Raw genomic sequence first — 131,831 nt, 5'->3', positions numbered from 1 at the left:
CGCCGCACTCATTCATTCTGCCTTACCTCCATTATTTACGCGCTTTTAAAGAGCGCTCGGGCTTTCACGACTCCGCGGTCTGCGATGTGCAGGTAAACGGCAAATACTGCGAGAGCTGGCGAGGCGCAGGGGCGTCTCCTCCCGCCCAGCGCCGGGGCTGGAGCCAGGCAGCGGCGCGGGGGTGCTGCGCGGGGCGCGGAGCAACCCGCGTCGCCTCCGCGGGACCCGCCGGGGCCAAGAACCCTACGATGCCAGATTTAAGGGCACCTGCTCATCTGTTTTATACAAGTGAAACTGCCTTGCCCAGAACGTGAAAGGGTTCAAAATAGCTGTTGGCAGCCCAGCAGATTACTAATTAGGAAGCCCATAAATACTGAGCTGATGCTAATTTTTTTACAAGTTCCTTGGTTAATCCAGACAGAGACCCCGGCTTTGTTCCACTTCTCCCAGTGACATCCTCACAGAGGTTTCTGTTGGCAGGTACCTCAACGCGACACTCCGCGTCAGACTCTTTTACTGAAGGGTCATTTTTCAAGACGTTACACTCGGCACCGCCACCCAAGCACTGCGTGTGCGCTTATTTAAAGCGTTAAGTGTGGTACAGACCTTATCCAGGTTAAGGAATGTTTATAAATATTTGCATATTTTTCATTACGTATGGCATTTCTAAATGAGGGTAAACAGTGGATGCATTGTATATAAATGTGTACTTGGTTCAAAATATGCTACACATCCACATGTGGGTGAGAGAATTTCCCCCTCTGCTCTCATTGCATTGTTAGCATTGGAGCATTCTAATGATAAAGCACTTTACCACAAGGCAATTGTGTTTTCTTTTCTATAAACACAGTGCCCAAATTCAGAGAGCATTTTCATTGCAAGGTGTCAAGACCGTACCATTCAGCATGCTTGCAGTCTGCTGTGCCCTTACACGTACAGGATGATGTCTCTGGACAGGAAGCAGCAGACAATACACAACAGTTTATACCCTGCTATCTGAAATAAAATTTAGGCAGAAAATACTGCCCTCTCACATTAAATTTCTCATTGATGAAGTATTTTCAGTTCTAGGAAGATCCTTGTATCCATTTGATTTGCGTAACATGATTTAAAAAAATCCCACAACAAAACACCCCCTTCAAGCCCCCCAAACCAAGAAGCCCTCCATATGTCACTTTAATAGCTGAGGGTGAAGCTGCTTGCTCTTTGGAGCAAGGGCTTTGGGGAAACAGTCCTTCCCCCACCCAGCAGGCAGCTCCCCAGCTGGGAAGCAGGTACAGATGGAGCAGGTGGTCAGAGGGAACTTTCCCACTCTTGCCCAAGGGAGTGGGATGGCTCTGTGCCGTGGCCTCTGATGGCCAGAGACTGCACAGTTCCAGTAATTCTTAATTGCTGTTGTAGAAGCCCAAGTAAATTTGAGAGCAGCCCAGAGGCTGCTCCCAGATTACGCAAAAGGACGGTCAGAGAAAACAGCTATTATAAAGTTTGTGTAAGCAAAAAAAATAAAAGTATTCTGTAATAAATCCTGGCTTCTTCAGATACATTTCCAACTTTGCAATTATTCAGTTACTTATCCTGCACGAATGAGCCTTTAATATACCAAATCTACTCTTGAGACTATTTTCTCATTTAGGAACCTAGTTTAAGTGGTTTAAAATTCTTTAAAAGGGACACTTGAGGGATGACATTGCTCATACTTCTTTTCAGTTCAAAAGGACTTGTGTGTGAGCATGCATGTGTGTGGCTCCATGTGCGGAAACGGTAGAAAATCCATACAGTCATTTCTGAAGACAAGACACAGGCACATGGATTCATTTGCTCTAACAACAGGCTGGCAACGTTTTACAGCAGCATGCTCAAAAAGTTTATCCCAGTCATGTCACACATCCCAGCCTCTTCTAAATACTTTCCCTGGTTCTTCGTTTCCAGAACTGGTTTTCAAACTTCTGTGTGCCACTGTACTGCACCACAGTTGGTTTTATTCAAGATTCTCTTTTGTATTCTTTTATATCGTGATCTCCTGTGCCTCTGACCTGTAGCACCTACTCCAGCTTTTCCTCCTCAGTTTTCCCTTGTCTTTATCCCTTCTGAGGTTCACGACTTGCTTCACTTTAGCCCTAAAAGCCTGTTCAGACTGAAGCCACAGACACATCAATTCCACTGTTCTTGTATCATTGCCTTTACTTCTTCCAATCCCATGTTAGTCACCCCAAGGTTATCAAAGGCAGGCTGCATTCCCCAGTAAAAGGTGCATGTTCTTTGCCCTGCACTGCACCCAAGTGTACTGTCTTAGGCCATAATGATGCTGGCTTGTTCCCTTGTGAAAAAGCAAACAATGTATTAATAGGAAAGCGGTATGCGTATCCATAAGCACAGTGTTTGCAGGCTGTAATGGTTTAGAGAAAAGTTTTGGTTTCTCTGCAGAAAAACATGTCAGTCCCTTTCTCCATTCAGCATGTTATGGGGAAACGCTGGAAGCAGAAGTGTAGGGACCAGAGGCAGAAGTAAGGTTCCTAGAAGAACTTCAGTTCTGTACTTCTTCAATTTCTTAGCAGCATTATTAAAAACATGCAGACCTTGGATCACCATGAAGGAGTGATGGGATCTTCTGCCGTTTGGTCTCTTTCCACTGCAGATTTATGCTCTCTCCCCTGTCATTTCAAACCTCTCTCATTAGGAAGTGGAGTTTAAAGCATGGTCTTAAGATTCCTAAATGGCAGGCGTGCTTGAATACTTGAATGCTTACATCCCTGTGATATCTAGGGAATGTAAGTATCTGGTTAAGTGCTTTGCGGAATCAGGACGACTTCTATTCGTCATAATACTGGTTTTATTTATATATGCCCAACTCAAGCCCATGGTGCTTTTGAATTTCTTTCTGCTGGAGCTTGATCATGAGTTTAGTGAGGATTGTTAAGCAGTCTGTTATGCTTTGAAATTGTCTGTTTAAAAGCTGTACTTTGACAAAGGTTTTATGTTCCTTAAAGTACATGATTAGCATAAGCTCTGGAAGCTAAGAAGTTAAACTATTTAATGTAAACACTCTTCCTACTACCACCATAAATGAGAAAATGTTACTAAAACCTTTTTCAAAAACTGCCTAGTGCTATTTTCCCAGCGTTCCTGAAGACTGCGTTCGGAACTGCTATTGCTAAATAGTGTTTAGCAATACTATCTAGGAAAGGTCTAAACATTTGCCTCTTTTTCAATAATTCCTGCAGATTACCAATGCTCACACATCCAAACACACAACATTTCTGGTAAATTACTTCTCAGAGAGACAGAACTGTAGGGTCAGAAGGGACTCTGGGCTCATCTCCTCCACATTGTGCCTGATGTGGCATCAAGTATTTTTAAAGCCTTGCAAAATCTCTGGACCTCATGAGCTCTTCGCCAGGGTAGATGCAGCCTCTTTTGAGTTCCTTGGAAAAGGATGTTATGCAGCATGTACAAAGTCATCTCCTCAGCCACTGTCCCTCTCAGATCTCTGTGGCACTGTGGGCAAGTTGGGCAACCACGTGCCTAGGCTGTTCCTACACGTGCTCACTTACCCTCTGTTGCTCAAGTCATTCACTAATAGAAATTCCACAACTACCCGAAGTAGCTCCATAGTGTCATCCCTTCCCTATCCATATTTTTTCTATTTTCCCAACAGATAAAACAATTTACATCTATCTTTGCTGCAAATTATTCCACTTTCTTCTCTTACTGAGCCTGGAGAAAAGTGAGACCATCCTGTGAGCAATCCTATTTGGAGGCTGGTGTTTTCCCCAACCATACAGCTTTTTCTCTCTGTTTGCTCTAACCAAGTTGGAACAAGGATTGGGACTGCATAACACAGCTTCTTTTCATGAAAATTATTATGCAGCATCAGAAAGAAAATGATCAGACTGAGGGAAAAATCTGCAACTTGCTTGCTACAGATTAGTTTTGCAACTGTCACTTTGGGAATTTCTATAAATAAAATCACTATCACTCTTCTGAGAAGTGAGCATTTGCTACCATTTTTTAAACAATGAAAAAATACAGATCTGTTTTTCATCTAAATTCTTTATATATTTGAAATCACTCAGAGAAGAAAGTCCAAAGAAATGCGGTTAGGTTTGACGAAAAGAAGCCTCCCAGTGGGATATTTAACAGAATACCTAGAAAACAGTGTTGAAAGACTTATAATATTTGGAATCCATTTTTTGGACTCTCATTCCATGACCTCTGAGCTCCAGAGGACCTTCCTTGGCTTTAACTCATTATCCTCTGTGGTGATAACACTTTGGACCCAGGGGAGAAAAGAAGGACTAATTGACCCACGGTTTGAGCAAGGCTTTTGCTTGACCTTGTACATCTCAATGATAGATGTTTGACTTTCAACTTCCTTTGGTATTCAAACACTGCTCAAGATTAGGCTGTCCTAGTCTGCCTTTTCCTACTGCATTGTGAAGCGCCAACTGGAAACACACACATGTGCAGACACCAACCTTTCTTCCCCTCCAGTCTTCCCAGGCTGCCCAGTTCTGCCTGGGGGAGTGTATGGGGTGAAGTCATTTGGCTGGTGAAATGAGGTGGTAGTTCATGTATTGCCTCAAAGGGCTTTTCCCTTATTTTCTCTTCTGCTCTCTCTGGGTCCCCTCAGCTCAGAGCACTTTTCTTTGCAGAAGCCCCCAGGGAGAAGAGGGTAAAAATTATGCAGTATTTATCAGGAGGGGATGCAACCAAGTCTCTAGTGCCAGATGAATGCCACTGTCTGATCACCAGCAGCTTCAAATATATCACTAATTAATTTTTAATAAAATGAATTTAATGGCCGTTTTAAGCTTTTACAGGGGAAAGTAAACAAAAGCCACTTGGAAGGGTATTGCAGTAGCTCATATAAATGTAAAAAATGGACACACCATAGAATAAATATTACTTTTAGTAGTAGTTACTCACTTTACAAAGAAAAAGAAGAGTGGAAGAACAATGAGAGCTTTTGAGAGTCTTGCTTAATATGAAAATTTTGCGCATCACTATCAGCGTTTAGGGACTAATTCTGAAACTGCTGAGTACTCTTCCCTTCCATTAACTACTGTGGGTGTTGAGAGCACCTGGCATCTTGAGGAATCAGGCTCTTTGGCGGTTTTAATTTAGTCTGACAATAACGCTGAATAAAAATATTCCTGGGGATAGCCCGCAATTATATAGCATGAGCTCATTTCTTCATTATAAAATGTGAGCTGAAACCATTCATAACTGCCAGCCAATATTACAACAGGCAATTCCAGTTTTTCGTTGCATGGGAAAAGCACTGGCAAGCTTTAATGAGTTTCAAAAATAGCTGCCGCATCAGAAAATGGTAATTGTGCTTGTTTTTCTAATGTGAATACCTGTTCAGCAGACATCGCTTCAACAATGGCATCCAAATAGACCCGGGCATGTAAAACAGCTACTTTTATTTGTCAGCTGCACACCCATTGTTTTCAGTCAGAGCCTGCAGAGCAGCTTCAGCTGTACATTCCTGGGAAGTGAATAATATCAGTTGAGATTATGCTACAGTACCACATCTATTACAAGCACATTATAAAGATTGAATATAACCTAATTAGGAAATGCTGAAGTCGACTGGGTGTGGATATGGGCTGGTAAAGAGTCATTTTACACAACCTTCACTTACTGAAAAGAGAGAGTTCACTAAGGGTAAAGCAAAGGTAACAGTGTAGATTTCAGTCCCAAATCCAGACATCACATACACATCTTACATTCTTCATACCCTTACTGCTAAGTTAAACAATTGCTCCCCAAGTTTCACTTCCATCAAACGCTTTTGTAAACACTTTGGGAATCCAGCAGGACAAACCAAATTTAGACACATTCTTATTTTTGATACAGATGAGAATTAGAGCTCTATTCCAACTTTTAGTGCTGGAAGGAAGAGGTTGAAGGGGGAAGCAGCCAGAGTTTCTCCCAGTAAGCAGTTCTTCTGTGCACCCCCACAGAAGGCTGTACTTCCCCAGCATCACCTACTAGAGAGCCCCTTCCCCCATCACACAAGCCCCTCTAGCTCATTTAAGAAAACTGCTTAGCAAGTCAGCACTTTTCTTTGGGTCCTTGCGCACTCCCTGGGCTAAGTATTAATACAGCAGAAAAAGACTGCAAATGCTTTGCAGGCTGCAGGGTCCTACCTGGATAATGGGACACTTCCAGCTGTAATGTAGCTTCAATTTTTCTTCATTTTTGGATTTAGATGGGATGCATTTAGAGCATCGAAAGATCTTGTGTTGTTATTTTCACAGATTCCTTAAGGGCAAGAGAAGGGGCAAGCTCTTCCAACAGCTTCAAGGGACCCACCTCTTCTTGTAGGTCTGGCCCTTCCGACATCCCATCTGATCTGCAAGGCAGAGCTGTTTCATTGCTCTCTCCTTGCAGCCTTACCACAGCACCACTGATCAGCATTATGGGATTTCATGGCTGTAAAAACCTGTATCAGCTACCCCTGTGTCTGCATATTGTTGTTAGCCAGCACGCTGCTGGCTAACAAGTCACTGACAAAATGCCTTCAAACACATCTCATGTCTTGCGTTCACCTCCTGGTTCCAAAAGGAAAATTGCATTAATGCCAACAGCTGGAACAGATCAGTGCTCCAAGTTGGATTCATGCCTTACCACTGATTGGAATAGAGGTTGCAGAGAGAAAACTTCAGCATGCCAAGCTGAATGTAGTTCACTATGTTTATGGGACAAAGTCTCATCTGTACAGGTACTCACAAAAGACAGACCAGTGTCCTCACAGCACACCACAGAACGGTGCAACTAAGCATGCAGTTAAAACCAGTGAACATAACCTCAGACATCACAGTTTGTCTCATAACCCAGTGCAGTTCCAGCACAGATACACTTAAGCATAGGTCTGCTGTTAATTTACTTAGACATAAGCTAAAAAACAACAGTTACCTGTGTCCTTTGCTATGAATATATATTTGAGACCCTGTTCCCACTGGAAACAAAGGAAGCATTCATCTTTTCTTGTGTTAGCCTTTGCACATTGCTTAAGTACTATGACATGTACTGATGTGGTTGTATTGAGCAGATGGTTGGACCTGATGATCTTAGTGGCCTTTTCTGACCTTAAAGATTCTGTGATTCCATGAAATTGATTCTCAGCTGATTTTACTCAATGTCAAGAATAACTATGAAGATCATGGCATGATGCTGGTGTGAAATCATATGCAAGTGTCACTTAAAGAAATACACTTCAGAGAGACATGTCTTTACTATGTATTTACTGCAGTGTGTACTTCTCTATCTCCTGATGTTACCACAGCTGTGCAGTCCCCATCCTGGGCCTATAGATAGGCCTCTGCCATAGACTCCATAAACCCTGGAGAGTTATCCCTTCTCACAAATGTGACTAGCTCTGTCCATCCTCTGCATCAATATCAACTGAATCTACATTTAAAATGCAAAATGTATAAAATTACCTGTTCCACAGTCCCAAAAATATTCTCTAGCTTACAATTTACATTAGTCACAAACTAAGCTTAAAATCACCAAAACCCCCACTATTGGAAAGGTTTGGATTTTTCCTGTTGCCCGGTGTCCCAGAATAGTTAAGGGAAGTGAGATGATGCCCACTTCGGAGGGGCTTATGAAGGGTAAATAAGAAAAGCAGGCTATTGTCAGTAAGTTTCTGTCTGGACAGGAAAAATATTAGGAGTCTGCAATCTGAGAAAGATGGAAGTAGCTCATCCAGGACATGCATGTTTATACCTTTTCCTTATATACGGTAAAGATGCAGCGATTTATTTTAGACTGAAAAGTATTAATGGGAACAAAATATAGGGAAAGCTTAAAAATGGCTAGAATGATGAAACCTGAGATACATTTTTTAATTTTTTTGTAAGATACTTAGTGCATTTGCAGAAAAAATGTCTGGAAGCCTAGTAACAAATATATATGTTTTAATTTTCACAATATTCGTATCAATTATGGTGATTTTTTTACGAGTGCTCCTGTTTTATAATTAGATGACCTGACATGTGGCTAAACAAACAACAAACTGTATGTGATTAAAACATGGATCAAATTGCATAGGTTAATAATATGACAGAGCTGGAAAAAAATCATTGGCTTGTGATAAATAGTGGTGTTTTTTTTTCCCCAGACAAAAATACTTTAATCTGAAGAATATAACTGTCATTAACTCCTTCTCTGTCTTCCTCACCATCCCACACATTTATAAATACGTTGTCATCCTAGAAGATCATTTGGGAAGCAACTGGACTAGTCTTTTTAAATGTGGTAACAACCTACAGCCTGACAATTAACTACAGGCAAAAAGTGCCCTGCTAGTGTAATTAAAGCCCAGAATAAGAAAACTCCCACTTCATTCAGTAGGAATTTGGCCTGCACTAGCTTAGTCCAAAATGAGAGGCATTTGGTTAGGGTATTTTTGATTCTTTTTTTGAGTAACCTCTTAAGCAAACTGGTATGACTGGAATATCTATTTTAGAGAAGAAAGATGTGTACCAAACCTAAATCAACTGTCTTTTTGCTGAATTACACAATTTGTTTTTCTTAAGTAATCACAATAGTTATAGGCTTTTATTTGTTAACTGGTTTTTTTTTTAAATGTGTTTCCCATAGGTGTGTTACACTTATGTTTGTAAAAACTACTGAGTGAAATAAATAGATTCAGTTAGCAACAACTGCCAGATTACTGGAAACACACAAAGTGGTTTTGTTGCAAGATTTCCATTACTTTCCACAGCCAGTGCTCTGAAAGGTCTAAGAACAGCTCCTTCTATTGGTCTAGATTCTCAGTTTGCTACACAGAGCTACGTGTTAACCCAAACCAGGCTATACATCTGAGGTGATATCGTCTGACAATGGAATTAAAAAAAAAAAAGTTTTTTCTAAGCCCTGCTGTAAGTGCAGACAACATGAAATCTCACAAACCTTGCTGCATCTGAGTTGGCACTGTACTGACAGCAGAACACTGCACTGCTTTCCATCCATTTGCTTATTCAGCCTGTCTGAATACTGAGAAAACCCATGGCATGCTTCTTTATGTTTGTCTTCTGGTTGTTTGCTCAAGGCTGTGAAAAGTAAACCTGAAAGAAATGGAAAAATGTGAAATTGCTTTCCTGTATCTAATGTTCCTCCGTTCTGAACATGTTGAAAGAAGTGTGCTTTTTTCCCATCAACTTCGAGTTCCTTAGGAATGTTTCAGGTAGATTCATCAAACTTCAGTTTAATGTAGGAGCCACAGCAGTTTAAGTGTAGGTAATTAGTGCCCAGCTTTGGATTTACGGTCATGTGCAGCTATCTTTCACTTTTATGTTTGAAGAGATGACTTCTCTACTCAGACTGTTCCATTTTTAACTGGACCCTTAACTGACGTGCAAATCTCAGTTGTATATTTTATGCAGTCATTGTATACTTTATGCAGTACAGACGTATCTTCTGGGAAAAACCCCTTAGCATCATGGAAAAATGTCATGTGATGAATTCTTTCATGACATGTCCAGCTACAAAAAATGGATTTTAAAGATGTATCATCGAAAAAAATGCCAGAACAGATTACAATAAATTCCCTAGTGGATTCCATCAAGAATGGAATGTATCTTACTCAGCGTTCACTCACAGTCAACCAGTTCCTGAACGTCCTGAACAAAGATTTACTCAGGCTCTGATTCCGTAGGATGCACACGTGGAGATGCAGAGGCAATCCTTCCTGAAGGGATGCTAGAGCTCTCAACATTTCCAGTGGTTGGGAGAAGGGAGGAAGGTATCAGCTCGGCAGAGACAGAGGAAGAGATCCTATTTCTGCATCTCAGTGTTTTCTTATTTAACTTAGTTTGGCCTTGCTTGCCATTGTGTAGTGTTTGTTTTAAAAGTGACTCAGAATTTATGGAGCCTTTCAGGAGGATGTCCCACAACCTGTGATTCATGACATCCTGCAGGAATTGCATGCTGGTTAACAATTCCTCTCTATGTGGAACTGCATTTCTGAGCTGTGAAACTTCACAAGTGCTGACATATCTTTCTCACGTAATTCTGTCAAAAAACTATTTTGTCATGTACAGCCTTTCAGAGTATAGGAATACACCCCTAAAAAACTTCCAGAGTGTTTGGTGGCAGCTCATGGGCCCCACAGAGCCCATCCCTCAACACACTGACCAGCAAGAAATAAAGAGCTTATATACCCAACTGTTGGATTTTTAAAATACAAACTTCCAAATTAAAGGTTTTGTCTGTAAAGCCAATCATCATGCCCAGCACTCCCTGCTGTGGAACAGTCTCAAGGATTTTGCCTGGGAGAGGTCATCTTATGGCTCACTTGAGTTCAAAGGAAAGTTTGTTGACTTCAGGTAGCTTTCTGCCTGGCAATATGCCTAATAAGATTTACAAGTTTGGAACACGTTGACTGGCAAGTTATTTATGCCTAATTTTAAATTACACTGTTACTGAGAATACATAAAATCCCACAATAATAACAAATTAACATTAACACCTAGGGAAACTAATTTTGAAATATGCAGTCTCTTAAAAGTGAAATGGCAATAAAAATGCAGGAAGAAAAGTGACTAAAAGCGAGCTACCATAACGATACAGCATGCACACAGGTCGCCTTTATAGTTGATTATTAGCTCCCATGGAATTTGCTGTTGCTTTGCTGCTGAGATTTGGCAGTATGTGCCCTGAACAGAAAGTCCTGCCTGACATCAAACTGACTTCTAAAGCCCATAGATATGCCAGGATGTACCTTACAGTTAAGGGATTCCTTTTCTACAAGGTAAGAAAGTTTCACCCTCCTCAACAGGAACTACCTGAAAGGAAAGTATTGACTGTAGAGATAAATACTGATCTGTACTGAATTACCTTACAGCTAAATAATCATTTCTGTGGGTGGGGACCCAACAGTCGATACTAGGGAAGGGTCAAGAAACACTGAGCTTACACATTCCAGCACTTCTCGTTTCAGAGTAGTATTGCCACTAGCTGTAAATAGCTGTGACTTCAGCTGAGCAGTGCAGGATATTGTAAACTAAAACACTTCCTAAAAACACAATGCCTGCACAGGTGCAGTGAGCCAGCAGGATGATATAAAGAGTTATTCTGTGACGCTCATCCTCACAACTGTACGTGTCTCTTGATCCCTGTAGCCATAAGAAACCTTTTAGCCACCTTTTCTCTTAGCATTGAAAACTCCAGCATGTGAAGAATGTTTTCAAACAGGATGACAAGGCTACATCCTGCACAGATTTGAAAGGAATTGATTGCAAAGAGCAAGCAATAGCCCATAATATCCTTCCTGCTCATTTGGCCCTCCTATCACTGCTGATCTCAATATGGGGAAGTCCCAAATAAATAGGAGCTTTAAACTTCCCCTGTTGTGTCACATTCCTATTTGGCATCTAAACCCCTATTATTTGCTATCCAATGGGGAGACAAATGGATCATCGATTAGGTCATGGTAGGTTTGGATTGAGGAATGCGAGTACGTGAAATTGCAGCACCATTACCTCACCCTGGCTTGATAGTTGCTACAAATGAACCTCACCCCGCTGTTTTTCAAGGATCTTTCCCATTCCCTGTGGAACACAGGCAGCCCTGGTCCCTGGTAGATGCAGGTGGCACATCCAGGCTGTGACTAGGCTGAGGGCAGTTGCCTGCTTTGGTATCCAGTGAGGATCCTGACCTCCTCACAGCACTGTCAAGGGTCTGGCCCTGAGCACATGGCAGCTCTCTGCTCAGTTTCCACGTTGCTTCCTGCAGAAATCCGGGCAGGGAGGAGACAGCACGTGTCTGACGTTCCCTCCAGTATGCAGCTGGGAAGTGGCTGGGCTGCCCTCACCCAGGAGATCGGAAGTGTTTCTGGATCCACCAGTTTAGACAGGCCTTAGGCTGGTTCTACAGCCACAGTTTGGTTTGACCGTGAGAGTCACCCCTCTCTAGGTTCAAAACACAGGAACCACACCTCACCCTGCTTTGCATCTCACATCCAAGCTCTTTTACAGCACCCATATGGACTGATTGACCTTCCAGCAGTAATGATCCTATAGTAATCAGCCTTTCTCTCCCTTCACAGTTGTTACCTGTAATTATGGGAGATTGGTGACTGGGGGGACGGTGGGGTGGAGAGGGGAACTGCCTGATTGCTGCTGGAGGACTCCTTGCACTGATTGTGTGCACCCCTGGGGTGTTTCCAGCAGGACAGGACTCCCTCTTAGGTACTGGTGTCCTTCTGGCCATGGGCTAAGGATCTGCCAGGAGCCAAATGAGGGATTTGCTGCTGAGATGGAGAGTGGGTTTGGCAGAAACCCAGTATCATTGGCTGCCGCAAGGTTCTGCTGTGGGCACCTCAAAGAGAAAGCAGGGGCCAGATTAAATCTGTGGCCGACTGCAGAGTTTTATGTGCTCTCTCTTAACTGTCTCTGTACTTACCCAATAACTGTGTAACTTTTATCATGGCTCTTTGTTCTTCCTCACAGCTCATCCATGTCCTATGTTTTCACTGTGTTTCTTTTTCCAGGTTGCAAAGATTGAATAGAGAATTTCACATGATTTTGTGGGACAACAGATTCCAGCAGTAACTGTGTTTTTCACTAGTATGCCTTATGCCAGCAACCACATGGTGACTATTAGTATTCGTTTCCATAATGTAGGTCTCATAAAGAAAATGGCATAATCAAATAATGCAGCATTTTGTATTGCTTAATTAAAGCAAGGGAAAGGCTGATACAATTCACCCCTTCATCATCCTCCAAATTAAAAATCCGATGCTTGAAGTCTCTAGCCAGAGATCCCATTTGTTACTAGTAAGGCAAGAAAAAAAAAAGGGCATGATACAGGCAAAATTCTGATAAAATTAGGATCTTTAAAGGGACTGATTCTGTTTTCATTAAGTGTAGTGAAAACCAGAAGAAAACCCCACAGGTATAAGGGGAGCTGTAGTGTGAAATAATCAGTGGTAATAGCTGGGTCTGAGGTATTTACAGGATAGTGTTCATGTCTGTCCTATGTTTCTTGATGGTTTAGTTTGAAAAAGAAGATGCACGTGACTTAATTGCTATTTTCTTTTCCAAAACATATTTGTCTAGATTTTCTTTTAACTTATGTTTGGATAATTTCATAAATCCATGAATAAAAGAGCCTGCTCAAAGTAGATAACGTTGTATTTTTTGTTTAACTGCAAGTCCTTAATATTCCAGAGCAAGCTAAGGCACTGACATGAAAACCAGCTTTTAAATTAAGATGAATACACCTTTATAGCATTCCCTGTAAAACGCCCCGAATCTCCATGGGTATCAGAGGAAGTTATTAATTATTTTTTTAGCACTGGCCAAGCAGTTCTAGATAAAAGGCTTAAAAGTCGACTTTGAAGGTATTATTGTTTTCATTAATTGAAGGGACGAACTCGATCAGAGCCGATGAGTCATCGCAGGAGCCTGCAGGAATGTTACTCCAGCTGCGTATCGGGATCCACAGGTGCACAGTTCTTGGCCCACATATTCAAAATTAATAGGAAGGCATCCAGCATTCAGGGAATTCTTACAGATGGAGAATGTTTTCTCCAAAGGAGAAGGGCATGGTTGTCAAACTCCTCATGGCAGGATGTAGTACATATTCCAGTATGGAAATACAATGATTTCTGATCTGCTCTGACTTGTTGCCTTGGTTTCTATTTTTTTAGCAGTCCAAGCACAATAACACACTGGTGAGCAGGACCCAAGTACTAAGAGCTGTCTTGAATGTTTTCATACATATATTTTGCCATTTTTGCCTCTGTCCTACAAGGAAAGAGAAAGTGAATGTCCTGAGACTGGCAACCAGCCAAAAGCTCAGGGACTTCTCACCTACAAAAGTTTCTTGTGAACCATAGGGGAGAGAACATGTGCAAAAGATGTGAGCTATTCTTACTCAGTTTGTCATCTGGAAAAGTTTGGAGTCAGATCTGCTGTGCTCTGCAAAAAGACTCTGCCCACAAAATCCATCTTATTCTATTGGCAGCACATTACACATCTAGTCAAAGTATTGAAAACTATGTTTCCTTTTAAACACCCTGCATTTTCAACATGTTTAGCATTTTTATCACCTATCTTGTGTTTGGTTTTTGTTATGAACAACTATTGAGAGAATTTCTCAGCATGTCCTATCCCTTTCCTCCTGAGGTTTCCTTTAACCCTAAACAAGAGCAATCATACTTTTATTTCATTAATAAGACCTTTCTGACCTGACCAACGGAAAAAGGTGAACAGTAATCATGGAAAATTATGCAATTAATCTGAGTTGAGTTTCATCCAGCTCTAGTCATGAATATATAATGCAGACTTTTGATTTGATTAGTCAGTAGGAAGTCATGTTTCTGCAGTAGGGCTTTTAAAATGTCTATGTACATACTTTCCAACAGCAATAGCATGCATTAACAGCTGTGAATGATACAGCAAAACTGCCATTCCTGGCGTGTCCCCCAGTTTGTTGTTTGCTTTCTGTTTCCCAGCATGTGTCCTGTTCCTGCCTGGAAGCCTTGCCTGGGCAAATTTTGATCACTTTCTATATTTGTCCGGGATTTTCAGCCTTCCTAGAGACTAGTTCTTGGTGAAAGGTCAGATACTGTTTTGTATATGCCCTGTGCTGATATATGAGCTGACAGTTTTGGCCCTGGCTTGTATACAGAGGTCCTAGATAACCAGACTGGGGACACATGGTGTGCATATATACTTCACCAGTACAATGCCTGGTGCTTTGAGAAGCATAGGGTATATTCCTCAAACATTATACTGCTACCTTAGCCCTGTACAATCAGCATGACACTTATAGGAAGAATAAGCATTAATTGCTGGACTGATACTGCAGAATTAATGTGGAGGGGCAGCAGGTCTAGGAAATCCCAGAGCTATGTATGATGGTGCCACACAGAGATAAAGCATTTGTGGCAGAGTTCAGCTGGTCCTGTCCTCAATTGCACGAGAATAGCTATTTAATCAACTTTAATTTTGTACTCTCAGTTAATTATCTTTGGCTTTCTTGAGTGCTTTCTCAAAGACGAGCTCTCAGCAGAGATTGCCTCTTTCCTCAGTTGGCCCGGCTCTAGGGGTTTTTCAGGACTACCAGAGATTTTGGACACTGCTGCCTTTTGTGGCTTAATATATTTGTGAATACACATTAGACTCTTAATTATATTTGGGATTTCAAAGAACTTCTGCTGATCTCCCGTGACAAGATCATTCATTCTGTGGCCCACTGAGCACGTGAATTTATGACCCTCTGAAGTGTAGCTGAAACACTGAGGTATAGTTCCTTTTTCAATTGACTCATTTTAACTGGAATTTAGACTAATCAGACATTATATTTTTTTAGATTTATGTAATTATATAAGCACCGCTAAGATTACAAATAAAGCCTCAGATCATTGTGAAACAGCAATAACAGTCCAAGAAAAACTCCAAGTTAGCAGAAGAATGTTCACTTATGGAAGGAAAGATAAATATTTCTAAGACTCACATCATAATTTTAGCCCTATCTGAAAGAGTATTTTTTTTTCCCAGTTTATCTTTTACCTTTGGTAATTAGAAGTTATGGTTCTTGCCCTGAGGAGCTCCAGTTTCCATTTAGCTTTAATTTCAGTGCATGAATGGAATGCAGCCCTCTATGCAAAACGCACATGCCTCCCTGTGGCTTTCTCATTGCCAAAGATGTTCTTGTCTGGTGCTGAGGGAGCTAGACCTGCATTTTGGGTTGCGCAATGTCCTTCGCTTATGGATGTATGGAATAGATTTGTACATAGATAGGGCTGCTGGTATCATTTCCATATATGTGAAGTTGTTAATGTATGCTTACCTTTTAATCATGATTGCATTTGGGCTCATTACATAGTTTTGCTTCATTAATTCCTTCGCACTGAATTTTTAGTCAGCAAAGTGGGTTTTTTCTCAGAAATAATATACTATAGGAACAAAGATAAATATCAAAATGGAGAATCTTCTTTTGCCAAGATTATAAGTCCTAAAGAATTTATTGAGTTCGTTTGACTGAAATGTTTCATTTAAAATAATAACTGCATTTATAACACACCAGCCCCCTTCCAAACTAAGCTACTTTGGGATCTGTAAAAGCAGTCAGAATAACAGATAGATCATACCAATGAAAATTTTAACAGGAGCAGGTTTACCATGGAGTTTATTTTGTGCATTTGCAAAACTCAGGCATCCAAAAATAATAAGATAGTTTCCCTCAAAATCGTAAGATCTGAGGTAATAAAAATGTTGATGCTGTTTTTATTCCTTGATGTTAGATACACTTTGTGTGACCTTCTACCTACGCTGTGTCATACCTTGCTCTAAAAACAGCACATGATATTGTATTTCATTCTCCTTAAAGCCTACTATATCCCTTGACATTCAACAGATCTCTCTGACATATCATCAATTTCTGTGCAGTTTTACTCAAATCAAAAGTATTTCTAAGTAAGAATCATTCCATATGTGCATTAAGCAGTGCAAAGTTTCTCATGAATACGCTGCCTGTTTACACGTACACATGATAGCAACAGCCAATATAAAGATTTAATGCTATTTAAGAATAAGATAGGTACTGTATTTCTTCATTTAGCCTTGTCAGTCCCAATATTTTGCAAAATGGGAGTCAGGCCTTGAGGTCAGCCTGCAAATCAGAGTATTAATAATAAATAACTCTCCTTTTTTACTGTCATATCTTTTTTGTGTGTGTGTGTCTTTAGATCTTATAGCACCATGTGTTCCTACTTTTTGCAGCACAGAATTACAGGACCTAGGATTTTTTTATGAAACATAGTTAATACAGACTGGGAGTGAAAAGCTACATTGGCAGCTGTACCACCTTAAAGTGATGTAGGGAGAAAGATAATAGTATTCTGGCTACAAAGCACTTGAGAAACCGTCACCAAATCAGTGCCTAGAGTTGCAAAAAGAAGTTTGCATTTCAAGTACAGACCCTGCATTTTTGCATATATTTAAAAGCATAGTGAAGAAATCTGGCTGAAGAATGAATAGTGGACTGAAAAAAGGATTAAATAGCAAAACAATCTATCTTAAATTTCCAGTTTATTGTATCTAGGATAACATACATGCCGTGCTTAGCATGAAAACAGAAGGAGGAAACTAGGATTTCTCATGCTGGTTATAGCTCAGAAACATGAGTATCTGCAGTGCCTTTATGTTGGATGCAAACCCTGGTAAACCACCCAATTTTGAAAATATACCGTAACTCAAGAGTAGATGTGAACACTACTGGACCATCTGCTACTTTGCAATAAACACTATACTTCAAACATATTCAATATAGAATACAAGTGATACAGTATCACAGCCTCCAGATTTGAGGTATATTTGGTGTTAATTATGGCTACATGCTTCTCCTGACGGATCAAAATTGGTGCAACTGACTGAGCAGCAATAGTGAGTTCTGTCCCTCATACCCTACTGCCCCCTGAAAATTCAAGACCTGTTTCAAGGTTGACTGCAGCCAAGAGGAGAGTTGCTGTATTTCAAGACTTAAATTCATTTGTCAGTACCTAACAAATCATTCAGATCCTCCTTAGACTTTTGTCATTCTTTTGTGGGGATACTCATGGAACTATCATAAATGAGTTCAGTGATTATATTGAGAAATGCCTTCTTCTTGCAATATGTTTCTTCTTCCCTTAACCTTGACCCTGTAGATACAATTTTAAAACCCTTTAACCATATAATTTATACATGTACCATACACAGAATCATAGAATGGTCTGGGGTTGGAAGGGACTCCAAGGATCATACAGTTCCAGCCTCCCTGCCACAGGCAGGGCCACCAACCTCCAGGCCTGGATCTACACAAGGTTGCCCAGGGCCCCATCCAACCTGGCCTTGAACACCACCAGGGATGGGGCATCCACCACTTCTCTGGGCAGCCCGTTCCAGCACCTCACCACTCTCTCTGGAAAGAACTTTCCCCTAGTATCTAATCTAAACCTTCCCTCCTTTAGCTTTAGTCCATTGCCCTTTGTCCTGCCATTATACATCTATATATTTCAAGGGTAGTTCACCAGCAGTAATGTACAATTTCTTTGGCTTTCACGTAGTCTGCACTGAGCATTATTAGTGTTATTAGTCCCCACATTTGTGATTCAGAAGCACCTGATATTTGCAAAATTACCAAACCAAACTTCACTCCTCTGGCACAAGATGTATTTATTTTGTACTTCCTAATTCAGGAAGGCATTCTGATAATAAGCTAAACCTGTCTTCTACTTGAAGCGGTCTAATAATGGCTCTCAGCAGGATAAATGAGCTTTCAAAGAGCCCTGTGATAACTGCAGCTGAGCTACTTCCCACGTTTGAACCAGATCTTTTCAGCTTCAGTTAGACAAATGTTTTAAGTTGTTGCTGCTGTCTTTCTCCCTCTGCCCAACCCAGATTCATGTCCCCACTTCTGGCGGTGGAGTGCCATAATTTATGCCAATATAGGTGTTTTCCAGCCAGATGAGTTTTCCAGATCATCCTGTGGCTGCCCAAGTGTGTGTATTGACACCAAGAAGGGGATAATCAGGGCAAGGGCATTAGCAGCTCAGGCCAGGGCAAGATTTCTTCAGCCAGCAATAGCTGGTAGCAGTTTCTGCTGTCTGAAAGTGTTTATCAACACTTGGACATCAATATGTTACAGGAGACATAATAAAGCATCCAAGTACCAAACAACCTGTCTGTCAGATCTCCTGTTCATTGGCAAGTCCTACAAGGAGCTCTAGAGACTCACTACTACCGATGTGGAGAGGAGTCTGTGCTAGCACCAGTATGCACACATCACCCACCATGTCACAGCCAATCATACAGGTCTAAAACTGCAAGCCCACAACGATTTAATGTACCCTTAAAGCCCCATTCACCAGCTGAAATCCACTGAACACCACAGAGTCCACCCAGGAAAAAAGGTGTCGCCCCAGATTGTGTGCCCAACCTCAGCCTCAGTGTTTTAGCTCAACCCACACACAGGTTTTAACTTAACCCCCACACAGTGTGGGATGAAGCAGGTCTTAAAATTCAAATGGGAACAGATTTTTCTATTTAATTTTAAGATTGGTGCTGAAGTCGGTCACATTCTCGGCGTTAGACAGAATCACACCTGCTAGAGGGCTCTTAAAAGTTTGTCTGATAAAATCAGAATTTAAATTTTATTAAAATATTAAAGTTAAATTATTTAATTAGATGAACTGTTAGAAATTGAAGGATGAGTCATATCCTACAGAAAAGTTAAATGCTGATAATAATACTTAGCATTTTTTAATTCAAAGCACACTTGATTAGCCACTAATTGTCAACTGATGATCTACTGATTATCAGTTATCCACTAACATATCCTCATAACACCTCTCAGACATGCCAGTGACTTCCATTTCATGCATGGAGTAATTTGGGTGGATCAGATTTATTTGGCACCAGATGCTGATTCAATGATGTGGTGAAGATCAGGCTTCAAATTCCTGAGCACATTGTCTTCTCACTGGCAATTAATAATGTGATAAATTTACATAACTAAGTAAATGTGAAGAAAGCTTTTCAGTAGCTAACCTGTATTGTAAAAGATAAACTTTTAATTAATCAAATGCTGATTGATTTTGAACTATATGTCCCTGAATTCAGATTTTTCATGGAGAGAGGTAATTTATTTTCACCAAGAGAAGGCGATTGCTTAAACATAAGAAGTGCAGCATTATATGTTCCTTTACACCCAAGTAGAAGTGATTCCAAAAGTGGTGTGGGGCTCTGGACACAAAACCCCAGACCCTAATTTCAGACTGTCTTGTGCCTCGTGTGGTAGGGCAGCTGGAGTATATTGCATTGGTCCAAATAAAAGCTCTGGAAAGCCAAGAATAGAAAAGCAATTCACGCTTCATCTCTACAGCACAATCTCTCTCACACAACAGCACTGCACAGCAGAAATGCAATAGCTTTCCAGATGGTGTCAGGACACTTTGGGCACCAATGCCAAGACAGCACCCTGAAAGCCAAACCCTTACCTCTTCATTCAGACAAATCACCAGCTCAGGTCAATTACATCGAGCAGAAAACACTTCAAGCCCTCTCAAAGTCTGTAAATGTTATTTTTCTGCTTTTTCTGCTGGTCTACTGCCTTCCTCTGACCCTCACTAAGCCTTTAAATCCTTTCTGCAGGGTACATCCAGCTTGCTGGTAATTTCTATGGCGACAGGAGAGCTTGTATACCTCTGCAGGCACAATCTACAGAATTAAGTGTTGGAAAAGCCTTGTTTTATGTACATTTATACTTCCCTTGCTGCAGTTACACTCTGGGGAAAGGCCATTCCATTTGTTCACCATTCCATACAGCTACATACAGCCCAGTGGCTGCAGCCAAACTGAGTCCAGAGAACTACTGCAGGTAGAACACAACCCTTCTAAGAGTAATTCAGTCCTCCTACTGTTTACTTTCCAAGCTTTGGACACCTCAGATATTAAGCTTGACCAAAGCATTTCTCTGAGGAATGCCAAGCTGGGCCAGAGAGTGTGACTATGGTAAGGACAGGCAGGGGAGGAAGAGTGAACAGGTTCAGATGATAACAGTGAATGCAGAACTACCCTCCCCTTTCAGTGTGGACTGCTCAGTGTTTTTCACCACATTTAGCCCCTGCAAGGCAGGAACCTCTGACCTAATCACTCAGCAGCTTTATTTGACCACACTCAGTCTCTCTCTTCAGAAAACATGATTACTGGGTCCTAAATGCTTCCTAGAGTCTTTCATCTTTCCTCTATCTAATTAATGCTAATTTCCTTGATGGTACTTCTAAAGTACAGTTGGAGCCTGGATGTAGATTACAGAGCACTTTGCAATATCAGCATTAAATCAGAGAGAGATTGTGAAGCACATATAATATGCATTTCCTGAGACTTGTGAAGGGTGGGATTTTATCTTGCAGTGCATTAGTGCCCCTAAGATTGTGTAACACCATAAGTCACTCAGTTATCATGACACTTGGTCGCCTGGAAATCCTCTTCCTTTACTCCATATGCCTGTTTCATTTTTGTAGACAAATCAGTTTGACACATATTAACCTGAAACTACAACATTTGCCTTTCAGACAGTTTTCAAGAGTGATTTTTTCCTAAAGAAAGAGCAAAGTGTATAATAAATGTGCTAAGAGAAATGAAGAGGGATTAAAATCATATTCAGGAGAATCAAACTCATATTTTAAACCCAGAAGTGTACCTGAGACACAACAGAAGAATGCACATTAAAACTGAAAGGTACGTTCAGCTTGCACTGTATGATGTGATATCACTGAATCCATGAAAAGAAAGTTTTCCTTCATTTAGTGCTACTTGCCTCCATTGAGAAAGGTATATGGGCCATTTTTCAATGGAATGTTAGATCCCTTGGCTACGTGACTTAAGCCAAATCACACAGCCAGCATCATTCCACGTATTACTGAGAAGTCTTTCATATGGGCACCTATATGACTGCTTGCACAAGCCCATTTCAAGGTATGTTTGTGAATGCACATGCAGATGTGCAGGTGGAATTTGTAGATCAAGTTCCAAAGACGTGTCCTAAATACTCTAAAAGCCAAACCTATCTGGCTCTGCAACTTCAGTAGCCACCGCGTTCCATCTTCTGGTCACTTCCAGTGCTGGAAAGCAGATATGAAATATGACTCTTTTGGCTTGGTAGTGTTTTGTCATCACTTCCTACTGGTTACCCAGGGATCTGATCAACCCAGGGAATTCCCACAGATTTCATCTCTGCTGTTCTGAACAGCATCTCTTTGATGGCAGTACATGCTACCCAGTATGGTTCATAACTTGACTCCCATTATTGTCTTAACTCTTAATTACAGTATTAGCTGAGTTTCTCTGTATCTCCTGTAACTGCCAAAGAACAAAAAAGCTCTCAGTAGATCTTCTGAGTACAGTATCTTCTAAAATCCATTCAAGAAAGGGAAACTCAAACACATATACTTTCCTCCTTAATAGCACCAAACTTCCCCATGTTTTTACCTGAGGTTTTGTATAAATTATAAAATGAGAACATTTTAATTGAAGAAAAATGATATATTGAGCTTTGTCCAGAGGTGTTTTTCTGAACTACCATGTACGAAAATCAGTTCATTTATTCAGTAACAGCTTAGCTTCAGCTACTACAGTGACCCAAACCCCAATTGCTTTCATTGTAAATTATGATACCCACATTTCAGAAAACCTATGTGCTATTTAGTTTAAAAATCCTCCTCCCTTTTAATGGAATACAGTAGCTGGCGTTTCTACTGAAAAATTCATTAAATATTTCCATATTGGCTTCCAGCTTGTCTGGTGTTTTTGCCTGGCAGAATACAGTGCATCTTTGTGTGTTATTAATGGGCTGAGCTTCTGGACAAGAGCATGCTTTTTGCCACTGCAGAATTTTCTTACAAACTATGCACTATATAAAATGGAGAGAAACAGAAACTTTCATACATCCAGAGGGCTATTTTTGACTGAAGAAGTTAAGTCATTTTCATTAGACAGAAGCTGAAATAGAGATTTCTTCCCTTCAAAGCATAAATTAAATATTTTCAAAAAATCCTAGGCATTTGTGCAGTTGAAAAACGGGGAGGAATGTGGGAGGCTGTTAGCCTGCAGGTCTGGTCTTTGGCCTGTACAAGTCTTCTCCTCCTTTTGACTCAAAGATGAAGGATAACAGTATGAACACTGCAGATGCAGAACTACATAGAAGGGTTGCCAGATGTGGGTGGTGCAGACAAATCGCTGTCAAGCATTAAAGGAGCCTCTCCAGGAGGGCTGCAGGCTCTGGCCTGGGAAATGTGCCATTTGCAACAGCACCACGTGCAATACTGCTACATCCCCTAAGCAGTCTGGAGATGTCCCAAGACCTTAGGGTTGAGTACTGAAATACAGCGTTTCAAAGTTAGGTACCCTCACTGCCCTGGCACACAGGAATCCTGTAGCAGAGCAGTGCAGATGTGTCTCTGAGGCTGGACTAAGACCTCTCTGTACTTCATGGCATGCTCAGCACAGGTGGTGGAGATGACAGCAGCTGTGTGCAGCCCTGCATGCAGCAGGCAGGAGCAGGTGGAGCTGGTTCTTCTCATATGGAGGAGTTAAACAAGAGGTTTCCTTGGCTGTGAGTCTGTCCTCTTAATCCTCACTCCTACAGCTGAACATGTCTTCTGAAATGAAGGCAGTACACAAAACTGCCTAGGAAATGTCAACCCTTTGAGATCTTTATACTTCAAAGACTGTTTGGGGGGAATCTGCCAGATACTGTCACCCCTGGGGCAGAAATAAACGTGCCTTGGTCTCAGCTGCAATTGTCATAAACCTGGGTAATGTGTTAAACCGCTGGTGAAGAGGGAGTTGTGCTATTAAGGCAGTATATGAGTTGTCAGGGAGGTAATGACATGCTTCCCTTGTGCTGTCTTCCCACTGGGGGGCCAGCTCTGGCAGACAGACGTAGAAGAATTTTCTGGAATTAACTGATCTAAAGCTGCCAAATGACACAACACCCTAAATGACAATAGGAAGGTCTCATGGAGCTGAATTTTTTATCTGCAGCATTTCTGGATTCCTTCATTTCAGAATGATTGGGATTGGGGTAAAACCAGACATAGACAGACAAACTGGTCCCCTGAATCTCTTACTCAGGAAGTTTAATACAGTAAAAGACAAGGCAAGTGTCACTCATTTAAACTGCTTTAATCACATTCACCAATTTTATGTGTTTAACCATCACCAATCTAACTTATTTCAGGTGTGCCCCTTCTCCACCTTTCCATCCAAAACATACCCTCCTACCTTAAGGCTTCCAGGTTTTGAACGAAGGAAAGTGGTGCTCACTGTGATTTGGCAAAGCGAAGCTCTCAGTCCAGGATGACAACTTACAGAGTGTCCCTAGCCTTGACCAAGTTGCACAAAGATGGGAGACCATGTCTGAGGAGTTTCAGTGTTAATTTATTGGGAAGGGGTGGGGATCTAACCAATGTGGACCTGTACTTCCTGACTGCTTGGCAGAAGCAAATCTCTCAAAATGATTTCGTGCACAGGGGCTGCCCCACGCTTAGCAGTCTCATATCCTGGAATGAGACATGAAATGAACAAGGAAGCAGCGGTGATTGAGTAAAGAACATGACAGGATATGAAAATGGGGGGGGAGGGGGGTGTGTCTTAAAGCAGTAACTGTTGGGAGAAGGTTACAGCATCAGGTCTGCAGTGGAGGGTATAGCATGTCTTTGGTGACAAAGTTGTTCTCCCCTTTCGCTGGAAATTCTTCACTCAAATATTACAAGAAAACAACATGATTTTGAATCTAATCTAACAAGGCGAAAATACAGGCTGCTGTTTTATTTAACCGTTTGTGCTCTGTCACCACTTACTGGGAGCCACAACCAAACCGCCGGAACATGCTGCATGTTCTTCAGCACCATCTACTGGCACCTTCCCTACCCACCACTTGGGCATTGCATTACCTACAGCCCTTGGGACACGGCCGGGAACAAAGAAAACAAGTCAAAGCCTGCCAGAGGCTGTCTATGCATAGCAAACCTAAAGACTATCCTGGCTGAACTGGTGCTTAAGCAGATAGATCATCCTTATAAGAAACACAGTACAAATCTGACGACTTGAAAGCTGTTGAACCGCACTAATGGTCATACACGGCCCCTAACAAAAGCATAGTGGAAGCCAGAGACAGAGACAACTCAGAGCAGAACAAAACTCCTGAGGTGCTGAAAACAGAAGATGAGGTTATCCAGGCAGGAAAAAAAAAGTCTACAGGAAATGTAAGAATATTACACCTGGGAAAGAGCTTTTGGAAGCAGTATGTATTTCCTGAGATCTGTGCCTTAAGAATGGCATTCCTGAATGGGCTTGGAATGTTATTCTCAGATTTTGCAATACTCCTGTTTAAATATAAAACTGATTAAGAGGGAGGGGTGACTGCGTTTTTTAAGAAGACTTTAGGTAAACAAGCTCTGACCCCTGTGACTACAGCAGCTCTACAGACTTGTTCAGTGGTACAGATCTGCTGCTGGGTTTACTGACAGTGTCTAGTGTCTTCAGAAACAGTGATATGAAACAAAAGGAAAACAAAATTTGGAGCTCATCTTGTAGACACCATAAATCAGTGCAACTGACATCAAAAGCACTGGAGGAACCTTTCTCTCTGCTTGATGCCTTTCACGCCAGTGGAGTAAATCCGAATTGAAGGACAGCCACTGAGTGAACCCTAAAGTATATTCAATAAGTTGAATGTTGCTCAGTGCCAATTTCCAGTATTCATTTCTTTGACAAAAGATGGTGTGCCAGAGGCATTCCAGATAGCCACAAACGAGCTGTTCCTGATGTTTCCAAACATAAAAGAAGAACAGAGAAAAAAGGCATAACAGAATGTGCTAGTGACACATTGGGATAAATGCTCATTAAACATGTCTAGGGGTTTTTTTGTTGTTCTTGTTTATCAACAGCTCTATCTTCACGGATTTATAACAGTTCAGTGAAGCACTACAGAGAGAAATGTATATTCTCCACAGTATGGACATTGACCTCAAAGTCTTCTAGCCCAATAAAAATCCACTGATAAAGAGCTTCTATACACAACCTTCTATTCACAAACTTTTCTTCTTAAAAAACTTTCTAATTAACACCATACTTAATTGCAACACCAGCAAAATGTTGACAGAATTAACATTTTGTAGTATCAGTTTTCAGTATCTATTTTGACAGTAACACCTTCTGAAAAATATTCCAAGTTGTCAGCTTGGCCTCATGAGAACAAAATTTAAGCAAAATCTCATTTAGCATGAGTGTGTGCTTATGCTATTGTCGCAAACACAAATGCCTCCAGTTGCTTAAGACAGGATAACTCAGTTACTAGTTGTAGCTAGGGATTCTGGCAAGCTGTAGTTCCCTGTGGCATCTTCAGGCTTGTGAATTTTATAGATCTTTTTGGAAGATGCCATTTCCAAAGGAAATACAAGGAGCTGAGACATCTTCCAAAGTTAATGACTTGAGCTCTGCTGGAAATGGCTACTTGTGTGGGTAACAGTTTGATACAGGAGAAGTCAGTGGATGAACAGACCAAGGGTAAAGCAAGACTGGATGACAAGTGAGATTAAGAAGACAGAGGCTTGAAACAGCAAATGCTGGTAATATTCTTTCAAAAAGCAACTAATAAAGAAGGGGCAAAGGCAGATTCAGGAAAGGTAAAAATTACAGAAAAATTGCCCTAAAAATTGAGTTATTCTGGCATAGATGCAGATCAAGCTGTTTGCTATTTATATATTTCTTTAAAAAGACTAAACCAAAACATTGGTGTATGCTTTTGGGGACAGAAAACATCCAACTGGCTCCTCTACTGCAGTGCAATTTTATGATGTTTCCAAATTTAGTCATTCTAGCAACCATGAGCTCAGAAAGTTGCTACTGTACTTAACTGAAGATCAGAAGTTGGCAACGCATTGTTCCAGATGGCTTTTAGACAGATCCAGGATGCCCAGATAGAGCTGAAGAGCGTTTGGTGAACATATGGGTGAGTGAGTTGCTTGTGGATTTTGCAGGATATTGATAGCATCACACTCCTGGCAAAACTCAAACTACTTATTCCCATTTATAAGGAATGAAAGCCTCAACAAGTGTTTGTCTTGGATGACAGAGAGTAAAATGTGCACCAAAGAATTTCCTAGTAGCATCTATAGCTGAGGTGGAACAAATCCGACAACTTAGGGTTAGAAACATAAAACAATGAAGCCCCACAGCTGGGGTGCTGGAGCGCCAGGGCTGGAGTTTGGCCAGGACTTGCAGATGTAATGATAATCATATCTCCTTCTAAGGGCTGCAACACAGTGTGTCGGTGTTACAGTTTGGTCTTCAAGTGCATTTCAAAGTGCTAACGGATGCAAAAGTACCACGTCTTTCATCCTTCAGGGACAGGTGAAAACTTAACATTAAAGGAAGACATCATTCCTTCATCTGAGAGTAATCAAAGATAGCTTTGGAGGACTCTGAGGGTTAATACCTGAGCAGATGGCCTGTGGTAGTAGCAGATTTTAGCTCTTACTCCCTTAGAGCATTCAGTGCTTTACACATGGTACACAGGTATCTTTGGCTGGTACAAGCATAATAAGTTCTGTATGCAAGTGTAGAGCAGCAAAGTCCAGAATAGAATTAGGGAGTAAAACATGCCTCCCACATGTACATGTGAGGGATGGGATTTTTCCGTGTGTATCAACAAACTTGTCTAAGAACTACAGTGAAAGGAATGTAACTTCCTGTTAATAATGCCAAAACCTCATGGCAAGGAGTCTTTATAAATAATCCAGTGCTGAGACTCCTACCTTCAGTTTGAGTGGGGACATCTGTGCACCTAGAGGATGCATATGCAGAAGGAAAAGGACTCCTAGCCCCACTCCTAGGAACCCAGCCAGCCAAGGTTGTCCATCTCCTCAGCTTCCCTGCAGCAAGGCCTGCATGGAGGTGTTTCCTCTTCTGCCCCAGGCCTTGCCTGCAAGCAATTAGCCATTGTATGCAACTACTGAAGTGCAGGTCTCAGAGCCTGGCCCAGAGCCACCTTTGTGGATCACTTCAGAGGAATTCACATACCATCAGCAGTGAAGACACCTCAGTTTTAGTGAAAGCTGCTTCCACCACTGAAATGATCACTGAAAAGATGAAGAACTCTAAGACACTGCTGATGAGTAGGATCCTACCATTTTAGCAAGCAATTTGCATTATTACAGCAGTGAAGTAACTATGTTAGTAGCTGTATCCAGTATCACTTCATCTCTTTCTTTAAACATGAAATAGTGGGTGACTTCCTAGAGGAACCGAGAAGAACCAAACATCCACTCACCTGTTTGTAGCAGCTCAGCAAAGTCCAGATTTCTGGGTTATTCAACTACAACATCTTGCTGCCAGGTGCCAGAATACTGCAAATGATGGGGGGTAATTACACCTACAACCTAGTGACAGATGCATTTTGTTGGAGAGAGACAGGATATAGGAGCAACTGAGCAGTTTTCTAGTAAACAGCATTAATAAGAGAGTGGTTGAGGAGATCCTATTGGGAGACCATAAAAAGCACTGCCTTTGGGAAGAAAGTCAAGTCAGAAAATTGTATTTTGGTGATGGGTAAAGGGTTAAGTCTGAAGTACTTGTAATCTTCAACCTTTACTAGCTGGATTTCAATAAATATTCATTAAGTTTTATCTAGCATTTTTGTTGATCACAGCAGTGGAACCTTCCGTTAGTCTTCAGATCCACCTCTCAGATTTCAACAGGCCCGCATGTTCTCCTGCTTCAAGGTGAAGGAGCCCAGAAAAATGCCACTTGGGACACTGCAGAGAGAAGGAAGTCAGTAGGAAGTGTGGTAATGCCCACTTCAATCAACAGTGCTCTCAAGCGTGATGTTATGAAGCTGAAGAATACTCAATAGGATCGCCTATTTATGTTCTAGTGAGCGGATCATTTTACCCCAGAGAACTGCTCACAGTCACAAGAAAATTGCATTTCTTACAATCACTGCAATTATGCTGGAATATCTCATTTAGTTGCAGTGTACAATGAGGGTAAATATCTCTCCTGCATGTGGCATATGGAATAGAACTACAGTATGTTACCTAATGGAAGCTTTGTCTCACCCACAACTGTTCTGTCTATTTAGGAGAGTATTTGGGGGAAGAGAGGAGAAGTCATTCAAATAGAATAATGCATTTGTGAAAATGAGAAGTGTAGATTATTATGCATGCAAAACAATCCCTGTAGTATTGGTAATAGGGTACAGGATGCCAGGGCTCAGTACAATACTTGAAACTTCTAGAATGGGCACTTGAACCTTTTGCTGTAGCATTCAAGCACTCCATCCAATGTACAGCTAGGGCACTCTGACAGTAGTGTATCATAGCAACTGGTCAAGGTAATTTCAAAGAATTCTGAATTTAGGGAATGCTTTAGTTTGCTTTTATTTCCTAGCCAGCTGTAAAGATTGGCTTTTTGCCTTGCTTTTGACTATGCTTCATTAGCTATGAATAGGAGCTTTATTGCCTATGCTTCATTAACTATGAATTGGAGCTTTGAGTCTCAAAGGGATGACAATCCTGCATTTAGTAAGCACTAAAATGAAATTAAAATATTATCCTAGAAAAAACTAGTATTGTATTGTTGGACAACACTACTGCAAAGTCCCAAAGGACTTACTCAAAAAAAGTATTATCTAAATTGTCAGAAGCAAAAAATGTTCTTGTTAATTATGTGACTCTACTGAGCATTTTCAAGAATACAATATTTTATTTTGTTATATTTCTAGAGAACTGGAAAAATGTGTGTAATAGTGGGAGCTGCCCTGCTGGGACGGGTAAGTAAACAAATTTCGGCTTACTAGGTTGTTTATTCTACTTCTTATTATAGTAAAGTAATTACAATTCTTGCTATGGGTGAAGAATGAAAGACTTTCAGAGGTATTCAGTAGATTTTAATAACAAAGTAAAAGCATGTGAGTAAGTTTTAATGTTGTTGAATAGATTAAACTTCAAAGAGCAGGCATACTGAGGTCATTTAATTAAAAACTTAGAGAACACATGGCTCAAATAGCTCTTGACTGGTTATTAGCCAAGGTAACATGTAGATGGCAGGGCTGTAAACCAATGACAAGATTGTTCTGGAAAAAAACAAGGAACAAAAATGTTAATGGTTGAAATATTCAATCATAAGCAAGCTATTTTTTCACTGGAAAGATGAGAGAATCACCAGCCAACCCTTGGCTACTTCTGTGCATGTCATAGTTTTATCTGAGAAAGTAACTTCTGATATAGTCCATGTACCTCAAATGCAGACTGAAGATATAAAATCCAGTTAAAAGGCTGCCTTCCCTGAGACAGGGAACAGAAAGAAACCTGAGCAGTTGCAGTTTGGCTAGGAGGTGAGGTACTCTGATAGGGACTGGAAGAGTTGAACATATTCTGCAAACCAGAAGAGTATAGGCAAGTTTTCCAGCTGTGACAGGTGTGTCTCATCCTACTAACTGGAGAGGGACTAGTGCATTTTCAAAACTTCTATTGTACTTAAAGGAATTCTCCTAGCTCCAGCAGTTATCCACTGCATTCCACTGCATCTCTGTTTTCCTCTGATTTCTTCCAGAAGTTTTGCTTTTAAAAGACACTTTTGCATGGAGACTTTTATGGGCAAAATCACAGCAGTGTCTCCAAAGGGCTGTTCTCTGTTGCTTCGTGCGCAGCACAGTGGATTTGGCATCCTGGGGAGCACCTGGTGAGAGCAGGGACAGACTGAAGGCAATTAGGAAGAAGGGCATGGTACAACTCTAAAGACATGTCTGTAGCAGTAACTCAGAAAAACAGATTCCTATTAAGGAAAAGGACCGGAGAAAGAGATGCTATGGAAGATTACTGCTTACAGTAACATTTCTCCTGTATTCAGAGGCTGGAAGTGTTTAGACTCTTTGAAGGAGCAGTAGAGAAGTAGTGTGAGAAGAAATATAGGTGCAGCCAAGAAGTAAAGGTTGTTCTACGGCAACTGATGGTTGGTTTCAAGTATATGTGTAAGAAAGAAGATTGGAATTGTAATATCTACTTTAAAAGTGTATACAGCTCCTCCTGATGAGTAGGTCTGTATTTGAATTAACCAATTTTGTGTGTCACTTGCATGATAGCCAGGAAAAGATCATGGTGCTTGGCTGACTCTGAGCCAGTCCACAAGCACCTGAAAGAGTTAAAAGCTGAGTTCTGGCAGATGGTGGCTTGGTGTCACACAAGGTCTTGGACGAGGTATAAACCAGGGAACAGAAAGACCAAAATATATCTGTGAAATGTTCATCAACAAGGATGTTGGACCAGATAATGATTATCCAGAGAAGGGCTGGTACATCAAACAGTAGCTTGGCTTTCTGAGGAGGACTGCTTGTTGAGTGTGGGGTCTTTGGCGGTCTCCTTTGTGGGAGACAACAAAAACTGCGCAGAAGGAAAATAGGATGAAGTGCTATTTTCAAACAGCTCAGTGACTCCACAGAAGCCACTCGCGGCTGCGGGTTCTCTCGAATTATTTTACTGCGTTTTTCTGTTTCAACAAAAATGCACATTGTGTGTCTGCATGTGGTGAGCTGCAGATGTGCTGGAGAGGAGGAAAAGTTCACTTCGGACTCGCATGTTGAAAAGCTTCATGCAGCGTGAACTTATATTCCCTTTAAACTAAACATATATTTGTGTACATTTAAAAAGTGCTGATTTTAACTGTTTTTGTTTCTGATCTGGGAACTCAAAGGGCAGTCATCTGAACAAATTTTTGCTCTTACTGAGCTATTATTACACCTTAGAGACCTGAATGGTTCCAGTGTGTGAATATGAAGGTAATTTGACAAGACGTGTGGAATCTAAGGTAGCAGAACTGCAGATAGAGGCTCATTTTCTTGCAGAAAAAAGGGTTCAGAGTATAACCCAACCTGAAATGCCGACTCAGCAACAAGGTGCCACAAAAATTTCTTTCCAAACATTGTGGCATCTGTTAATTCCAGGAAACTTCACAGAACTTAAAGAATGTGATTGAGATGTTCGAAGTAAGATCCTGAACTCCACTTCAAGCTCTGGTGATGACAGTTTCTGGTGTGTCTAGGCAGGGAAAGAAAAGTATCGTTGTTATACGTGTAGGTCTACCTTGCCAGAAAAATCCAGTGGCATGGGTGACAATATAATGAAGTCTCAAAAGTCTGACATATTAGCACATGCCAGCAACTACATTAATATCTCCACAAGTCCTGGCTATGCATTTTGCTTTCTTGCATGTCCCAGAGGCCAAACCATTGATTCTTCTTGGCTGTCTTCTGTCCTTGCCTGCTGATGTTGCCCCAGGTCTGCCAGTGCAGCCTGCAATTGCATTCCCTCATTTTGCTGTGATGTTAGTATCACGATGAGAATGGCTAGATGTGTAAATTGAGATATCTAACAGAGGGAAATGGATTTGCATTTCAGTCTGCTGGTTATCTGAACGTACCCTGGAAAACGAATCACGGGTGCTTGTTTTGGCGGCGGGTGACGGTGCACTCCTGCAGTCTCTCCCTGTATCTCTCTGTCTCAGAACACGCTCTCTGTAATCGCTGGGTGGCCAGGGACGTTGCTAAATGAAAGGGGTGTTTCAGGCTGAATACACAGAGATGAGGGGGCATAATGCAAATGGGTAACTTAGAAATAAAAACTAGGTAGTTGTTCTAAAGTAATAGCTTTGATTTATCATCTGTAAAATTCTTTCACCACATCTAAACCAAGGAGTGTTTTGGAACACCTGAACTTTGCTGTTGGAACCTCATTTGAGCTGGAAAGTTCTTCCTCCGGAGGCAATTTATTACCCATGTAACGGATGCTATTCTGTTGAAAGTGTAGCATTCTGAGGTTTGGCTACCAGTTCCACTCTTTCAACACAAAGTGAAAATATGGAGCTTGTGGGTTTGGAAGAATTTTTCTTATTGATATGGAAAACTGAGAATTTAACTTGGAAATTCTTTGATTAACTCCTGATTCTGTTTATGCAGGGAAAAGCCTGTTAATGTTGGAAATTAAGTTCAAATGCATTCAATAACATACTGCCTTCTTCAGAGCCAGGTCTTGTTTCACCTTTTGATGGGATACCATTCCCTGAGCAAAAGGCCTATCTGTCAATATAGGCTGCTATCATGATCTTACATATTTTAAAAATTTAGAAAGTTACATATAAGTGACAAATGGGAAAAGTGAAGGTCTGAGAGGCAAAAAGGGAGCCATTTTCTCTGTCTTACCGATGTGGTTTTAAATTGTTGAAAACAATTAAGAACCCAGCAACTGTGATAAAAAACACATTGAACTGTCTACCCTGAAGATTAAAAGTTACTTGATTTTCATACAAATGACTTGCTGTTTACTGCCACACCTTTAGAGCACAGGTCCCTGGAGTGTGTGCCTATCAATCTGACTGATGTACAAGGTCCAAGAAACTCTTAACAGTAGAAATCTAATCACTTCATCTTCCCTTCCTAAATCTTCTTTAACTGAAAAGGAATTTTTGTTTCATTTTGTATTCTAACTTCAGTAAGCATGAGAAGACAGGTATGACTGTGTTCATTTTGTTTACATGATCGCTAAGGATTTGCCATACTAGACTGCTCACATCCTTCTGGCGTCTGATGATTCAAACTTACGTGCAAGAAATTCCGAAATGGCTAGTCACAAAGTGAAATACACTCCTGAGACACAGTTGTGGAGCTGTCACTAATCTTTGAATTTAAAATGTTTCAAAGCGATCAGAATTTTATATTCCCTCTTCTAGTTCACATCAAAATGCTGCTGCTGAAGATGCATCAGACATAACAGACTCTATGGTGGTTTGACCATTTAATTATAGCAGTTTGGATATTGTTCTTAGTTTTGAACAGGACTAGGGTATGCTGGTGAACCTTTTTTCTTTTTCCTTTTTTAGTGTAGTGTAAGGTTTGCTTTATTTTAGCTGTGAATTAATAGGAGCTAGTAAACAAAACCATGGCTAAAAGTAAATCAGTGTGATACTTTCCTGGTGTGGGTAGCTCTAGCTCAGATAAGTTCTTGTCTTGAAGCCAAGCCCTTATCAGTTCTAAAGGAAGGACTAGATTTGTATGTTGTCTCCTTACCTCCTCATTTGTACATTTGTATTTGGATTAATGGCTTTGCAAATGTTCTAGGGAAGTGTCAGATCTGCAAAGACAAAGAACAGGTATTCCTATTTTTGCTGTGAAGCTTAAGTTTATATAATGGGTAATGACAGGCTGCTGCAAGTGCAGCCGTGCAAGTAAGCAAAGTGGAAGGAAGCCTACACCAGGCCTTGCAGCAGACAAAATTAGCCCCAAAAGGTCTGGAGAACAATTTATGTGCTCTTGGGGATAAGGGTTGAACTGGGCATTGGTATATTCAATGTTACTATTAGGAGGAGGAAAATAGTAATACGGCATAGTACTGATCAAATCTATTCCTTGAAAGTGGTTGTTAAGGCCAATACTGAAAACTATTAGCCCAGAGTGCAGGCATGTGGTGACATGGGAGTGGTTTATCAGAATTGTTCTGTAAACAAAGTTGTGTATCTCAGATTTCACAACGCCTGCTTGGGATGCAGCCGTTCAGCTAACTACAAACCCTGTTACTATGGAAGAGACAACTCGGGCTTCAAGAACTGTTTATCAAACGAATACAAAAGGCTAAAGCTACAGGTTTGTTCTGCTCATTGTATTTATTCTTCCTCTTGCTTAATGCTGCATTTACAGTGTGAATTTCATGTTGACTACATGGATACTCCATCATTCATGTTTGGATTATTTAGAATCCTTTTTCAAAGCTCTTTACCAAAGCAACTGCAAAAATTACATTTGCTCCTGGCTAAGGTGACTGCCCCATTCCTGTCACTCAGGCTCTCTAATCACTTGGCTTCCAAAAACTTCAGTCTGCAGATAAGAAAAAGGGAGAGAGACCATGATACAAACAGTAGGGTTCCCCCTTCCATACAAACCTCTATCTGTTTCCTGATTTAGACAGGAGTGGGGAGAATTGGGTCTGTCTGGATTTTTCCCCCTCACCTTCCAGTTCTTATTTTAGTTTCTTTCATCAGTTGTGCAATTGAAAACACTTTTTCCAGGCTGCAGTACAGACAAGAAGAGGTATGAGAATCCAAATATGTGATAATGCCAATTAAATCCCTGTCCTGTATCATTACCTCATACATCTTTAAGTTGGTCTTTCCGTCCTGGCTGAAGGTTCAAAAGACATCATCTCGCTGCACGGAGCTGCTTGCCATGAAGGCTGGTTTCAAGGCTGGGACCACAGCCCTGCTCTGGGGACAGCAACTGAAGTCACCCTGCTGGGTACACACCTCCTTGTTCCTGGGGTGGACAATGAGTGACTTCATTTTTCTCCACTCAGCATCACTTTTTCTGTTGCCATTCGACTGACCTCCTGCTCCCCTGATATGGGCGGTCTTTGCAGTCCTAATTTGCACACTCTTTTGGGTGTGGAAGTGGCATTCCCCTGACTTCCACCACTAGCCTTGGTGGGTACAGAGCACTCATCCAGGCACCAGCATCTCCCTGAAGGTTTGGACACAGCAAATACTGTACATTTGGGATCAGTTTGGACCAATACACAAAATTACTAAATGATTTATCCCGAGTCAACAAATAAGCTGATTGCACAGTGGGGGCTTAACCCCCCAATTCCCACATCCTACGTTGCTTGGTTGCTTCCATAACCTACTTGGTGATTTCTTCCTTTCACATGTTTTCCTCCCTCTTACTCCTGGAAAGCAAGCAATGCTGAGGCTGCTCTTCTGCTTTACTCATGCGATGGTTGTTCCTTCCCTACAGCCCCACAGTTGTCTCGTGTACCCCCCACAAAGTGCAGAGCCTTACCTTAAATAAACTTCTTGGCATTTGGTGAGTAAATCTCCCTGATGATCTTACAGTACTCTTGTGCAAGGACATAAAGTTGGTACACATATTTTTTTCTTGTGAGCTTACCTCCAGGAAGATGAGAAACCACAAGGAATCTGAGCGCTTTGAACCTAGGCTTTGCATGGAATTCCTACCCTCTCCCCTGGTAAATCCCTGGATACAAAGTTATTTTCAGATGTCCCCAAAGAATCTTTTCATCAGATTGCTGAGATTATGAGTAATGGCTTTATTGATGAGAAAGGTTATCGATCGCCTGTTCAGTGGTGAGGGAAAATACAATGGCACTATTTTTTGGCCAGATCTTTCAGACATTTGTTTCCTCACCATGAAACCTTCAGGCTTCCCTCTAGCACATGAATGAATTAACTGTGTAGCCCTTTGCCACTGCCAAGATCCTTCTTATCCTGTTCTGGAGATGAAAGGATGAGGAATTTATGGATCTGCTTTGCATCTCACACTGCAGGGAAATGTCGCCTTTATCACTAGAAGTACCCCAAGACTGGGTTAAGGTTTAAGGCACAGACATGCTGTGTTCAAGCTCAGGTCAGTGCTCAGCAGGCAATCAGCAGCTGAATGGAAACCTCATGACCACTTGAGGCAGACAGGCAGCATTTTAGCCCTGAACATACTAAGCTACTGTGACACCGGCATGTGTGCCTATTTTTGGTGTCACTGTTACCAAGGTAGTAAATACAATTGTGAGTCTTGAGCTGGATTTTCAATTCTGCAGCTAAACATCACACTTGCAAAAGCTGCACCTTTGGGTACTGAACTAGTGCTCTGACAGTGGCCAGAAGGTGAGCATCTGCACAGGTTCTGCAACTCGGGGCATTCGAGGCACTTTGAACATGGTGGCACCTGCACTTAGTAGGCACCTTCCAAGGTCTGGGCCAGGGTCTTATTTCAAGAAAATAATGTTTCATCCACTGTAAAGTTAGCAGCATGCATAATGTTTAATGCAGACAAAGGACTGGGCTGAAGGATTCTTAATATTAAAAAGACTTAATTAGACTTAATTTGTCCCCAGCAGACAGAGAGCAAGGCCTCAGTTCTGCTGCTGCCCCTACGCTCGTTGGCTATTTGCTTCCAGTAGGCCTGCCTTGGTCTGCAAGCTCTCTGCAAAATGAGTAAGGGTAACAGAACCCGGTCCACACTACCAGCAATGTATTAATGCTGCCTTAGGCTTAAGAGTATAAACTTTCTGAAGTATTCAGGTGTGATTGTGATCCATGCAGCATCAATATTTTTGATCTTGTGCTTTGTATATGAGAGACCATTATGGTGGCTTGTTGGAGCCCACATCCAACACGACTTACGATGAGAAAAACTCTTTTAGAAAAGTTACAGAAGCTACTCCACACTTCTTACAGATTCCCTTTCAAAGTTGCTATTCTAATGCAACCTCATTAGAAAAAGCTTTCTTCTTAATTAAGAAATGCAAAGAGTAACTCAGGTGAAGGAAAGATGCAGTTGTTTTTAAAATACGTGGAAATAAATAAAATGGGAGATCTGGCATTATAGCATTTCACAAAGAGATGCTGGAAGGTTTGGAAAGTTGCTGAATTCTGAGGCAATAGCTGAAGTCTGTGGGAAGAGATGAATCACTATTTAACTGGGAAATTCTGCGTGATGGACGCTGCACTGTTGCCAGTCCTCCAGCTTCTCCAGAATCAGGATTCTTCATCTTCCACATACAAGTACAAGAATATGAACAGGCAAATCTGATGCAAAAAGTGGCAGATAATTTAATTTTATTTCATTTTTGTTTTATTTTATTTTAAAGCAGCTTCTAAGTGGTCTTACTGAAAATGGAATAAACCAGGCTGACTTTTAAGAAAGCGCCCAGAGAGTTTATTTTTGCTATAATAGTTGAAAATAAAATCTGGAAACTAGTTTGACTGAAAGTGCAGGCTCTTGGCTGCTCTGCTGTGAGGATTGTTCTTTGCTATGTAACCTCTGCTAAATACAGCAGAGGTTGTTCTGCGATTACTGAACTAGTGAGGTTCAAGTGCCCAGAACTTGTTTACATTGAGAATAATGTTTTAGCAGAACTGATTTTTCCCTGCTGTTTTAAAAATAGTCCATCTCAGAGCAGCAGGGAAGAAAAAAAAGGATGTATTGTAAAGTAAATGCTTGGCAAGTCACAAAGCATTAATTAATCACTAATTTACTTTACTACTTTTTACCTCTGACTCTCCATGCAGCTTCAGTGGGTCCAGACTCCAGCCTTAATAACAAGGTCCGCTTCCTAACTGCTGAAGAATCTGGACCTACCAGCACTGTATTACATTGGGCAGGAAAGAAAATATCCTGAAAGGTGCCCCAGCATAAGGGAATGGGAGAGTAAGTGTAAATAAAGCAGAGGCTGGGCAGACCAACAAGAAATGTTTAACATTCCACACTCTCCACAAAGGGCAGGTCAGGGAAAGGGAATGAGTGGTTGGGATGAAGCACATGCCACAGATATTTTTCAAGTACTGTTCAGCAGAGTATATCTGGTCACGTAAACATCCACAACAAACAGAACAGTCTTGTTCTTGAACGTGGCAAACGTCCCGAGGTCCTTCTATATAAGCAAGAGATGGGTCTCACTATGCAGGGAAGCCACAGCTGCTGAAATCACAGCAGTGTGTTTGAATTCACAGGCACAAACAATACTGAAATCTGTACCCCAAGCACCAGATGTTCTCAGATGTGACCAGTTGAACTCTTACTTGCTCATGTCCTAGTGAAACCAAGGTACTGTCCAGCTACGTGTGCACTGAGTGACTCTGGGCAGGTAGCAGGTGGAAGAAGCGAACTTGTCAGAAGTTGTAACTCAGGGTTTAAGGGAAAGCTGAAAAGAACCTTTACAACAAATGAAAGTTCCAGATGTAGCGGGCAGGACTTCTTAATCTTTCTTATTCTCAGGTGCAACCCAAAGTAATTGCATGAAGATCAGAGTTATTCACTCTATCTTTTAATTTATATACTCTTGAAGTAACAGATCTGATTCCATTTACAGCTCAAACCAGTCAGGGCTTTGAATTTGGGAGGCTGTAGTGATGTAAATGTAGTATGAGAGCAAAATGATGCTTATTTTTGGTTTATATTGAAACTTAACCCACACAATGTTTAGTAGCAGCTGGCTATGTAGATATGGGTGTTCTGAAAGCTGCAAAACGTTCAGCAGAGGTAAAATGTTTCTATGAACTAAACCTTCCTCCCTCATGAATCCGTGACTGCCCAATTCTGGGAACTGTGAGGCATATGTGTGGAAGCAGAAGCATGTCGCTAAAATAGCTACACTGAATAGGGAAAACATAACCTGCACTCTGCAAACAATGGGATGGCAAAGTACTGTCAAGGTCACCGATACCAATGAGGAAGACCTATGTCCACTTGCTTATCTGGAGATTATTTCGTTAACACTGTTTGCTTCATAAGCCCCCTGGAGGTGTCCAGGTCATAGACAATTGTCTTGGTCTCCATCTTCTCCCACATGACAGGAGCACCAGGGCAGGAGCTTCAAGGAGTCTTGAAGGGGCAAAAGTCCTTCCCAAGTGTCCCACAAGTTCACACCATGCTGGAGACATTCAGCAGTGGCCAGCCAGGTTGCACTGGTTGGCAAAACCTTTCATTTATGGAGGAGGGAGAGACAACTGCACCAGAACTACAGATCTTGACTCTTAGGGATTGCAAAGGAATGGAAGACCTTTCTCACTCTCACTTTGCAAGGCTAGAAGGTGTCCCAGTTTTGCATTGAGTTTTCTAGAAAACCATGAGGTTTTGGATGCCATGCTTATAACTACTGCCTTAGTGCAGAAGAATGATACAGCTCTTCTACTTGGGACAGTCACAGTACTCATTTTACCTATTTTAATTCTTTTTATGCAGTTACTAGTTTGTATTAGAAGCTATTCTGTCTCATATGCAGTTTGAAAGCCCTTACTGGGTAGTTTGCATGGTGACCCAGAGAGGTAAGCCTCCTGGAGCTGGAGAGTTTTGCAGACATGTGATTTTTTTTTAAGGTGTTTTTTTTTTAGATGGCAGGGTTCAGAAATCTAGCTGGAGTTCATGAACCTATTCTTCCTGTAACTGAAACCCATGTTTTAGTCAGGCTTGATTCAATTTTTAAAATAAATGTTTTCCTAGTTACAGGGAAAGCCAGTGCTCTGTATAAGGGGTAGAATAACACTCTTCCAAAATCCATGTGTCACGGGTGGGTGGCCTATACACAGGATATGCATGTGCACAAAATCTAGCTTAGAGTAAGAACTTTTTCCTCTCTTGCCATCTGTTCTCTCCCGCCTACTCCCCTGCCATAATTTCTGACATCTTTCTTCATTCTCTGAGCTATTTGCATATCAATTGCCATCGTTTTAAAAATAAGTTTATAGTAATTCTTTTCAGTTTCTCTAAATGGAAATTGAGCTCAGTATCATTAGTTTTCACCAACATAGATTTGTTTTGTCCAGTTTCAGCTTAAGTAGAGTTTACTTTTCCTTAATGGGGCTGCGTGTCTGAAGTTGGATTACTGACATAAACACAGAGATAAGAGGTTCTTACTGCTTGGGCACGTCATCTGTGCAGCCTGAGTCGGTAACAACACCTACCATCTTGAAGCATCTGCAATACCAGATTTCTCTGCAGAGACCCAAACATGGAGAGCAGGGACACAGCATGCTGATGTGCATGATTAAAAGCTTGCAGGAAGGGAAGGATGCAAACCTCTGTGTTACAAGTGTTCACCAGTCTTTATGCCCGAGTCCTTCAGACCTTTGGCCCAGTGGAGTATTGTTGGCATCCCATCACTGCCCAGGAAAAGCTCCACAAGGACAGCAAGACTTTTCCCTTCCTGGGCTGTAGTCATACACACTGTACAAAATTCCTATTCACACCGGGGAAGATTCCATGTACGGATCAAGGGCAGCACAATCTTAGGTATGTGGTCATCTGCCAGGAACAGACACGTTGATTTTCTTTCATAAAACCATGTAATTACCCTTTGAAAAAGGGAGATAAATCATTAAAAGCATGTTAGGATATCAGACAGGAAAATGTAAATAACCCTGTATAACAGCATCTGTTCCTGATCAGGTTCCATTCTTTGATCTTTGGAAAGATGGTTATTAATTATCAGGGTCAACACTAAACTTTTACTTGGTTACAATGCTTTTCTGAACCAACCTTAATAGATAGTTGCTTGTAGTTTTGCTATGCTAGGATTCTGTGGGAAGGATTCTTTAGATAAATGGGACAGCAACGTTAATATAAACAGTTTTGAAGTTAAACCATGCCTGCAGTAGATAGAGGAGCCTTTTATTGACAACCATACTTCGAAATCCTAAATGAAATGGGTTCCAAGCATACTGAGGTTGCTGGTATTGCAACTGAGATTGTGAGGTGGGTATCTATCTGCCGTGCCCTGTTCCATCTGCAACATAAAAGCCACCACATCACAGGCTCCAAGAAACACTCCTGCTAAGCTGCATGTCAGTCTTGCACTACTGGCTGGATTGAAGTATTTTCATTGAACTCCCTGGATAAACTGTAGAGCCCTACTGATGCCCATGTGACTGGACCTCATGACAGAGTGCAGTATTGGACCCTGAAGGCTGGTCTCAAATCCAGAACAGGCGAATCCTAAAGCCTGGCACCAAACCATATGGCAAGAGTAAAACCCCAGACGCACAGTGTATCTGAGAGATGGGTCTTACTAGTTTCCAGTGTGCAGTTTCTGATTCCATTTCTTTGGAATTCAGCAGCAAACTGGAACAAGTTACACCTGTAATTTAATTGTGGGTCTTCAATTCACTGGCAACATCTTTCTTGTTGACATGCTATAATCAGGCACTGTTTTTTCTATGAATGTCATAGCAACCTCTATGGAAGGAATGGGAAATGACCTGGATTTCTCCTACTTTTCACACAGCAATAGGCATTAGAAGTTCAGGGTCTGTGATTATGTCTCTTCCTGCCACAAGACATGCAGAAGACTAGTCTCTGTGAATTTGCACACGTGCTTGAAATACGCTCAGTACAGTCCGAAGTAATTAGGATTAGAAATGCTGTTTCACAATTTTTAAGGCTGAATGTTCAGAAAAATCATGGACATGCCATCTTGTCAAACTACTAATGTACTTTGACACCAAAATAGCTCATCTTCTCAAAAAGAATGTGTAGTCAAATACACAAACACTTCCTCCTTGCTCAGTCCAACAGATGCTTGGTATAATATAAGCCAATCTGGCGCTCTGTTCATGAAAATGTGTGTAACAAATTGGGCTATTTATCACTGCCTCTCTGGCTGCTTTGACACAAACAGCGTGGGGGAAACTTTGCTTTGCATATAAAGCTTGCAGCCAATGATAAAACATCTGACTAAATGGGGAGAGAAGAGTCAAAGCAATATACACAGTAGCTGCAAACATTCTGAAAATATGGGCATCTGTGGTCTTGGCTTACCTTACAACAGCTGGAAAGAACTGGCTCACTATGTTCATGAGTCAATACTTGCACAGCTGTAGTAGTGTGTGTAAGAGCATATGTAAATTGAAATCCTTATTCACTCAATCCTTATATAAAATGCTGCAGTGAAATTGTAGCTATATCTGACTGGAAGAGTAGAAAAAACCTAAACTCAGCTGTCACCAGTACACTGTTAAGGTCACAGTGATGCATAGTCAAAACTATTGCATTGAGTGTTGTCAAGGGAAAGATGTGGTACTTTCAAGAATGATCCTCCCTGCTCCTTAGCACGCACTGTGGAATCATAATACCGTGTCCCATTTTAAGTATGTGAACTGGCCAACAGATTTCAGCCAGGATTTCAGCAATCCATGGATCCAGCTTGTTCTCCGGGACCTGGGAGGATTAAGGCTGAAATGCTGCTGTCTCTCTGGTGGCTTGCAGCACCAGGGAACCCTGGCAAAGCAAACCCCCTGGCTCCTCACTCCCCACTCCAATGCTTTTCCCTGTCACAGCCACACTTTTCACGAACGTAACTTTAGGGCATGACTAGCTTTCCACCTCACTCGGAAAGAACCTCCTATGGATCTGGGGAGTGCTGGATTGTCACCATACTGAAACAGTTGTCTTGATTTGGTAAAGAAATAGGTACACAGATGCCTCAACTACCTGAGCTGTACTTGTTCAAAGAACCTAGCTGGAAACCAGTGAATAGTGGCAGGAGTTGTTTAATCTGATTTTTGCAGTTCCTAACTAGCATAAACAGACTTCAGCTTTAGATGATAATTAGATGCAGTGTTAGAGACCTATCTTGCTTCAGAGTCCTTTGTGGATAACAGCAAATTACTGACTTTAAAAAGGGTGGAGGTGTGACCTTTTCTTAAGATGTTACTTTTTTCCTCCTCCTCCTCCATGTCTTTTTTGCAGCCCCATAAATTATTCTTCCCAGAGTTCAGAAACTAACTAGCAAAGCATCCCTAGCTCACAGGGCTTGTGGTGCCCAGCCTGCCGCAATTGCGAGTGGGAATGGAAAGGAAAAAGGAAAGGCTTAGAAAGGAAAGGGAAAGGAAACTCCTAAGAAATAAACCCAAGTCTTTCAGTAAAGTGTGTTCCCTCTGCTCTGGGGTGGAGGCGATGGGTTCCTTCCTTCTTCTGTTTATATCTGACTGTGCAGGGAAACGACATTCAAATATTGTGTCTCCTTATACCTTCTCCATTCTCCCCTGCACCTAGGGCTTATAGACAGAGCACTGCTTGACCCTCTACTGGGGCTCTTAACTCTCTGTCTCCAAAGGTTTTATTTCTGCCTCAGGAAAAGAAGGCTAACAGGTAATAAATGTGGGGTTGCATTTGGAAGAGTGATTCCTGTAGCTCTTCTGCTGGCTACGATTGTTCACACTACTACTGACCACTCCATAGCAACAACTAACAACAGGGGCTTCTCTGTATCCCCTTCTGCCTGAATGTTAAGTACTAAAAACAGATGCTAATTGTATGGTTTCCGAGAGAAAGAAAAAGAGCATGCTGGGGTGAGTCAGGACATACTCCTGCTGTTGTGCAAGGAAAAATGTTATTTAGATATGTGGAGATCTGTCTGTGGTTAACTGTGGCTTGTTGGGGGCAGGGGCAGGGTATGTGTGCATATGCAAAAACTCACAAGCACCACCCTGAACTATTTCAAGTCTTGGAGATGAAACTGGTGATTATCTACTGTCTAAGTTGTCAGCAAATGACTATTCAGTGCCATGGTGGGACAAGCTGAACTCAGTGACAAATAAAGAATGGGATAATAAACAGAATTTTATGCGTTTCCTTTGAAGCATAAAACTCACTACAAATTACATATCATTAAACAAAGGCAGAAAAACTGATTGGAAAGCAGAGGGTGGCAATGCTCAGAAAGAAATGTAAATGTGCCTCTGGTGGGTATATTTTTACCTGAGGGAAATCAGTGCCTGTGAAAACACTCAAGACAAGAATGCCAATGAAAATGAAAATACTCAAGGCAAGAATTTCAAACCCTACAATTATATTTTTTTATTGTGTTCTTGAACATCCAGTCAAGTGATAGGAATGCAGTGCTCGGGATCGCGGTCACCCTTCTGTCAGGGCTTGACTAGAAGTACTGACAAAGAGCTTAGGACAGCATTTTACACCTCAAATTAGAGACTTAAATTTATAATTAGGCACCTAAATAGTTAGAATCATTATCTTAGTTAATAAGCACATGAATGAAAAATTTCGTTAGAAAAATTCACTTAAGTTGCATATTCAGGTTACTTAAAAGTGCCAAAGTTTGACAGTGCTCTCTATAAACTTGCCGTGCTGTCAGTTACTTTACTTGGAGGTACTAAAATTTCACTTGTTACATGACAACACATGCTACAGATGGGTTCTTTCACTGTGTTTCTCCACATGCTGGAGTCAGGTTATTAAGTTTTTGGCACTCAGCTGTGACTTATGTCCATAATGGACTTGCAGCAGATACTGGTTCCAAGCTGTTAGCTTCTCCAAGTTCTCCTTGAATGTTTGAATAAAAAAAGCCACCATGGAAAGGTACATCCATTTTCCTTGGTATGGCCCTTCCTTGTCTCATCTGGTCTAAAGTCTGTACTTAGGGCACCTTCTTCACCTTTTGGACAGACATGATTCTTTCTCAATAATGCTCCAAGTTGCTAATAAGTTTGTTTATGCAGACTGTAAGTGGTTATCAAAAAGGAGAGCTATTTTTACAGCCACCAAAAATGAAAATTACAGCTCTTGACACCCCTTTACAACCTAACCCTTCTGGTTATGAGGTCTCATTTGTTGCAATGAACTGTCAGGTTCATTGCTAAATATTACATTACTCTCCAGTTCCAACCTCCAGGCTGTAAAATCCTGCAGTAATCCCTCCAGACCAGAAGGACTCCGCTGTCAGGATGAAACCAGGAATGAAGGAGGAGCAGCAGTGGTATTCTGGAGGCAGCCCTCCAGGAGTGGGAAGTCCAGGAGTGGGAAGTTCAGCAGTGGGAAGCAGCCTGTGGTGGCCAGGGCCAGAGGAGCAGTAGCAAGCAGCTCCTAGCAGTGGTCACCAAGGAGCTCCTGATTACAGGAGGCCACAGTTTGCTGGTCTGTGGCTTATCTGTGGCACCCCGTGAAGTAACTGTCTGTGGATGGAAGTAATAACCTTCATGCTGGGCGTGAAGACATGTATTTATTTTCCAATAATGCACTGTCCTGTTGGGACTAGGCATGAAGGTGCAATTTAAACATTTACATTAATTCTTAAGACAGCTGTGCCCCAAATATTAGTATACAATGTTTCTGTCAGGCCTAAAGAAGGTCTGCAGTTTCTTTGCCTGTGTGCATTTGGTGGGTGCCAGTGTGGGTGGCAAATGAAGAACCTGGTGGATGAAGAAACCAGACTTCCAGACTTCTAGCAAATTCGTGGCAATTGCAAGCACAGAGTCAAGAGTGGCAGCCCACTGTGCTAAAGGCAGGCAGGGCTCACTGTAGGATCCTCTGGAATTTGGGGTGGTATCTGTATCATTCTGCTTTTCTAAAGTTCCAGATGCCGCTGTCAGGATGATACCTAAGAATGTGAGCTTTTGTTAAAAAGGAAAATAGTAATTTAAAACCAACATTCTTCATTAGGAAAATGAGAATCTTGAAAATGTAAAGCATAAATGTCCTCAAACCATGAGGAGGCAAAACCAATACAATTTTGTTAGACCCAGAATTTTTAATCCAGTTTTTGGTGAATGCTCAGCAACAGGCTCAGTTTCACTCAGTTGTCTGGCTTTCCCTGCACATGTCCTCAGTTAAGACCAGTGCCCAATGTTGTTTCTCTTACCAGTGATGCTGGAGCAAGAGGAGTTGCCACCTTTAAGATTATATTTACGTTGGCTGGCCTGTTGGCTGGCCTGTGGCCCCTTTTTGCGGTTCTTTCCCTCCTTCTTACTTAAGATTTTGCCACCAGAAATAAGAAGATGAAGTGAGTGAAAGGTTTTGGAATGAGTGAAAAGCAAAGATGGGGTCTGTGATGACAAAGGGAGCAGAATTGGGAAGTGTATGTGGGGGGGGGGGGGGAAATGGAGTGGAGGCGGAAGCTGAGACATCAGGAAGGAGTGTGAAACTCCAATGCTTTGAGTCGTTGAACCTCCAGCACTTCCAAGACAAAGTTCTCTCAAAGTTCTAAACAACATTATTTTTGTCTGGTTACTATAAACCGATAAACAGGAAATGTGTTATAGTAATAAACAAAGGACAGGAAAAAGGAAACACTACTAATCAAACAGGAACATGTCCTGGGAACACAAAAAGGAAGAAACAAGAGTGATGTTTTGCCCCATTCTCACTCAGGATTGAGAACGATAACAAGTATGACATAGCACGGGACAAAAAAGAAAGAGATAGTTGTGGTAGAACAGAAATGAAACCCAACGTGAACAGAGACATTTTGTAGCCTTGTCTATAGGGAGGAAAGAGGATGGGAACTCTTGGCCTTGAGCAAACTCTAGCCACTGCTTGGCCTCTTACACAGGAGAGCTCCACAAGCTTGTCTGTGTTTGAAACTGTAACTACCCCACCTCAGATCCGACTCTTGTCGTTTGCATGCATGTTTGCACCAACAGAATGAAGCCATATCAGCTTGAATACATGTACAATACTCAGCAGTTGCCACAGCTAGGCAATGTTCATGCTGGATGGAAAGCAAAAATATTGCATCTTTCATTTTTATATGCATGCATTTTTATATATAGATATATATGCTTATATAAAAATGTGTATTATATATATCTCTTTGCATGGGAACATCCTATTTCCAGCATTTCCAGGTTTTACTTCAGGACTAGGGAGTATCCTTTACTGTATCCTTTGTACTTTTTCTGTATGTTTGTGTACCGTGTTTTAGCCACAAACGCCTCTTTACAAAACAGACCCTTTCTGTAGAGAAACTTTAGTGAAAAATAAGTCATAGTGTTCTAAATGTTGCTCCTTGAGGTTCATCCTGAAAACAAAACTACTTTCTTGGAAATTTTACTACAAATTTTATTGGTTTATGATTCACTTAATAATCGCATGGCTTTATGTTGCACCTAAACCACAAAGGTGAATAATATTGTTTGGATTTACTTTCTATGAACAGGAAAGTGAGCTTCCAGTGGATAAAAACTAGCAGCATTTGAAATAATACCTGGTTGTTCTTCATTAATGACCTAGATAATGAGGCCGACTGCACCATCAGCAAATCTGCAGATGGTATGATACCAGGAGGAGTGGTTGACACACCAGATGGTTTTTGTGCCATTCCAGGGGACTTGGACAGGCTGGAGAAATCAGCCAACAGGGAAGTTAAGAAGTCCAAAAAAAAAGGGAAATGTAGAGAAAGGGAAATGTCCCTGAGAAGGAATGACCTCATACACCAGCACACGCGAAGGCTGATCAGCGGAAACCAGGCCCTGGGGATCCTTGTGGATTAGATTTTGGCTGTAAGCCAGCAATGTGATGGTTCCCACTGAAAGGACAAGAGGCAATGGGCACATGCTAAAATACAAGAAATTCCACTTAAACAAAAAAATATTTACTGTAAGGGCGAAAAAACACTGGCACAGGTTTCCCAGAGAGGCTGTGAGTGTCTCCACCCTTAGCAATAATCAAAAGCCAACTGAACAATGCCCTGACCAACCTACTTTACTTGACCCTGTTTTGAGCAAGGAGTGGCTGGACTTGATGATCGTGAGAAGTCCTTTCCAACATCACCTGTTCTATGATTGTGTAAAATTAAGTAAAACCAAACAACAAGGACAGGCTGAAGATTAAATGATTGGCAACTCACAGTGAAGGACAAGAAGGGGAATATCCTGCAGAGTGCCTCTGAGTACCTCATTTCTGAAGGTACTGAAGCAAGAAGATACTGCTGAACAGTGCTCTAGAGGTGACTGGAGAGGTGGGGTTAGCAGGGACCAAGCAGTTGAAGGAATGCTCTGTGGTTTCCTCCATCAGACACTACAGATGGCTAAACCAGGAGGCAGCCGGTGAGGAAGTTCATTGGGATAAGAGAAAAGAAGTGCAGGTGGAGTCTCAGCATGCTGTTTGGAGAGAGGTTACATGCTGGCTCCGTAGCTAGCAGGAATGTGGCTGGCACCCACTGTGTGTCTTAGTCCTCTTAATGCTCCTGAATGACTACAGGGTTGTTTGTGTTCAGCCCAGACGGAAGCTGAGCTCCAGCTTGAGAACAGGCATGGGTTTGGCATAAGTACCTTCTCATTCAGCTGTGGTCATCACCTGCTTCTCTCACTTTTTCTCTCAAATGGCTTTAGCAATTCCTACCCATCATGACCAAAAGACACAGATACTCAAGCAGTGCAGCAAGGATAGCTTTGGAAAGTACTACCCAACATAAGGAGGGCAGAAGGATGGGCTGAAGCAAATCCACCTCCCTTGTCTGCTCTGGGTCCTTGTGCCAGAAAACAGCACCGCAGCGGTCTGGAGAAAAGGGACTAGACGGGATTAACATACACTACTCGCATGAGCTTCCCATGTTGGAGCTTAAAGAAAGGAGTGAGATACCACTCCACTAGAGACCAGCTTTACCACAGCTTTACTTACCAGCCTAATTAGCAGTGGACTGTAGCTGTAGTTAAGAGCTGTATTTCTCTGTCAGGGAGGCATGTGTGTACTTGCTTTGCTCGCAGTCAGCATGGAGGAAATGCTTTGCTGCTCTGCCAGGAGGCTGAATCTGACAGGCTACGAGCACATTTTGTAGACCTGCATCTTCCCTGCAAAAGCCCCAGCTTCAGTCAGCAGACATGCCTGTAATCAGTGTCAGAACATGACTTCAAGGTCTCGACTGGCTTTGGTACATTGAAGCTGTCAAATATGCACCCTGCTCATCACTTTCTCTCCACATGCACTCTCTGATCACCATCCCATTTTGCTTTCTCAACACAGTGAAAAGCTGTGGCAGAGCAGCAGGAGTGGAAAAATAGCAAGCTCAGAGCAGACAGCTCTTGCTATGTGACAGGCCATTCCATGAGGCGAAAGGCCCAGTTGGACTGGGCACAGATGTAGTTAAGCTGATTTAGCTTAATTTGTGTATGAAAGAAAAGGACATGATTGTATAATGACCAGTTCCTACTAAAGTGGCAGCACCAGGACAAACCCCAAGTTTTGCCTACATGAAACCATGCTGAGGTCGTGAGCAGAAACACAGAGTGTGGTGTGCAGGACAGATCTCTGAGCACAGAAAATACCACACACGGTTCATCATCACAGCACATCAGGGTACCAGCACCTCTCGCCAAACATGCCTGTGCTTTTCCACACTGGTAACCGTGATTCTCAGACGTATCAGCCAGTTCTGTAGCTTTAATAAAAGCAGGATATTTCCCCTCAGGCTGTGGTTTGAACCCATGCCTTATCTGCTAAAACTTCTGATACTTTATTATTTTGCACCCACTAAATGCTGAGCACAAGTATGAAGAATTTTGGTAATAATGGTAGAGCATTCACACCGGCCAAGCGCACAGCAAGCAAACCCTTTATGTAGCCCATTTCTCCTCTGTGTTATTAGTACAACTATTAAAACTTTAATCAGTCTTTTCAGGTCTTGGCTAGGCTCCTGTTCTGATGTCTGAATGAAAATAAAATGAAAAATCTGTAATGAACAATTCTCTACAGAAGTTTTGTGCCACTAAGCTGATACAGGTGCGATACACCAGCCTGCTACAGCAAATTACTCTGGCTTTGAAAACCTGAGACATTTATTCTTGAGTCCAAATTTTGAAACCTTTAAAAATCAAATGTTAGAATTAGAAACCTGGGAATAAAGCAAACTGAAGTCTGCATAAGCTAGCTTTGGCAAAATTAGTAAAGAAAACAGAGCAAAATAAATTACGATCAAGGGAAGGGAAAACCCACAAACATAAAGGCACTCACAGGGTGATTTTTTTCAAAGTGGGTTTTCACCAAAATCTTAAAATAAACTCAAAACTTCATTAAAACAGAAAGCTTGAAAGGGTTTAGTGGACAGGGCTCTTGTTTATTATGTGTGACTGATGTCAGTTCAGGTGGAGGCTGTAATGAAAATAGCTACACAATTTCAGCCCAGCTTCTTTGAAGGTTAACCCAAACCAGTCATGTCATGTAACACCCATTGGCGAGGCCAGGGTTGCTTCCCTCTAGAAGGCCCTGACACTGCATGGAGGGTATGTAAACTGACCTACGGATCTTTTGTGGGATAGTGGTGCAGTAAACCTAGGTGAAAACTTTTGATGCTTATTATCGACAGTTTGGGAGAGATGAAAGGCCAGGGCTTCCAAAAACACACACGTGTCTGCCTCGAGAGTGAAAAATATTCTCCAGGTGCAAATGGGCTCAGTGTTTTCCCAAGTAAGTATGTGGGGACACCTGACTTGCAGGTTAGTCTTGAGTGCCGCGCACACTCATGTCACACGTGATGCAGACCACTTAAAGTAAAGCCAACCTGATCCTTCCAGGAAATACGCTATAACTGCAGAATGCAGATGAGGACAGAGGGGAATTCAGCTGACATAGGAAACTGTCCTGCTTCCTCTCTCAGCTTGACAACATTGTTATGAAAAGCTGAAGAGGACCTCTGAACTTCCTCTCGGGAGGTCCCACAATGGGTCTGAATCAGCCTCCAGGATCCAAACATCTCAAGAACTTCTTCACGTGAACTTATTCCTAAAGAAGATACAGGAGGAGGAAAGTCCTGATGTTGATTTGAAAAGGAGCATTTCCTTTCATGACAGAAGAGTTGTGATATGCTGCCTCTGTCTGTTCCTGCCTGGGAAAACAAGCATAGGCAAATTGTTAACATTGGCTGTTATAATTTTGCCTGAGTTAAGGGGATTCCAGTGGACTTTTATTGAGGCTCAGCCACTCTGTGCTTAGATAGCTACCACAAACTCTTACTCACAAAAGGCTGCGTTCACTCTTTGTGACATATGCACCACAGCCTTAGCAAAGTACTTGCATTAAATACAATCCTTTGCTAAGGAGGTCTTTATTTCAATGTTTCAGGAAGCAAACCTGTCTCTTGCAAAGCAGGCACTTCAGATTTCTAACTGTCAGATGGGCTGGGAGGGGTGCTCTGTGCTTCCCCCAGCTCTTCCTGCCCACACTAACAGCTAACAGCACAGAGGGCATCCACTTGTCAGACACTGTGTAAGGAGTCCTGGGGATCTCCTGGAAGCTGAAACACTGATTGCAAAAACAGTGGAAGGTGCTAAGGGCAGGGCAAGGCTCTGGGGCAGGTGGGGACCCAACTTTGTCCTGGTCTTCCAGAGGTCTCACTAGTTAGAACAATCAGGAGGAAACACCTTTGCCAGGAACACTATGTCAGCCCCTGTGATGTCATGAACAGAAAATGCCTGGAGAAGCAGACCTGCAGGCAATGTAGATCTGCTAATAGCTTATTTAAGAAGGGCTTAAACGTGTAATGGCATGGACATATCAGCACCTCAGGAGTTACGACATGCCAAGAAGAGGTAATTTAGGCAGGCACCCCAAGCAGGTGCACTGAAAAAGCTGCTTTGGGATTTGAGGGCTGAATTCAGGTAGCTGAAGCGGCAGGTGGGAGTCTCTGCCTCTTCAGAGCAGATCCCCGTATGCATCCAATAGCATATGTGCAACTCTTGTTGGAGATTTAATAGCTGCTCTTTTCAGACTAAGCTGGTGCTTTTTAGTCAATTCCAAATAAATGGCTTCAGAAAAGAACACTTTTTTTTTTCTGAAGACAATTTTAAATAGAAAACTAATGCAGTTTTTAAAGTGTTCTCTATGTTTCTAACCTCAGTTTTGTATTTCCTTTCTTTGAACTAAGTGATCATTCCTGTTTTCCCGTATCCCATCTGAACATCATTACACCGAGAGTGTATTCAATGGCCTTTTACCCCCTCAGAAGGAGGGGCTAGTGACAGCGTACTTTTTCTTGCTAATTCTCATTCAAAGAAAAATAATCTATTGCTTCAGGGACCATTTTTCTTTTTTTCTGGTTATTGATGCTATCATCTGATACCCATCAATGACACTTTATATATCTGTGTATAATGCAGTTGTCTTGACAATCAATACGGACTTTTACAAAGAACTATCCCAACTGTAATAGCCAGTGAAAACCTTGTACGACTGAAGTATCAGCACGGGTTTGGTTTGGTTGAGTTCCCAGATGTGCATGTTCCACTTCTCCCCTAAGTCCCTAAAGACTTCAGTTTGGCTCAGCATGTCAAGTCCATTAAGAAACTCCCTTGTGACATCCCTATTACAGCAGAACTGCTTGGCTGCTCGAAGGATTCTAGAATTTGAACGTTTTCCTGTTTGCTTATTAAAATATGCTGGATGCTGGGCCGTGACAGCAGCTTGTCCCAAAACCTGGTTTCAACTGCTCTGCCGTCCCATGCTTACAGATATTTGAGCTTCTCCAGCAGCTTGTTGGTTCAGTGGATAATTTTTTTACTCTTTCATCCAGAGACTAACAAGCAAACACTGGTGATGAAGCATGAGTGGAGGGCTTTATTTGCTGAGGTCTGCTTCTCAGGGGAAGTTTATTGGCATATTTGAAGAGCTGAGGATGTTTTTGTAGTACAGAAGCCAAACTGACTGCGATAAGACCGTGTGGGGTGGAACACCAGGGTATTTTCTGTGTTTAGTTAAACTCTTATATCTGTGAGTAATTTAAAATGATTATATTTTATCAAAGACTTGTGATACAGTTTTCTCAAGAGGCCTGTAAACGTGAGGGTCTTCTTAGTCTGTGAACAGCCCATAATGCAATGCCAGGATTTAAACAAACAACCGACCCCCCACAGATCTCTCCTAAGACAATAGTTGACATTCTAAAGGCCTATAAATTAATTAGATTTCCAAAAGGAGGAGAGGGTGAAGTCTAGAAGAGTCACTGACTTCCCAAAATGTGCTAAGCAAGCCAGAGTCTGATCCAAGGCTTGTTGAAAACAGTGGAAGCAATCCTTTCACACCATCAGGACTCTAAGGACTCTGCTACATCCTGACATATGTGGGTTGTGACTCATATTTTATGGCATGTTACAGTCATTTGGACACAGGACATTTTGAAGGAGTATCAATTTTATGGACAAAGACAACATGGAGCTGGAACTTTATATATCTGAGACTATGTTGACATAAATGTTTGTTACAGTAGAAGTTACTAATCGTTAGCTGAACAGGATTCCTTGCTTTAGTTTGTCTGGTTAAGACAAGTGGAAAGAGCCCACAATATATAGGGTAAAATTACTTCCTGTCTTTCCTTGCTGAGCTGATCCCTACATAATATGTGCTATAAATACACTAGCTTGGTGTGCATATCAACCCTTGTGCTGTGACTGTTACCCTGTTAAAACCTGCCATGACAATAAGTAGGAATCTGGAATACTCCACACTTCACAAAAACATCAGTTCCATCATTTGCAGGAAATCTGCCCTGCATTTTCCCCCAGACTGACATGACTGATCTGCACAACCCAGCTAACCCAGACTGCTTTCTCATCACACAGCAAGCAGGCAAATGCAGAAACCTCTTTACTTTCTGTGGCATTTTAGTCCTATAGGTGTGCAAACTGCAGAAACATAAATTAAATAACCTCCATAATACTTCTCTAGTTGCACATTGTATCTTTTCCTGTAGTAAGTCCCTCTGTTTCTGTAGGACCACAATTTCTCACTACTTCTGTATCCGCTTTGAACAGCCACATAAATAGAGATCTACCAGGTAAGAGAAGAGGGGACTGTTGCAGTTGATGGAATTTTGACCAAATCATCCACAGTGAAGAAAGAATTGTGAGAGGTTAAGACAAAACTGGATAAATTTGTAGCTTTAGATTTGTAGTATTAGTTTTTAAAAAATCCTTTTCTAATGAAGATTGGTTTAAAAAGCAACCTGTTCAAAGTCTTAAGTTTGCAATATCTCACTCAAAACAAAAACTGAAAACCTTAATCTCTGAAGATGCACTTCTGGCTTTCATATATTTGTGTCCAAATTCACAAGCAGCCATCTGCTACTCCTGAGTATTAATTAAAAATACACCAACATAATGATATTAGGAAAAGATTATTATTTCTCAGGTTTTGTTTGGGTTTGGAAAATGGAACTCCAGGGTATTTTTGCCACATATGCTTGGTAAAGTATTGGGAGAAACAGAACTTTAAGCACCAGGTTTTTTTTCAGTTCTAGGGCTGAGAGCTCGAATAGCCAGCCAAGAAACACCACAGAGGAATGTGTTGAGGGAATAGTAGTTCAGGTAGATGGTTTGGCATGTTTCCTTCTATTGCACCGTTAAATTCCAGAGGACTGGGCTTGCCAGGACTCAGCAAGGCCTTCTGCGTGAGTTACAGCCCAGCGAGGCTCCCAGCTTCACTAGATTCATACACCAGAAACTGGCCAGCAACGCAGCAGAAGATGTAACCCCTTGAAAACCATATGCAGGCTACAGCGGTGGAGAGGCTGGTGTTCATACAGTCACAGTATGTCCAGACTACCCCAGCCCATCAGCCTCTTGCTGTCTGCATTTTGAGAGGCCTTTCTGAAGTCTCCTGTGAATTACTCTTTCTCTGTAAGGCTGTGCCTCTCGCAGAGTTGCACAGGTTTTCTCACAGAAACGCAGACTCTACGAAGTTTTCTTTTTCTTTCAAAATGCTTTGGAAGTTCCACAGTAATTTGTTCAGGTTCTTGATCACTTTCTGGCTTTATCCCTACTGAATTTTGTGAAGTGCTTTCATAAAGGAAATAATTCATTAATGATGGTAGCCCTTAACACAGGCATAAATGAGGAAGGGAAGTCTGAGTTCCCCGTTGCTGGGGACGGCAGTAAATAGGAAATCCTTGCCCAACCCTCCCACCCAATACTTGGCACAGGATGTGGTGGGAGAGCAAAAGGTCTAGGCCTGGGGAAGCACTATATCTAAGGTGATTCCGATTTATTAGGGCTATACACAAACAAATCCTCTGCACTAATTAGGGAGACTGGCAGAGAAGGGAGTAAATTGCAGCTGAAAAGGAAGGCAGGAAGGTGAACCGATAAAGAGAGTCTCCTTGACCAGAAGCCTGTGGGCACTGCTGTCACCACTGCTCGTTTTCAGTCCCACAGTGAACTGCAGGCCAAGTTAAAATCAGTGCTGCCCATTGATTGGCACAGTCTCAACAGGACCCTGGTTTCAGGTGTCATGTCTTTACTCAAAAGGAATGAACTTAAGCAAGAGTGGAACAAAGGAGGATTCTTGCGAGCTTTTAAAAAGGCTGTCCAAGGAAGAAAATAGAGACTACGTGGATTTAAAGTACTTGCAGGTTGTCTCTGTCAAGTACTGCTACAGGGAAGAACCCAGACTCTTCAAAAGAGAAAAAAAGGATGCTTTCTCAGACTCTTTCATTGACATCCAAGTATTACCTTGTCATGTTTCGAGTGACAGAATCAGGTTTTTCCTACTTTCACTGAGCCATTCTGATGGAAAAATGTCTTGTTTAATATTTTCACAGTGGCTTGTTTGGTCTTTGGCTTTACTGGTTCACTCCTGATTCTATAGTCACCATCTCTAAAGCCCACCCAATGTAGAGCTGTCTTAAATTTTATCTGCTGTTCTTGTTATTAGGAGCATGATTTCAGTGATGAATGTTTATAACACAGCTTGAGGAATTTCATCCTCCCCTGTTAAACTGTGTAGGAGATTGCCTTAATGGACAAAGAAAAACGTCTGCTGGACTGTGGCCAGAAGCCAAGACATGCTTACAAAGAAAAAAATACATGTTTAACCTTCTGGTAGTGGGTACAAAAGACATATTAAAAAAAAAAATTCTCCTCTCTTCCCACTACCTAAAATGCAACCAGTGAAAGATTAATGTGTTTTTCACTGTTTTATGGGAAATCACTTTGTTGTGACAAGTTTAATTCTGCCTCTTGACCAGATGTTTTACAAGGCTGTCCTGCTCTGTTTCCCTCTACAAATACCTCTAACTGGGACAACAAATTACAGATGGCTGTGAAAAACTGAAGAGAACTACAAGGTAGGAAAAGAGACAGCGATAACAGGCTTCATTTGCAGGTATAAGGATTCTGACTTAAAACAACAGATTAAAAGCTGCAGCCCAGATTTAACTTCCCTGAATAATTCGCTTGAGCAATACTTGGAACTTAAATTCAGTGAGCCATGGTGTGAGCTAGATTTGTGCTTGTGCATTTCATTGAATCAGGGCCTGATTAAAGACTTCAGGATGTGAGCTGTTCTGAAGTGTACATGGCACAGGGTGTCCTGAGCTTCAGTTAAATTCACTATGGAACAGTTTCTAACCAAACTGAGAAGCAGAATCACCACCCGTTGTCTGGCTGATCTATTATGCTGCATTTACTGTAAAGGAAATACATACATTCAGGGCTGTATTGAAGAATGGCTACTAACAGGTAGAGAGCCTAAAAATATTCATGACAAAGGGTTGTTGAGCATTTCACTTCTTGCTTAAAAGCTGCAGATGCCTAGCAGTTAGGAAGGAAAGTTTCAAAGGGCACCTAAGCATACCTGAGGTTCACCCTGTGAAGGGTAGTTAAGAACCATGAATTGCCCTCTGTGTTCCCTCCCCTCACTTACTGGTCTAGGTTAAGTGACCTCTAACTGTATCCCCATGGAAAATGTTATGTGCTAGGAATGGAAAAGCACAGCAGAGGTAGTCCCATGTAGCTGCTGGAGTGATTAAAAGTTGATGGGTCTTTTCTGCTGCAGGGTCTTGTAAAGGGAAGAGAGAATGCTTCTTTTCCCTTAGAGCACCTTATCCTTGCTGCTGCTACTGGGTTGGAGAAGGATGGGTGTTCTTTCTGGTGTTGGCATTGCCCAAGGTGCTCTGGAATAGGAGACCGACTGCTCTTTCCTTCACTGGACCCCCAGAGAGCCAGAATTTCTCTCCCACATTTCTGGAAAAGGCTATTTGTCCAACATGGGATTGCAATGGAAATGTGTGCTTGATCCTGGCCCCACCTCTCAGGTTCACAGGATCGCAGCCCCATGGTAGCTTCCCTACTGAGCTGTCAGGAAGGCCAGAAAGCATGCAGACTGCTGACAGAGAAAGCTGAGTAACCCTGCAGGGGAAGCAGGCAGCATGGGATCCTGCCTGGCTTCTGTCAGGGGCAATGTGCTGCTCAGAAATCTGTCAGTTACAGTTTGGAGGCTTCTCCCAGTGGAGAAATTTCCAGCCAGCTCTGGTCTGTGTTGCTACTGCTGCTCCAAATGAGAAAGGCAAAAAAGGCCTGGGGAGCCTTGCAGAAGGAAGGTGCAGGGCCCTGGGAGACCTGGCATCACGGCGGGTCTGCAGTCCTACCTGCCACAACCCAACCACAAATGCACTTTTGAAATGTCAGATATTCCCTCCAGAATGACATCTGCCTATCCATTCTAGTATGGCCGCCAAAACAGTGCACGTGCCTTGCCAGGGACTTTAAATAAAGGGGTCTATGCAACACTCTAGTCCTCTGATAAAAAGTTCTGCTTCTTATTAGTCTTACTCCTGGTCAATATTCTTTGACTTGAAGAGGAAAGTGGATTATGCTGCTATTTTTTTTTTTTTTCAAAAAGAAGTCTATGCTTTTTATATTAAGCACACAGCTGGTTAATAACTTGCACTTGTTACCTTAGCTGACTAAAATGCATTTGTAGCTAAGCAGGACAAAGGCATCTATCTGAAGTATGCAGAATGACCAAAATTACTGGGTCCAAAGCTACTACACTGGAGCCAGGATCTTTAGATGAATTGGTACGTTGCTGCTGATGAGTAATACTGTCAAAGTGTTACCATGCCTTTGCTGGCATAGCTTAAGCAACAAATCGTATAGAAAAATATATTAGAACGTGAAATTTCATATTTTATGGAAATATGAAGCTTGTGCTAAGTGCATATTATTTATTTAGATGTAGATATTACAAAGAAAATTAACTATAATCTTGGTAGTAACTTGACTTTTTAAAATAAAGTGCTTGTAAGGATGCTGTTTTCCAGCTTGGTTTGAGCTAATTTTAAAAAAGATGCAGATAAGAAAGAATGCACTGAGAAACCCATGTTTATTTAGAAATGCTGGTCAAGCTTCTTTGTTGCACCAGACTGCTGTTCAGTACAACTCTTTGGGAGAAGGCAGCCAAGATAAGCAGAGAAGCTATCACAGCTTCGTGATTTTCTGCTCATCCTCCTGTTTCAGTTCAAAACAGATTGCGGGACATCTTGCCAAAGGTTGAAACTGAAGTCACCCTTTCTAAGACCAAAGAGGCAATGATGATCACGTGGGCTGGCCTCCCACATAATGCAATCCAAGCATCCAATAATTTCCATGATATGGATGTCTTGCAATAGGCAGACAGCCTTACCATGGAAAGTATAGCCTAGGCAGGTAAGAGCAAGACTCAGCAGTTCACCATCTGAAGCAGATGGGCAACTACTAACATCCAACTTGAAGATCTGCTCCCCTTTCAAGGGGCCTTTCTCTCCACAGAAGTTACAGGTAGTCTATACCTACGTAACCTGGTCACACACAAATTCAGGAGAAAAGAATCCAGGTCATGGACACTTTTGTTGCAGAAACAAGCTCTCGGCATTTAAAATTTTGCAGACTTCCTCCACCTTCCTTCCTTTATTTCTTGCTTTTTTGCTTTTACCTCCAGTGAAAAGTGATCATTCCACTTTTCTTTTGAGTATTTGTTCTTCTGCTTCCATTTCTCTTGAGTATTTTTTCTTTTCTAAGACCTGAAGGACACAATGGTCTGAGTTGAATCTTTCTCATTAAGGGACAACTTACACAACACCACACCATGAGAATTACTCTCATTCAGATCTATGCCAGAAACAAGAATAAGCACCAAAAAGATCTCTGCTGCTTTCTTAACAAGCCCTGGGATATCTGCTATTTTTCCTGACAGCGTAGGTACAAGACACAAGCAGTTAAGTGTCATCTTTCCTTTTGCCATTTGTGTCTTGTACACTTTCTTCTACAACAGTCCCAATAAGCGGTGTGCTATCAAGGCACACTTCCATGGCATGAATCAAGTCAGTCACCATTTTTCCTCCAGCTCTTGGCCATGTGCTCCTGCCTCTTTGCCCACACCAGGCTCTGCCCTGAGCTGATTCCACCCACCAATCTGTCTGAAATTTAACAAAAAGTGTTTTTCAGACAAGTCAGTGAGCTGAGCAACCTGGTGAACACCGGATTTAGTGCAAGGGAGGGTGTAAAAGCTCGAGGAAAAACAGGACACCTGTTCTGGATGGCAGCAAGCTGTAGTCCAAGCAGCTTGGTTTTGCACTGGCCAATATTTCCTCCCTCATTCTGTTTCCCTTTTTCAAGACTGCAGATCTTCGCTCTTGCCTTACCTTCTTTGTAGAGAAACATTGTGACAGTCAGTGACCAATATGTTGATTTGTTCATATCTCAGTTTCCTGAGGCCAGTATTTTAAAAGCCAGACTCCTAGATTCACCCAGGATACTGCCAAGGGGATCAGTAGGTACCACCTGGTCCCCCAAGCTTGGGGCACAACGTCTGTCACCTCGATTTCACACAGCCAGACCTTCAGCCAGCCACAAAATATAACAACAAACAAGTATCTCAGTCCAGTCCCACCGGGACTGACCAGGGATCTCACAATTTTGGCGTGAGGCTTCCTGTTTGCTGCCAGGGCAGCAGGAATACAAGGTACAATGCCACTGTCCCCCCGAAATGCACCCCGACAAGAGAGGAACGCCGGGGAAGGGGAACGTGTGTGGGCTTTCCCTTCAGGATACACAAGCTCGTCTCCAGGGTCATCACCGACCCTTCTCGCCCTCAGAAGAACGGACCTCGCTCCCGCTGGCACTGACATAGTATTATTAAGACGGCGCCACACAGCGGGGTCTGTTCGGGCCGGCCGCGGTGGGAACGGCGGGGAACTTCTAGGAAAGCGCCCAGGCCGCGGGACTTCCCCTAGGCCACGGGACGCGGCCCGCCCGCTCCCCGGGCCCGCAGGCAGCCGCTCCTCTACCCGCAGCCGCTGGGCGGTGGCGCTCGCGCGCCACCCAGTGGGGCCGTCGCAGATCGGCCGCGCCTTCGGTGCCCCCCGAGGGGAGGCGGGAGGCGGGGGTGTCTCTCCGGTGGTGATGACCCGTGCCACTGCTCAGTGGCCCTGCGGCCGTGGCAGTGCCAGGGGGGTGAGATCCTGCTCTGGCCCAGAGCGTTTCTGAGAGCAGCCCCTTGTGTGTGGGGAGAGACTCGGGCACCTGGGGAGCCGTGGAGGGCGCTGTGCTCCCTCTGCCCTGGAGGCAGGTATCACAGGATCACAGAATGTTAGGAGTTGGAAGGGACCTCGAAAGATCATCTAGTCCAAACCCCCTGCCAGAGCAGGATCACCTAGACTAATGTATGGTATATGCCATACTAATGTATGGTATATATGGCACAATATGTGTAAAACTAGAGAGGGATGGGAGGCCGAAGAGCTCCTATCCTCTGCTGTCTTTGGGAGGCACATTACACACGTCTGTTCTCATGTGTGTCGCACCCACTCTGAAAACCAGGCATTGCTGCTGCATCTCACACTTCATTGCTATGCTGTTTTGTAGCCCAGCTCCTCCCACCTTTTGGGGTGCATCCGGAGGAGTGTGGCCAGCAGGTCAAAGGAGGTGATCCTCCCCCTCTACTCTGCCCTGGTCAGGCCCCACCTGGAGTATTGTGTCCAGTTCTGGGCTCCTTGGTATAAAAAGGACAGGGATCTCCTGGAGAGAGTCCAGAGAAGGGCTACGAAGATGATTAAGGGCCTGGAGCATCTCCCCTATGAGGAAAGGCTGAGTAAGTTGGGACTGTTCAGCCTTGAGAAGAGAAGACTAAGGGGGGACCTAATTAAAGTCTATAATTATCTTAAGCAGGGGATGCAGGGGGAATCAGCCAGCCCCTTTCAGTGGTCTGTGGAGACAGGACAAGGGGCAATGGCTGCAAGTTGGAGCACAGGAAGTTCCGCACCAACATGCAGAAGAACTTTTTCACAGTGAGAGTGACAGAGCCCTGGGACAGGCTGCCCAGGGAGGTGGTGGAGTCTCCTTCACTGGAGATATTCAAGACCCGTCTGGACGCCTATCTGAGTGATATGTCCTAGGGAGCTGCTCTGGCAGGGCGGCTGGACCCGATGATCTCTCAAGGTCCCTTCCAACCCCTACAATTCTATGATTCTATGATTCTATAGCGGTTTCCAGGCTGTGCCCACCTATGGCTAAGATGCACCAATTTGCTTTTGTGCCAAGTGTCTGTGTCCACAGCATATGGGTAGCTGCCCTGCCACCCTGGCATGGCTCACCAGCCAGGCCTGACCTCTGGTACCAGCACTACTTGGCAAGAGCTGGCTGCTGCACATTTTAAAGCTGGCAGAATTTCAGGAGAAGAGATGATGGCAAATGTCAGGGTGTGGTGGTGTTGTGAGGCAAGTGTTGCCCCAGGACAGTGTGTGGCATTGGGAATATCATGTGGGTCAGCAGCACTGCTTAACCTCCAGAATGATCTGGGAGGAGTGTTGTGAGGCAAGTGTTGCCCCAGGACAGTGTGTGGCATTGGGAATATCATGTGGGTCAGCAGCACTGCTTAACCTCCAGAATGATCTGGGAGGAATTTTGTTACTTCAGCTAAACTGTAGTACAAAATTCTCAGCAGCCAAAGAGCCCAAATCTCAGTCTGGAACACACTGAATAACGATTTCCCATGTAACCTTCTGGTTTAATCGCACTAACACAGGCTGGGGAAAATATTTTAAATTAGAAAAAAAAAAACCATAGCAATGAAAATATGCAAACATTTAAAAGGCCATCATTACCATTCTCGATAATTGATCACAATGCCCCCTTTTCTAAGCAGGTCAACTTGGTGCTGAAGTTGTTGCAGCCTTTTTTTTTTTTTTGGCCACCAGGTAGCAGCACTGGAGCGATGCACTGAGCCCATCTCACCCAAATTCAGAAAGGCTGCCTGCTTCATTTATTTTTTAGTCTTCAGGAATCTGCAGCTCAGAATCAGAGGTAAAGCTTCTTAAACACCAGAACTGGGTGTAAACAGGAATTAAAAAAATTACCTTTACATTTTACTTTAATAGATCTGTCTTCCACTGAAACAAACACATCAGGGGACTGGAAACAATCTGCAAAAGTAAAATGCTGCATATATACAGATATTTGTGAGTGTACATGTGTCTATGTGCATTGAGTAGAGTAGAAATCCTGTCATCTTATTTTCAGATTCACAGAATTGTAGGAAGGAACCTCCAGAGATCATCGAGTCCAACCCCCCCTGCCAAAGCAGGTTCCCTAGGACAGGTCGCACAGGGAGGCATCCAGATGGGTCTTGAATATCTCCAGAGAAGATAGTCTCCACAACCCCCCGGGCAGCCTGTCCCAGTGCTCTGTCACCCTCACTGTGAAACAGTTCTTCCTCATATTGGTGCAGAACTTCCTGTGCTCCAGCTTGAGGCCATTGCCCCTTGTCCGGTCCCCACAGACCACTGAAAAGAGGCTGGCCACTTCCCTTTGTCTCCCAGACTTCAGATATTTATAAATATTAATCAGAGCCTTCTCAGTCTTCTTTCCTCAAGGCTATATATTGTATATAGCAAAAATCTTGTAACTGATTAGGAGTTTCCTTCTGCTTACCCTTAACTCTCCTGGTTTCATCACTTTTCCTCACACTTTTTCTCTGCATTTGTCAATCACATTGTCCAAAAATAATCCCACAGTGAAGGAGGAAAACCTTTGCCAGCACACAGTAACTGCTGGGGAGTAGTGACCTCCTGCCCTGCATTCACTCTGTCCTACGTGAATAATTGCATAACCCACATCAGAACCTCCTAGTATGTAAATAGTGTATGTATAGAGTAATGCTTTGGATTGGCTTAGATGAGGTAAATCTCCCAATCATCCCAGCTTGGCAAGCTTTGCTTCACCCCGCTGGAGCAGGATCCAGGATGGTTGCACTTTGGGAAGATCCATTGCAGAAGCACACTCAAGGCACTGCAGCTGAAAATGGGCATGAAACCCCTGCGTCCAGACTGGAGAGAGTCAAAAGTTAACCCTGAGGCACAGCATGGAGGTGAGGGCCTCAGCCCTGTTTTGCCTACAGTCAGTCCCCACTAATGTAAACATAGCCTTAACTGCCTAGATGAAAAGCTAAAATCAGAAGAAAATGTTTTTACAAGGTCACAAGTTGATAATACAGAACAGGGGCAGAAATGACAGAAAAACACAACATAACCCTCAGATGAAGGGTTTTTTTAAACATGAAATTCCAGGCATCCTAAGGCCATTTATAAGGTGATATTCACTGGAAGGACTGATCTGTGGAGTTCAGGAAGGGGCACTCTGCCACTTGCAAGTGGAAATGGTAAAAGCTCTTTAAAATGCTTTAAGAGGGTCTGAAATAGCATATTAATAGGTAAGCTGAAAAAGCTCCACTTCTCATTAAAGAAGAAAATACACTGGGTAATGTGGAATGCATGTGTACAGACACATATTTACAAAGCATTTGACTCTTTTTGAGTTTTGAGTCCTTAAGGAATATATACATCTATACATAAAAATATAAGTTCATAGAAACATACACTTTTTATGTCTATTCATATATTTTTCCTCTTTGGATTTTGCCCAGGCACTCCCAGGACCACTTCTCTTTGTGAGGGAATCAGCCAGTGCTGTGGAATTATGTCTAATGTAGCCTTGAGTATTTATCCCTACTGCAACATACACAAACTCTTTTGGGCTGCCAACTCTCATCTCTAACAGCAAGGAAACTGAATAATGTACGTTGGCCTAAAAAAGTGACATAGCTGGCATAAATATATTTGATAATGTCCTTGAGCTTCCTGGTGAGACAAACGCAAAGAAGCAGGAACAGTGTGCATATCTTTTTTCTCTCTTTTTTTTTTTTTAAATGCCATGGCACCAGTGACCATTTGTACTTGGCTGAAATTGCAGCACTGGATCCTATCAACACACTAAATAAATAAACAGATGGTTGCATGTGCAGTTGAACTAACGAAGCCAGGTTTCCTATCAGGTTATGTCTTGTAGTTCAATTCCTTCACACCTAATAAAATGTAAGCTCTGCTTTAGCTTTTCCTGTCCTTGCAAAATGCTTTTCTACTGTGTGGGTTCTTTGTTGTATATCATGGGGTGAGCAAACTTCCCCATAGTGGGGGGCAACAATTCAGGGCTCTCTCCTTTAAAAGACCAACTAATCCAAACAAAACCTGTCAGAAGTTAATATCTCTGTTGAATTTGACTGAGATTGACCAAAGATTCAAAAATATTGAAGATGATGTTACACTTTGCACACACATAGACATGAGAACATGCAGCTACAACTGTTCTCCTCTGGGTACTATGCTAAGCAGTATATCTTTGTTTGAAGAAAACAGAGAGATCAGGGTGCTGTTATCCATCTCCTTTTAACTCAAATTTATTAATTTTTCATTAAGGACACTGGACAATTGTTCAAGGCAAGAGCAGCAGAGAATTCTGACAAGTCTGAAAACGAATGCTTCCCTGTGAGGTAAAATATAATGTTGTTTATTTTCATAGCAAAAGATTCAGAACTCAATGCAGCTTGGCAAAGAGCAGGCTGGTTGCAAGTCTGGTCAAAGGTATTTAAGATTTCACAATATTTGGTGATTTATTAACAAGGTTTGATTGTTTGCTTACAAGGCAACTGCTGAAGTAGTAAGTCTGAAGTGTTACCAACACATGAAAAGTTTGTGTATTTGCTACAAGCAGAAGATTAATCTCTAGCTTGGGGGTAGGGGGCACTTTGGCAAGAATAGCATACCACAAAAGAAAAGTTGCAGAAGAATTACAGCTAGAGAATTGTATGTTAATTGTAAAATACCAATAACTTCCATACAGAAATGAAAACACCCATAAAATAATTTCCATTTTGGCTGGAAATAGCATGCATCCTTTACTTACAACATAATGGTTCTCTCACCTATTGAACACAATTGCTCAGTAATAACCTAATTTTTCTAATACATCACAAAAACACCGTCCAAGTTCAAAATTTCCCAAAAGATCAGTTAAAACTACGTGGCCTGGTTTTACACAAACAGTGCTGTACAAAGGCTGGTGCCTTATGCAGGTGTGTCAGTGCTGCAGCTCTGGTGTGCTGACCTCAGCCCTGAACAGCTGCCTGAGGTCAGGGGCGGAGAGAGGCAGGATGTTCACAGGGTCTCACTGCCCAGAAGCAGCTGGCCTTCATAAAAATTGTTGCAATTTCAGTATCTTGACATTTTTCTCCTGTCAAAATTGGCTGAAATTAAGCTACAGGTTCAGGAGCTAATGAGAAAGTGGAGAAAGTGTCATGGTATTGCCTGACAGAAGGACAGCACATGGAAAACATAAGCTTTGTCTTCTTAGGAACTATAAAGCTTAAAATACACCAAGCATACTAAAAATACATGGGACTAACCATTTTATAACAGATGGTGGTCCAGACTTGCATAGTTTTTAAGACTTCAGGTATAAGTTTCTTCTGTAATGGGAAAAAAAAACCCACATGCAGAACAGCACTTTTCTAAAAACTGGTTCCTTTCAGTTTTTTAGAACATATGTCAGATTTAGACCATTTTTAATTGTGCCAAATCTAGGTAAACTTATCTTTACTTCCCCAGCCCGGAAAGCTGTTGTGTTCTGGGAGGTTTCTTCATGCAGGCAATAACTCCTGTGTTTCCATGCTGCTCTGCCTGGGTAAGATGGCCACAGGTGAAAAGCAAATGAGTTTAGGACTGGACAGGTGACCTGATTTTCACAGTTGCTACTCATCCAGGCGGTTGTAGAGAGCGGTTCTCCCAGGCCTTTGCGCTTGGAAACAGGCCACTGCAGCCTGTGAAATCCACTTTGGAAAATTCAGTTTGATTTTTGCATCCATAATCTTTTGCTTCAGCTTTGTGCTGTGTTTGCCACCTGATTAATTACCTTTTTAAAATAATTTCCTGTTTTAATCGGGTTATAGAAAGATTTCTGGCAGATGGTATTGAAAAGAGAAAATAGAAGTGAAGGTTCTCCAACAAATTTTTATTACTATTCCCAAACATTTGAAATGCCATCAGCATGGAGATTAATGTAGCCCTGTTCCATTTGAAGACACTGATGGATTACATAACTTTATGTTACTTACAAGTACTTAGGACGATGAAATTTGTTATTTTAGTAAAGTTTCCATAAAATTGAAGAGACATCCTCAGCTTAAAAATCTCAAATTACAAACATATGAACAGACTGTTGGTTTGGGGATTTTTTGTAACTAGGAAATACATAGAATACTGAAACAGTATTCATATTCCTAACTGAACAAATCTCTACCTTTCTCTCAGGCTGTAGTTTGGTCTCATGTAAGACTAGTTTCATTTCAGGTTCTTAATGAAGAATCAGCAGCTGTAGTTATTTTAAAGGAAGTTTTTGAAGATAAGTAGACATTAGACTGATTTACTTTTGCTAATTTGCATTAAGACTGACAATTCTTGAGTTCTTGGTACCTATTTAAGAACTTTTAACAGCACTTTCTTCACTTTTAACAGGTAATTAATATATTTTTGAGAACTACATTCGTGTTCCTTTGTTTCAGATTGATATGGCTGATGAATACTCCAACTGTTGAAGAGTGATTTCTTCATTGCTCAGATAGAGTGATTTCCTTGAGCCCTCACACAGAACAGGAGTGTTTACGCTTGTAATTCTGGCAGGATGTGCACCAGCACCCTCCAGAAGCTTTAAGGAAGACAAATGGGCACAGCAGGTTATCGTTTATGATCCTTCTTCCATTCAGTGCCAGAAACAGGGGGCACAGGAGGCAGATCCAGAAAGAAATAGCATCATAAAGGATAAAGAAAGGTCTTGTGTCAGGGATAAAAGCCATGTCTCACACGGGACATGGGAGCAGCACCTCCTAAACCCTGTTAAATGCAGGTTGGTCTGTGACTTTGGGCAATCCATAATGGACTTTGACGAAACCAGCTTTGGGCCCTTAGATGGCTAAAACTGCAATGAAGCTTTTGTGCCAGGACTGCTGCTCTTCCTGGCAAGCGGGTGGTGGTTCTCCCCGATTTTGCAGCATCAGGTCTTCACTAATGCAGAGGCAATACTGTTTCCCTAGGCCCCAGAAACCGCAAAGGTTAAGTACACGAGAACAAGTGGCCAACAGACCGAAGAGAGACACACAAACGAGTCTTTTGTGCTCGAACAGCCTATTCGAGCAATGTCTGAAGCAGGTTACAGCCGGCACCCCCAAACAGCACTGCCCGGCGGGATTCCCAGAGCTGCGGCCCGCCCGGGCTCACGGCCCCAGCCTGAACCACTGAATCGTAGGGGTTGGACGGGACCTCGAAAGATCATCGAGTCCAACCCCGCTGCCAGAGCAGGAGCACCCAGTCCACCCCTTGACTGCTCTGGGGCTGCCAGGGTCACAGGGCGGACACGACGCGGCCCAGCCCGGTCCGGCGCCCGCCTTCCCAATGCAGCTCCCTTCCCCCGAGGAGCCGTCCGGCGGCTCCCGCGTAGGCCCGTCCCCCTCGATCCGGGTATCACCGCCCCGGGGCGGCCCCGCCGCCGCTCCCGCCCCCTGTGCCGCGGCGGGAGAGCTGCGGGGCCGTGCGGCGCCGCGCCTGGGCCGGATCCGCTCCCGCTCCCGGACCGGCCCGCCGGTACGTAACGGGGGCGGCGCCGGGCCTGGGGCTGACGCTGCTGCCGAGCGACGACCCCCACGGGGGAGGCCAGGGCTGGGGCGGGCTGTGGGACGGGCGGTCCCCCGCGGGGAGGTGACGGCGGAGCTCCGGCAGCCCATCGGCGCGGTGTGGCCGAGGCGGCGGCGAGACACCCCGCCGGGCGGGCGGCGGGGGGGGGCGGGTTGCCGCGGCCTGACAGCTGGGTTTCCGCCGTTCTGCGGTTCCGGAAAATCCGATTGTGTGAGATTCTGGCGTTAAAACAAAAAACTCCCAAGATGTGAAGAAGGTTAAAAGTGAAGGCTGGGGTCCCGCGCCCGTGCCGGTGGAGAAGTGTGTGCCCCCAGTGCCCCCCAAACCCGCAGCCGTCCCGGTTTTGCTGTCATAGCGCGAATCTGCTCGAGTTGCCCCGTAACTTTGCGGCACGCAGCAGTTATTCTAGCCTGGCACTTCTGTGACTTAAAGTAAGTCGTTTGGGTAGAGTTTGAAAAACATCTTTACCTCTGTTACTGTTGTCTCACAATTTTAGGAGTGCAGAAATGTCTCCCTTCGAAAATAAAGGACTAATACTGGGCATAATGGCAGGGACTGCTGGAATAAGCTTGATGCTGATTTGGTACCGTAAGACCCGAAAACCCTGTGCAGCCATGCGTATACCTGCATTCCTAGATGTAGGTAGCAGGCTTAATTCAGTGGGCTTGCAGAATGAAGCTGCTGATGAGCAAGGAGTGGTAATGGTTTTACACGGAAGGCAACTGCAGATACTAGAAAAACTGAATGGCTTGCTAACAAGTGTGGATGAACTGAAGAGAGAGGTGAAATTCCTGAAAGAAGCGATTCCAAAGCTTGAAGAGCTTGTTCGAAATGAGCTTCAGGGGAAGGGAGATGGTCAGAGAGTTAGTCCATCACACAGAGCAACGAAACGGAGAAAAGCTGAGATAGCTTCTGGTGCAACAGAAACTACCAGCTCTGAGGAGGCCGAAAGTGAAGGAGGGTGAGTTAATCATAGTTTGTACATACCTCAATGTACATATTACCTATATGAAACTTTGTAAACAGGCGCCCTTTGAAACTTTGATATGTATTTTATATTTGTCTATAGTGGGGGGAAAAAAACCACAAAACTACGGTTAGTAATTTTTAGAAAACTCTTGGTAAGCATCTCTGAACCTGCACTATGGCTGAAGATGGCTTAGTGCCAAGTGTAATACAGGCATTTAAGGGTGCGTTTAGTAACAATCTGGTCCACTGCATAGCTATGCAGTGAGAGACAAAGTTCAAGATAATGGTGTGATTTTGAAAGTGCTTCTAATAAAGTAGTCTGGTGTCTCTGACGCAGTTTGTTCAAACTGTATGAATACTCAGATGGTTTTTGTGATAATTGTCTTCTCTGGGCCTCAAAGATGAGTTACTACAGTGTTCTGCCTAAAGGTATTACATGCTATGAAAGCTATGTCTGAATGCAGCACACGTACAAATGTTTATATGTATTTGCCATTGTATACATGTTCTCGTGGCTTAAAAAGTCATCATGAGGATTTAGGGTACTGACTCAGTAAGGTAGAAAGTTCCTGGGTTTGATCACGTCTTGTTGTCCCATTGTGGCTAATGGGATCTTTCATATGCATGGGTTGAGGAACACACAGAAGGATCAGAAGTACCTGGACATTGACTATATTTTTTTCTTTTCTTATATTATGTAATATACCCTCCAGCTGTAATGCAAAAATGGTGATGATGTTACTCTCCTGTAATTGCAACTTTGTTTTGATATAATCGGATTAGATACTTTTATGCAATTTAATAAGTGCATGTTTATAGCAGCTGAGTATTTTGATCTCCTCAGTGTGTTATACATACTGGTGTAGGCAGCATGTGTCTGTAAATTGCCTATCTTAAGTCACTTTTTTTCTTTAAAGATAAAATTAATTGTAATATCCTTTAGACAGTGACATGCTGCATATAATAATTAATGAAATTCTATTTTTGAGAGTTCCTCCAAATTTATTTACCATTCCCGTGGGCGGAATTTCTTGCTGTGTTATGTCCCAGCCCACACGCTTCATGAGTCTTATATTTTGATACCATATTTTGAGACCTGTCACTTCTGTTATCAACCAGTTCTTTATTTTCTTCTTTATTTTAAGTCTTCAGTATTGGCAAGGGTATTCAAAGACATTCCCACTTCATATGGTGTAAAAACATCTCAGCTCTATTAATTTCTCAGATTGTTTCATCTTTTAGTTGGTTTTCAGAGGCCTTGGTGTTACACATAAAATATCTGGAGATGTAGATAGGGCTAAAGGTCCAGTTTACAAATAGTCAGATTCACAGACACACAATATAAGGGTTATTCCACACCTAGCATTTGACAAGATCCCATTTTCTCATCATCAGGCGTGATGCATTGTTTTTTTACAACTAGCCAAGGGAACTTGTCTGTTCAGGTTCTTCTGTGTGACAATGACAAGGCTGATGAGACGATCCAATACGAGTGTTTAGAGCGTGCAAGGGCTTTGACTGTGTCCTTAAGAAAGGCCTTCTCTGACAAGTGTTTGTGTACAGTTGGAAGGAAGGAAGATAATTCAAGGTTATAGATAGTGTTAGTCATTTGGGTATGTGCTTTTCCAATGCTATATTTTTCATCCCTTTTGAAAAGAGGTGCTTTTTTCCCTGCTAACACCGTATACTTGATGTGCTTGTTTTGTGTATCTTCTTTAAGTAAGTTGTTTTTTTTAACTTGAAGCAATTTTCTTTCTGCATTTTTTCCTTCCCTTTGCAAATGGAAACAGGTTGTAAATACTAATGTGTGTACAGTTGTAAAACATACAGCTTTCTCTGAGGTCTTATGTAACTTTAATGACAGTGGTACATGTTCTGTGAGAGTTTGCCATGAGAGACAATAATAACACTTTTATTCCCAGTTCATCGCCACATCATGTGCTGTAGCTGTAACATCGTGTGCATTATGGTGAAGTCTACACATGATAATGCACTCAGTTGCTAGTTTGTGCACTGGAGAAATAATTTTTCTCCCTGTTACAGATCAAACGTTTTTTTTCACTTTCTGCATTCTATGTAAAGTGCATGCAACATGTTTCACTGCCTCAGCAGTGTTTTCGTGGTCGAGAAGGTAGGATTTGCCTGTGTTTAAGCACTTCTGGTTTTCACTGAAACACGGGCAGATGCTCAGCATTGACACATGAAGTAATCTCAAGAGTTTTATGGAGTTGTGCTGGATGACTACACTGGTTTCAGATTTGTGAACTTCATCCAGAAAAGCTTTTAATGTCACTTGTTATTTTTTTCCATCAATATTTGAAGCTGGCAGTCTCCATTGTGATCCTCACTGCTCTCTTCCACTCTGATCATGTTCTCCATGTCACTTTTGATATTCAACACCTGGGGAAAAGAAGCTTTGTATTTTGCCTTTCAAAAATTATATACTGTTGTAGGTGGAAGAATATCACATGTTTTTTAATAAATGAGATATATTTTAACATAATAACAGATAGCCTGAATAGAAGGTAGTCTGAATGGATGGGATATTGACAGAATGCTAAACAGACCAAGGTTTCTAGTCTGTGCTATTCTGTATTCTATTCTTAATAGTTTGTTTTGGTTTCCACCATTCACTAGTGAAAAACTCAGTCAGTAACATTTGAGAATGTGTTGCAAGCACTAATTCATTTACAAATATGCTAAAGTGTGTGCAGATGATCACCACTGATGGAGAGTGTCCTCACGTTCTCCCGTTTGTGATTTTAAAGCTGTTTCCTCCCTGATACAGCAGTGATGAACCATTGAGATCAGAGCGATGTTTGGCACCCATGTTCAGCTGGTCTGACATCCAAGCTTTTCAAATTACATTTGTCAGCAGAAGGATTCACCGCAGCAAATCTTTTTCTACCAATGTTTTATTTATATTTTTTCCTTGAAATAGTTTAAATATTCATCAGGAAGAAACATTTCCCTTCCCTGCTTCTGAGTATCAGTTCACTTACCTTTTCTCCATTTATTTCTGCTACCTGTTTGTTTTCAATGCAACTCTCAGCTGACCTAAGAATCTGGTTTGCCAAAGTTTCCTTGAAGGCTGCTCATCATTACTGATGGATACACACTCTGCTGTGTCATACAGGGCACATTTGGTCCCGATCAAGCTGTGACACATAATCACCTTTCGATTGAATTAGCTGGAGTGGATGAGACAGTGTCAGCTTGTGATTTCTTTTTAATTTTTTAATTTTTTTTTAAGTTGTCAAGAAGGCAACAGCTGACATTTGGTCTGTCTAAAAGCTGAAGTGTTGTGAACAGCTGATACCTGGTTAGGCCTGGTGTCTGCCAGTTTACAGGCAACCCAACACAATTGTTGAGCCAGCAAAGTGAGTTTATACCACAGTGGGTTTTTATACCATGTATCTCAGGGATTCTTTATAATCCAGTGTTATGAACAACAAAATCTCAGTGTGGTGAGTCTCCAGCAGAGTTTCCATTTGTTCTTTGAACTTTGAAATATCCTGTTGGTTGATTGTTGCTCCTCACATTACCATTTTTTTTTTGTATCTTTTAAATTAAATCTTTTGGTAAAAAGGCAAAACCAAGTTGGAACTGACTGCAGATATTTTAAAAATTCTTCCATTTTCTCAAATAATGGTCAGTGTATTTATCACATGTAAATATTCACTTTTCTATTTACCATCTACTAACACCTCTTACAGAAGAATACCAGGTAAAATTGCAGATGTCGGTGCTGTTACATCAAATATTTGTAAAGCTGACTCTTCCTCATGTTTTGTCAATTTCCCTTTTGGGTTACTGGTACCAGCTCCTAGACTCTTGAGTTTTTAAACTGTGTTAAACATAATCTCCACTTGTATTTTTGTTAGTGTTGATTTATTGTTTTTATAGTATTACTTTTCATAACGTGCTTTCTTAGAATGATTATACATATAAGCCTGCCATCTGCTTTGTTGAAATTAGTTACCAAGCTCTTCTTATCGTAGTTTTATATCAACATTTCTTACACTCTTAATTTCTTTTTAACAACTTGGAAGGACATCTTGTCTTGTAATACAACTGACTTTAGTTCAAATTGGTAATGTATAGCTCACACAAGTTGTTAGGGAAAAATCCTAGTTGCTATTTTTTAAACATTGACATTGTCTTCTTAACATGTTGTATTTTCATGCTTAAAACATTTCAGCTTTGATAAGGATTGAACAGAGAGCTAGTAAAAAAATTAATGTAATCAGAAAGAAAACAGAAAAACCCTCTTTTTGCCTACTTTGGCAAAATAAAGTGATATTTAATGGTTTATACTTGATTAAATTACCTTGCTGTCATTTTATCCCCGTGACTCCTCAACAATGTGTGTTTGCCTGAGGTGCGTGACTAGTGAGGTGGGAACTTACCACAAATAAGTTATGAAGCCCTTCACTGTCACCATGGTGCTTTTCCTGTGGGAAATGCTGGGAAGCACTGGGAAGCTCTGTGTCAGCTCTGGAGCCAAAGAGGAAGAGACAAGGAAGAGAGGATCCTCTGATGGCAATGTGAAGTTAACTTTTCTGAGGAAAGAAAGGAAAGACATAGAGGAATGCAGATGCATCTTGGCAATAACTAGCATGTCGAATCTTAAGCACTAACAATTGTTTTCACTCTCTTGGACATTTTGGTATCAGGACATTTAATTTCTATCCTGCTCATGAAAAACACTGTTCACTTCAAAACAAACTTGGAAAGGATTTTAAACATTTTGTTTCTTGCATGTGAGAACGGCATTTGTCTCTGATGCTAATGTAGAAACTCTGGCCCCTTAGTGTTGCTCGGTGTCGTCTTGTCTATGTCAGCAGGTGCAGGGTTGTATGGTTTGGTGCAATCCCTTGGAATTTCTGGCATTGCCTTACACTGAAAAAAGTTATTCACTGCTTTGCCTTCTTTAAAGCATGCAATCAACAAATACATTAAATTTATGGCATGCTCATCAAGGTTTAAGATGGTCTACTCCACATTTAAATTCTTTGAGGATTCATAAAGCAGATAAATGGAGGGGGTAGGAGAGAACTTCCCAGGGTGGTGGAGGTTCAAGTGAGTGGGGTAGAAATGATCTATCCTCTCTGCTGTTTCTCAGTGTAAATCATGTGGAAAAATTCTTTCTGTAGGCAAGTTGGGAAGAGGAAAGGCTTGATGCAGTATGGTCTGCTTTTAAAGGACGATTCTTCTGTGATATCTTATAATTAGCTTTTTACAGTTTCACATCATCTGTTAGATAGTGACCTACTTCACACTTTTTCCATTTGAGTTTCAATGAATATTCTCATATGACTTATGTGATGTCATAGGAATTTGATGTTTGGCCTCAATTTGATGTTTGGCTATGACAGTTCGATACAGTGCTGCTGGAAGTATCTGCTGGGCTTGTTTGGAGTGACAGGGCTTTGGCTGCCAGCTCAACCTCCGCCCTCACATTTTTACTCGGAGAGTAAAATTTTCTAATAATCACTTTGGTCTCTTTTCTAACACTGGAATAGTAGTGATCATAGGTATTTTCATAGGTATTTTAGCAGGTGTTTATGCAGCAGAGATTAAGGTGACAATGTCAACATCGACTTAGAAATGCCGATTCCCTACTTTCATATCTACCTGCTTGTGTAGCATTAGATGCAGTCCCTGCATTCCTGTAACTGAGAAGTGTCACAGTTGCAGTATTGTATGGGAATTTTAAATTACCTTTACTGCTTTGTTGTTAGTTACCTTATTTTAGTTCAGTAATTACACAAGCCCTCAGTGCATTTATCTCTTAATTGAGGGAGGAGGAGGGACCATCCAAACCACATGAAGAAAGGTAATTTCCAAACATACTTTCCATCACAGGATTTTACACTGCAGCTAAAAAACTGCCCTCCCTCCCACCAAATCCCTTGCACTTTTGTTCAAGTTAGTGCTTTTACAAATGCAGCCTACATATGAGGTATTTCTGCACCTATTTCAAAATAACGATGGAAAAACAAGGTGCTGTGTTTTCTAAAGATGTTTCAGAAAACCAAAATAAACATTTGGTGACTTACAAATAAAGACTCTGCAGGATATGACATAGGGTATGTCATCAGCTTCAGCATCATCGAGATTATGTAAAGCAAATCTGTAGGAATCTATGAAGTTTCTCACCTCTGCTCTGCTCCATGTTGCTTTTCAGTTAAAACATGTACACATGGTTTATAAATGTATTGTTTTATCCAAATATATTTTTGACTTCCCTTTCCCATATTACTGGGTTAATTTTGCAGTGAAGATGGCATGCCACATCTGTAACTTGACAAGCAGTTGTAGTCAGTCATTTATTTACAGGATGTAAATGTATCTGCTCATGTTTTAGTTCTGGTCACTTCTGAAAGCAAAGTATTGAAAATTGAATATTTAAAAGCCATGATTGTTAACCTCCATTTATATTGCTAACTTTCTGTACTGGTGGTATTTCTGGGAAAAAAAAAGAAGAAAGATTTTGTATAATTCGACTGTCGTGGCCCAGTTAGATTATCCAGTCGCTTCTTGTGTCTGGTACATTTCGTGCTTTTTCTGCTCATAGTGACCACTTAAAAAAAATCTGAACCTGGCTGCTAATTCTTGTAAATTATTATTTCTCATCAGAACAATATTTTCAAAAGGGGAAATGCAGAGGATTAGGCATTGCTATTCCTTTTTAGTAGTTAAGAAAAAAGCTACCTTATAATAATATAATATAATAATGCCAGCTGCTCCTGTATGAAATGAGGGGACCCAAATTTGTGCCTAGCACTTTGGACAGTAAGGCCACCTGCTTATCTCTGCAGGGTATTTATGACTTTTGGAAATACTTCTTTGTCCTTGGCTGCTTTATGCTGAGCACTTATGGTACTAGGCATAATGAATGAATAGAAGCTCTTGCCCAGTTTCAGATATTCTCACCTTCACTTTGTGCAAAAGAAATAACTAAAGGATTTGAAAACAATGATGTTATTGCTTATGTTCAGATCTTGCAGTGTGTTGAACAAAGCCTTGTAGAAGTGATTGTTATGGCACTCGTGTTTTGGTTAGTAAGTTCATTCCTATTTCAAAAAATAGGAAAATTGAGGTAAAGAGTTGAAGAGGCCTATTCAGGGTTACAGAGCATGTCTCAGTACACATTAATGATTTAAAGTGTTCTGCATTTGAAACACAAGGATACATATGTTTCTAATATGTATCTGCATTTTTTAAATGCAGTATTAGGCAGCAGGACAGAGTAATTACTTGCCTATTATGCTTGGTATATGACTGTGGTGTCCCTTTGAAGATAAAGGTTTTGTAGTAATAATAATAATAATAATAAGCTTGATACCATGAATAAAACCTCCTTTAATGTTGGACAGCTGGAAGAAGCTGTGCTCCAGTATGTTTGCATTTGAATTTACTAATGCTTTACCAATATTTTTATAAAAGATGGTTATTATTTTCTGTTATTTTAGTTATCTTACAGCTCATACTGATTCTGAAGGAGACTCTGAAGAAGAAAAGGGACGTGTGAAATCACTCAATGCTGTTGTGAAATCAGAAGGAGGCTTATTTAATCTTTTACAGCAGGTGGACAATTTACACAAGGGCTCAGAGGATGATAAAAAAGAGGCCTTCAGATTGCTGCTTGAGAAAGATGACAAGGTATTAATGGGTAAATTTAATATTATGTTGCTATTAACTTATGCTTTGCACTGCTTTTGAGGACTTACTTCATACAAGCATTAAAGGAAGGAAGATAAAATTTCATGTGTTTTTAAAATACAGTGAAATAGAAACATTTCAGGGTGGTGGGCATAGAAGTTTTATTGTTTTATATTCCATCCAAACTCAATAACTTTGAGGCTTTGTTTGATTCTTGCATGTGACCATGGGCTTTTACCGTGTAAATGGTGCTTACTTTTGCTGGGTCTAGAATGATCTATGTGAGAAAGTCCTGTGGAATTAAGTAGTAACCAGACCAGCACTCTTAAGAAATCGAACTACAAGCCTGTAGTCTGCTTATTCCTTTCATGTGAATTCTTCCTTTGACTTTGCTGTGCCCATATGGAACTCCAGATAAATTTTTGAAGTCGTTTCATGTGCAGTGTTTAATTCAGTGTAACAGTTTCTTCTGGTTTGCTAAGAGTTATTTCTGATTATATTTTCATTTACATATTAAAATACCCAGGAAGGTAGATGACATACTACTTGTGAGTGTTGTGCTTGTGGTGTACTTAAAGAGAGTGTAAGGGATCATCATTAAGGGATCTGATTTTGCTTTACTGCTTTAATTTTTATTAAAACTGATTAATGAAATAAAACCTCTTTAGATAGCCCAGGGTATTTCCAAAAGCTCTCTTCTCCTTTGGTCATAAAAAATTGGTTATCTGATTCTCAAATAAAGTAGCAGAGAAGGATGCAAAATAACCAAAGATTCATGCCATGTTCTGATAACCTGCTTTAAACATTATGAAAGGAAACAGTTTAAATCACATTCAGATCAGTTTAACTACCCATCTGTCCTCTATTTTCAGTATGAAAACTGTGTGGACTTCCTTTGGAGACTGGCACGTGCTTATGGAGACCTGTTTGAGATGACTACTGACACTGAGGAGAAGAGGAAGTACGTTACTGATGGTAAGCAGAGGAAAAATGTTTATGTAGAGTGCCATCTGAATGCAGTGAAACAAGCTTTGAACTTTGGTCCAGTTTTTCAATCCAAAGAATTTCCAATCCAGTAAATGGGAGTATTTTTACTGTAATAATAATATTTTGTGCAATAAACTGTGACAGCATAAAACTTCAGTCCATCTCTTCCTCACTGGAGAGATCCAAAACCGGTGAAGTATTGTGTGTCACATGTGAAGGCCATTGGCTCTGGATGGTGCCTTAAAACCCTGCATTTTGTTCAGAATCAGATGGATACAGAGTGTGAAAAAAGAAAGATTCTGTCAGCATGGTTTCTTAATCATATTTTAAAAGAGCAAGATGAATAAATTAATGTCAAGGCAAAACCAAGGTTTGTTTTTCTGATTTCCTGTGCAAAGGAGCACTCCTGCATCTCAGCAGCCTCTTTGGTAGCATTGGAGGGGATGAAATTTTGTGAATCTGGACAAACGGTGGACCAGAGACAGAAGTTATTTGTGACAATTGATGCTGTTTTCAGGCATCTCTCTCAGTGTGTCCTATTTGAGAGTTTAACCTCAGCAAGGTTCTGATTTTCTTCTTCACAGCAGTTTGTTGCTTTTAAAAACATTGCCCTCTCTTTCACTGTCTGGGTGCATACTGTCTAGACCTACAGTTCACATTTCCCATTTTGTTTTGGGTCGTCTTCTCTTTATTGCTACGTAACCCTCATCTTTTCTACCTGTGTCAATCTCCTCCAGTCAACACACTGTTCTTCTAATAATCCTTTTGCCTGCATCTGCTCTCTCCTTTGTTTCTCCACTGCCTTCCCCTTTTTTTGCTGCGCCAAAGCCAGGTGTGATAAGTGTATTCCAAGTTCAGGTTATTTTCCCTTTTGTGACTCTTTTCCTACTTTCTACTTTTTTGTCTTATCACCAGTGACAACACCAAAAAAGCAGATTGGGCTGCCCTTTGTCATGCCTTTGTGCTGTCATTACATATTCCATAGACAACCTCAGCTTGTCCAGGGTCCTTGTCCTGGTCCTTTTGTCATCTAATACTCATAAACACTTGCGCTGTCTCAGCTGCTTGACTGGTGTGGTCTTGGCTTTGTTAGCAGCTTGGCTTCTTTGTGTAGAAATCACCTAGTGCAGTGATGATTCTGATACAAACTAAGTTACATCAGTAAACTCTGTTGTTGCATCCTTTGCTTTTACCAGTGATTACATGTGGTCTCAGCTGATGAAAGATAATGGCATAGCAAAAGACAAGGAGAGATAAAGAATGATGGAATGAAACTGGGTCTTAGGTGTTGAGTAACCAGCCTAGTTTGGCTCATTCTCATGAAGCAGTGGGTGGCGGCAGCCTTTTTCATCTCAGCTTTTGGAAGTGGTGCTGAGGGATTGAGACTGCGGGGGAGCTGGCAGTGGTTTCATGGGTTTTTTCATTCCACTGGGTTGGAGGACTGTGTATGCTGTTCTTTGTTTTTATGAAGTTAACTTGCAATACAGAAATGTCAGGGTGGTTTAATTGGTTGCAGCTGAGACTTTGCAAACAGCAAGCATCTCCTCTGAACTTCTTACTGGGAGCGTGGGTTTGATCAAATCACCTACTGTCATGTTTATTCAGTTAGAAGTGGAACTTAATGGAAGTCTTTGTGCTGGAAAGAAACTTCAGCAAGTTCATTCCAGTACCCAAGGCAGGAAACAGCTTTGCTGGTTCTTCTGACAGGTGCTTCTCTAACCTGCTTTTGAGGGTCTTCAGTCTTACAGGCAACAGAGCCTCCTTTGGAAGTCCAGTTCAACTCTTCCCTGATTGAGCTTCATCTGAATTGGATTTAAAGAGAAAATACTAAACTTGCACCTGTATTTATATGTATGGGTATGTAAAGGATGTAAAGCCAGGGTGTTATATTGTCTGTTTAGATGTTTACAAGACCAGGAAACACTCTTTTTCTTTGTAGCTAGAGTATATCAGGTTGCTTTGCTCTAGGGAGTTGCCTAAAATGTGGAGTAGTACAGTAAATCCTTTATTGTATTCCATTTCCAGGAAAGATTAAAGCTGAGAAGGCTGTTCAGCTGGATGCCAGGAGTGCTGAGAGTCACCAGTGGTAAGTTTGAGAAACTGTACATTTTTTGCAAGGTTATTTGTATTTATCAAATCCAACAAAATATCCCAGCTGTCCTTGGCACTAAATGGTGCCCACAGCAAGTTACACTTATCATGCTGCAGTTTGACATCGATTTCACAAATTTTTCATTAATATCTTTTCATAGTTTTCTGGAACTCATACTCATCAGTTGCAGCTAAAAATTACATTGAAGTATTCTGTGAAGCATTTACTGTGGCATGGGAAGGGAGTCAATAACCATACTTCAGTACGTACCATGAAATGCAGAGGGGAGTACTGGCTTAAACCAGTGTATTATTGCTCAGAGAAGCCAGTTTTCCATTTACCTTCTCTTTCAACACTTTGCAGAATGTCATTTGACCTCATATTTTGTCTTTTCTTTTACTTGTAATAATCTAAATTCTGGTCATTAAATGGATATTGAGGACTGTGGAAGTGTCAATTCTCAATTTTTATTTTATTGTATTGTTTTCCTCCAAGCTTGGCTCCTGAATTAATTTTCTAGACCTTTCTAGGACTAACAAACTCTTTGCAAATGTAAATTATTGTATCAGTCCACTGTTACAAGATAAAGGATAATTCTGAATTCTAGCTGATAGTTTCTCACCTTATTATTTTATTAATCAATTTTTACCTGATTTCTTTTCTAATACTGTTAGCTTTTGCTTTCCATTTTCATTTCTGTGTTCTTCATTAATATTTTCATTACATGTGTAAGGTGAGATTTCACTTAACTTTTACATACCTAAACCAAATCCTTTTATCCCAGGCTCCTTTCACAACCTAAAAAGATGTAGCCACTTGTGGAGTACAGTTCATCTGCGTCCATTTTGCCCATCTGTATTAGAGTGAGATGAATTTCTCCTGAGGTTCAGATGACAACATCTCCATGGCCAATAAAGGGAGCACATGTTTGCTGGCTCAGGTTTAGATATGTGATTAGACACAGATGTTTTGATGTAATTAGGTGACTTTCTGGCTTGGTCTCTCTTTCCCCTGAACTTCAAAGATGGTTATGTTACTGTTCATGCTGTGCTCCTGAGAGTGTTGCCATATTTCTGTGGCCCTTTTTTTTCCCCTTCTGTTTATAGCACCTAGCGATCCAAACACCTGCTCTGTAACAGCGGGGTGCTAGAAGTGGTGTGCTGTGGGCGTTGTGGCTGAGCTTCACGTCACAGATTTGCAATTGCTTCCCTGATGTCATGGAATTAGTGATGATGCCGGTGTGGAGGTGAAGCTGAGGTGCCGGTGGCTGTAATGCGGCCGTTTAAGATAGCAGCCTTTGCTTTTGGCCTTACCCCGCCACTTGTTTGTTCCTGTCAGCTGCAGGTTGTCACTGTGGCAGCAAAAGGAGCAGGAGAGGATCATCACTCCTCTGAGCAAGGTGATTTGAACACCTGCTGAAAGAAATTCACAGTCATTTCTGCCGTTTGCCTGACCACAGCCATGGTCCCTTCTTCAGGGTAATCCTGGTGTGCCCATCTCAGCAAGAGCTTTTTGTATAAACAACCACAAAATCCCATGCAAGCACAAGTCCTGCCCCTCCTTTCCTTCCCCCATCCCTCCCCATTGCACAAGACCAACAAGATTTCCTATTATAAATACAACTTCACTTGCAGGAACTATGTTGATAAAAGCTTACATAGCTTACATGTTGGTCAGGCAGATGTAGGTGGTCCACTGGACCTCAGCTGTGAGATCCTGGACTGGCAGGCACATCTAGGAAGGGAACAATTGTGAGTGCAAGGAGACATATTCCAGAGGTTAGCTCAAAAAGCCTATTTGAGAGATTTAAGAGGAGAATCTTATGTTTTGTAAGCTACTGCTGCTTATAACAGTCAGTGGGCTTGTGTATGGTTTACAGTTTTCATCCTTTCTGTATTGGGGTTGCAAGTGCATGTGAGGGTTTTATCAGTTACTGTTGAGCTTGTGGCTTTCCAATGATGTAGAAGGATACCACAGATTTTAAGAGTTCGGTGTGTTTTTTTTTTCCCTGAATACTTTATCTACTTCTCTTTCTGACTTCTTGCATATTTTTTAAAGTGTAATGCCCCATACTGGTTACGCAACTGTAACTGGGACTCTGAATACTTGGCAAAATGGACATCCATGCTCCAGACAGACATTTGTATGCTTTTCTCTAGCCTGACAACTGTTGTTCAGTCTGTGGTTCCAGTAAATCTTCTGCTGTGCTGCTGCTTAACCAGATGGGCTTGTTGTGGTACTATGCATTTCTTTTTTCTTCCTTGGTAGAGCTCTTTACGCACATTTCATTGATTTCATGTTAGTTTCAGACCATTTCTTAGGTCCATTGAGATATTTAGGTTTGTAAATGCATGCATCCTCTCCATGATTACACTTTTATTTTAGAAGTGTTTTGTTGTTTTGTGGTTTGCTTGGGTTTTTTTAATCTTTGACTTTATTAATTAAATGACTGGAAAATAATGGACCCTGCACAAAACTTTGTGGAACACATAGAGTGATGCTCAGGGTCACATGAACATGGTTCTGCAGCCATTCACAGGTGATTTAATCTAAATGTTATTTCCTTGCTTTGATTTTGAGTAAGGTCAAGTAGGACAAAGTCAAAGGCCACATTAAGGTCAAGCTGTATCCCATTTGTTGCTTTCCTTTGATATTCCCAGCTAGTTTATCTTGTCAGGAAAAAAAAAAAGAGGTTTTATTTGATAATGTTTGTTCATAAAAAACTTGTGTTAACTGTTTTGTATGCTTCTGTACCTACAGGATAATTTATCCTGGAATGCTTTCAGGTTAGGCTGGTTTGTTTGTAACCTCTGTCCTTTCCATTTTTTTTGTAGATAGTAACCATGTTTGCTTTTTCCCCTTCTGCTGGGACTTTCCACATTACCCAGGAGATTTCGGTAGTCTGGAGTGTTTGAGTCCGGCTGACGCAAATTTATCCAGCTCATCTAAACATTATTTTATGTGTTAATCCCATGAACAGGAAATAAGACTTTGGAGAATCTTCCCTGTAGAAATTGTGCCCTTAAAGTTGTATGCAAATGGAATTTTGACTAAAATAATAAATAGATAGGACTGTGTGTGAACAGAAAACAGTGCAACACAATTAAGGCGTGAAGCAATAACATTTGAAAGTAGTATGAAATTCCATAGTTAGAAAGGATAATAAGAGAGAAACCAAAACCTAAGAAAAAAAATAGAATGAATATTTATACAAAAACACTAGGATGACTAGTGGGTGGCCACTTGAAGAAGAATAGTGTACCAGTTTTACCCAAGGTCAGAGATGAAGGGCTGTACCCAGCTCCAGACTGACACCTAAATATACTGTCTCCATTATGTATCTACATGTGAGTGAGAGACTTGTCCTCCACTTACAGGGGATGGAGAGTTAACATGTGCCATTTGATATGCCAGGATATTTGCATGATACGGCAGATATCCCACAGGACCTTTGGGGGTCTGTACCCTTCCAGGCCAGCAGCTGAAAGCGGTGGAAAACCCTAGAGCATCTCTGTGGCAGTAAGCACTTGTGTCCAAGCAGGGGTCCTGTGAATTGAGCAGTGTCTCCACTAGCTGTAATAGGAGATTAGGTGCACATATGAGCAGCTCAGTGTGAAAGCAATGCTGCCTCACACCAAAATCCTTCCTATTCATCTCACCACCAACATAAAATTTTCCTGAGCTGTACATGGTAAATAATCTGAGCCTGTGTAAGATAAACCCATCTGTTTGTTAGAGAGTTTTCTCATTTTTCATGTAAGTTTATCTCATTCTCTATTAGCCACCGATGAGGAAGCTGTCTTTCTGACCTTGCCTAAGGAACATTTTGATTGATTTCTTACTAATCTGTACTTCCTTATTTCTGAGGGGGCTTGATGTTTTCTATCAGCACAACTGAGGATTTAATTCAGGTTTTTTTATATCTGCTATCTATATTGTCAACTCATACATTATTTCTAATGTTCTCTCAAACTGTTAAATATATTATGGCTTACTAAATGAGTGAGGATTAAATGATAGGCCTATTCTTCTGGTCCTTTATCTTGCTCTCTCCTTACAGTTAACCCTTGGAGGTAGGGGAAATATAAGTGAAGAAGAAAGTGAATTCAGGCTTGTTGGTCTCCTCTTTTGTCATTTTTTCCCCCTCAATGCTAATTTTCTGTACGTTCATTTATGTTTCTTTTCCTCCTGCTGTATTTATAGAACCTCTTCTTATTGCCCTGTATGTCTTATGAGTTGCAATTCAGTTTGTATTGGGCATTTCTGATAGATCTATTTCTAAATATGCCATTCAGTTCTGATAGATAGATAGATAGATAGATAGATAGATAGATAGATAGTCAGTCTTTAAAACCCATCCACTAGCCATGTGCTCTTATTTTCACTTTCAGGCTCAATTACTTTGGGATTTTTAAGTCAGTAGATAACACTTCATTTCAGCTGAATCAGTCTATAAAACTATTTCCTGCCTTTCCTTTGTATAAAAAAGCATCATTTGCTACTGTGCTTTTGAATATCATTTCTTAATAGTTCTTCTCTAGAACTTTTTAGAACATGGCACATTTTTATTATTTTATTTTCTTCATTAGAAATGTATACCATGTCTGTCAAGCAAGGATTAGGGCTCTAGACCTCTTAGAAGGTTTCTTTTGGAATCTTATCCCTGCTGCTTGAAAGCTCTGTTTGCAGCATAAATATGTTTTGTCACACCCTGACTGACATAACTGTTCCAGTAAAGCCCTAGTGTAGATGGAGTTACACTAGCAAAAACATTCCTTTTCCAGAGCAGGGCTTTTCCTGTTTTGTGGAACTGCTGTAAGCTGTCTGGGAAATAGAATGTCTCTTTTGTCTCCACCAGGAGAATTTAGTGGAATGGTCTCATAAGCACACTCTTGATGATGTTGGCCTAGAATTTAGCTGTCTTGCCTTACTTTTCATATTTATTTCAGTTAAGAACAACAACAAAACCCCATATAACTTCCTAGTAAGTCACAATATTTTTAATAGAACTCTATCATAAAATATATCAACAATAAAATTAGCCATCAGATCATTGACAAGTAACCAATAGTCATCCTCAAATTAAGTTCAAGAAACTATATGCAGAAAGAGCAGAGCAAAATACCTTGAAGTAGTCAGTTGGTTTTGGTAATGAACTTTTGCAGCTGTGAATAATTTTTCTATCTGAATCCAGATTTTTGAAAACATGTGATCATGCTTAATATTGTAGTTGCCAGTGAGATCAAAAAACCTTCAGAATTTTTTGAGTGGTAACCTCTAAAAAACTGAAGTAAATGGAAATACTGGAAAGGAAAAACATAGCTGTAACCTTTTATTATTTGTGTGACCACCCTAAAGAGAGGCAGAGTAAATATTCTAAGTGACTTGTTGCTTTGTTCAGCTGGTGTCAATTTCTTGAGTCGTGAAGGAACTCATATGCAAAAGTTGGCATCAGCAGGTTGTAGGTCATCTTGTTTTTCCCAAACCTCAACCAAAATCCCTTTGTGGGTCAGTGATTCCGAAGTGACAGCTGTGAATCCCCACAGCTCATCTTGGACCACATAGCATCTTTATAATCCAGATTTTAATTGGAAATGCTGTTTGTGAACTATTTGGTGCCATAGTTGCTTCAAATGGCACTGCTTTACAACTGTATGATTACAGAGAACATGGATAGTAGAGGTGTGTTCATAGTCCTTTTACTTGAAACTGATCACCTTTAAGTTCTTTTGTGAAACAAATGAGTTTTTATGTTTGGGTGTGTGTGTGTGTGTGTGGTGAGTGTTGCTGTTTTTTCTTCAAGAGTTTTTAAGAGGTCCAGAAGACTTTTTTGCTGTTCCTGCCCAGAATCCTGCACCTCCATTTTTGCCAAGGAGGATTTGTTGCAGGCTTTGCAAAGAATGGAGGTGTTACTCAATGTGGCCAGTGTTCATGACATTTACTCAGAAAGATCATTCTTTGCATTGAATCTTGGTTGGTTTGCCACAAAAATAGTACTGCCATTAGGTTTGGGTTACTCTGCAGAGCTTACCCACTGAGAGGAGTCATACAGCACAGGCCTCCTTTAGATTGGAGTGAAGTTACCAAGTGAATACCTAGTAATTTTAAATGAAGACTCCCCCAAACCACAGCTGCTCCCAGACTTTCTCTGTCACATGTATGTGAGTTACTCAGAAACAGAGAAACAAGATTTGGAAGCCCAGAGTTGTCCATGGAAGTGAGTTCCAGAGCTGGCAATCTCTTGCTGAGAGGGAATGCTATGAGGGAGAATGGAATGGCCTCACTGAGGACATGAACCACTTACTTGGTGTTTTGGCTGACCTGCATTAGTAAGCCAGAAATTGGAGAAGGATATAATCATAAAAATTGTATTACATTTTGTTAGTTGCAGAGATTTATTAACTTCCAGGACTAATTGAAAATGTCCACCCTTATGCTCACACAGGATTTTGTGCTCAGCTTGTGCCTGGGCTGATGCTTGGGGGAATCTTTAACGTGATAGTGTGACTTGTACTTGGCCTTGCTGTGCTTGGTGTACAAAAGCCCAGGTAGAGCAAGTTTCAGCAAGAAGGTCTAGAGATTGCTAAGATACTGAGAGGCTTGTGTGCAACAGTGGAAGATCTGGCCAGGAGCTGTTTTGCAGTACTGGAGAGGCATGAAGCATTCAGACATGTAGAACGTTGTGTTTCTACACAAGGAAACATGAAGAAAGTATTCAGAAATGTCGAAACTTTTAACTCTTGTGAACAAACAGTGGTAAAATCACTTATAATGGGAGAGAGACCTGCGCATAAGATGTACTTCCTAAGGAAGTCAGCTACTATTTTGACCCAACTGAGATTAATTTTTAATATTAAGTGGTATTAGGACAAAGCCAAGCTCTTAAAATGATAGAATCTGGTTATTTTGCAGAACTATGGGAAGCTGTACAGAAGCAAGAAAAGTATAGCTCTTATGAAGAAGAGCTTTTATGTCAGGTGGCATGTTTCTGCAAGGGGTTTTTACACAAATTTCCCACAAAGTTGAATGTCTCATACTCTCGGTAGTAGAATGATAACAGGTAATTTGTCAGATTTGTAGGGTGCAATGGCATTAAAATAGTTCTCTAGTGACACAAAACTCTTCAAAATTAGAGAATGATTTGCAGGATATTATCATACTACTGACAACTTTTAAATTAAATTCCTACCATGTTTCTAACTAAATTCCTGTAACCTTCTACCCTTAATTATCCCTTCTCTAAAATCAGAAGAGACAAATACTTTACAGGCTACAGGCATCTCTTCCTATCATACCATTTTATTTTTCAGGAATTGACATCTTGATCACAAATACTGTTTTCAGTCAAAACTTGGCATAACAAAATTTCAGGTTATAGTTATTAGCCCTCTGTTTGATTCATAAGGTTTTACCTCAGTCTTTGTTGTTAATTATGCTTAGTCTCTAAATAATAATAGTAATAATAACAGCAAAAATAATTTAAATTTTCAAATACAGAAAGGCAAATTCAGAAGCCATTTCTGAAAAGCTGTAGCAAGTTCTGTAGTAAGTGGACCAGAGGTTTGTGAAGCTTCTGGTGTATTTCTGGTTAAAGAGCATTTAAATGAGAGATTGCTGGAAGGTCACGCAGTAGGACTGTGTGGTTCAGAGAATCACAGAATGGTTAGGGCTGGAAGGGTCCTTAAAGACCATCAAGTTCTAATCCCCCTGCCATGGGCAGGGACACCTCTCACTAGACCAGGCTGCTCAAGGCCCCATCCAAGCCAGCCTTGAACACTGCCAGGGAGGGGGTGTCCACCACCCAGGGCAGCCTGTGCCAGTACTTCTAGTGATTAGATCTGAGAAAAGTCACCGTGTGTGCAAAAAACCCAAATCACAATTGTGGATGGTGGTGGTGGTTAGTTCTTTGGGGGGTTTTGTTTGTTTTTTTTCCACAGGGCAGAGCAGGGGAGTATTTCAGTTCAGAAATGTTGTTACAATGCCTCAGGACATTTGTGGTCCTTTCTCCAAGTTCCCTACCCGTTGATTTTTCTTCTTGGCACACATTTCCCTGCCTGCTGAAGGAGAGCTATTAGTATTTCAGTAGCCCTACACAAGGGACTGAGCTCAGGTGTGTAGTTCCAGCCTGTGAGGAAGAGTATGATGTGTACCTTAGGAAAAGGTTCTTGAAATAGCAGTGCATTGTTCAAAGGCTGCAGCATTCTCATGCAGGTGCAAAGGAGGAAGGTTTGAAATGTGAAAAGACTTATTTACTACATTTTTTTTTCGTTAGAATGGACACAGAGGAATTAATAGTGACAACCTAGTGATCCCTATTACAGGTCTGTCATGTGTTACTGTCTGTATCCTGCTAATTTCTTCAAAGTAATGTTTGCAGCTGTAATGACTAGAACTGTCTGTTAGAAAAATTTAAAAAAAAATAATCTGGAACACAGAAATTTAATGCAGTTGTGGGTTCCACAGCCCCAGAAGTGCAGAACGTGTTCTACTGGTGAACTTCTGTGAATATGCATTAAAATCAGCATTTTTCCTTGATTTGGTATATTGTATGTGTTGCAATAATTTATTAAGCCAGAATTGCTAAATGTCCTTTTGTGCTTTTTTTCCTGCCAAAATACGGGTTTGTGGTGGGTTTTATTTTTTTGCAAGCATCACCTCTGCAAGTGTGTGCTATATCTGATGTTTTTCTGGAGCTCAGCTCCAGCGCTCTGGTGACTTTTTAATATAAATCTATATTTCTGCCAATTTCTGTGGTGTAGACAAAGCTGTATTCCAAGAAGAAAGGGAGAAAAAAAGAAAAACCAACAAACAAAACTCCAACAAACAAAAACCATCACCACCACCTAGACACCTTTCTTTGCACCTTGGCACGTTTTCCTTTGTACATTGGCAGTCTTGGACATTCAGAGACACTGCTTCCATAACCTCACCATCATGAGGAAGGTGATATCAAAATGCTACTTTACTTTTCCATAGAAACTTAATAGATGACATATCATGGTAGAGAAGAGATACAGTGTTCAGTATGCAAAACCGTAATCTCTAGAGATATACTGCAACAGGAGTCATAAACAGTAATAGAAGTTTCAAAATCTCCCTACACAGGAATTGATGTGTCATTTAAGTCACGTTAAAATGAAAGTTGGAGGGTCTGGCTGTAGTGCAGAGACTGTCAGGACAGTACAGGTGTGAAACTGGCGAGTGAGGCAAAAGAAATAAGATGGGTTGCACAGGACTCCAGGCTGTGCAGAGATGGGGAGACACAAGAATGCATTTAGAACTGAAGTGGAGATGAACTTTCTTTTCACTGGGCATGCGTTACCATCACATTAGCTTGAGTCTTATTTTACTACAAATGTGTCTGAGGTGAAGAGGAAGGAGTGAAAAATAGGCATGGCACAAATTACCTGAATCACATATTAGTAAATGCTGCAAACTTTCCTCCCATTCACAAAGTCATACCTATTAGATTTAAGAAAAACTTTCCTGTTTATGTTAGGCTGCTAAAAGAGAGACCTAGACCGCTAAATGTTGAGACCTGTACCTGTCCCCTGAAATTTGACAAGGGAAAGCTGTAACTTGCTGTATTTGGGGGTCCTAACAGGGCTTAGTCTTGATTTGAGAACTGTAAATCCATCTCATACCTGATAAGCTGTTCTTGACGGAGTCTAAGTGTTGGTAGCATCTGTCTGCATTTTTTTTTTTGTATTCAATTGCTTGCAAACACGCTTGATAAAACTCGCTGGATCAACCTGCTGTTTATCACCTTACAGGCTTATGCACCTTACAGGTTTATCTTGTCAGGGTCTATATGGGAATTCTGGTGCAGCAGAAAGGAAAATGTTAATACACTTAGATCTGGACCCCTCTCTGTGAGGGCCAGGTAGGCTCCTGGCATCCAGGGCTGACAGCTATTGTTCCTTGCAAGTCTGAATTTCAAGTGACATTGTGTCAAAGGGAGGTGGTGCTGACTGACTTAGTTTGGTTCTGTTTGTGCTTACAAAACGAGCATTAATTGTGAATGATTAACCTGTGTGCTTCTACGCTGTTCTCAGTGGCTTTTCTTCTACCTCGAATTTTTTGCGCTGTCTCAAGGTTTCTGTTACTGTCTCAGTGCTACCGTTTCTGTCTCAGTGAGGTTATGTTTATTTAGATGAAGGTGCCTCTGGCTGGTCCTTGACATTATCCAGGAGTGGCGTTAGCGCAGCAGTTAGGTCACTTCCTTGCAGCACTGAGCTGGTACAAGTTTCCCTTCATTTCTCTCTGTGAAGGTACGCAGGCGGCCTTCTCGTCAGGATGCTCAGGGGGTGTGAGGCGGGCCGTTGTTCTGAGGAAAGCCAGTATCCCTCGCTCTAACGAAAGACACGTTGCACATTCTCCTGTGTGATTTTTTTATACACTTATTCCCTGCCCCTCATTTTTCAGAAGAGCTGGCAAGGTGAGGATGGCCGAAAGAGGCCGAGGCCGTGTGTTTGTGTGGGGAGGGTGCCTGCTGTGCCCCAGTGTCACCACGAGGTGGGGCGGTTGGGGAGGCGGCAGGGCCCCGGCTGCTCCCCGGTTTTGGCGAGAGCTGGGCCCTCCTCACTCGGGAAACCAAGTTTCAGGACTGAGAGACAAACACCAGATGGAAGCATTTCTAGTTGGTTCCTTCCTCGTTTTCTCTGATCGTTTTCTTAATATTACCCTTTGGATCAGTGAAAATAAAGTTTGCTTTTTAAAAAAAAACAACTTTGAAACCGATTTAAAACACATAAAAATTATTTTCTGGGAAAATCTCCACTTTTTTTTTTTTTTTTTAAGAAGTTAAATGAATACCTGAAATGAACTCCAAAAAATTATATAATCGATTCATGCCAACTGCCTGCTTAGCCTGGTTCAAGCACATAAAATGGCAAGAAAACCCCATGCTAATACACAGGACACATTATTTTCCTTGGGGATAAAAAAAAGTATTTGAAGTTAGTAGGCTAGCTTATTTTTGATTTGTTGGAAATTTGACTAGGCTTTCCCTCTCCGGAGATTTCAGCTGTAAGTAGTAGTTTTTCTTTGAACTGGTTTAAACTAAGGCCCTCTTTCTTCTTGTCACGCACAGACAGGGAAATACTGCAAGATGCTGGATCAGCTTGTTCACTTTTCATTGTTTTCTTTTGTAGCAGCAATCCGTTTAGCTATGGTATGCTGAGTTTATCTGATTAGCACTTAATGAGTGAAGGGAATAGGGGAAATGCTGCCTGAGTTACTTAAGCCTAATAAAGTTTTCAGTACCTCCCCCCTCCTTTTCCAAATACCTGAACTTTCCTGACCCCCGCCCCTCGCTTTTTCCCTCTACTGCAGCTCGTTCCCACATGAAATGCAGCTTTAACTGTCAGAAGTAGCGGTGCCATTAGCCGGATTTTGGTCACGACATACATCCTGCTGAACAGTGTTTGACAGTCTGTCTGGAGCTCTTACAAATTCAACTACTGTTGTTCTGCCGACTCGCACGCATTACCTGGGAACACTTACCAGTTGAAAATGTAATAACCTGTAGCACGAGTGTTTTGAACTTAAAGCCATTGGGTGTAATCATAAGTGATAGAATCATTTATTTAGTTATGTTAGTGGTGACATTTTAATGAGGATTCACTGGACCTTGAATAATGACATTATATAAAGAAATTCAAGAAAGCTAAGGTTTAGTAATGCTTAAAAACTGCATGTGCCATACTGATGGCAGGTCTGTTACCATAATTAACTCTTAGTTTCTTGCATAACTCTTATTTTTTCCCCTCTGGACTTTATCTTGATTTCCCTCTTTTAGGATTAATTTTTCTTTTAATTTGATATTGCATTGTAAAATTTCTAATACAAAGTAAAATTCTGAAAAATGTAAAGAAATAATTTTTATTCATGTATGCTGCCTAAATATATCTTTATTGGATCTGCTATTTTCCTACAGAAATACAAAGTTGTCTTAACATTAGCGAAAATAGTTCCAAGGAAAGTAAAACTGACGTATGTGCAAGAGGTTCTTGTGCAAAATAGGTTCTGTATTCATACTGTTGTTGGTAGAGAACTCTGAAAATATTTCCAGTTATATCTGCCTAACAGTATACATTTTTAGTAGAAATGATCTCACATTTCTTTTATTGCTGTCAGTGTCCCCATTTTATCATAATAATAGTAATAATAATAGTAATCTTATCAATAGGCAGCTAGTAATAGCTGTAGTGATCCTGCCAGAGCAGAACATGTATGTACGTTTTTAAATTGCTGTAAAGATACTAACAGAATGCTAGAGACACAGGAGTGCACTAAGGTGCTTGATGAAGGGTAAAAGATGACTGTGATTGATATTTGAAGTCTGCACAGCTTCCTGCTGAGCACATCCCGAGGAGCTGCCTTGAGGTACCGCGGCTGGCTGATGGTGTTCACGTCCCCAGCACATCGCAGTGTGCTCAGACATCAATGCTGGGGCCAGTTGGGAAGTGTTGCACTCTGATCTAAATGGTAGAAATTTTGGAGGAGGAATCCCTGTTTTTTTAAACAGCATGAACAGTGTCATTTAAACTGCTTCTTGTTTCCATTATTGTTTTGGTTTGTTTTTTTGTCTGCTCCTGAATACGTACAAACTTCTATCCAGCCATCAAGATGGAAGAAAAACACGTGTTAATCTGTGAATTAGGTATTGAAGTATTTTGTAATTTGATTCAAAGGTTTATTTAAATCATGAAAAGTATGTGTGTGTGTTTTTCTTTTCCCCTCTCAGGTTTGCAATTATGTGTGGCTATATGTCTCAGTTTGAAAGTGTACAAAACAAAATCAGGAATGGTTATCTCTTTAAGGTATGTTTTTGTAGGGTTTTGTGGGAATTTTTGTTGTTAAGCTATTCCTTTAAATTATTTCTTTATATAGTGTCAAAGAACAATTTTTCCAACACAGTAATTCAGCCTCAGAGGTCTATTTTAGTGCCAATGATAAAGTGAAAAAGTTATTTTTATGTGTGCAAATAGAGTATATGCTTTCAAAATATAAGGATTTGAGGTAGGATTTTGGAAATAGCATTAAGATTTCAATTTTATTTTGTAGTCAAAGGCGGGGAGGGAGTAACAGTTCTGTTTGGAAAATACAAACATATGAAATATTAAGTGACGGGCTAACACAGGCAGTCGTTCTTCATGCAACCCTTAAGAAGTAATGCTTGTTTTAACACTGTCCTTTCAAAGCTAATGTGATTTTTAATGTGCTTTTTAGAGTTAGCAGTTTGTGTTAAATGTGCTGCTCTCCCTTTCCTTGCCCACAGCGTTGCTCAGTGCTTTCACTCCTTTACCCTGAGCCAGTGTCCTGTCCCCCCACCCTCTGGGTGCCAGTGAGATGCAGCAGCCGTGTTCTGCTTCCCAGGGAATGCCTGGGATAGGTGTCTATCACTTCATGTGTCGTGGAGCTTTCCTATGAGAGTGCATTGATTGCATCTGAGCTGTGCCCAGCGAGCTGAGCCTCGAGCCCCGGGACAGGCTGGAAACAGAGAAAATGGCAAATAACACAGGCGCTGCAGTTGTTTAAGGATGGAGTTTAAGAAGAGCCTGCAGTGTTAGCAGTAGCCTTTTCAAGGAGGTTTTTCCCTTTCAGAAGTCGTTACTGAAATCCCTGGGAATCTTTTGGAAGTGTTAAGGATAGGGAAAAAATAGGATGAAAGCATAGCTCCTGTCTGAATAGTTTGTGGAAAAAATGATAGAATAATAGGCTCTTAGGTCTGTATAACTCAGAATATTTTAGTGGCTGGCTCAATTAGAAAAAGAGATATTTGGAGGAAGAAAAAAAGAAACCTTAGAAGTGAAATTTATTTTGAGAGGCAAATGGTAATTAGGGGCAAAATGACATATTTGTTTTCTCAGGTTAAGAAATAAGGGCTTTTTTTAGCAAATTACAGAGTGAAATAAAGATACTCATGGCCTGTAATGAAAATGGATTTGAAAGAAACACCTCATTAGATGCTTTCTAGGTTTTATGGTTTCACTATAAACAGAACCATTTTACTTTCTGAACTTCACATTATAGTAACGGTTTGTTGTGTCATGTATTTCATCGGGGCAGTCGCATTCCAGTGTGGAAGAAACTATGCTTCAGACATGGGTGCTGGCATGTGAGATCTGTCAGAGAGTGGCTGCTTTTTCACTGATATGATGTGCAACAGTTTCCTGATAGTAACTGTAAATAAAATTCATTTAATTGAAGTTTTTGCCTTTATAAGACAAAAGTTCTTGAGTTCTTTTATTAAACCTTAGAGCTGCTTTGTCATGTTCTAAATGCAGCATTGTGTGCAAAGTTGCTAAATGATTTTGTTCGTGGTTGCCCTCCAAGAGGAAGGGGTTTGCTAATTAAAATATTTTTAGGTTGTTAGAAAAGAGTTGCAGCTGAGGAGAATTTCTGAATTTGTTTATGCTTGCAGCAAGCTACTTAGAATGTAAATACACTTGCCAAACAAACATCGAAAGTGACACTGATTTTCTTTCTAATAGGAGCACCTAGACAAAGCAATTGAACTTAAGCCTCAAGATCCTTTTTTATATTACCTAAATGGAAGATGGTGCTATTCAGTAAGTTGTTTTTTATCTAACATATGAATTGAGTATACTGAAAAAGAATTATGCATTTGAAATGAAATTGTGGGACTAAAGACAAAGTAGGTGTTTACTGAAGTAGCAGTTCAGAGCTCAATGAAGCAGCATGTTTACATGTCCTGAATTTAACTTCACATATATGTTAACTGCTGACCACTCCTGCCATGTACATTAAGTAAACTGTGCTTGTGTGTCCGTCGTTGTTGTGCTTGGATTTCTTACCTGAATGTAGGAATGGAAAGTAACGAATCTTTGTAAGGGAAGAAGGGTCACTTCTTGATTTCAGCTCTTTGTTCTGCCCCAAACTTTCTGGGAGACCTGGCAACATCGCCTTTCGGTAACTTTGTTCCCCAGCCACAACTGAAGTTAAAGGCACGTAGAGGCTGGGGGATTATGGCTGTGGCAGCAGGGCTACCAGACCAGTTTGCTAAATGCCAGGAGAATGTCACAACAAAAATGCAAGTATAACATTCTATAATTCACAAAAAATCTTTGCAAGATACGCAGTATGTGTTATGCCAATGCAACAGGTGCCTTTAAATATTGTCTTAATGACAGTCATATGAAAAATTAAAATAATTGGTTCACAAGTTTAGCTGGTAATTAATTTGAATTTTTGTTTAGAAAAATGGTGCTTGTGCTTGTAATAACAGAGTTGTCTTATTCTTAACCCCATATCTTTGATGACTCGCTCAGATGGCTATCCTTAGTGCTTCATCCCTTGTGCTGCAAGGAACCTTTCATCGCAAGAAAATGTTTTTGCAAAGTCGATGCTGTAAAAGATCACTGGGAGGCTTCTCAGAATAACAACTGCTAATGCACTGTGAATTCCAGCCCTGCCTTTTTCCTCCAGCTACTTCCAGTGTCTGCAAGCTGGAGAGGAGTTGCAGTGATACACTGCAGACTTTGTCTTTTATCTGCAACTAGACTTAATGCAAAGTAATCTTTCAACAGTTTTTTTCAGGTCATATACTTAACTTTCAAAGAGCTTTCAGCAACTACATTTTTTCTCAGTTGATTTGAATAAGGAACGACACCAGCTTTTTCAAAGAGCTTTTCATTTTGCTTTTCACCACACTATATTTTTGAATCTCAGCATTAGTTGTGCAAAAGTGAGTTGCTGAAGATAGTCCTGTAGTATGCTTGTCCTGCCTTTGAAGAACATCTCTCTCATCAGGGATTCCTTAAGCATAGAATTGTAGAATGCTTTGGGTTGGAGGGGACCTCAAAAATCATCAAGTTCCAACCCCCTGCCATGGGCAGGGACACATTCCACCAGACCGGACTGCCCAAAGCCCCATCCAACCTGGCCTTGAACACTGCCAGGGATGGGGCTTCCACAGCCTCTCTGGGTGACCTGTGCCAGGGCCTAACCACCCTCATAGCAAAGAATTTCTTCCTAATGTCTAATCTAAACCTACCCTCTCTCAGCTTGAAGCCATTGCCCCTTGTCCTATCACTGCAATCCCTGGTGAACAGCCTCTCTACCACTTTCCTGAAGGACCCCTTTAAGTATTGGTAGACTGTAATTAGGCTTCCCCAGAGCCTTCTCTTCTCCAGACTGAAAAGCCTGACTCTCTCAGTCTGTCTTCATAGGAGAGGTGCTCCAACTCCCTGATCATCTTCATGGCCTCCTCTGGACTCGCTCCAACAGTTCCATGTCTTTAACTTCTATACTGTTCTGTGTCCAACAGCTGCCTGCAGTTTCCATTTGCCAAACACTCCATGTTTTTCATGGCTTATTTCTCACTTGAGCTATCGTTTTGGGGAACTTTACATATAATCTCAGTGTACCTCACTCTGTTCTTCTTGCACTGTTTTGTTATTCTTGTTCCATTTTAGGGACCATCACCAGTTCCTGACTAATGCATGTGGTTTCTTGCACTATATCTTTACCAACTAATGTTCCATATTTGTAACATCTATGCAGGGCTTCCTTACTGAATATTAAAGCTACAGATTAGATTTAGGGTGTAACCTGACCTGCATTTTATTGAGCGAAAAGATCCACCTAAACAGGTGTAGCCACTGAAATCCTTAAAGATTGATTCCTGATTTTCCAAGGCAAAAGAGTAGCCTGAAGCACTTAGATTTTCACAGTAAAAGTAAATACACAAACTGGACTAAATAACATTTTGTTTTAACTTCTGGGGCTGTCAGCTCTTAAAAACATACAGGCTTTTGCACACTTTCAGTAGGAAGATGAGGCTGTCATTTGAGAACATTAGTTTTAAGGCGCTACTATGGAAGCTAGATCTGAACCCTAGCCTAGTGATGTTGATGATATCCTCAGTAGTTTTAGCAGACTCTGTGAGTAGGCTTCTGTGTTGATCCAGTAACACACATTAGGTGTTGGCCAGGCAGGTGATGTAGATAGTTGTAGGAGCTTGTGGAAGCTGTGGTAAATTTCGTGGTCCTATTCTGTTTCATGCTGTGGTAATTATCCTGAAAGTAGACTGTTGGCTAGGGATTGTGATAGGGTGCTTAAAATAATAATCTATCACTCCTTCTCTATATTGGTACCTGTAGATGGAGCATAGTGATCCTCTTAGAGCCTCTGTTTTTCTCTGTTTAGTCTAGCTGAGGATGAAGCTGGGAAGGCCGCATCGTCCGATGCGAGGGAATTAAAGAAGAAGGGGTGACTGAGGAACAAAAGCCTGATGTACTTAGGTCTTCCTAGTGTAGTCAGACATTTCCCATTCACTCCTCATTTACTGCTGGGGCTCTTATTACTGTCTTCTGGCACTGCTTTTTGGGCTGACAAACTGAAAAACACCCCAAACACATATAGCAGAAGAGACTGCAAAAGGGGATGCTTCAGGTGTTGTAAGTAAGGGTTCCAGTTCATGCTCATAAACGATGATCAGCTGAACAGACTTTTAGGCAAAAAGCATAGTGGGAGCAAAGGAGAAGATTTATTGATTTATATTCAGAGACTGCATGCTGTACTAGGAAAAGCTATTTATTTATCTGTGGAGTTCTGCCAGGGTTTGGCTCTGACTGCCATTTCTCACCTTCCTCAGTGTAACACAGTCCTTTAAGAAGAGCAGTGGTACAGCAATGCCAAGTTTCTTTTTCAGCAGTTATTCTCGCTGGGCCAGATCCAAAGCACCTTCCAGCAGGAAGGATGAGAGAGATTTTCACTGCCTTGCAGCAGTGGGGGTTTGTCTCGTATGCAAAGCCCATGACAGTGGTGGTGCCACCTTGTCTAAAAATCAGTTTTTACTGTTTCTTATTTCTTTTACCATTATAATACCAGTAGAGCTATACAATAGAGGAAGATTCTGTTCTAATGTGTGTACCATCTCAGCTTTGTTAGAAAATGACTTCTTGTTTCACAAATGGACAAGTTTTTCACCAATCAGTTCATAGATGTCATTATGGGCAAAATTTAGCCTGTGAGATCTGCTGTCTGCAAGGAGCCATGTATAGCTCTAATTTTTGGTTGGTTGTGGTGGTTTTTGGCGGAGGTGGCATGGGGAAGAGAAACCCTATTCATTTATGAATTGAGCAAACATAATTGAACACCACTAGTGATGGATAACTGCAGAACCCTACCAAATGTTATTTTGATATTCTTTTTTCCAGAGCTGATATGAACTTTTACATAGTGGTCATTTCTTTGAGGGTAGCTTTAGTGATGTTAGAAAAAGATAATTATCATAAAATTGTGATGAAGATACTTTAAAATATGTAGTAAGCAAAGTAAGCCAGTGTTTAGCATGTAAAAGAGATGTTACTATTCCAAAGAGAAACAATGGCAGCAAGATAGTTTTCATTTAAATGTCTTTGGTGGTGGACAAAACCTTTTCTTCTCAGCCTTCTGTGACAAAAACAGGCTTTGTCAAGTGCATATCATTCAGGGAAGGTTTAAGGTTTCAAATAAATGCTTGGGTTGGTTCATGTGATCTGAAATAAGTACAGTGTGTAGAACCTTTGACGTTTCAGCGTTGTTTTTGTTAAGGGAAAGTGAAAACCACTTTGCTCTTCAGATCAGCAACAAATATTTATTGGAAGTGAATTGATCTGTGGTGCACTGTGGATAGGAATTAGTTTTCCATAATCCTTGGAGTTTTGTGCGTGATTATCTGATAATCCTTTATGATTGTGTGATTGTGGGGGGCTTTTCTTATTGTTTTAATGTTTAGAATAACTTTTAAAAGGAAGTACGTGTTTACAGTTAAGGCTTATGGCTCCTTACCCTTACAGGACTGGCACAGAACAGTTAGCATGTACTTGTGAAAGCGGATCAGAGCCTCTGGTAAAAACTAGTGAGGTGTAAAAATTAGAACTCTTGGGACTTTCTTTTTGCTTACATGCCCTGTGTTGGATTCATCTCTGGTGTATCCCAGTATCTGTTTGGGTTACAGCAGGGAACAAATTGACCCAGTTGCTTTGTCTGTGTGCTCTGTAAGTCTGCTCCCCTTACTGGAAAGTGAAAAGCCCAGGGAATTCAGGTTGGATAAATGCCTGTGCAGACTGTCCTGGCTCCTCAGATGGCAAGAAAGAGAATATTTGTGTTGGAAGCCAGTATTTTAGAATTGCTATCCGGTTACTTAATCTCTTCCAGAAGTCAAAACATTGCAAAATTATTTAATACAATTTTACATTAATATATTGAAAAAAAAGAAAAATAAACTCTCTGGGGATATGTAAGTAAGTGCCATGAATATTTTACTGAAGCTGGGTCAATGGGATGATTTTCCTTTATGGAAGACAATTGTGTGATCTGTCTTCAGTGAGCTATTAGCAAGGAAACATCAGAGGAGGAAACCCTTTAGGACTCCAAGTAGATCCTGGCTGAAGTTCCAATCTGAGTGGGTTAGTTTCCTTCATACCAGCATCCTGGAATTTGAAAAGAGCTGTCAATGGGCAGGGTTTACATCTCATCAAAACCAAAGAGAAGACAAAATAACCCTCCCTCCTAAATTCCAGCCAGTGTTTTAGTTCATATGTGATATTTGCTTATCCGAGGCTAAGGAAGTGGAAGGGGTATTAGGAAATCTCTTTTTCCAGTATCTAGGGGAGAACCACGTTTTCTGCCCTGGTTTTCAGAGGCAGAGGCCTGATAGAAGCAGGCTGGGCACAAACTTTATGGTCGGCTGCAGTTTAACTCTGAGTGGCTTTCTTCATCTCTGGTACTAGTAGAGATTTGGGTAGAATAAATGGATGAGAGCTTGCTGTTTGGCAGAGCTATAGGAGAAGATTGCCAGAGACAAGCATCTCTGTTAGTTTTGGGATACTGAAGAGTGGCCTCCTCTCCTTGGCAGAGGCCAGGCTGTCATGATCACTCACTCCCCTCCAGCCCCAGGGAAATTCAGGAGTTGGCTGATGGTCCCTCAGACCCTCGTTTTTTGCTCTTGAGCGAGTGGGACTAGCTCTCCTCATGTGTGGCAGCTGGGGAGTGATGTTCTGTGAGTGATCCAGTACATTAAAACCTGACATTCTGTGGACACACAGTGTTCCTTTCAGTGCTCTTGTGAATCTTACAGGCTGTTGGGGGGCTGATATCCAGGCTTGGGAGACCTGAAAAACCAAAATTCACTTAACGTTTGTAAATCAGCTGTAGAGCAAGGGCAAGCTTCATTCTTTATTTTTGTTATAGCTGTAGCTATTACTTGCTACACTAATTGTTTTTCTTATTACATGCTGCTGTCCTATACCATTCTTGGAGCACTCATTAAGTGGAATCATGATTCCGCAGAAGTTGATGACAGTGAAGTTGCTGTCTCTTTGTACTCAGTTTTGTACAGACCTCCAGGTAATGCTTTGCATCATTTGGAATAACCTTGGCTGTACAAGTCAAATTTGCACTACGCTGTAGCATGCTACACCAGGGTTTCTGTGGCCTGTGCTTGCTCACACGCAGAGAATGCTTAGTGAAGTTGGTTGGTATAGTGAGAGTGATGTTTCCATTTCACTAAACATGGCATAAGATTTATTCTAATAAAGTTATTTCAAATTAAAGACTCTGCTTGGGTGTGTTCAGAGGAAGGGTATAATTTGCTATTCATCACTATTGCTCCAGGACACAAATTTGTATCTTGCATGAAATGGGTTGTTTCCATTTGTTGCACCTCAGTGATAGGGGGGTGCAGATTGACTCAGGTGAGATCTGGTTCACCTGCGTGCAGGGATTCACCTCACCTGTCTTTAGCCATCCACAAGGCGTGATTGTCTATGCTTCTTTTGTAGTTGAAGGAAAGAAAGAGAGAAGTGTTTATGCCAGGGTAAGGTATGTGGAGAATTGCCTGGTGGAAATGCCTCTTTACATGTGGACCATGCAAGGAACCTGAACGACTCACTTAAGCTAGGCACTTCATTTATGGGTGGCTGGCGCTAGCTGTGGTCAGTTCATCAAGCCTGTGGCACAGAAGTTTGACCACTCAAACCATTACAGGACTCTCAGCCACAACCTGTAACGCTGGAGCCAGCGCACGTTACAGAAAACTCACAACTGTCCATACCTGCATTTCGCTTTGAAACATTAGTTTAGGTTGCTGGGGCTTGTAATATAATAAATATGACCAAGTGTGCCTATGTTTGGGCTTTTTAAAAGTTTTAATAGTGCAAAGCAGCACCCAAGCCAGACAAAATAAGGATTGAAACCTCAGTAAATCAGTTCTGATTAAATTCTGTAGGAAAATAAAACAACTGCCAGGAAGAACTTGTGTTTTCCATAGGTAATTGTAACCCCAAATGGAAAAACTGCAATTTTGTTTCCTTGTTATTGCATAACAGCAGACACGTGTGGTAATTGTATCTGTGCAGTGTGTGTGTATCTCCAGGATATTGTGTGGTCTTGCAGAGAACAGCATAAGCATATACATTCCCTTTATTTTTTCCCTCTCTTCTTCCCTCCGAAAGCCACCTTTGTCTTGATGCGATCGACCTAGAAATATTAAAAAAACACTCCTTCCTCTTCTAAAACAGCAGAGAACACTGCAGCAGTTGGTTGGCATGAAAAAAAAAATACTTTTGGAAAAATCCTTTCAGCTTCTATTGCAGAATATGTCTCAGAAACTAAAGAGCAGCTAGGGAAATGAGGTGGGGGAAGGAATTACTCGTGTACGTACTATTTGAAGTTTTAACCAGCACGCTGCAGTTTGTAACACGGTGTGGAAGCCCTGCAGCACAGAGAGGGTAAACATCATGTTAGTTCAGTGAATGAGAACTCTGGCATTGCTGGAGAGTTTTTCTTAAAACACTTAGAAATGCCTTCAAGAATGGGCTGTGTGAGAGAGGGAGAATGAAAACCAGCTTTATTTTCTTAATCTTGTTTCTCTCTGGAATATAATCTTTAGTGGTTTTGTGTGAAAGACTTAATTATGGCATTTAGCAAATAAGGCATTGGAACCTACCAAACAACTGGGAAAACTTGACCAGGATACCTTCTGTATCCAAGCAGTGCTGCTCCTATGTAGCTAGAGCCAATGAGGCCACATGAGAAAACATGGTCCTGTGCATTTTCCTGTCGTATGCTGGCCTGTATTTGTACTCTGTGCAATGGTATTTTTAGGGCAGTTTGCAACAGCAAACACATAGAACTTGATGTCTGTCCAAAAGAGGGACATTCTGGTTGATGTCTGTGGATAGCTATATGTAAATGGATTGTTATATTTTAGCATACTTAACTGATATCTCCTGGATAGTTGCTGAATTTAGCTGGAGAAGGTGAGGGGAGCAGCAACAGACCTGAAGAGGCTGGGAAACCAGGGAATGAGGTGGGAATAATCTAAAGCTATCCAAAACCATTCCAGTTTTTACAGCAGCAGGACAGACTTGACTTCAAGGCTCAACTCTGTTGTTTGAATTGCAGCTCCCTCTGAAAAAAAGATATCCCTGTGTGACTCATATTTTGCCTCCAGGTATCTGATGAGAGACTCTTTCTTTGACTGTATATATTCCTTCTCTGTGTTGCATCTGCATAGATCCAGCCAGAAATAGCTAGGAAAATACAGAGCCTTGGTTTCTACCAAGTGGTACTCTGTGACAGGAGCCATCAGTGGCTGATGTGAAGCAATGACATCCTGACTTTTTTCCACAGATGTGGCAGAAGTGTCCAAAGGAGGGTAGCTTCACTTCCCCAGTTGAACAGGTTCCAGTCCCACACTGCATTTCTTAGTAGCTCCATCCTCCATCAGAGATGAGAGGTGTGGTTCTCCAGGTTAGATGATGGAGCCAAATACCTTATGGCAGTAACTAAAGCAGTTTTTGTCAGGTGTCAGTATAAGGGAAGAAGACATGTACAGAGCGTGGCAATATGACAGTTCCTTTAAAATCTTTTTATAGCAAGTCTGTTTTCCTGAAATGAGAAGAGGTCTTTGGCAAGTGTTATTTGTCAGATTTGAAGAAAAAATTAAGTTTATTTCTTAAAAGTATTTGTCACCAGCTTCTGTGTAAGAAATGAACTTGCTTTACATATGCCAAAAGCACATTTTGACTGTAGCAACAGCTTTTTGTGATGTGGAAAAGTAGTGCAGTACATGTTAAGCTGTCTGTCTCATGAAAACCTTAACAGATTTAAGGCACCATTTTTAGCCTTAGGTTTCAAAAAATGGCAAGGTCTTGTGAAGCCTAAACTGTATTTTAAGCTTTGTACATTGGAGTAATCTCATATCAATGATGTTGGTGTTATGTCACATATTAATGTATACATTTTCCCGTTAACAGAAAATAAAATCCAAAAGGCTATGCTTTGAGTTGGCAAATTGACAGCATAAAACATGCCTTTGCAGGTTCTTTTACAAAACAGGTTGTATAAGTAGTGTAGTGTATAAGTAGCATAGAACACTGTTTACTCCAAAACTGAGAAGCAGCCCTAGACACATTTTTGTTCTTTTTTTTTTTTTTTTAATATTATTATAGGTAGCTCAGTTGTCTTGGATTGAAAAGAAAGTAGCTGCTGCTCTCTTTGGGACTCCACCAACTTCAACAGTAGAAGAAGCATTGCACAATTTCCTTAAGGTAAGTCCTAGCCAAGGGTTTTCCTCTGTGACTGTTTACCAGCCACTATATGTGACTCTTGTCAAGATGTCTGCTCAATAGATTACGTTCAGTAGCTATAAATCTAGGGCTCTTCTGAACACCACAGAGGTCTCTACTAATTTTTTTCTTTTCTATTTTAAAATTGGTTTGGAGATGAGTGGCATCTTCTGCAACCTTTCTTCTCTTTCTTTAGTTTTAGGGAATTCTTCAGTTACTTGACATGTTAATAGCTATTAGACTTAATGTGAGATGAATATAGATTAGTTATATATGCCACTGAAACAAATTAACCAGAGCAATAACTGATTATTTGCCTGTTACTGCAAGAGTGTTAACACAGTCAAGGAAAACTTTGCCATTGTTACAATTCTTTTTTTCTGATATGAAGCTCTTTTTATTGATTTTCAGAAGAAGCATTTCTTCTTATCTGTGGAGGTGAAACTACCCTTGCAGTGAAGTAGAAGAGAAAGCTCTGTAAATATAGGTCCCTGTTTCTGGGCATTCTCCTTGGACGCAGTTATGGGAAAACACCACATGAATAAAATAAACGTGTCTTTTCAGTGTCTTTTTTATGAATAATTTCTACTTCTGGAGCTGAAAGACACAAGGTTTTCACTTGACTGAATTCAAAGCATAAACTTCCAACACTGCAATTACTTTCAGACAGTTTCTTGGAGGAACTGGACAAGTATATTTTCTTCGCTGTTAAAAGTGCTTGTTTTCTGTGTCCTCAGTCTGTTTAAAGATAGAATGATCTCCAGATTTGGGGCAATAAAACCTTTTCCTGTCTTCCTTGCTTAAGAGATTTTATCTTCAAGGTCAAACTCCAAAGGTGGTAAAAATAATTTGAAATGTTCACTTCAGCTTCAGGCTACTTTGTGGTGGGCTGCAGGCTATCTGTGGTTTTAAGTCATCTTCTGCAACAAAAAATTACTTTGTAAGAGACAACTGCTTGGGTTTCTTTTTCAATTGTTTGATAATACACAGTTGTCACAAAAGCAGCATTATTTTGGTCCAATCATTACAGCTACTATAAACTTTACTGAAGCTATTCCCCCCACTCCCCACCCCCCAAAAAAGCTGTTTGTTGATTAAAGCTGCCTCTTGGTTAATAGACAATTAGTAAGGTTTTTACTCGTCTTTCAAGCTTCTGTGTTACTGATTCAATGCTTGATAATTTCTTTGATGAGGAAATATTAGTAATCTAGGGAAATCAGTGCCTTCCAACCCACTGTATAAGTGAATGTATTCAGTACATCTTCTACAGAATGATCCAGTGTCTTTACAAAGCACTTAGGGAGAGAGGAGAAGTACGGAAGAACATTTGCAAGAAGTACAGAACCATTTTTAATGTGTTAGCTATCAGCACCTCATGTACCTGGATTAGGGTTTGGATTTCTGTTTTTTCTTGCTTTCTTGATGTTTTGTTTTTTTAATTCTGAGCAGACTGTGGTGCACACAGTAGGGATGATTTCAGTCTAATATTTTAGAAAGCTTAGTGCATTACTAAAAATGCTAGGCAGACCACATAAATCTCAACACTCAAGTTTTATATCTATTTTCTTTCCTATTTTTCATTATTTAGGCAGAAGAAATGCATCCAGGATATTCCAAATGCAATTATGTGTATTTGGCCAAGGTAACCAAGTTCTTTTAAAAATAATGATTTGTTGACTCTAGTATTCTCACAGTGGTCTGACTGGAAACAAAATGTTTTTTCTTCCCAGTGCTACAAAGATCTTGGCCAGAAAAACAATGCACTGAAGTACTGTGATTCTGCACTGTCAATTCTCTCAGTTACTAATGAGGTGGGTATTGAGAGTGATAACTTGTTCTCTTGTGAGTGCTGTCTTGTCTTTGGCACGCATTATTGTGCTGTCAGGAATAACATAACACTTCACTTTTCCCTCTGAACACAGAATCTTCCTTTTTCCCCCACTCCAGGTTGGCTCATTACAGTTGTCTGTATCAACAGCTTTAACAAAAAAATCTTTGGGGAACTGTCATGGTCTTGTCTGTGTCAGAGGCTGTCAAAACTGAATTGCACTCTATAATTCAAGCCATTTCTTCAGACTGTCTCAGGCATAAGCAGTTCAGTGTGCCACTCTAGTTGTCCTGAAATTTTGGCCCCGACCAACATATCGTCATTTGAAAGCATTCTGGATTTTTGTCTCTGTCTCTGCTCCTGAAAGCCACTGGTTTGTGATTCATGTCAAGGCCTGTGGGGTGATGTGTCAGCTAGAGCAGAGGCAGATCAGTTATTCAAGATTGCCTTTGTCTTCAACAGCAGTGCAGTTAAAGAGGCACAGTTCTTCCAGTTACATCTGCTGGAAAGTAGTTATTGTAAGAGATTATTGGATTCCTTTTTAGGCTCTTTAGAGTAATTTTAGTATGTGGACACAAAATTTCTACAGATATTTGAGAGATTTTTAAGAGGTTTAATTTTTCAAATATAAACCAAGTCATGGCAAGAAGGTTCACTCTGTCTGATCTCATGTAGAAGCAAGTTCCATAATTACCGACCTATGACTGGAAATGTCTTACCATCCCAGAGCGTGACGAGTTCAAACCTGAGCTTTGTCAGCCTAAGGGACCCCCTCTGAGCACAGCAGATGTGGTAGGGAGAGAGAGAGAGAGAGAGAGAGGTGATTCCAGAGATGAATTGGCCCTATCCCATTTAATTCTTTGAAGTAAAGGAAAAAGACCATTAAACAGCTCTGTAACTTGATTGACAATAAGTACTGTGTGTGGAGCACCAACATGTTTATGTCGAGCGTTCCTGCTGGGAAGAAAGACCACTGCATGCCTCACCAGCAGCTGCTCCTGGGTGGCCTTTATTTTTGGCCCAAGTTACAGTTCATACCAATCAGTGCTCGAGTTTGGTGTTTCTTTAAATATGCATTGATACAGATATGATATTATTAATCTCTTAACTCTGCTTCATTCTTTACTTACTGTTGAAATGTACCTGCCTATTCCAAAGTGCAGGAAAGTCTGCTATAAATTATCCATCCTTTGGTACCTTACATCTTTGCATAGAAACTAGGCCCGATAGTCTCCCTGGTGTAAGGGAGAGAGTATACAACTGAAATTGCTTTGTGTACATCCACACTGATTGAGCTGGTCAGTTTTTGTTTGTTGTTTGGCTTTGTATCCTGCCTTCAACTCACTCCAGGCCAGGTAATCTTGCAATGAACTCTGAAGCTATCTGGTAAAATTGCAGACAAACTTACATCCCGGAAAGTCCTGGAGGACAGAAGGCTGCCTGTGTTTAGTAAACTGGAAGTCATTCAACACCTTCATAAAGACTCCTTGAAAAAGTATAGAGGTGGCATAGATTGGGATTCATCTTTGCTAACAGCAGCTGGACAAACTTTTGGTGACCAAAGGTAATTGCTGAGGCTCCCTCTACACTCGGTGGAGACAGACAGATGCATCCAGGTGCCTCATCCTGCCTCTCTGTGCCCTGGTGACAGAGACTGAATGCGAAGATATGTGTAAGATACGTGTATCTATCTGCTGAGACACTTGACTCCTCCACTGTGCAGTTAAGGGGGAATGAATCCTGCCTCTAAAGTCTGTGTTATCACTCTAAACATGAACTGGGGTTCAGTGCCTCCTGGGCCATCTGGATGAGCTTAGTACCTGGTAAAAGGAGCCCCCCATCGCCTTCCTGAAGTATCAGATCTGAGGCATGTGGGGGGATCCTGAGGTGAGAGCAGGAATGTGGGAGCAATCTGAAGGGGTTGTGTGTGTGTTCTGGCAAGCAGGGTGGTGATGAGAGTAAGAATTATACCGGTTTGTGAACAGAAGAAAGAGTGGCAAATGGGCCCCAAAAATGTTTTGCCCATCTGAAGAGGAGAAAATGATTTGTCCTACTGTGATTTGACTAATTCGATAGATATCACAGTTTTGTCTGCTTTATCTTGCTTATTTGTGATGTGTTTTATAGTTAGAAAGAAAAATTCCAGGGAAATATGGCATTGAGGCAATAGTGTGCAAAATTATTTTTAAAAATGCAGTCAGCTCAAAGTGCATGCTGAAAGGAATTACTGTAAGATGGAGATCTGGAACACAAACTCTGCTCATGCTGTTACCTCAAGTCCCATCTGAATTAGAATTTTACAGGTTATTTTGCCTATTGTGTTAGAGAAAGACTGTAACTGATTTTTGAGAGAAACGTGTTGGAACTGAAGTGGTCAGAGCTTGGAGCTGTGCACAGGAATAACATTTAGTCAGGTTAGTTTTTGGGAAGGAAGAGACCATAATAAGGCTAAAGAGACACTGGGGAGACAGTAGTAAACGGGTATTGATAAAGTGATATTGATAAATTGCCTCCAGCCCTGCAAAAGGTGGAGCTCGTGGTCTGAAATGGGAAACGCCTGTCAGCAGCAGCCTGAGTATTTCTTTCAGTTTGCCACAGCACAGGACCTCAGGGCTGTCAGCAGTGTGGTATATTGTGGGAGTCATGCACAACCCATCATTCCCAAGTGTAACCATAGTTTCTCATGTGAATTTTCTCTTTCTTCAGGCAGGAGAATTCTGTTATTGTTTTTAAATGTTGGCTTCTACTGAGAAACATGTATATGTATAAAGGCAAAAAATCAGCAGGCTGAGAGACAAAGTTGCTGGAAAGGTGCCATGTTGAGGAAATGTATAGAATTTCATGATACAAAGCATCCTGCAGCACAAGTTTGAAAAATAAGAGGAGACAATGTTTTACTATTTTTTTTGCTTCTGAGCATCCACAGTTTCCAGTAACTTCAGTGAGAACCAGAGGTGCTCAGCATCAGTAAAATAGCCAATAGCTCATTTTAATCCTCAGGTCAAATTCTCAGCTGGCCCAACTCAGGCCACTTCTTTTATGCTTTGTCTAGGATTCATTTCATGTAACATTTCAAGTTAAGTGAAATGATTTTTGTCTTGAATGTTGTATCAGATCCAAATATCCTTTCTGTGCATCTGTTCTACCACTTACGGAGTATGTTTTTAATTCAAGGGGTGAAGGGGCTTCCAAACAGAGGTAATTCTTCTTAAAGAAAAAAAAAATCAGATGGTCAGTTTCAACCTTATTCTGAATCTGAAAAAAGGATGCCAAATAAATCATAGAAGCAGAGACAAGTTCTGATTGAATGACTCCTCTATGTCTTAATACCCATATTTTAAAATAGTTTGTCACATTTTTAACTAATTGTTCCATGCTTTTTTATTATATTATTTTGTTTTGAAAGGAAATACAGACAATTTGATGCAAATTACATCTGGAAAATGAAACTGATGTTACAGTACTACATTAGAGGCTTTTCTCTTTATCCTCTGTATTCCAAACAAAAACCGCCAATGAATCATAGTCCTTCCTTGGCCATAAATACTGCAGAGTGGTACTGCACTGCTGGAGGTGCACTGGACATTAAATTGTCCTGCCTTGCTCTGGTTGCTGTCCAGGTGGATAACCTCAGGGTCCTGGGAAACATTCACCCCTTCAGAAAAAGAGTTCCTAACACTCAGGGCTGCTGTGAGTTACTGGGAAGTGCCTAACAGCTGCTCTGTTTATCTAGTAGATGCTGTATTACCCTTGGTGAGACTCATGACTTTGTAGTGCGCTCAAAGCCTTGGTGAGTGTGGCTACATGAAGGGCTGTCGAAACCAGATGGGTGGACTACTGTGATGGAAAAAAAATCACTTCTTTAATTTTGGGGAGAAAAATGTGATTTAAATTTGGAAACATAAGTGCATAGAAGGACAGAACGAGCGGGTGGGTGTGCTTGATTAAACACATAATGCTTTGCACATAAGGGAAATAAGACACTGATTTTTTGCTTATGAGAAGATTGTTGGGTATTTTCAAGGCTGGAACTTGGAGAAAATTAAACTCTCAATAATAGGAAAGAAATTATATTTTTCTTGCATCTGGAGGTGAGCATGGGTGTGAAAGGGAACTTTGTGCTTGTGGGGCCAGTAAGCTCACCACAAAGGCTTAACAGCCTAGCAGAGAAAGACATGAAAATTTAAAGGTTCTGTTCTCTACAATGTTTTTGAAAATGAATCTATAAAGTAGCAGTTATATCACAAAGAATGTTGCCTTGGAAGACCTGAAGACAGCAAGGCAGGAAGAATGCAAAGCAAATCTATTTACACTGAGAGCTGCTGAAGCACATACTTAAAATGCAGATAAAAAGCTTTACTGAAGCTAAGAATCTGTTTCACAAAATTACTGGTGATTTAAAATAATATAATAATCATAATTTCAACCCCCCTCCCTCTTTCCTAGGAATCAGAAATGCGGGCAATAGTTGAACTTCACGAATCAGATTTAGATATTACCGAGATTGATCACTGTGGCGTTCCCTTCTTGCAAGTGTAGAATGGCAGGGAGCAGAGGCTCTGCCTTCAGTTCAGCCTTGGTGACACTGGAAACTCTAGAAAAGCCCATGTGGAGGAGGAGGTGAATGTAATAATGGGCAGGAACAATGGTTGAGTGTTTACACATGAGTGCAGCTGCTGAAGAGAAATCATGCCCATAAGATTTTCTTACATTTTTTTTTACATTGTCATGCTTGATCCCCCTGGTTATTGCTTTAAATTTCTAGAATGGGAGTTACAGAGGGATGGAAGAGAGGGCAGAATATAATCTTCAGCACCCATCAGTTGGTCCTATTGCAAAAGGAACATTTGTATATCTTGAATTTTCCACAACAGATTTTCCAAGAAATGCCTACTCCAGCCATCATAGATTGATCATAAGTAGCAGACTTTGCTGTGATATTTCCAGTAGATCTCACCTGAAGCTGGTGTCTTCATCTGTCTGAAGTAAGATTTTAAGAAGGAAAAAGTGGTTTAGATTTGCTTTTAAAGTGAAGGGTAGGTACAAATAATGATTTGTTTGTGAAAAACCTACCATTCAAAACTTTGTGAATAATTAGTGTTAACCTTATTGAAAATGGTTTTGTTTTCATATCAACAGAACATTTTCTTTTCTCAACATCATCAGCTCAATATGAAATACTGTTTTCAGAGGGTATTTCTTCCTTTCGATTTTACACACATTTGTTCTCCAAATGCCAAGCAACAGTGCATGGGGTTTCAATTACAAGCTAATGGAAGTATTCACATTTGTGTGCATTTGGAATATGAGGCTATTGTTTTCCTGCTTGTACTGTTTCTGGCATTGAACAAGAATTTCCTAACAGCTTCCACCAGCCCAAAAAGTAAAGTATTTTCGGATGTACATTAAAAAAATATTCCTTAATTAGTGATTCTGTTTACACTGAATATGAGTGCTTCACGCTCAGGGAATGGGCCTTTTAAAAGCTCATTATAAGGAGATCAGATTTCAGACTGTGAAATACTGGTAAAAATGAGACATTTTGAAAGAGCTGCTGAAAGAATTTGAGACCTCCTATATTTTAGATTATTTTGCACTTTGGAGAATACAGTCTGTGTTTTCTCTGTCTTACTGATCAGACTGATTTGTGATCTGCGTGTTTTCAAAGTTCTTGCCAAGAGGTTTCTTTGTATTGTCTGCTTTTTCCTCTCAAAAATGATTCAAAAAACCAAAAGGGTATTTTTTGTAGTGTGGTAATTTCATACATAAGGATAAAGTCTATCCTGATAAATGCTGAGCTTATTGTATTCATTATTAAGTTTGATCATTTATCACAAAGTATTCATTTCAATGTCCTATTGAAGGTAACACAATTTTAGCATAGTTCTTAGTGCAGCAAGGTGGATTGATAGACTATTTCTCAATCTGCAGAGTGTATCTCCTCTGCTGGCGTGCTGACAATGCCGGGGGAGAGTGGGAGTAATATTCGCAGAGGTGGTGGTGTGCTGCAGGATGAAGATGTTTGCAACTCATTTCCTATTTTTGTAGAGTGGCCAGGGAAAGTGAAGCTTTCAAGAGCTTGAAATATATTGTCTCAGAGACAATATGCAGGGTGAAGTAGAACCTCAACAAGTGTCTGTCTTGAGGGGGAGGAGGCGCTCCAGGCGCCAGAGCTGAGATTCTCCTGAAGGCCCTAGAGAAGACCATGGTGAGGCAGGCTGTCCCCCTGCACCTGTGGAGGACCCCACACCAGAGCAGGTGGATGCTTGAAGGAGGCTGTGACCCTGTAGGAAGCCCACATTGGAGCAGTTGGTGAAGAACAGCCCATGGGAAGGATTGTGTCGGAGAAGTTCTTGGAGAACTGTCCCACACTGGAGCAGGGGAAGAGTGTGAGGAGTCCTTTCCCTGAGGAGGAGGGAGCAGCAGAGAGAGGTGTGATGAACTGACCACAAACTCCATCCCCCTGCTCTGTTGGGGGAGAGGAGGCAGAGAAATTGGGAATGAAGCTGAGCCTGGGAAGAAGGAAGGGGTAGGGGGGAAGGGGTGTTAAAATTTATTTTCTCATTATCTGACTCTGATTTCATTGGTAATAAATTAAATTCATATTCCCCAAGGGGAGTCTATTTCACCCATGACAGCAGCTGGTGAGTGATCTCTCCCTGCCCGTATCTTGACCCACAAGCCTTTCAGTACATTTTATCTCCCCAGTCCAGCTGAGGAGGGGAGTAATGGAGCAGCTTTGGAGGACACCTGGCCTCCAGCCAGGGTCAACCCACCACAAAGAGCTATTAGTCTCTCATTGGCAATCCTTGTACATGTTTGGGATTATCTACTGTTAGAGTCCAGGATTTCTTCTGGAGCTGTGAAGGAACGATACAGCTGTACCCCAAATCAGGGGTGGCTCTCAGCACCTCATTGCTGTTACTGCATATCAGAGTACAGCTTTGGACCACCCTTGCAGCCCAGCTCATTTAATGTACCATGCAGCCCCGCTGACTTCAATGAAACCCTGCAGGATGCATGTCAGCTTGGGATTTGGCAGTGGTTGCACACAATTATGTTATAGTTGGCTGGTGTAGCAATTTTGGCTGTGGCCATGGGGGTGTTTCATTCTCTGTTGACAGTTGGGACTTTGTCAACAAGTGCACACATATGCAGTGCCTTGGTTGAGTGTGTTCAGCGCATAAGGGAATAATTAGCAGAGATGGAAGGTAAAATCATTATCTTTTTGTCTCTAATTGCTGTTTAATTTTTACATGCACATTTATAAGTGTGTGCCTGTGTGTGCATATATTTATCAGCAAATATTTTCAGCAGAAGTTTACTGACAAAATCTGGGCTACCTCTAGCTAACCCAACATTGCCTTTTTCCCACCAGCTCTCTCTTCTGTGTTGCTCTTGTTTTCAACTCTCTTTCTTCCCTTGTTCAGTCTCTGGCCTCCCAGGGCTGTTGTTTTTTTTTTTCTTGTGCATATTCCCTGTGGATGATGAAACATAAAAGAAAAGCAACTAAATAGGGAGAGGGGAAAATACAGTCACTGACCCTGTAATTTGAATACCTTTTGTGTAGCACTGTGCAGAACATTTTGAACTCATATTCAACTCTGAAAATGATACGAGAAGTGTTTAGTAAATGTAAGCCTTGACAGGAGAAAGTCAAGGTTGGAAATGGCTGTGTATTCAGTCAGTGCTGAACTGAGCCTCAGGGTGAACAAATGGGACTGACGCAAATATATTGCATTCCTCCTACGACTTGCACCTCTTCCTCTCCCTGTCATGCTCCCAAGGAGATCAAAGCCTGTGCATCTTTTTTCTTTCTTTTTATTTAAAAAAAAAAAAGCTGACCTGAATGTTCAGTTTTATGAAGCCACACACCCAGAAATTAGTGAGAGAGAGAGTTGGCCAAATGCAGGGTTTAGGGCTTTGTCTTCCCATTAACTGTCAAGCTTTGGTCATTAATGAAATCTTCGTCCTGATAAACTGGAGACTCTTACATGGAGCAGAGTTGTGGCTTCTCTCGCCTTTCAGCGTGACACACCTCTTGGTTTGGAAAAACTCTGTCCACAGGTGATATAATAGGTCCCTTCACTGGCCATTCTCAGCTCTGTTTTTAATGCCATTACTGATTTCTTGTTTTTTTAATGCTTTTGCCATCTGAGTTGTTCTTACTGGCTGGAAGCTGCTGGCACAAGTAATGCAGCCCGCTAAGTAGTTTGCCACAAGAGTAATTCCTGCTTGTGCTGATGTAGTCCTGTTCAGAACTGGCAGCCCAGAGGTAGGAGGCTTTGCTGCACGTTTGCAGTTTCTTCTCCAGCTGGTTCTTAGAACAATCACGGATTTGTTTCGTTCTTTTCCCCAAGCCTAGAGGAAGATTCAGGAAAGATTGCCCAATATTTTTGGGACCTTTGCAACTCATTAAAACTCATTGCCCTATAAAATCCTTTGCTTCTAAGGAGAGAGATGATTGTATGGAGTTCTTTGGAGATATATTTTTAAAATGCTGTGTCCTGCAAAGTGAGTAAAGAGTGCTGCCAACCCATGAAAAGCTGAGCACCATTCAGATCTGAGCAAACCTGCTCATTTATCATCTTCAGCTTAGGAAAGTGTGAAAAGAGAAGGACCAGGTAAAATGACACATTTTCACTTTCTTAATAACAGGGGGCAGTATCTGGGACTTTACTGTTTTGTTTAATGGAGTTTAGAATCACTTTCACAAGTTGACTTTATCAGTACAGAAAAGTGTATTTTCCCTGAATTTATCAGGAAATGGATACGAATGTTGAGTTTTCCAGTTTTTATTGAAAACCACAGGGTGCTGCTCTGGGCAGCCTGTAGTGACGTGGAGTTTAGGGGATGCTGAATTCAGTGTGACATTTCCTTCTGTTAGACTATTTTGGCAAGAGCTTACTGGCTTTGCAGAGTGTGCCTTTCAAGGCCTCTGATAAATGATTAGGCAGATAGTTTAGCCTATTGTTGCCAGTGGGAGCAAGGCAGAAACTCCAAGAGAAGTGTCCAGCTAATGTATTAATGCCTTAATCCAGACCAATAATATAATGTAGTTTGACATGTCTGGCATATGGTTTCTATCATCTCAATATTCTTCTGTATTCCTGCATAACATTATAGACAACTAACCAAAATAAAGAGAAGCAGGAATTTCTTCACCCATAAAATGTATTTTAAAATGTCCTGTATTTTGTTCCAGCTCTTTGGTTGATTGGATAATGAAGTGATCCTGAAATTCAGTGATTACTTCACTGTCTGTCTACAGTATTTTCTTTCAGAATTGCCTGTGGCGTTATCTGGGAAAGAAATACTGGTCTCTGTCACTGGAAATACTTGCACAAAGGTTGTCATCTGCAAGTGCTTTTGCCTTGCACTGCTAAGCACACATGGGTGTGTGTGTTGGGCGTTTGGACCTTTACCAGCCCGCAGGTACGGGGAGCTGGCTTTTCAGAAATGTGGATTAAAACTGAGGTGCATTTTGCAAGCTAGGACTTTTGCTGTGGCAAGTAAAGCACGTGGGTTATATCCAGGAGACATTTCAAAAGAAGGATAGCACTGGAGTTTTCTGCTGTGGTTACAAGCTCATATGCATGTACCCCTTTCCAAACAGATTCTACAAGGAGTAGCCAAAACATATGCCACTGGTTACCTGTAAAAGCATCTGTGGGCTGGGTTTGGTTTAAAGCCCTGTGCAAACTGTGCACTTAGGCGTCAGCCTAGAAGGAGCCTTTCCCTTCTGTCCTAGGAGGTAAAATATAACACTGGCTCTGAGCATAGCAGATTACTTGCCTCTTGCTCCCACATTGTCTCCACTCTGCTATGAGCCCTATAGTGTAGGCAGAGCCCACAACATCAGTTTGGAAGATACTAAGGGTGTAGTCAGTCTATGGTGGTTACTACAGGTAAGTATAGCTGTATGCGCTGAAACCACAATCTAACCTATGCTGTTAATTGCATTTCCCAATTTTTTCTTGTTAATTATATAATAAAACATTAGCAAAGATGAGGGAAAGATCTTTAGAACAACCGCACGCGGTCATGCTGCGAGGCTGTGTGAAGTGTAAGGCAAGGCAGTACTTTTCTGCAAAGCACACGGGTCAAAGCTGTGGCCTCAGCTGAAAGGCTTACTGCTCTGCTGAGAAGGCTGCTTGTGGCTAATGTTTTAAGTGCTTTAGCAGAGCTGTAAAGGGAGGGCTGCCATCTGGCTCTTGTTTTCAGCTGAAACTTTATTTTTGCTATCACTGATAAATTAACTTACTGTACAGCCTCATACGTTCTGGGGCTGTTGCAGTTGTGTGTTCTGTCTTGTTAGGGGAGAAATGTGGATAGGCACGTATCAGGCAAACGAAGGGATTTATCCTATCTAAGTTGATGCATGATTGTCTGTTTCTTTTAGGATAAAGAGGCCCAGAAAGACTTAGAGGCTTTACTTCTTACACTGAAGCTGTGATATGATGCACTTTTTAACTCTTCGTGCTGTGATAAAAATTGCAAAACTCAAGTGAGAATCTACAGCAACTGGGAACTGCGGGTGAATTCCAGCTAAGCCAGTGGGAAAACTGTCATTGATTTTGGTTGGCTTGGATCAGGGCCTTTAAGCATCTGGAAATTACGATAAGAAAATGATGCATTCATTTCTGATTATTTATAATCTTGTACTGAAGTTTAATTTTAGATTGCTGACACTGTGAGTCTGATTCTCTGAACACAAAGTCCGCTGCTGGCAATGGACATACTGGGGGTTAGAATGCAAAATCCAGAAAGATTGATCAACTAGTATGTGATGCCAGTGTAGAACTGTGTGTAGCAAAACCAAACAAAACCATGTTTCTATAGTAAATTATATTTGTATCAACCAATTTACAGAGATGTATGCAGAAGAAAATCGTGAATGCTTATGTTTACAGATTTCTTTACTCTTATAAAATTAAGATCTTATTGAAGTGAAAGAAAAAGCTGTTGCCTCCACAAAGTTCTTTTTACTTTAAGCCTACTGTTGGTTTTACATTGAAATGTGAAAACTTTATATATTAAATATTAAACATCAAGTACAATATTAAAAATCAGACCAATGAAATGGAGTGGTTCAGATGAATCTATTACAGTTGTGATGTTTAACAGATTTGTTACAGGTCATCCCTCAAATTTGTGAATCCTGGGTCCTTCTCTTTGAACAGTTGCCTCCTCATGGTAGCATCCACGTGTTTTTGGAGAACCTAATCCATCATGTGACCATCACTAAACTTTTATATGACCTATACAACATAACCCCTACATAAAAATAGACTTATTAAAGAGCTACTACTTCTTTCTGTTTGTAAGATAGCAATGTTTTCAGTAAAATGTGACAGGAAGGGAAAGAATTTTGTTCATCAATGGACCGATCCAGAATTCACCAAAGTCTGTAGAAAAATAAAGGTCAGTTTTCATTAGCTTTTAATTAAAACTCTTAATCTAGATGCAGGGAGTGTATCTGGAAGAGGTTAAGTGTTTCTATTAGAAGAAATACAACTGGATAAGGACAACTGTATGTTCCTTTGACTTCCTTGGTGTGTAAGATAACATGGACCATTTTATGGCTAAGACAAGGAGGACTCACATGGCACCAATATATTGAAGTAGAGACTGGGACTTTAATTTTGGAGAGACAGGGAACAGTGAAATTAGCAAGTAGAAACCACAGTCAACACAACAAAAATCTAAAAAGTGATGTGAATGAGTACGTACACGTACGATTGAAGCACCGCATAGTAAGAATGAGCTTTAACTGCTGACCATGGAAGGCAATAGATGCAGTAGGCTAGAAGACAAATGTGTAGAGTCACATTTGAATTTAGCCTGATTCCTCATAAAGTACAGGCATTTCTTTCATAAAGTGAGGCTGACCATTTTTTCAAAAGTTTTGTTTAATATATGTTTTCAGACATGAAAGCATTAGAGTGAGCTATCCCCAAACAAAACATGAAAGTTAAGAACTGGTTCTGAGTTCTTGCTGTTATCGTCATGATTTTCATTATCCCAAAGATCTCCACAAAGTGAAATATGTGTTTTAGTTGGTTTTAATGTTTGTTCTGAGGGAAAATAATTCCTACAGCTCTTTTTCAATTCCAGAGTTCTCTTTTTTTCATATGCCGTTTCAAAGAAAAGGGGAAATACTGTATGAGAGAAACCCTATCAATCAACTCCTTCTGTGACAGAATAATGGGCTTGTGAAGAGAGAAGCTGCAAAGGTGACACGTCTTGAGTTTGGTAAGGGGCTTTTGGTAAAGACTGCTTTTGCCATTTTCATAGCCAGTGCAGGGATCATAGTCTAAATGCATCTCCAGGAGTGATTTGTACTTAGGGTTAATGTTAGCATTTCACTGTCACCTAGGAGAATGTAACAAGGAGCTCTTTACTTAATTCAATTTTCTGCTAATCGATATTCTTTATAAAAGAGATTGGATTATGGAATAGATATTGGATTGACAAGCAATTATTGTCAATAAGGGATGAAAGTGTATCAAAGGAATAGATTAGGACGAGAAGTTGTTTAAATTAATTGCTGAAATTGGGTAACATAATAGGATTTTTTTCACTGAAGGCAAATAAAAAGTATTGTATTGAAGTAAGTAACAGATAGAGGATGGAGGAGGCCTGGCTTCCTATGGTAATTCTGTGGAAAAGGATTCCAGTGAGTGACAAGTTAACCATGGGTTGATACTGTCATGTTTTCTTGAAAAAGCAAATTTCATACTAGACTGAATAAATAAGCATTCCTTATTAAATTCACATGAAACAACCTTTAATTAGGCCTAATAAGGTCTAATGAGATCTGAGCTGGAATACTAGATCCAGTTTCAGGCACCACTTTTCAAGGAGGCTGGGGGCTAGTTGGAAGGAGCCCAAGAGAGAGAGACAAGAAAGATGTGATTGCTAGACAACATCAATTTTTTTTGTGTAAAAGCTGAAAGAATTTGGTCTGTTTAGTCTGCTGGAGCAACGACTAAAGGAGCATTCACATTTGTAAAAAGCTGTTGTGAAGAAGACAGTAAAAAAAAAGCCCCAAATCATCTTCTCCAAGTCCCAAGTTCATAGGACAAGAAGTAATTGCCTACTTTTAGATTAGGCATTTGGAGAAAATAATCCTGATGGTAACTTCGCAAAGCCCTGCAATACATCTCTCTGAGAACATTCAAAAATCATTTACACAAGTTTTAATGCAAAATTTAAACAAAGATGACTTGAAACATTGGCAGTGTCTAAGGCACAGTTCATCCTCTGGCAGAGGTGGGACTAGCTGACTTCTGAAGATCCCACCTGGCCTTGCTATCCCTGGGGAACTCACAACTCCAGTCTCCATGAGCCACAGATGCTCCTCCTGGGTGTCTGCCGTCAGTGGGACTGCATTTGCACACACTGGCTCTGCATCTGGTCCCGGACTGCCTGATGAATTTGCACTGGGAAACATTTACCAGCATGTTTTGGATTTAAAGTTGTGCATCGTGGCTGCCCTCAGCTATTTATTTATCACATCTGTGGTTTTAATCCATGTGATTGCATTTTTAAATTACTTTTATGATTCTGTAAATGAAATTACTGATCCTTCTTTTCAGCCTTCTGTATTAATCCCATCCTTCTGTTTTCATTTTTGCTCATTACTAGTCACTGTGTAGAATGACAGAGTAGCATCAGGGAGAGAAAAGGCTGGGTTTCATTATTCACGGTCAGTTGTCTTCCATGGTTCGCAGAAATACTCCTCACACAGGTAAGAAACTGCTGGTTTGTGCAGCTAAGGTATTTTGTGCTTTTTAAATTTTTTACAAGTTAGTATACATGAACATTTTCAACTCCGTTGGCTTTCTGCTTTCCTAATCTGAGAACTTTTAAAATTGAAGCGTGTTCCCTCGATTGTTCTCTGATTGCTCCTTGGAATAAAGCTTTTTGCTTTTTAGTTCTAGGCCTGGGCTATCTGTTCTCTGTGTCATATCAGCTGGAGGAACAGCAAGCGTCGTTCCAGAGGGCCATATGTTTTCTTTTTTGTTTGAAATATCCACAAGCAGACATTCACTTCCGTAGCTTTGTCTCCGAGGAGGAGCTGGAAGTTAACCGCGTTAACCCCTGCGGGCCTTCCCGCCGTAGGGAGCAGAGAGGGCCGCAGGCTGCCTGAGGCTGCCGTGCCTTGGCTGTGTTGCCCGCCACCTCCTTCAGCTCTTCCACTGCCACATCACTGGTTCGTCTCTGCTCCAGTACACACCCTGTAAATTCTCCAAGGGAATATGTCTCTTTACATGTTCGCAAAAGGTGACTTCAGGGGACCTCGGTCTGGTACTTCGTTGCAGTTAAAATGACTAGTTCTGCCTTACTGGGTAATGGAGGTAATTTTTATTTATTGTGGTGAGGGTAAAGGCCCTGTCACTGGATCCCAATCCCTTTGGAACTGACCCCCTGCAGCAGCTGGTAATCACAAACTAAGTTTGGGGGTGGGGTTTTTTGTAGCAGTCAGCCACTGGTACATTGTGGAAATGGTTACAGGGATACACCCTCAGACTACTTTAAATTGCTTTTTTCCTTTTGCAGACCCTTAGGGCGATTTACTAATTTTTATGTAGTAATACCAATACACTGACTTCTGGAATGAATTAGGAAGCTGTCCAACAGTGGTGAGTAGCTGACGATTTAGACAGGGAAGTGGCAATTCCTTTGCCCAGTGAAATAAAACAAAAGAACTCTAAATCCATGCCTGCAACCCCATTATTAAAGCCTGAACTAAAAAAAAAAAACCAACCAACAAAAAAAAAACCAAACCAAACAAACAACCCCCTTCAAAAAACAAACAAAAAAATCCAATTAATAACAGCTACCAGAGATCCAGACATGTTCAACCTAAACATACCAGCTTATTTGGATCTATTTATCTTCAGCCATTGCTTCCTGAACAACTTTCACCTGTAGGGAACTGTAGGGAATGGTGCTATAGGTTCCAGCGAAGTCCATAGGTTTTCTGGAATTTTTCTGGAATTTTCCTGGAAGGCAGTGCAGTGTTGTTTTCTTTCAGTGGGCACAATAGTCATGATGGATGCATTACACATACTCTAAATCAGAAAATCTTGCAGTAATGTGATGGTTAAAATTGAATTGCAGCCTTTATCCAGTGCAAACTCAAGAAGGAATGACTGACTGAAGGGCCAACGTTATTGTTTGCACTGTCTGAGCTCTGTGCTTAGTCATGATACTGACCTATGATGTCACTGTGGGGTAATATACTTAGCTGTGTACCCACATAGCACACATGCAAACTCCATCTGCCCACTCTTCATGTGCCTTTTTATTAAGATTAATTTTGAGCCAGTTTTAATTACCTTCCTGTATGAGCCAAAAAACCCACAATATTGAACTGAGAATATTGTAACCTAAGTTTATCTTAAGGATATGGCCATGAACGTGGGTGTGAGACCCCAGGTGAGAGAAATGTTCTTGTTTATTGTTCAGGAAAATGTGGCAAATTAGCAAAGTGGATTCTGTGATTAACCTGTGTTTTCCTAATCTTGGAAGAAGAGAATTTATGAAGAAATAAAAAGTCATTTGTAAAGCTCCTGACTGTGGCTCTTGGTTAAGGTTTCCAGAATGCTTGGCCAGCTCATATAGTGCCTTATAAAATCATATATGAAGTCTTAGAGCAGTAATAAAACTTAGATTTTTCGAAAAAGCAGAGTGCTTCTACAGCAACACTTTTAAGTGCAGCAATGGGCTCATACAAAAGCACTGCTAGACTGTGTGTTGGTTTTCATACCACCAGAGTTTGGATATCAGCAATTGAAAGCAAACCAGCATGCCTGGTATATACACCACAAGTAGCAAGAACTACCAGAGCATGCTGGCACAAAAGACCATAATTGTGTGTGTGACCCCACAGCTGTTTGATGTCTGTTTTAGAAGTGTTTGCCTTACTAAAGCGTAGTTTCACTTATTTGTCCCTATAAAGCCTACCTGTGACGTTTTGGTGCCACTGATAATGTGTCAAAACAGGCTCTGAACACCAGTGATATCCCAGGCTTTGTGCCAGGATAAGATTTTTTAAAGTGCCTGCTTGACCTTGCATGACATTTGCTTCTGTGCATCCTGATAGTTCTCCACATCTGAGGGGTGGGGCCATCCCCATTTCAGAATGGACCATCTGCTTGGCACCAAAGCTGGCAGCAACTCCCCCCGTTGCCAGGCTGGCATTGCAAAAGGAAAGGCTGACCTGTGGTTTTTCAGTAACCGGCAGAGCCAAGCCAAGGTCCAGCCAAGCATTAACCAGCTGGAGGACACGCACAGCAGTAAGTAGTGAAGAAGCTTCACTTTTTAGGCCTCTTTTACTCTTTCCATCAGCACCTAAAGAGCTGTCAGGGAAGACATGCTGCATGTCTTGGGAAGCATGCTGCATTTTCAAGCTGGTTTTCTGGAAGGTGCAGGAAGCCCACACAAATATGTTGATAGCTACACAGCTGTACCTCCAGCAGCAGAAGAGTATTTGCCAGCATGGCTGTGAGCAGCCACCACAGGTGGTGAGGCAGCATCTGGGCAGGAGCAAATCTCCCCACAGCTGTGGGCCAGCAGCCCAGCTAGGCCAGGTGAGAGGCGGTCACACCTGGTCCAGCAGTGGGGCAAGGGGCACGAGGTGCCTGGAGCTGGAGTCCAGGCAGGTTCTGGCAGCAGAGAGTCAGCCATGTGCTGCATTTAATTGGACTAAAGCTTCCCAGAGAGCTTGTGAAAGGTTCTGGGCTCACACGTCTGGCTGCTTGCCATTTCTGGGGGATATGTGCTGGTCACTTGGGAGCTGTGTAACTTCAGGAGTTTGGTGGAAGATGGGCTGAACCTTCAGCTGCTGCTGGCCTGGAAGCAAAGGAGGGGTGAGTACGTGCTCTGTGGGGTATCCAACTTCACAGTGCTGTATCTGTATCCAAAATAGAGTGTGTGTGTCACACGTGCAATGGGTACTGCAATGGCAGGTGTTTCAGGGCCTGTGTGGCTGCTCGTGATACTTGCCAGTGATCAGTTAAGAGAGAAAATCTGGAAGGCTTCTCTATGAAGCTAACCAAAGGTAGGCAGATTTAGTAACTCCTAACAAGGAGACATGTTAAGTCTTGAGCCTGTAACTACCTGTGTGCAAGATTCTTCTCCATGCAGGACTTAACTCCCCATGGGGCCTGCAGCGAGGTGTGTGTGGAGGCTCCAGAGCCTCCCTCTGCCACCACTGCATCCTCCCCTGGGGTACTGTGGCATGTGGCAGGTGACAGTGAAATGAAAATGGCTTTTTTCTTCCTTACTTCAAAAAGTATTTTCATTCCTGTTCACTGCCTTGAACTTATATAGGAAAATGTAAGGTAGGAAAGGCATTTGAAATGCATTACCTATGAGCTGCCATTTTCACGGGGGAAGAATTTGTTACTGTTAAGCAAATGACTGCTAAAATGAAGCTAGAGAGCATTGTGGAAATGTGCTGTAGCTTGGTTTTGTGGGATATATTTTAACTGCCAGCATTTCATTCCGTTTCCTCCATAACTGCTTGCAGCACTTAGTTAAAATCCTCACTGATGGACCTGAGTGCAAGTACCATGGCAGCTGTAAGTCAACCGGCTGCTGCTGCGAATGAGCGCGGCTCCATCTGCAGCACTCTGCAAGGGCAGCTAATGCTGATTCTCCGTAGCTGAGGTCTGCTTCATTCACTGACAGCCTTAAATGAAAGCTCAAGGGCTTTTTTTATATTGCTGGGGGGAGCTGTTTAATCCTTAAATTTAGTCTAGAGAAGGAACTGGAATGAAGGAGCTTTTCTTAGATCAGTGAGCAGCAGAAAAGAAGCACATGTTTAGTACATCTACAATGGCATCGGGCAAAAGGCAAACAGGTGGGTTGGGTTCACCTGCGCTGCAACATCCTGATTTCTGTGTCACGCTGGATTTACTCTGTTAAGTAATGAATCTTTCCTCTGTAAAGCTACAGATCCTGTCTTATTTTGAATGTCAAATGATAATTACATGTACAGAAATTGTATGGGGACCACGGTTTCTGTGTTAAGTGTGTGTGTATGAATACACACATAAATATTTCTGTGGACATAGATATTTCTTCATAAATTTAACAACAGAATTAAAATATATACAACTTGCTGCATTTTGTAGCTGGAGCCTGCAGCTTGATTACTTTGTGAACCTTTTGAAATGTCTATCCATGTGTGAAGTGAGAACTTGAGAAAGACTCTGGCTGCACATCCTTTTATATCCTAACTTGAAAGTGCGGAGATAGAACTGCTTTATGAAAGGGAATTGCCATAGTTCAGCACTTAATAGGACCTCCCTCTGAGAGGAAAGAGGAGAAAAGTATCTGCTGAACACAAGGTATAGCTAGGTACCTTGTATGCTGGAGAGAAAATGCTAGATGAAAACTCTGCTCAAGACTGCAGGTTCATCTCACTACAGTGCTGTCATTTCATATTGGAAGGCCCTCACATGCTCAGCTTGGGGCAGGAAGATGGTAAAGGAAAAGGTGTAAATTAGTATATTAACTTTCTTTGCCCTGGCTTCTCAAACTGTGAGCTTGTGAATTCTAAAGGGTTTACTGACTCAGTAGGAAGGAACTCAGAGTCCATCAGCCCTGTCTCTAGGAGAGACAGTTGTAATTGGTATCTCCAAACTATCCTGTCTGTTTCTAGGGGGTTTGTCTGAAGAGGAGGGCTGAGGGGGCAGTGCTTTACATGGGTTTTTTCTTTTGAGGGTGCTTTTTTGTAAAGTAGAGATTATGGTTTGCAGAGAAATGCTCATGGAGCTTTGCTTAATACCCATCCATGGTATGTTTGACTTTCTTTGGTTTCCTGAAGTCAGTGTTTGTTCACCAAAAAGTAAAGCAACTTCTGTGGGAGTGAGAAGGGGAGAGAAATTTCAGGCTAGATTGCAGCAGCCCTAAGTATCCAGTATGAGGAGATTAAAGCACATCCCTGAATGGCTCCTGCTGAGATGCTGATAGCTGGTCCACTCACCCCTATTACACTGAATCTCTTCCAGTATTCTTGCCAAAACAAGTGGTATTTTCAGTTGTACACCAAGGAGAAGTCAAGATGTAACCTTAAACCAGTGAGCTTTAGAGGCAGTATTGCAGGGGCTGCAAAGTGTTTTTTCTGCCAAGTAGACAGGCAGCGCGTTCAGCAGGAAACAGGCCTGTCAGTAAGTTTGACCTGAGACTATTGGGGCCCCATGGCCAGGAGGGATGGTGTCCATAAAAATTAAGTCCTCAGCTGAGCTGTGTACATCTCCAGGACTGCAGCTGCCAAGAGGTTTGGCAAACTCAGTTTTTCAGTGTTGATCTTGTGCGAGTCCTTCTCTCTGGAGTTGGCTCTGATTTGTGTTCCAATTTTTCTGACACATGGTAGTCTGAAACAGACAAGTTTGGATCCTCAATTCAACATTTGCTTTCTGCATTGATGTCTTCATTACTAGGTACAGCCTCCAATATATTTAAGGTTTAATGCATACAGTATGTAAGGCTGAGGCGAGGTGATGCTGTGCTTATTGAGTACTCGATTGTCATCCTACCAAACTACTAATGTTTTATCACAGGGGGTCTTTCATCGTCTCTAGCATAAGCTTTTGCAACTAAGTGGAGCACCCCTTTTTATCAGTCTCCTAAAGGCTACAAAAAATATTTATTTCTCTGGAGACCAGTGAAACTTTCCAGTCAGGTACTTTTTCACTCGATATAATTATGATAAAAATACAGCTGAGGTGGAAACTTGGGTATGAAGCAGCCCAGTTGCCCAAATCCACATCTTTTTTTCCAGAGACATAATAGATTTTCCAGTTGTTATTGACAGATTTCACAAGGATGTATCTCATATTCAGAGACAGGTTGGGTAATTCTTGATATAGGAGGCATCACAGCAGCCTTAGGGAGACGCCTGGTCTTTCAGAGCAGATGGAATCCTCTGTTAAAATTTGCAACTAGTTTGGAGAGCTTGTGGTATGCAGGGAGACCCTTTCTGGGGAGTGCTTCACGTAAAGCAATTTACAGGAATGTTTGTGTGGCTCAAGCCTTTGAAGCAATCTGTTTAGGCAGTATTTACCTGATCTCTTATTTTGAGAAATACTGCATAGGTCTTTAAGATGTTTCTCATAGTTGACACTTGCAAACTGTTCTGCATTCATCCTTCCTGTTCGAGGTTTAAAACACTGAACAATAAAGCTCTCAACACAGTCTCTAACTCTGATCCAGAGTGGGATCCAAGTGTCCTGGAGTACAGTAGGGATTTGCCAGCTGAGTTTGAGTGTTCTCAGATGTGATAGTGCATAGGGAGCCATAAACTTAATTGTAATTATCTTCTGGGTTTCAGTCACTGCCTGTAAGCATGTGAAGTGACAACAGATTAATGTCCTCCAATAAAGCCAGCCAGGGAAAGTGTTCAGAGAACACTGCTTGCACACCACAGAAGCCCCAATTTCTAATCCAACTGTAAATTTAAGGATGGGAGAAGCAGAGGAAGTAGTGCAGGAAAGAGAACAGTGTGTTTCCACCAGAATGTTATCAGAGGGACAATTCAGTAAAGAACTTAGAAAAATCGTATTAAAACCAGATTGATTGTTACCTTTGAACAGTATTTTTCTTATTAATGATATTTTTTTTCTCTTCATGAAAGTAGCTTTAACATTTCCCTGGTATTGATTTGTAAAGGTGCTTGTCCATCAATTAAATTTAAAAAAAAAAAAGAAAAGCATCTTTGGTATTCTTCCCATAAACAGGGAGTGCACAGCAGCCTGTAGGACTATCCTAATACACAGATAAACCTGTGAGAGCACGGGGGGAGGTGGGGGGGTGAAACAGTGATGCTGGGCTGTCGCTGAGGTGCAAGCCATGGGGTCTCCTCTCTGACAATGTGCTGCTTTGTGGGAGCCCCATCTGCTGCCTCAGTTGTTGGAGTTCTCATTAGCTGTACTGGAGGCAGCAGTGCAAACATTAGAAAAGAAATGAGAAACCCTGATGTGTACCAGGATTTTGCTTTCACTCTCACCAGTTCCCAGCTGGAACAGAGGGATGCTGAGGAGTCTCAGCAGTGCTGGGCAGCAGTTGCTGATGTGCCTGGGGCACAGCATTTGTTCCAGCAACGCCACATTTTGTTGATTCCACAATTAAGCGCTGTGGGATTTTGATTTGCTATTTACTCATTTTTCATTTCCTTCACTTTTGGCATTCAGACCCAATTTTGATTAAAAGATTGCCCTGGGACATGAACACTTTCCTGGAGCTGAAAGTTGGATCAGCAAAGCACTTTCCTAAGATCTCCTCCTTAACACCCGTCCCTTTCCCTAGGGAAAGGGTGGTCTCCCCGTGAAGGCTGCAGCTTGAAATGCACACATAGGTTACATGGTAACAAGACTCCTCAGCCAGAGCATTGACAAGGGCCTTGAGCGTGTCCATGTGCCAGTGTTACTCAGCTCTTCTGTTTCTAGGTTGGGGAGTGAAACTCGTAAGCCTGCTTAGGATCCCAGCCTCTGCAACAAACAGGGAGAATTAAGACATCTCATGGAGTAGCAGTGAGATGGTTTTCTTACTGGGCTGCAGCCTTTCCTGTTAAAACACCTAACACAGCACCTGTGACTGCATCCTGTGATGTTTCCTCAGTTCATATTCTAACCCCAGCAGTGAGCCCGTTTACTGGAGGAACTGACATATCCACCATTACAAAATGAAGAGACTTGTCTGCCCCCAGTGCCACCGTTGCCCTTGGCTTAGGTGTACAAGTGTCACCCTGGCTTGTTTTATGTTTGCATTTCGTCAGATGTTACCAGTGTTTTTGAATTTAGGGGGTTGTATTTAGGTGTGGGTGAGCGTGGGTTGGTCCCAAACAAGGTTTTCTACTAAAATCACCTTGTGTTTGGGTATTGGCCACAGCATTATTTACTGTTTCCTGAAACACCAGGGAGGAACAATTCAAACATGCATCTGGGTGGAACATGTTTGGCAATATAATGCTTTTCTGGGAAAACTCTTTGTTATTGAATGATTATTGCCAGGGCTATGTCCAAATTCTTTCCTCTTCCTCCTGCAAAAATACAAAACTCAACTACATTACTTGTATCTCTACATGAAAACTGTCACAGAAAGATTGTGGGCCAGTTGTGAGGTGCATGTTTTTTTGTGGTGGTGGATTTTTTTTCTTAAGAAGTGCTGGAGAAGTGCAAAGTTACTTGCATCCAGATCTTTTAGTACATGGGAATTAGGTGCCTAAATGACTTCTAGGGAAAACATTCTTGCAAACTTGAGAACTCCACCCTGACTCGGAGCAGAAATATATTGTGATCGTCTGATATTTGTTGTGCTCGGGCATAATCCTGAAGTTTTGTCCTGCTGATGTAATCCATCTTTGGTTAATATACAGACCAGTGGGACTTCCTTACTAACCAATATCCTTCCTTCACTCCCAGGAAGCTCAGGTTTATTTGCAGGCATTCAGAACTAAGGGAACTTTAGATGTCCAACTTCTGTAGAATTAAAGTCTCTATGTGGCTTGTTCTGTGAGAGCTCTGTTCAGCTCCATTGCAGCAGTAGGATGTTTGCTAAGATCTCTGTCTTTCCAAACAGGAGTGAAATAACAATACAGCAGAAAGCTGGGGGTTGTGGAGGTGGTGGTGCTTCTTTGGGTGTTTTCCAACTGGGAATAAAGTAAATAAATAACAGTGACCTTTATTATTCCTGTTGGGTTTTTTTTTTATTATTATTGATGAATAAGAAAATAGCTTGTGCCACCAGAGCAAGTTTTTCTGTCAGAAAAGGTGGGCATCCTAGCTGTGAAGTATGACAAGCAAGAATGTTCTTTCAGGCTTTTCTCCTAGCCAACTTACACGGACAAACTCTTCCACCCCTGGGGCTGCTGTTCTTGATAACTAAAACGCATGCTGGTGCTTTAATTGATCACAGATTAAGCTCTCAGCATTCCTTTTGATGGCCAGATAGAAAAGTGGGGAGATGTCTGGCTGCAGATAGAATGCCCTTTTGCTGAGAGCTGCCGAGGTCTCCTTTGAAGGAGACAAAGAGTCTGTTTCTCATACGTTCCTGTGACTGCCTGTTGCAGCCCCCTGCACACAGCTGGGTAAGATGTGAGGGGCAGATTGGTGGGCTCCAACCCCACCTTTGCTTTTCACAACAGACTTATTTCCGTTGTTTGCAACTTGTTTTTCCCCCTGCAGGGGTGACTGTGGGTGGAAGCATCTAATGCTGGGCTTTTTACATCGGGAAGCTCGAGCATGACTGCAGGATTATTGCTTTTCAACTGGCTGCATATTTCTCCTCTGAAACAAAGAGCACATGAGCTCCAGTCTTGTGGGTAGTCTGACATAAGGGACATATTTTGGTTGTGCCTTGGTCCTTGATTAATGAGGCTATGTATATCAGTGTACAAAGGTGGACTGGACTCAGAGCCAAAGATGTAGTATGAGGCCCCTCAAGCTGATGATAAGCCCATATAATTTTTAAAGAGGTTGATGCTCCCCCTTGCATAAGGGAAATTACACCCTCTGTGCCCATCTGTCCTTGCTTGTGCTCTTTCTTGGGGGTTCAGGTGGGCAGGATCCCAGGTAATGTTGGCTCCTGAGGGCAAATGAAGCTGTTGGGTTTGGATGTGCAAGCTTCTCAGCAGATTCATGGCCACAGAGGCAGACACCAAGTTCATGCTCCCAGCTCTTCTAGACGTTTACTCTTTAGATACAAGTGCTGAAAGAGTCTGATGCCACCGCAGCCAAGCAGCCTTTCTGCTCACTTGGTTTCTCTGTCAGTGCAGGGTAGCTCTACAGATAGTGCAAGCAATTCATCACTGGTATTGACAGCAATATAGGGAGTTTTGGATGACATTCTAGGTACTCTGCTACCTGTGAAACTCCATTTTATAGTCTGTCACGACCAAGGCTGTAGCTGGAGAGTGAAAAGGAGAGGAATTTGCTAACTGGGAAGCAAATTGAAGCTTTCTAGGGGCTTAAACAGTTTACATGATACAACATTTTAAGCAGTGTAAACCCTTCCAGCAAGGAGGCAGAAGGGGATTTTCTGAGCTTGGAAATAATTAAAATCATGCTGAAACTTTGCTAACAGGTGCTAAATGTGACATAGTGTGTGGTCTCCCTGAGCAGGGTTGGCTTTCCTTACAAATGGGAAAGTGCAACATCAGATGTTTCAATGCGTGCACGTGGATAAACAATGCTTTTATGGCATATTAAGAACAGTTTGGTTTATGGCTCTTTAGATGCATCTTAAAATCATGTTCTCTGATGACTTTAGCAGAGCTGTCCAATTTGCAAGATGCGCTTCTAAAGCAGGATGAGGGTTGTACCTGGTTTTTATTACTATATTACAAGCTAAAAATAAACCAAGTTGCAGACAGCTGACAGTAATGTGGACCCTAAATGTGTTTCATTAAAATTAATACTTCTCAGGGGCATGGAGGCAGAGATCAAGCCTTTTTTTTTTTTTCTTTTCTTTTTGGTCTCCTGGAAGTCCTTTTGCTTGTGTAGGGGAGGAAAGTAACCTGATAGTCTGAAATTTCCTGATATTCATCCAGATCCCTGGACTTTGAATGAAGCTTCAGTTAATTATGAACTTTAACCCCATCTTTTCATTTGTTCCTGGACAAAATAAGTGGTTTTGATGTGCCTTGCAGGCTACTGGCAGAGAAGTTTTCTGGTAGTGTGTATGAAAGGATTCTGGGGTTGGATGTTGAAACCTGACAACCACAAGCACAGAATTACAGTGAGGGTGGTCTAAGTTTTTAGACCAGCACAGGGATGTGCTGAATCTCTCAGATTTGTTATTTAATCATGTCTGAGTGTCTTTGTGAAGAATGAACTCAAACTGACTTGGGAGTTAAAGTTTCAATAGAGAAATTTATAGGACCTCTGCGGAGGCACAAGCTGATCACTGAGCACAGGTTTAGAGACAGTCCCTTGAAAAAAGCAATCTGAAAAGTATCTAGCCTGACCAGGGCTAGACAAATGAAAAGTAAGACAATGGAAGAACACTGGGACTTGTTTTAATCTTTACTTTCTACGCCTATGCTACTACTGAAATCTATTTCCCCAGGAGTCACATTTCACTGAAGTCTGTCTCTCTTAATAGCACTGAGTTAGCAGTCAAAACTGAGAAGGCAATAAACCACATGCATTTAAGCTGAAAACATGTTGTGCCTCCTAATAAATTTGGAGCCAATTCTGTGGCACAGTTTAATAAAACTTGTTTTTGTGAACATCTGTAAACAAATGTTTTTTGTGTTGGATAGAAAAAGACCTCTACAAAATCTGACGTACAGTTTTGATAACTATTTTTGATAACCCAACACACCTTTTCAGGATACTGGGAAAGCAAGCCTTCTGCAAATGATTTTGACCAATAACTGAGCAAGGATGGGAAAGCAGAGGACAAAAATAAAAACCTCACAAAAAAAACCCCAAGAACAAAATACTGGAAAGAAAAAGGTTGAGTTCATATTTCTAGTTATTTTTTAAGTGTTGTTCAGTGAATTCCCTGTCCAGATTTGGATTGATGTAAATTGTAATTTGTTTCCTATCTTTGAAATGTAATTTTTGATATGCAGTAAATTAAAGATATACAGTGAAATGTAGTAGTCAGATTAGGGACTTGAGCATCGGTAAACATGTTGCTCTACAGCTTTTCCCCTCCTAAATCCAGACTACAAAGTCTGACTGAAGACATGTCATACATTTACCACTGTTGCCTTGCTATTTGGAAGTATCTGAGAACAGATGACAGTAGTTTGCAAGGAACTTATTTCCAAAATACTGAGGGGAAAGCTTAGTGCTTTGATTTGTCACCGTTACAGTAAACGATGACTTTAGTGCTGTGACTCGGCGAGCAAAAGGGGCAGGTCTTGAGCTGCATGGCTACTTCACTTACTGCTGTGGGGAAGGCTGCTGCACGTAGTGCTGAATTGTTACTTCAAGTATCCAAGACACTGCGGTGCTATTTAGAATTTTAAAAAGATTAAAACCTTTGAAAGGTTTGGGGAGGTGGGGGGGGGGGGGGGTATTTCCCCCAGTGGGTCGTAGCCGTGTTCGCTGGTCCCAGTGGATCAGGAGTGGCTCTTTGTTAGAGCCTTGGCCTGTGAAGCGTCCTGGACCAACCTTGCTCCTGCAGGCGAGCAAGCACCCAGTTCCTGAAGTCAAGTGGAGAATTACCCCTCCCCTCCTCCCCCCATCTGTTTTTGCTGGCCCAGGTCTTCAGGGAGAGCCAGCAGTACATGAGGTTCCTGTTAATTCAGAAAACAGAAACATCTGGGGAAGATGTGAATGACTTACTCGGGTCAGTAGCAAGAAAGCCTGTGACATTGTTCTGGGCAGATAGATCCTTTCCATTATGTGCTGAAGCAGGGAGAAAATGCCCGTGAAACCACATGAAATCCAGCTCAGAACAGCAGGAGATGGTCAGTAATGCTTGTCTTATGTGGCCTTTCACTTCTCTTGCCTCTGGGGATGCTTCCGAACTTCCTAAAGGAAGGTGAAGGGAAGGCTTTTCTCATCCTTTGGGAGCATGGGGCAGTGCTGAGGAAAAGCACTTCCTAGGGAAGGCAATGGGTTTCCCAGGGTGATGCCCATTCAGGCTTAACCTGAAGAGGAAAGGAAAGTGAACCAGTGGTAGACACGTTATTTGCTGTGTGTTTACTGTAAAAGATTGGAAGGGAAAAGCCTGTAGCATGGTGATTAGTTCTTATTGCTGTGGAGGTAGAATGACTAGACTGGCTCCAGGAGGCCTTGCTGGATCAGGGGGCTGGACCAGCCGACTTCCAGAGGATTCCCACCTCAACCATTCTGTGATTCTGTGACATCAAGTGGCTAAATTGGGTCAGGCTCCACAACATTGCCCAGTTAAATCAGTGTGGCTTATTTCCTCAGTCCCTGGGGCAATGTGTCACACCAGTGGAAGTCTTTTTTTCTTCTAATAAAACTGCACTGCTGAAGATGTTCTGTAGCTTAAGATTCCTGCTTCTAAGGAGGGCAGACCTAAACAGCTGTCTCTAGGGTGTGGTGAGTAGTAAGAAAGGGGCAAGGCACATCAGTAACAAATAAT

At 41.4% G+C, this 131,831-nt stretch overlaps 1 protein-coding gene across 1 annotated transcript; it reads left to right on the top strand.

Annotated features, from left to right (window-relative positions):
- Positions 1-68,124: 68,124 nt before the first annotated feature.
- Positions 68,125-115,830, top strand: RMDN2 (regulator of microtubule dynamics 2; the record flags this gene model as incomplete). Its single annotated transcript, XM_084261266.1, has 11 exons — positions 68,125-68,579; positions 76,066-76,255; positions 77,128-77,230; positions 79,268-79,328; positions 92,083-92,158; positions 93,833-93,910; positions 102,803-102,901; positions 104,508-104,561; positions 104,650-104,730; positions 114,019-114,066; positions 115,150-115,830. 11 exons carry the CDS (start codon positions 68,125-68,127, stop codon positions 115,201-115,203), a joined length of 1,299 nt encoding a protein of 432 aa, XP_084117392.1. The 3' UTR covers positions 115,204-115,830.
- Between the last annotated feature and the right edge of the window lie 16,001 nt (positions 115,831-131,831).

This window comes from Gallinula chloropus (genome assembly GCF_964237585.1).
Source record: "Gallinula chloropus genome assembly, chromosome: 3".
Taxonomy (NCBI): Eukaryota; Metazoa; Chordata; class Aves; order Gruiformes; family Rallidae; genus Gallinula; species Gallinula chloropus.
The sequence above is the reverse complement of the archived record's forward strand: the minus strand, read 5'-3'. Positions and strand labels throughout refer to the sequence as shown.